The 144,179-nt window shown below is 41.1% G+C and overlaps 2 protein-coding genes and 2 long non-coding RNA genes across 6 annotated transcripts; 2 read left to right on the plus strand and 2 right to left on the minus strand.

The window, feature by feature from the left end:
- Nucleotides 1-10,608: 10,608 nt before the first annotated feature.
- VAPB (VAMP associated protein B and C) lies at nt 10,609-37,545 on the plus strand. Of its 3 annotated transcripts, none has more exons than XM_072111064.1 (6): nt 10,609-10,678; nt 27,399-27,551; nt 30,372-30,475; nt 30,688-30,768; nt 31,283-31,459; nt 33,638-37,545. In XM_072111064.1, the coding sequence occupies exons 1-6, from the start codon at nt 10,624-10,626 to the stop codon at nt 33,794-33,796; spliced, it is 729 nt and encodes a 242-aa protein (XP_071967165.1). In that variant the 5' UTR covers nt 10,609-10,623; the 3' UTR covers nt 33,797-37,545. The 3 variants fall into 3 exon arrangements, with proteins under 3 accessions (XP_071967165.1, XP_071967164.1, XP_071967166.1); XM_072111063.1 differs by lacking the exon at nt 10,609-10,678 and adding an exon at nt 10,845-11,072; XM_072111065.1 differs by lacking the exon at nt 10,609-10,678 and adding an exon at nt 19,177-19,246.
- A 7,094-nt stretch (nt 37,546-44,639) lies between these two features.
- APCDD1L (APC down-regulated 1 like) lies at nt 44,640-89,561 on the minus strand. The gene is made up of 4 exons (XM_072111067.1): nt 89,325-89,561; nt 48,254-48,428; nt 47,537-48,068; nt 44,640-45,839 (listed from the first exon to the last, which is right to left on the minus strand). Exons 1-4 carry the CDS (start codon nt 89,359-89,361, stop codon nt 45,078-45,080), a joined length of 1,506 nt encoding a protein of 501 aa, XP_071967168.1. The 5' UTR covers nt 89,362-89,561; the 3' UTR covers nt 44,640-45,077.
- LOC140064311 (uncharacterized) lies at nt 47,116-103,375 on the plus strand. Its single transcript, XR_011847749.1, has 3 exons — nt 47,116-47,221; nt 74,270-74,326; nt 103,092-103,375. It is a non-coding gene; the product is annotated as an uncharacterized lncRNA (long non-coding RNA).
- On the minus strand, nt 100,959-110,465 carry LOC140064310 (uncharacterized). The gene is made up of 4 exons (XR_011847748.1): nt 110,398-110,465; nt 108,491-108,533; nt 103,823-104,002; nt 100,959-101,086 (listed from the first exon to the last, which is right to left on the minus strand). It is a non-coding gene; the product is annotated as an uncharacterized lncRNA (long non-coding RNA).
- Between the last annotated feature and the right edge of the window lie 33,714 nt (nt 110,466-144,179).

A 144,179-nucleotide genomic window follows, 5' to 3' on the forward strand; every position in this document is an offset into this window, starting at 1 on the left:
CACGTATTCCACTAACTCACCACTATACAAAATCACTTGGCTGCTCCAGGCACAGAGGTCAGGGCTGTGTGCTCTCCAGCCTCCTTTCAGAGAGAGACCACACTCTTAGCTCTGCTGAGCCTCTTTATGGAGACTGATTAGGCTGCTCCCATCACCTGTGTCCAAGGTGCTGGACAACACACCTCAGCACTAAGGCCTTGCGTAATAGCAAAACCTAGGGGAAACATACCGCCCATCCACAGTTAACCCCTTCAGTGTCTCACATACCCTCCCCCTCTGTTTGACCCTGTGGGGGCGAACACTTTTGGCCATCAGACAGTGGGTACGAGACAGGGCATCGGCATTCCCATGCAGCTTTCCTGCTCGATGTTCCACCGTGAATTTGAAATTCTGCAGCATTAGGAACCACCTTGTGACCCTGGCATTCCTCTCTTTGGCCTGACTCATCCAGGTGAGGGGAGAGTGATCGGTCACTAGTGTAAACTGTCGCCCTATCAAGTAGTATCTCAGGGATTCCAGAGCCCATTTTATCGCCAAACACTCCCTCTCAACTATGCTATAGTTCTTTTCAGGAGGTGTGAGCTTGCGGCTCAGGAATGTCACAGGATGTTCCTCACCCTCCACTACTTGGGACAGGACAGCCCCTAGGCCCACGTCAGAAGCGTCAGTCTGCACAATAAAGGTCTTGGTGAAGTTAGGGGTGATCAGTACCGGTCCCTCGCACAAAACCGTCTTAAGTCGCTGAAACGCCCCCTCAGCCTCTTCACTCCACTTTACCATCACCGCCCTGCTACCCTTGGTCAGGTCAGTCAGGGGTGCCGCTATTGTAGCAAAATCGGGGATAAATCGGCGGTAATAGCCCACTATGCCTAGGAAAGCCCTCACTTGCTTCTTGCTCATAGGTCGTGGCCACTGCTGGATCGCCTCCACTTTATTTACTTGGGGTTTGATGACACCTCGCCCAATACGGTACCCCAGGTAACGGGCCTCTTCCAGACCCAGCGCACATTTTTGGGGGTTCGCTGTCAACCCTGCTGCCCTCAGGGAGTCTACCACTGCTTGCACCTTGGCCAGGTGACTCTCCCAATCGTTACTATAGACTATGATGTCATCCAGGTAGGCCGAGGCATATCTCCGGTGAGGTTTTAGCACGAGATCCATTAACCTCTGGAATGTGGCGGGAGCCCCATGTCGCCCAAAGGGGAGTACCACGTACTGAAAAAGCCCATCAGGAGTAACAAAAGCGGTCTTCTCTTTGGCCCGGTCAGTAAGGGGTACCTGCCAATACCCTTTCGTCAGGTCAAGGGTGGAGAAGAATCTAGCCTGTCCAAGTCGTTCTATCAACTCGTCAACCCTGGGCATGGGATAAGAATCAAATTTGGACACCTCGTTCAACTTCCTAAAGTCATTGCAGAACCGTAGGGAACCATCAGGTTTGGGAATCAACACAATAGGACTTGACCAGTCACTTTTAGACTCCTCGATAACCCCCAGGTCTAACATCTGCCTGACTTCTTCGGACATGGCAAGCCAGCGCGCTTCAGGGACCCGGTAGGGTTTTTGGTGTACCCGGATGTGGGGTTCGGTTATGATGTCATGCTTGATGACTGAAGTACGTCCCGGTAACTTAGAGAACACATCCACATTTCGGAGCACAAACTCCTTCGCTTCCTGAACCTGGGCCCTGGAGAGGGACTTCGAGATCCGTACTTCAGGCACCTTGGCATCGGGTACACCTACCTCCGGTGTCCCCTTCTTGGGGACAGACGCTTTTTCTACTCCCACGGCCATCAGGGACTCTCTTTCCCTCCATGGCTTTAGGAGGTTCACGTGGTATATCTGTTCGGGTTTCCTCCTCCCCGGCTGAGATACCTTGTAGGTTACCTCCCCCACTTTCTCCATGACCTCATATGGTCCTTGCCATTTTGCCAAGAACTTGCTCTCAACGGTGGGCACCAGAACTAGCACTCTGTCGCCTGGGTTAAAGGTCCTGAGTCTGGCTGACCTATTGTAGACCCTAGACTGGGCCTCTTGTGCCCTTGTCATGTGCTATGCGGTCCTGCATAAGGGAGACGTGTTCTATCACACTACGGTGGGGGGTCCTCTCCTGTTCCCAGGTCTCCTTGGCTACATCCAAAAGCCCACGTGGGGAACGGCCATATAACAGCTTAAAGGGTGAGAAACCTGTGGAGGACTGGGGAACTTCACGTATGGCAAACATCAAATAGGGCAACAAACAATCCCAGTCCTTCCCATCCTTGCTGACCACCCTCTTTAGCATCCCCTTCAAGGTCTTGTTAAACCTCTCGACCAGGCCATCTGTCTGAGGATGATACACAGAGGTGCGGAGCTGTTTGACCTGCAGTAACTTACACATCTCCTTCATTACCCTAGACATGAATGGGGTACCCTGGTCAGTCAAGATTTCCTTGGGGAGGCCTGTGCGTGAGAATACCTGGAACAGCTCCCTAGCAATATTTTTGGAGGAGGTGTTCCTTAATGGAATCGCCTCGGGATACCGCGTAGCGTAGTCCAGGATAACCAGGATGTATTGGTGCCCCCTTGAGGATTTGACTATGGGGCCAACCAGATCCATTGCAATCCGTTCAAATGGCACCTCTATGATTGGTAGCGGGACCAAAGGACTCCTGAAGTGGGACACCGGGGCAGTAAGTTGACACTCAGGGCAGGAGCTACAATACCGGTTTACCTCCTCCCACACCCCGGGCCAGAAAAATCTCTGCAGGATCCTCTCTCGGGTCTTCTCAGCACCTAAGTGCCCTCCCAGCACATGTTTGTGTGCCAACTCTAGCACCAGCCTACGGTGAGATTGGGGTACTACAAGTTGCTCAACCTCCTCACCCCGTATCTGGTCGACCGTGTACAACAGTTCCCCAACAATCACCATTCGGCGGTATATTTTGTCAGCCCCTGGTATTTGGAGTACCCCATTTATCACCTTAACATTCTCCCGTGCTTTAAACAAGGTAGGGTCCTGTAGCTGTGCAGCCCCAAAATTTTCACAGGAAATCTCAAAGTCCGGCATGTCGGCCACCTCCTCGTGGCCCTCGACCTCACCAGCTAGGACCTCTAGGGGAGAGAATTCATCACATGGGGTCACCCCTACTGCTGGTGTGGGTACATTGGTCTCAAAGGGTTCAGGGGCCAAGGCCGGACACACGTGATGTCCATTATCTGCAACAGCACCTGAGGTGGGTCTTCGTCTCCAGAGGTCCCAAAACACCGGTAGGTCTCTGCCGATAATAGCCTCATGAAACAGGGTCCCCACCACCCCCACTTCATGGGTAATAGTACCACAAGGGGTATGTAGGTTGATGACAGCAGTGGGATATTCGCGAGTGTCCCCATGTATACACAACACTCCCACTTTCCGCCCGCTGTACAGTCCAGGATCAACCAAAGTTCCCTGCACCAGGGTGACCAGACTCCCTGAGTCTAGCAGGGCTTCCACCGTGTGACCACCGATTGTGACCATACACACTTGGGGTTTCAAATCCGTGGCCGACTCGGCTGCCAGAACCGGCCGGGCAAACAGTGACACTCGCCGGGTCTGGTTGCAGTCCATTGGCTCCACTGACAGGGGACAGTTGGCAGCAATATGGCCCATTTCATGGCATTGCCAGCACTGGACACGGCTATGACCTCTGTCACGAGCCTCACTGGGTTTCTGGGTATCCACGCCCCCCAATGAACCCCCGCAGTAGCAGTCTTACCAGATGGTTTGGTGACCCTGACACTGGCACTGCTTCGTGTGGGAGAGGTAAGTAGAAGATCCTCCGTAGCCCGATACCTCTCTACTAGGGACACGAGTTCCTCAGCTTTTGTGGGACCGGCCTGTCCAACCCACCGCTGGAGCCGAGAGGGCAGAGAACGGGTGAACTTGTCGAGAACCACTCTCTCCACCATCTGTGCTGGGGTGCAGTCCTCTGGTTGTAGCCACTTCCGGACAAGATGGACCAGGTCATGCATTTGGGAGCGCGGGGGTAGTTTTTCTGAGTATGCCCACTGGTGGACCCGGCTGGAACGAACTTGAACGGTGACCCCAAGACGAGCCAGAATCTCCGCCTTTAGCTGGGGGTACTCACGGGCCTCCGTTTCACTCAGGTCGTAGTAAGCCTTCTGCGACTCGCCGGTCATGAATGGTGCCAGGACATCTGCCCACTGCTCAGCTGGTAACTCCTCTCGCTCAGCTACTCGCTCGAACACAGTGAGATACGCCTCCACGTCGTCGGTCGCCGTCATTTTTTGTAAAGCCTTTTGTACTGCAGCCCGTGCGGAACGCTGGACAACCGGGTACCCTTGCAAACCAGTATGGGACCCCTCAGTAGTCATCGATTGCGGTGCTGCCATAATGCCAGAAAACTTTTCCATCATCAGCTGGAACATGGCTCGGGACTCTTCCTGCTGCTGGCGGGACCTCTCCTCCTGCAGCTGGAACATGGCTTGCTGCTGGCGGGACCTCTCCTCCTGCTGCTGGAGCATGGCTTGCTGCAGCTGCCGATTAGCCTGGGACTCTTCCTGCTGCTGCTGCCGATTAGCTCTGGCTTCCTCCTCCGATTAGCTCTGGCGGGATCTCTCCTCCTGTTGCTGGAGCATGGCTTTAATAAAGTCCTCCATCTTGGCTTTATCCTGCAATTTGCCTACTGCTTTCAGTAGGATGTAGCAAGCCTTTCAGGTGTATGTCTTTTGAACTGCCCGCAATCCGAAGCACCATATGTGGGAGATTTGGCCCAGTAGAGACCGTGGTAGCGGGGTGCTGTGATGCAGTTCAAGACAGTGATACCAAGATACAGTCCAAAACAGGTCTAGCCTGCGTTTATTGCAGCAGGTACAAAATAAAACAGCCTTCACACTCAGGCATTAAATAAACAAAAATCCTACCCGTCAGGGTGCTAACTATACACGTATTCCACTAACTCACCACTATACAAAATCACTTGGCTGCTCCAGGCACAGAGGTCAGGACTGTGTGCTCTCCAGCCTCCTTTCAGAGAGAGACCACACTCTTAGCTCTGCTGAGCCACTTTATGGAGACTGATTAGGCTGCTCCCATCACCTGTGTCCAAGGTGCTGGACAACACACCTCAGCACTAAGGCCTTGCGTAATAGCAAAACCTAGGGGAAACATACCGCCCATCCACAGTTAACCCCTTCAGTGTCTCACAACACATAGAATAAAATAGATAGCAAACTATACCCGCCATAATGATCCATGTCTCGGATCGCGGGTGCACCCCTGCGCTGCCCGGCTCTGGTCCGGACTCATGGCACGGGTGCCCCCGTGATCCATGTCGTGGGTGCACCCGTGTTCCGCTACCGCTGCTCCCCCAGGTCAGTACTTACCTCTCCCGGCTCCTGATGGCTCCATTGCGGTCCCGTCCAAGCCGCAGGTCTGTCTCTTGACTAGGTCACGCGCTCCCACTGCTAGGGTGCGCACGCGCCTACTCTCCAAGAATTTAAAGGGCCAGCGTCCTCCTTATTGGTGCTGGCATCGCGGCTCTGCTATATAGCCTGGCGACTCCCAGGATCATCTGCCTGGGCAGGTCATGTGATCTTCACTACGTTTGGCTGTAGTCGGTTGGTTGCAGTGCATCCAGTATGGCTAATGTTGTGGTGATGTGCCATTATGGCAGTTACATACATCATTACTATGGTAACTAAGCAGGAAAGTCTGTTACATCATCACTGGGAGCAGCGCATAAGAGTTGAATCAACTATTTCAACTGCATTTTGTGACTAATGACATTGGAGCACATTCACTAAGGGTCCGCACACCGTCTGTGTGAGGAAATAGGATTGAATTCAAGGTAAAACACGGGACCAGACTGAGTCCACCCGACCGAGTATGTCAGAGCATAAAATGCCCTTTGTTATTGTCCTAAGTAAACGAGTCTCCATATGACTTTTAATGCCCTAAAAGAGTCTAAACTAAGGGGTTTCTTGCCTTAAAGAGGACCCGTCACCCGTAAAAAGGGCACTAGGAACTGCTTACTAAAGTCCCCTCGATCCGCGGGTGCATCCGTGACAGTAACCCCCCCCAAATGGCCCCTATTCTTCTTCCACCTCTTCTTCTGTCTTATGCACTTCTTCATGGTGAAGAGACACCTCTGGAGGAGGACAGGGACCGTCAGACGTGGAAATACCGGCCGGAGTGGTACTTGGAAGGCTGGAGACTGGAGTGGCTCTGGGAAAGCCGGAGACTGGAGTGGCTCTTGGAAAGTCAGAGATTGGAGTGGCCCTGGGAAACCCGGAGACTGGAGTGGCTTTTGGAAAGCCGGAACCAAGCGAGCGAAGCCGACCTCGAAGTTGCTGGGGGTCAAGCAGACGTTGAAATGCGGAGACAACTCTGCCTAGTTGTTCTTCCCGAAAAGTGAGCAGGCGGGACTTCTGGGCGACCACTCCGGAAAGATCAGCCAGCAACCAATGAGAATCCTTAGTGGAGTCCCTGGTCTTGGCGGGGTCCATGACTAGATCTTACTGTCACATGTTTCGGGGGACACGGGACTGGAGACACAGAGTTCAGGTGGAAGAGGGAGAAAAAGGAGTCTGAGCCTGGGGTGACAGCAGGAGAACAGCTTGGAAGGATGAGCTGGAACTCACGGCAGGCAAGCAGGAGATGGCACATGGCACAGGCAGACAGGAACAGACAAGCCCACTAGGAAATGCTGGTAACTTGGGAGCATAGGAACGCTGGAGACACAGCAGCGTATGGGAACGCTCGAGACACCAGGAGGATAGGAACGCAGGAGACACCAGGAGGGTAGGAATGCAGGAGACAAAGGAGCGTATGGGAACGCTGGGAACACAGGAGAGTATGGGATTGCTGGAGACACCAGGAGCATAGGAACACTGGCTTTCTCTTCAACAGGAACTGCTTAGGAAAGTGAGGTGTGGAAACCATGGAAGTTCCTTGGAAAATGCTAAACATCTGGCGAGGAAGGAAGGGAGGTGCCGGATTAAAAGGCTGAGCCGGAAAACCGGCGCCAATAATGAGGACGCTGGCCCTTTAAGTCCTGAAGAGTCGGCGCGTGCATCCCCACTCTTAGGGCTAGTCGGAGGGGAAGCAGGCTCATGGAAAGGTAAGACCAAGCCGGGGGTGCCGCGCCACACGGTTGTGCCTGCGATCCGCGTCAAGGATTGCGGGTGAATCTGTGACAGCTGTTATGGAGGCTCTGTGACTTGACTAATGTGGTGCTGTGTGACTTAGCTACTGTGGGGGCAATGTGACTTAGCTCATGTGGGGGCTCTGTTACTATATTGGCCACTGTGGGACCCCTATGGGCTATTGGCCCCATAACATGTTACTATATTTTTTTTACTCTGGAGGGATTGTTACTATATTACTACTGTGGGCTCAATGTTGGCTACAATAGGTAGGCACTTTTACTATATTGGCTACAATATTTGATCACTGTTACTATCTTTTCTATGTGGGGGTCCTGTGACTATATTGGCTACTATGGGGCACTGTTACTATATAGGCTACTGTCCAGGCATTATTATGATATTGTTTACAGGGTTACAGTGTGCTGTATGTGCTGTTTTTACCCATGAGCCCATAATTCTTTTGCATCTCCAATGGACTCTCTGGTTTTCCTTTCCTAAGAGGAGGAGCTACAGGGAGTCTGTCTTAGGCTGGATTCACACGAACATATGGCCACTGGGCCGTAACTGGGCAGGCACACGTCCAGCAGCATGGAGAGGAGGAGGGGTGACCCCTCCCCATAGCGATTCATTGCGCATGGCGCTGTAACACAGGGAAAGTTAGGACATATCTTTTCCCCGTGTACAGAGTGGTACGGTGCCACACGTGTTCAGCAACGTATTGCTCCGCGCAGCCATTGCCAGTCTATGAGGGATGTATGTACGGCCGCAGGCTTGCTGCTGTAGATCTGTTCCCCTATGATCGTGTGAATCTATATCTCCAGCTTAGTCCTGCTGTTTCTATGTAGTAGTCTTGGAAAAATTGGGTATGGCTGCACACCAATAGGCAATCAGGATAGGAAAACGTGGGATTCTTTATTATTCTTGAGATCATAAAAACCACAGCGCCCCGTATGGCCCCTTTTTCAAGTGAAACTTATGGGGAGCACAAAAATTGCTGGTCAAGGGCCACAAAATTCCTCTATGCAGCACTGCAGCCAATCATAAAATGGTGCTGACAATCTACACTCACCGGCCACTTTATTAGGTAGACCTGTCCAACTGCTCGTTAACACTTAATTTCTAATCAGCCAATCACATGGCGGCAACTCAGTGCATTTAGGCATGTAGACATGGTCAAGACAATCTCCTGCAGTTCAAACCGAGCATCAGTATGGGGAAGAAAGGTGATTTGAGTGCCTTTGAACGTGGCATGGTTGTTGGTGCCAGAAGGGCTGGTCTGAGTATTTCAGAAACTGCTGATCTACTGGGATTTTCACGCACAACCATCTCTAGGGTTTACAGAGAATGGTCAGAAAAATAAAAAACATCCAGTGAGTGGCAGTTCTATGGGCGGAAATGCCTTGTTGATGCCAGAGGTCAGAGGAGAATGGGCAGACTGGTTCGAGCTGATAGAAAGGCAACAGTGACTCAAATCGCCACCCGTTACAACCAAGGTAGGCAGAAGAGCATCTCTGAACGCACAGTACGTCGAACTTTGAGGCAGATGGGCTACAGCAGCAGAAGACCACACCGGGTGCCACTCCTTTCAGCTAAGAACAGGAAACTGAGGCTACAATTTACACAAGCTCATCGAAATTGGACAGTAGAAGATTGGAAAAACGTTGCCTGGTCTGATGAGTCTCGATTTCTGCTGCGACATTTGGATGGTAGGGTCAGAATTTGGCGTCAACAACATGAAAGCATGGATCCATCCTGCCTTGTATCAGCGGTTCAGGCTGGTGGTGGTGGTGTCATGGTGTGGGGAATATTTTCTTGTCACTCTTTGGGCCCTTTGGTACCAATTGAGCATCGTTGCAACGCCACAGCCTACCTGAGTATTGTTGCTGACCATGTCCATCCCTTTATGACCACAATGTACCCAACATCTGATGGCTACTTTCAGCAGGATAATGCACCATGTCATAAAGCTGGAATCATCTCACACTGGTTTCTTGAACATGACAATGAGTTCACTGTACTCAAATGGCCTCCACAGTCACCAGATCTCAATCCAATAGAGCATCTTTGGGATGTGGTGGAACGGGAGATTCGCATCATGGATGTGCAGCCGACAAATCTGCGGCAACTGTGTGATGCCATCATGTCAATATGGACCAAAATCTCTGAGGAATGCTTCCAGCACCTTCCAGCACCATCTATGCCACGAAGAATTGAGGCAGTTCTGAAGGCAAAAGGGTCCAACCCGTTACTAGCATGGTGTACCTAATAAAGTGGCCGGTGAGTGTATGTACATAAATAGTTTTTGCAGTTTTTTTTTATAAAATAAAAGTAGTAAATAAATGGCGGTATGTTGAACATCACAGATATAACGAAGTACAAAAAACAAAACAAAATCTGAACGCAGTTTTATTGTTTTTTTTAATTTTTATTAACTGCAAGGTAAAAGCCCCCAAACTATACTAGGAGCAGGGTTATTATTTGAGAGTAGCCGTTAACCTTGAGCAAGTTTGTATCAAACTTAGGCTACATCCATACTGCCGTTGCCTGCCGTATTGTAGCATGGCAGGCACGGGGCAGAGCCGGGGAAAGGAGTGGGTGAGCGCTGCTCACCCCTGCCCCTCTCCATAGAGGAATATGGCACACGCCGCCGTATGCCGAGAAAAGATAGGACATGTCCTATCTATGGGGACGTATATAGGCTGTATATTCGTACCCCATACGGTAGTGTGAATGCAGCCTAATGCTCATTTCGTTCCTTCCATCCGTTACATAAATCCGTTAAAAAAGTAAAGAATGAAGGTTAAAAATACCATTGACATCATTGCAAATTTTATGTCATCCATTATGGTCAGTTTGGCAAGAATCCGTTATCCATGCGGTTTTTGGATGGGAAAAAATTACGGAAGCTGCAGTACTTTTCCTCTGTTGGAAAAAAACACATGGATAACAGATCCCTTCCAAACTGACCATAACGGAGGACATAACATTTACATTAATGTCAATGAGATTTTTAACTGCTACGTTACACCTCGGTTCACTTTTTTAAAGGAAGAAATGAATGGTAGTGTGAATTTAGCCTTATTCTGTGCGTTTTTGGACTGGACCTAAAATCACTGAACCAAACATAGCCGGTCCGTTAAGTTCAGTTATTACAGGTTTGGTCCGGTAAATCCTGCAAGCGCACAAAGCGAATTTGTCAAACCAAACTTCTTTATGGGCAACAGGCTTTATGCTGGGTTCACTAATGCGTTCTTCTCCGTCATTCTTTCCGCTATACGTTATGGATGAGTGACGGAGGTTCAACCTTTTATACACAAAGCCCCATGGTGAATGTCACACTTTCTCTTCAGTATTCCATTTACATAACGGATGAGCATAACCGCCAACGCAGGTGTGAACTGGTCCTTAATAAAACGTCTGACCACTATCTTCCCCTAATAACCCGGCTCAGCTGAGACCAGACATGGAGTCCTTGTTCTTGCCCTCTAACCCAAGATGCTGGCAGATGTGTCTGAACTGAAAACTATCCTGGAGAGTTTGCTGCTACAAGGTGTGTGAGCATGTGGCGTATTTGGGAGCATGCGCGGTTCATACGTCTTTCCAGGGCAGCTTAGGTATTGTCACCGTGTAGTGAGTCACACGGCTTTTGCCCTGCGTGTCCCCTGCAGCCAGCCCTCCCCCTTTCCCTCTCCCTCCCCGCCCCGTCTCCTGCGCATGCGCGGCGGGTGGACCGTTGCCCTGGGCCTTGCAGTGCGTGACGTCAGCAGCCTCCGCCCTCCGCCGCTTTGCTGCATCACCAGCTCCTGCACTGCTCACTGCACAGGCCCCGAGCACCCCCTGACCGCTGCATGCACTGCCCCTTCCCGGAGAGCACCCAGGAGGAGACATGGCCAAAACCGAGCAGGTCCTTATCCTGGAGCCTCAACATGAGCTCAAATTCAAAGGTGAGGAGCCCTGGGGCGGCGTCCGCCGGGGCGCACAGGGGGTGGGGGTACCCCGGGGGTGCAGGGGCTGGTAGAAGGACGGGCGGCATGTGGCGTCCCCGCCCATGGGGGATTGCACAATATTAGGGCGACGTACATGACTGGGTGCCATGGATTGTAATGTCACCCTTTATATGTGCGTGCATTATGCTGATGTTACGGACATGGAGGTGCCGTATATCACATCTGTGCTATAGATGCTGCCATACATAGCTATAGTGTGTAATGTATGTATCTACCCAGGGCTCTCCTTATATACTCCCCGTATACACTACATGGCATGATGTTCAGGTGTTGGCCCTGTGTGAGGCCTCATTGCCTCCCTTATGCCTATTGCACCCTGTAACCCTTATATGATGCTGGTGTGAGTGCTGTGCAGGGATTATATAATCTGCCATTGCTATACTATATACAAGCACATGTTACAGCTCGCCCTGTACGGTGCATTGTGACACTCATCTCCTTGGCCGGCCAGCCTTTCAGCATAGTATTGGGTTTATTCCCAGTCCTTTCTACAGCGAGAGCAGAAAATAGACCCACAGGCTTGGCTGCAGCTAAGAAAAGCAATGATTCATGTGCCTCGTATCAGAGGATCCACCACACTTTATATAGTCCAGGGATTACACGGGACTCTGAATGTTGCTACAGTCTAGGAGGAGATCTATGGGGAGCCCCTGTGTCCCCAGTGTGTAGGAATGCCAGAGATAATAGGACACATTAGGCCCCAGGCTTATTTTCAGTGCTAGGCAGTTTAACAGGCTGTGCAGCTAATGTATGACTACATTCTGAGACTTGTAGTTCCCCTTTGAATGCATTGTAACCATGTTCATATCAACTAGCAATACAGATCAATGCAATCCTAATGCCAGACTTCTTTTTATACCCTGCAGAACTATGCACCGGCCATTGTTGAGGATACCATATTATTTTGTGGCCCCAAATGCAACTCTTATTGTCCTCTTCTGTCAAATGTGGTCATGTATCTGTTTTTGTTCCACCCGTGTATCTCTGTATTTAGAGTCGCTGAGGGGTATACCTACTGCACTGGATGTGGTCTTAGATTTCTGATCATCTTCCTGTGTTTTGTTCACCTGGCAGGTTTACAATTTGACAGTCTGGAAAATTGTAGTGATTAAAAAAAAAATGGAGGCTTTAAATAAATGTATATACTAGAAAGGCCTGAATAGCAGCCATATAGGCAGAACTAATATACTGTCTGCTTATGCGCATGCACGGTGTGTAGACTGTCCTTCGGCCTGATGGGTCGGAGCAGGACACCGGACAATTGTAATCACAGGATATTGGGGTGGAGCATGACACAAGTGTAGAGATACAGTACTATAGTGACCACAGAGCATTAAGGCGGAGCATAACAGGCGTGTACGTAGATATCAAAGGGGTTAATGCTTGTTTCAGGCCATCTTAATGTAGCTGTGCTGAGGTAGTAAACCATGTCTGCTCTCTTCTAGATACTGCTCCTCTGTTAGCTATAGGTGGTACGTAGTGCTGATGTTGGAAGAAAGCAGCCATGTTTTAAAACCTACAGACAGCCCCTTTAAAATCTCAATGGAACCCACTGTGGTCTGTGATCACAATATAAAACTGGGAGACTTTGTGTTACATAATAATAATGCTCTTTATTTGTATAATGCCATCATATCTTGGAGCTTTACAAAATATGGTATTGAAGATATGTTTTGTTATCATGGTCTGCCCACATAGACCGTGCATACGGCATAAGTGTATGCATTTTACTTGACGTGAAGATTTCTATTTCCTGACTTTGAATTTTTTTATTTCCATTTTTATAATTTCTTTGCAGTGATTCACCAGTGACCCCTTGTCATGTGCGTGCCGGAACTGTTTATCATTAGCATACAGTAGTGATTCCAATAGAAAATTCACATTGAGAAACTGCGTTAACACAAACCTTTGTGCTGTCCGGCTTCAGTCGCTTCTTCTTTTCTTCCTTTTATCACTGTCCTCTGCCCCTGATGTTACATCAGATTCCATTACTGAGTGTAAGTCGAAGTGCTTCGTAGATTGAGCCTGCGTCTCATGGGGGCAATGGTTTCTGCTGTTCAGGAAGGTTTGCAGAGCTATAACCCACAATGCGCACAAAAATGCTGGGTGGATGTATATTTATACACTGCATGACTCAGTGTGTGTGTGTGTATATAACAATCTGATTGGGATCTGACTCCTAGGTCCCCTTCTAATCATGACAATGGGGTGCTGCTCTCTGGCGACCATTCAAACCTATAGGACTATATTCTAAAGCTATTTCTGGCATTTCCATTCACTTTCTATATGCCGTCTATAAACAAGAATCCAACTTCATTCAGGTAGTAAGAATTCAGCGGGGCTCCCAGTAGTCGGCGGACCTGCACGAATCACACTGTTACCCCGTATCCTGTAGATCTCCACTGCAGATTCCACCCCCCCCCCCTCCACCTCCGAAAGTGTGTGCATGGCATTGTCATGAATCCCACACACAACTGTATTATGCTTATGGATTTAGATGTGCTGTTCACATTAAGCATTTTTAAACTTCCCCCTTATACATCCTTCACAAATATCGATGGTCTAGAAGGTTGACTATCACAATCTCCTACAAAATATACAATAGGGCAGGTTGTAAAGAGCCAAATATGACTTAACCCAGCTGTCTCATAAAAACCTAGATACATAAGTCCTAATGAGTAAAGTGCACGCCAGTCAGAAATAAAATATGTGGCTACTACCAGTCCCTTAGGAGGTCTTACAGTGCCTCATGGACAATCGGTGGCAGGAGAAGTATATGATCCCTATATTTTACCTCGGAAAGAATAACAGTTCATATCATTGTTTTATGCTGAGCTGCTATCGATTTTCATCATTCCTGAATCTGATGTGGAAAAAGAAAATTGTGGCATTACAATGGTAATAGGTAGGGGACTACCTAAAAACACAGTAGTTTTTAGCCATCATATTCCCATTTCTGCAAAATTGTGGCATTATACGCACTAGCTTTTTTTTTTTTCCTTCTATTTTTTTTCATTTTGTATGTATGTATATGTTTTCTATAATAAGTCTGAATGGGACCTCCTGACATTGTGACTGACCTCTGCCTGCATTATAATGGTTTCATTATTCGGCTTTGTCCAGTGTATCTTTAGGATGTTTCTTCAGGAGATGAGCATTGATGGCCGTCTCACCTGAATGCCCTTTAAACACGCTATAAGTAGAGAAGGGGCAGTGTCACTCTACATGTGACTGACAGGAGGGAAAGCACGAAGAAGCATATAACACTGTACTTTTTTATTGGTATGTAATATTATTGTAATCTATGCAATTACATGCAGAGGGATACAGGATCTTTTACAATAAGAACCTTTGTCAGGTCTAATGCACACGACCCTGGGACACGAGTCCTGGGGCATTGTTTAGTCCACAACATGAGGTTTGTATATTGTCCTTATGTCCCAGACTAAAGCCATATTTACATATTCATACACACGTATGGGGGACTTATATACGGTGTATACACACGTGCGGCACCGTGCTGTTTCTGAGCCCGGAGAAAGATGGGACATGTCCTATCTTTTGCTGGAATACGGCACCCTGTGCCATATATTCCTATGGGGAGCCTGAATTAGATGGTATTAAAGGGGTTGTCAAGCCTTTAAATGGGGGGGGGGCACTGTAGAAACAAAAAAAATAACTACTTAACTTCTCCGTCAATCAGTACTGCGCCCCTGCCTGTCAGTTCCTCTAAATTGGCGTTACATTTACACAGGCTGATTATTGGGCCTATACTTAAACCGTCATATGGGTTACACAGGCCTGCTTCATCACTAATGGAATGAAGTGATTTTGTTAGGTCGTATATAGACAATGACTTTAGTGCAGTATATGGGCGATATAAATAGAATCTACCACCAAATATCGATGGAATGCGATTTTTATAGACGTGGGAATTTTTTTGAACACTTATGAGGAACATCTCCACTTCATGTGCACCTGTTATCTACACAGCTGTTATCTAAAATGTTATCTTGTATCACCAGGATGATTCTGTGTAGCCTTAGCCCTGGTTCACTTAAGAGTTTAGAGATATTTAACTCTTACTATACCTTTCCTTTTTCTCCTTTCTGGGTCCTGGCAGTGTTGCAGAACCAGCAAACATACTTGTCGTTTCACCCGGCAACTTATGTGTGATCTGAAAGCCAAACTCCCTACTCGCTCCTACGAGACACTCAAAATCTGTCATATAATGCAGTGTGAACCTATGCTTATATTTACAGACCATGTGACAGGGACTGCATCAGAGGAAAACTAGAGCTGCATAAAGCAAAATGTAACAACAAGGCATGACCATTTGTGTCTGACAAAGGATGAAGTTGGGGAACCTCAGGATTTCATGAAGAGAGAATTTTTGTGTTTGTAGATGTGTGATGCAGTATTCGCGGGACCTTATTTTTAGCATAAGCATGGCTGTGTAAGAGCTTTTTTTGTGGGATCTGTTGTATTTTGTAATGGCAGGGTAAAAAAAACTTTGTGGTAAGAGGAAAACTTTATTCTATGGCTCAATACAGCATGAAAGCTGTGATAGCAGTTGCATTTTGTCAGCTTTTTCTGCATTAAAGGAAACTGTATTAGAAATGTGTTCTATACTGTAAAAAGTGTTTTTTTTTTTGTTTTAACTTTTTCCTCCTTGCCACCACTTCATCCTGTATAAAGTGAGCCTCACTCCTGTCAATCTGGTTACTATGTAAAGTGCCTGCTCCTGAGACTTCCTCACATGTACTTGATGATAAGTCCATTTGTCATAAGTCAAGGATTATGGCCACACCTGTCACTATAAATAAATTCAGTTTTGCTAAGGAGAGAATTTTTGGCTGTATATCTCCTGACATGTAGTGAGTATTAGTGGTGTGCCCTCTAAACAAGATGTCTTCTGGCAGAGAAGTCTTATAGTGGTTAAATATTTAGCTCCTTATAGCTGCGTTATCGGCTCTGGATGTACAACTTACCGGTAGACCTCACCATTCGGTTCTGCTTGCCTGTTGTCTGTAGCACAGCGATCAGCTGGAATGGCGCTGGATATACATATAAGCAGTATACAACTAGAATGGGCAATGTTAGGAAAACCATGATTTCAAGGATTAAAGGATTCTTAATAAAGTGAACAAACTTGATATGACCTTGAACCATTAGACATGATTCCCTTGGAAACGGGTAACAGTAACAAGAAGACATTATTGCAAGCAGTGTGATTTATCTCCTGAGCAAAGTGTTAGCTTTACAGTTCTCCCCGTGCTTCTTGGGAATTAGCTCCCTCAAAAAACTTAACAGGGGCTGCACAGGGTTTATATAACCTCATCTTTCTTGGCAGTATTGAAATTGGTGCATGAGCGACACAGATACTCACTGGTCTGTGGGACTGTTGCTTGCGGCCCAGTGCCATGCATTCCATGCAAATGTTTTCCTCTGAATAAAACTGTCAGAATTCTATAGATGGTTGTACAAAGCCAGTATATATGCTTATGGTCTTGAGCTCATAAGCATTATTTTTGGAATATCATCCTTATCTAGTAGTAATTTCATCTCTTACTGTAATGTAGTATGGCAGTGGTGGCGAACCTATGGCATGGGTGCCAGAGGCGGCACTCAGAGCCCTTTCTGTGGGCACCCGGGCCATCGCCCCAGCACACCAGACAGGACTCAAAGAATCTTCCTGCAGTTCCAAGCAATTTAAAAGTTGCTGCTTTCAGTCATATATTAAAGTGATACTTACTTTGCAACTTGAAACTGTAGGGAGAATGTGCAGACAGGGCCGAATTATCTTTTGAGGACCTTCTGCTGGTCCCACGATTCTCTGTGTACAGAGGGACACTGGAAAGAAGCTAAAATGATGCAAATTTTCCATCTTGTCTTCAGAAGCCCAATGTGATCGAAAGTTGTTGAAGAACAGGGAGCAATAAGTTACTGTGTTAATTTTTGTTTGGCACCTCACAATAAATAAGGGGAGTTTTGGGTTGCAGTTTGGGCCCTCGGCCAGTAGAAGGTTCGCCATCACTGTAGAATGGGCTGTGGCTGCTGCGGGCAGCGAGGCCTTGTCTTCTCTCAGGAAGTGTTGATATGAGGTTATTGGTGGATATAAGTTTATAAGCGCTGCCATTCTTTGGCTAGTGCTTGCATATGGGAGAGGTGGCATATAATGCCTGGCCTATGAAATGGAGTATTTTTTTTTTTTCCAATGCTCTCCTGCTACTTGTAAAATTATATTTCTGGCTTTTGTTTCCTGCAGAAGGCTCAGGTTTCTGTACTACCTTGCTAAGGTTGGATGAGCCTAGCTGACAGATAAAGGAGCGGTGGAGGAGAGGGCGGGGGTAAGAGCCGTTCTATAATAGTGCTCTTATAAATAAACTTACCACGGTTGCCAACTCGTGTAACTGTAGCCAAGTGTCATCCATGCTTTTATTATCATCATGCAGCATGTGCAAGATCAGAGCGTGGGTATTTATGTATAGTGTGAAAACCACCGCTAGGCACATCACCACCTGCAAGCAAACATGTTTCTATATGAGTATATATAGTTGTATTTATAAATCTACATACACTGACGTTATTTTTCTTTTCACCTGTCTTCCTAAATATTATTTACCCTTACGTATGAATGTTGTACACTTTTCTATGTGCTGCTGCTAAACTGGCGCCTTTTCAGTCGATTTGATTCAAGTTGTTATCCTCTACAGTATAATCAGATGGTCCTAGAAATGTGTCTTAATCAGCAAAGAAGATTAGAACTATCCAAAACTTTATCAACCTGACAAGGTACAATAAAAGACCAAACTCCACTGTTGTGCAACTCTTGCTTTCAATAATAGGCAAGTCTTTAGTGACTGCTTTAATTACTATTAATTGATAAAGTGCCTTCATCTCCCGCAGAGATGCCATGTCAAAGTGACACTTGGGTAATTATCTTAATTATGTGATTAAAATAACCTAAAGATGGCTGCAGCAACTGGGTGGGTGCTTATACTGCGTCATGTTGAATCCTCCGCTTGCATTGATTACTTTTGACTTCCTACGAGTCCCTGTTTTTCTTGCTGCTACTTTAGAACGTTTTTCTATCCAGTGTGAGACCATTCTTTACGTGCTGAGGTCGCCAGAAGTGGGAAGATGTGACCAAGCCTCCTCTGTAAAACCTTTTATAGGTGTACACCATTTGATAGGACAAAGGAAAATAATGTCTCGCTTAGATTTGTTCAGTTATTAGTTATTGTGTTTCTGACCCATAATTCTCTACATTGGCATGTACCCTGTATAGCATTGTTTCTGTAATATACATATATATATACAGGCGGTCCCCTACTTGAGAACACCCGACTTACAGACGACCCCTAGTTACAAACGGACCTCTGTATGTTGGCAATTTACTGTACTTTAGCCCCAGGTTACAAAGATCAGCTATACCAGTTATCACAGGTGTCTGTAATGAAGCTTTATTGTTAATTCTGGTTCTCATGACAACCCAACATTTTTAAAATACATTTTTTTAAGCTACAATTATAAAATATATAGTTCCAACTTGCATTCAAATTCAACGGAACAAAAGTAGAGAACCTATCCTGTACGTAACCTGGGGACTGCACAGTGCAGTGAATGGAAGTCCATGTATGATAGAGAAATACAATCTGTCTGCCAGTCGTGTTCAAGATCCTCATCTCAGATTTTGTATTTCTAATTTTCGATGTTTTGGAAATATCCGTCACCCCCACAGATAATCCGATTCTCCTATCCGCCCCCCCCCCCCCAAGTGTAGTTGGACTGGGTCATATATAGCAACTTTTACGTCAAGTCCATTGTGTAGCTAGATTTAGAACCCGGTGAGAGAACTCTGCTTCATTCCTCCACAGTCTCCTTGCATCACCATGGTTCCACTATCCAGTGAAGTCATGTGTCAGACGCTAATTCATGTATTGATTGTAGCTGAACGCAGATGAGCGGTCAGTAGTACCGTAGCCCAGGCGTGGAACGTGTGCTCTGTGCAGATAACCAGCATAGGTTGGGAATCTAGTCTGACAGGTTTCCATTTGACAAGGTTTTAGGAGCTACATTCCATGTGATGACCTGGCAGTATTGTCTTGGTAATCTATACATACTTTCTTAGCTTTGAGTTTTATTTATCCCTATCTGAATCACAGTTGCTGCAGATCTTTTTACTTTCATTGGAGGGTTTAGCTTACAACCACATGAGGTGGGTCACCAGGTGACTGTCTTGCAGGAGATCAGCAGGTGATTGGTGTAAATAGAGTCATTTTTAGAAAAAATTCAGGGTGTGCATCACATTTGTTTAAATCCTATTCACTTTGCTTTGAGTGTATAGGGCTTTTCCAGAAGGCTGTAACATTTTTGTCAATGTTTAGCATCAGCATTAACTAGGAGAGGCAACTATAGCGGAAAAGAATATTGTATAGGTATCTGATCAAGACTTTCATATGCATGTTAATAACCAAATGATGTACGCATAAGCATGGGCATAACTCCTGTGCCAATGTACTTGTGAATTATAAACATGTTTGCCTGTTTTATTTGTGTGTTCTACTTTTAGTGCTTAATAAGTGCCAGTGCCTCTTTTGGGCCCGACTTTTACATGATTATTTAAAGGGAACCTGTTACAAGAAGCCAGAATTTCACTGGTGACAGGACCCAATAGGCACTGCAGAGTACATTACATAAGTCAGACTGGCATCTGTACTCCCCTTTGTTTGTGTAATATCCCCAGAATAAGATTACCTGGATCTCTGCCAACAAGTCCTGGCCAAGTCCCAGGTTATGGCACTTTTTACATTTTGTAACGCTTCTTTGCTTATTTACATAAGTCTCTGCTCGGCCTCCACTGGTAATTATTCACTTAATTCCCCTCCCTCATCCTCCCAATGTTCTCCTGCCTCTTGCCTGTGCAGTTAGGCGTACACCCTGGCGTCTGATGTGCCTTGGAGCAAACTGCACATGCGCACCTTCTCTATGCTTTTCAATTAGGCGCATCGAGCCAGCGAGCAACAAACTGCGCAGTCGTAAGGGTGTACAGCTTTTCCTGTGCAGTGAGCCGACGTCACAGAGGGATGAGAACATGGAGGATGTGGGAGGGGAAATAGTTGAACAATTATCAGCAGGTTGAAAAGAGGCATCACCCAGGACTTGTTGGCCGGAAACCTGTCACCACACTGTTCTCTCCAAAGAAGTCCCCCCCCCCCCCCCCCCCCAAGCCTACAAACACTACTTTTTTTTTAGTAATACAGTAATATGTCCCTTAGGGCAGTGTCATCCTTTTTGTATCTGGGGACTGGCTGCGCCTGTTTTTTTTTTTCCCCAGCGACCGGAGCTGTGTAACCCTCTTACCGTGGTGATTGGGAAAAAAATTTTCCCAGACAAAAACTTGATATCTAACCCCATCCCATATCATTTCCCCCCTATACCCCCTCTATAATGTCCTTTTTTCTGTAGCCCTGTCTTGATAAGACGGCTATAGAAAAGGGGACATTAGAATACCCTCTTTTTCTGTAGCAACCCCCACACACCTATAATGTCCCCTTGTCTTTGGTCTTTTCACTGAAATGTCCCCGGCAGTGCTCCTCCATTAATGAAATTCCCCCAGCATTGCTTTCCCCTCCCCAATGAAATGTCCACAGCGGTGGCCCAATAAAAATAATAAACACAACACCTGCCTCAGGTGCTCCTCTTGATCCCGCGGCTCTGATTTCATCTCCCCTCAGGTTCTGGGCAGAGGCATGTCTCTGACGGTGTGCACCTCTATGATGTTATCAGCCGGCGATACGACCGGTATCGGGTGGGCAACGGCGGAGTCTTGCCTCTGCCTGGAACCTGAGGGGAGATGATGTCGGAGCCATGGAGGTACAGATTTTTTGTTTAAAGGGAACCTGTCACCAGAAGATCCTTTTTTGGCACTCCCTCTGTGCCCACGGAGCATAGTACATACACTGCCAAAGAATTTTTGTATTAAAAAAAAGGAAAAAAAAGAAATCTATTTAACAGAAAAAAAAGATCTGTTATATAGTGCCTTTCATTGTCATGTGCTCTGTGACTAGACACTTGTCCATTGGGAGTGGCTATAGAGGAGCCATGTGTCCTTTTCAAATATATGAAAACGCCCAAGGAAGATATACGGGAGATATTCATTTATTTGAAAAGGACACATGGGTCTCCTGGTGACATTCACACTGCCGGGGGCGCCGGGGAGAGGAGGCGGGGGTGAGCGCTGCCCATAAAGGAATATGGTGCACGGCGCTGTATGCCGAGAAAAGATAGGACACGTCCTATCTTTTCATGGGGTACGGAGCGGTATGGTGCCGTGCACCCGTTGCAATCTATGGGGGACGTGTATAGGCCGTATATACGTCCCCCCCATATGGCAGTGTGAATGTAGCCTAAGTTTGAGGCCCAGGCCCAGGTGTTCCACAGCCCGGTCTTGGGCCACGGCCTGGTGGTTGGAAACTGCCGCCCTAGAGGTCTTAAAGGGGTTATCTGGGTATAAAAAGCTGCTTATGGCTGGGCTGGGGCAGGCTATTTAAAAATAATAAAGGTGTACTTGCCTCCTCCGGCGCTGCTGATGTCCTGCGCCACGGTCCGTTTGATCCGTGCCCCTGTTTGTTTACACGGCCACAGAAGCCGCGCACAGGGAACTTCCGTTCCGCGATGTGGCCGGCTCCTCCCATCTGTCCCTATCCCTCAGTGTTGTAAGCGTCCCTGTAAACAAACCAGCGCACAGATCAGAAGAACCGTGGCACAGGACATCAGCGGCGCCGAGGGGGTAAGTACACGTTTGTTATTTTTAAATAGCCCGGCCCTGAGTAAATTTTTGGGTGAAGCTGTGCTTAAAGGGGTATTCTCATCCGGGCATTCACATTCAGTTTCATTAATCTGCCATATTATATATAAACATTTCTTCAATTAGATGTTATTAACCCTTTCAGGACCTCGCCCTTTTTTGTTTTTTCATTTTAATTTTTCACTCCCCATGATCAAAAATCTATAACTTTTTTATTTTTACATGTACAGAGTTGTGTGAGGGCTTGTTTTCTGCGTAACAAATTGCACTTCATAGTGATGGTATTTATTATTCCATGCCGTGTACTGGGAAGTAGGAAAAAAATTCCAAATACAGCAAAATTGGTAAAAAAAAACGCATTTGTGCCGTTTTCTTGTGGGCTTGGATCTTATGGCTTTCACTGTAAGCCCCAAATGACATGTCTACTTTATTCTTTGGGTTGGTACGATTACGGGAATACCAAATTTATATAGTTTTTATAATGTTTTCATACATTTAAAAAAAATTAAAACCTCATGTACAAAAATTTTGGGGGGGGATTTTGCCATCTTCGGGCACTAATAACTTTTTTATACTTTGGTGTATTGAGCTGTGGGTGGTGTAGTTTTTTGTGAATTTTCTTGACATTTACAATGTTATCATTTTTGGGACTATACGACCTTTTGAGCACTTTTTATAGAATTTAAAAATTTTTTTAAATGGCAAAAAAGTGCCATTTTCGACTTTGGGCGAGATTTTCCATTGCGGGGTTAAACACAGTGAAAAACCGTTAGTATATTTTGATCGGCCATTTTCGGACGCGGCGATACCTAATATGTTTATGATTTTTACTGTTTATTTATATTTATATCCAGAGGTCGCACTAACATTTTTCTGGAAGGGTAATAATACTCCTCTCACCATTTTTGAGGAGTATTTTTAGCTGAGGAGGAGTATGAAATATTCAGTAATACAAATATATAACTCCTAGTCGTATATATATCTATTAATGTCTATTAACAATCTAATAAACATTTATTAATACAAGAAAATCATTAAAGCCCAAGTTTTTTTTTTTTGCCACAAGTGGTGCACAACTTTTCCATTGTCTTAACCTACAGAGTGGACAAGGGTTGACACCGGCCCCCGAAGACACCCCCCCCCCCCCACTTATAGAGTGGGCTGGGGCCGGCTGGAGCCCCCCCCCCCCAACAGAACAGGCCGGGGCTGACGCTTCTACATTTATTTTTGGGGGTTTGAGGGCGTTACGCTTTTTCTTTTAACACTATTATTTTTTACTTAATGTTTTTTTTCTTTTTTTTTTAATTACTAATTTTTTACACTGTTATCAGTGATATATATACAGAGACCTGCAGAGAGGAACACACACTACACATAGGGCACACTCACTACACATAGCACACCCACACAGCGCAGCACCCGGCACACTCACTAACTATACATAGTACCACACACAGTGCAGCACACGCACGCACACAGCATACCCACTACACATAGGGCACACTCACTACACGCACGCACACAGCATACCCACTACACATAGGGCACACTCACTACACGCACGCACACAGCATACCCACTACACATAGGGCACACTCACTACACGCACGCACACAGCATACCCACTACACATAGGGCACACTCACTACACGCACGCACACAGCATACCCACTACACATAGGGCACACTCACTACACGCACGCACACAGCATACCCACTACACATAGGGCACACTCACTACACGCACGCACACAGCATACCCACTACACATAGGGCACACTCACTACACGCACGCACACAGCATACCCACTACACATAGGGCACACTCACTACACGCAGCACACAGCATACCCACTACACATAGGGCACACTCACTACACGCAGCACACAGCATACCCACTACACATAGGGCACACTCACTACACGCAGCACACAGCATACCCACTACACATAGGGCACACTCACTACACGCAGCACACACACAGCGCACTCACTACCCATAGTACCTGGCACACACACCTAAACAGCGCAGCACACGCACGCACACAGCAAACCCACTACACATAGGGCACACTCACTACACGCAACACACATACAGCGCAGCACCTGGCACACTCACTAACTATACATAGTACCTGGCACACACACCCACAGCGCAGCACATAGCATATCCACTACACATAGGGCACACTCACTACACGCAACACACATACAGCGCAGCACCTGGCACACTCACTAACTATACATAGTACCTGGCACACACACACACAGCGCAGCACATAGCATATCCACTACACATAGGGCACACTCACTACACGCAACACACATACAGCGCAGCACCTGGCACACTCACTAACTATACATAGTACCTGGCACACACACACACAGCGCAGCACATAGCATATCCACTACACATAGGGCACACTCACTACATGCAACACACATACAGCGCAGCACCTGGCACACTCACTACACACAGCATACCCACTACACATAGGGCACACACATACTACACACAGCATACCCACTACACATAGGGCACACACATACTACACATAGGGCACACACATACTACACATAGGGCACACACATACTACACACAGCATACCCACTACACATAGGGCACACACATACTACACATAGGGCACACACATACTACACATAGGGCACACACATACTACACACAGCATACCCACTACACATAGGGCACACACATACTACACATAGGGCACACACATACTACACATAGGGCACACACATACTACACACAGCATACCCACTACACATAGGGCACACACATACTACACAGAGCATGCCCGCTACACACAGTACACAGAGTGCAGTGAGTACAGTGTGGTCGGGGTTTGCACTCACTTGGCCCTGCTCTCCGGTCCCGATAGAATCATTTAACACTGACACACTGGCCTGCAGGGGGAGCTGGAGCAGCAGCCCGCATGTCTCCCCCGAGGACTGCGCTGTCGCTCCGGGTCTCTCCTGCCCGCCCCTGACACTGAGTCACGTGTCAGGCTGAGCGGTCCAGCGCGCGCTGTGATCGCTCTATAGACATTTCCCTCATTTGCAGCGCGCGCTGAACCGCTCAGCCTGCGCGCTACAGGGAATAATTGCCATGCGTACTTTGACGCATGGCAATTATTTTGGGGGGTAATGGCGCCTCAGCATGCGTCTATGACGCTTGGTGAGGCGTTAATGCGACCTCTGTTTATATCAGTTCTAGGGAAAGTGGGGTGATTTGAGTTTTTAGTTTTTTTTATTATAACTTTTTTTTTTTTTTTTTTTACTATTTTTTTAGACTCCCTGGGGTACTTGTCGGTTGTCTGTACGATCCTATCGTATATGGGGATTTTACTCCTCATACATTACAATGTGCTGATAGCACATTTATGGACCTATGCACATAATCGAGTATTCATGGGTCCATGTGGAACCTGTAGAAAAATCTGAGCTGGTCCCATTCCTGTTCCTGGTTGCAGCTTGGGTCTTCCCAAAGAAGCCTATGGGAACGTGAAGAGATGCTATTTGGGTGTCAATCGGGTGCAGTCTGTATTTGTGGAGCAGTTGCTGGGTAACATTTGACTCTTAAGAATTTAAGACAAGCTAGTGACATAATTTGCAAGCCTCTTCTTACAAATTATGCACTGATGACACATGGACCACAGGAAGGACCACAAATTCATTGTTTACTGCCAACAACAGCACTCATTGGTGCGCAGGTAGCATTGGATGTACTAGCAGAGTTGAGGAGCTCGGGAGCAGTTTGTGGATTCCATCTGCAATCTCAACATATAAATGCATTTTTCACAGCTATGCAGCTACTAACAACACACACTAATAAATTGTTACCCAGATTTTCAGGCCCAGTACCTAACATTGTTTGTAGTGCTGCATGGTCAAAGCTTCTAGTAGACTCCTTACAGAGGGCATTAACCCCCTTTGTGTCTAAGCCATTTTAGACCTTTAGGACCAGACCTGATTTTTAAAATTTGCCCTGTATCATTAAAGGAGGTTATAACTTTGTGACGCTTTAACATATCCAGGGGATTTTGAGATTGTTTTACCGTCACACTTTGTACTTCAAAGTAATAGAACATTTTTGATGATATCTTTTGTTTTTAGTTATTAAAAAAATTTCAATTTTGCAAAAACTTCTAAAAATTAATAATTTTCAAAGTTCAAAATTTTCTGCTTTTCAGGCAGTCATAGCACCCAAGTAACTTTATAACTAACATTTCCGGAATGTCTGCTTTATATCAGCATAGGGTTTTATGCATCCTCTCTCTTTTCTAGGTTGTTAGGAGGCTCAGAATTTTGGGTGCAATTTTCTCATTTTTATGAAAATCGCCAAAACCCTTATTTAGAGGCACCTCCTCAGCTTTAACTGACTTTGAGAGGCCTAAACAGCAGTAAAACCCCGTAAATCATGCCATTTTAGAAACTACACCCCTCAATGTGTAAAAAATCAACTTTAAGAAGTGTGTTTATACTTTAGATGCTTCACAGGGGTTAAAACAAAATAGAGGTGTAATTTACAAGCTGTAATTTTTTTTAGACGATGTATTTATTTTGGCTAAAAATTAAACCGTCACAAAGTATTAAATGACGAAAAACTCCACAAAGTCTGATACCCAATTTCTCCCGAGCATGAGGATGCCCCATATGTGTTGGTTAACTGCTGTATGGGCACACGGCCATTCAGATACTTAAAGGAGTTGGCCTCTTACCTCGTGTTTATGTAATGTGTGGGGACAGGATATTTGGTAATTTACCAATATACATCTATTCATAGTTCTGCACTGCTTTCCTGATATGTAAAGTGAAGCCTACTTTGTTATACCTCATCAGCGAGACATTCCTGTCCATAATATGGCTCTAGATGCAGGTTCATGTGATCTCTATCTGTCCTTGAACAACCACCCTGCTAGAACTTAATCTTATATTCATTAATATTATCTTAAGGTCCTGGCAGGGCGATTGCTCATGGAGAGTTGGGGTGATAACACATATGGTTTTTTTAACGCGTTTTTGGTCCCTTTTTAAGCAGTCCGTTAAAAAAAACGGATGCATTTTTGGACGGACTGCTTAAATGGACCAAAAATGCCATGTGTGGCATCACCCTTAGAGATAACATGACCCTACTTTAACTGCATTTTATGGATGGGAATGTCTGGCTGAAGTGGTGAAAGACAGGAGGCTTCACTTTACATATCAGGAAAGCAGTTCTGAGGTAAAGTGGCCAACCCCTTTAACAACATGAGAAAAGGAGAGGCTTTGTCTTGTAGTCACTTGGCAAACCTCTATGGGAGCATCACATTTATATCCATTGATCCTCCCCTCTTCCCTACATCATGATAATGCCTATTGTGGCTTATGCCCTGATATGGAGCTCATAGCTCATCTCGCATTAACCTTTTCTTTTGTCTTTTTAATTTCAGGTCCTTTCACGGATGTTGTTACAACAAACTTGAAACTCTCAAATCCCACAGAAAAAAATGTTTGTTTCAAAGTGAAGACTACAGCACCTCGTCGGTACTGTGTGCGGCCTAACAGCGGGGTCATCGATGCCGGTTCCTCCATCAATGTATCTGGTGAGTTCTTGGTTAATAGGACTTCTACTAAAGTAATGGTCTGGCAAAGAATCTGGTTACGTTGTCTGTATAGTCATTAGTTGTTCCTCCTATATAACTCATAGTTTGAGGTTGTGCTACGATCAAAAGGCTGGTTGGTTACCTAGAAGTTGGTTAAAGGGGTTGTCCGAGAGTTATGAAAATAAACTAAAGGTGGCCGGAGGGGGCTGCTTAAAAAAATAAAGATCTACTTACCTTCCGGCGCTGCTGTCGCTCCGGTCCGGGTGCCATCTAAACAAACATGGCCGCCGGAGAAGCGCTGGACTCAGGCCGGCCGGAAGCTGAGCCCAGCGCTGCTCCGGCGGCCATGTTTGTTTACATGTCGCTCGGACCGGAGCGATAGCAGTGCGGGGCACCGGAAGGTAAGTAGATCTTTATTTTTTTAAGCAGCCCCCTCCGGCCAACTTTAGTTTATTTTCATAACTCTCGGACAACCCCTTTAATAGTGAGTGTAATTGGCAGATAATTATATTTTTCAATATATATTTTTTCAAAATATATTTAACGGAGAATTAAAAATTCCCTGTTGACACAAGCACAGCACACTCATCTGCCGCACACATTCACATTAACACACTCCGCTCTGCCGCACACATTCACGTGACTACACTCATCTCTGCCACACACACACCTACCTCCTCTTCATACCTAGTCCAAGCTGAAACTTGTTCTCTGTCACAACCCCTGGCTCCATCCTGACTTACAACTGACACCAATGAAAGTGTTACAGGACCTCGCACGGATGCAGGAAGCATGTGATCAGTTACATGTTGCTGACATCACTCCAGGACCCGTTGGTGATAATTATGTTGGAATATCCAGGAGAGGATGAGGTCAATGTGGAGGTTCTGCTCTCTCATAGACCAGATGAAACTTTATATCATCTCTTCACCTGATCTCCAGGACAGAAGTCAGCAGAGTCAGCAGGTGCTTGATCCACCAGACAAGATGCAGGCAATTTTTAGTATGAATTATTTTTTCCTGCTTAAAAAAGTCTTGTCCAAGAAATATAGTAAATATAGTATAGTATTTTTTATTTATTTTTTTAGTCCATCCCCCACAGAAAGGGTTAATAAGTTATTCAAGGATTATGATTATGTACCAAAAAACATAACTTGGTCCTGCAAAAAAGGTCCTTTATTCAATGATGGAAACATAAAAATGAAAAAGTTATATGGATAGGAGCCGCACGACTGTAGATGCCGGCCCCTGTATACAAACAGACTGGCAGTGACGGGCAGCACAGTGGCTTCATGGGAGTCTGGTGAGAGCAGAGTATAAGAGGATTATTATTTTTAACCCCCATCAGTGTCCCTTTTTGTTTAGAGGCAGGTACACCCGTGTGTTCGCTGCTCATCTGATACAGCGTCACTTTCACTGTGTATCAGCTGAGTGGAAGTAGTTGGACGGGAGCGCTTGCTTCTGTAAACAATATAAAGTAAAGATCCCGGCACTCGCAATCTTCTGCAGCTCAATCTTTAATGGTTAGGTATACCTTACATCATATACACGCAGGAACACAAGGGAACCCGTTTTCGGCTCGGCTCATGAGCCTTCGTCAAAATTATGGTTGACCCACCTACATATGACTTTCTTGTCATCCTGTTTTTAAACAGATAAAAGCCTTTCCCCAAGTCCAGCATTACATTTTGAGCACTGACCCCGTCACTATCAGTACTTATGTAGTTATGTAGTTGGGCGTGCTCTTTTAATTTTATTTCTATCAGTTCATCAATTATATGCTAACTCCCAAAAATGCTCCACCCAGATATCCCAGTTTATTGCACTAATGGAAAGTTTCAGAGCCTTCATAAACACGTCATCAAGAAGTTACAAAATGTGACTTTTTTGATTAATCCCCTCCATGTGGTGGGTAGGAATAAAAAAATATTTATTTCTTTTTTGTTCCCACTTTCTTGATTGCTGAGAACATAAAATCTTCATGTGTAGGGGAAAAAAAAAGCCTCCTACATGTTTTTTTTCCAAGCTCATGGCTGAGAAATCACTACTATTCGTACTACAGGCGGTTCCCTACTTAAGGACACCTGACTTGTAGACGACCCCTAGTTACAGACAGACCCCTTTGCCCACTGTGATCTCTGGTGAAGCTCTCTAGATGCTTTACTATAGTTCCTGACTGATCAGCTGTAAGGTGTCTTTATTGATAATCCTTAGTCCCATTACAGCAGAAATGTTTGAAAATCCAATTGTCACTGGGACAAAAAACTTTATCTGGAGCAACAATTAGAAAATATACAAATTCAACTTAAGAACAACCTTTAAGGACATTTCTAGTATATAACCCTGCCTGCCTGTATATGGTGAAAAGGTAATTAATGTTTGCTGTTTTGGTGATGATGCATGTGGGGGACAGGTTTTTTAAATTTGGTGCCCGTAATAGTTGATAATGCACATGTGTTTTACTCCTTGTATGCTGCAGTCAAACCGTTAGGATAGAGGTGATTTGTGTGGCGGTCAAAATCTTTACAATGGGTTCCAGGCTGCCAAGCTTAGTACCTTATAGGAAGGGTGTTTTATTTACAGAATGCTGCAATACTGTGAAATTGCAGTGTATTATATGAAATGCTGCTGAAGGGGGGTGAAGCGAGCGCCACACACACTGCCTTCTCGTTCATCATTGTGGACCGTGGTTTGCAACCCCTTTGTCAAGACTGATACCAACATTCATTGTGACCCCTGATCTGTAATATCCCCTTTATAGCAAAGTTATTTCCAGCCTTGTCTAATATGTTAACCTTTTATTTATCCCTCTATTTTCAGTTATGCTACAACCCTTTGACTATGATCCTAATGAGAAAAGCAAACATAAGTTCATGGTCCAGTCCATGTATGCACCGCCAGACACCTCCGACATGGAAGCTGTTGTAAGTATAGATAATATTTCTATTAGCGAATTTTAGTATGTGATCATTATCTTTTCCCCTCATTGGTGATTGTTTCTATTGTCATACAATCGCTGTTAGCTTTTTCTCCTAAAAGCAGTTACATTCCTGTCAAACCATCCAGCTATTCTTTTTCAATGCCCCAACCCCCCAACCCCCATGTGATTCTGTTCAACATGTCTTCTGTTTTACAGTGGAAAGAAGCGAAGCCAGAGGATTTAATGGATTCAAAACTCCGGTGCCTGTTTGAGCTGCCCTCTGAGAATGACAAGCCTGTAAGTATCTTTTTTTTTTTTTCCTCCCCTCCATTCGAATTCTTATGGTTTTTCCATGTGGGGTTTTTTTTTTGCATGTGATATTTGCCCCTTTTTTCACTTCATCTGATGTAAATGCATGCAAAACTCAGCAGATTTGCACTTCCCATTGATATCAATGTTATAAAAACTAATGCAAACAATTGTCAGGTCACACAAGAAAAGAATGCAGTTCGGTTATTTGCACACATTGCAGATTCAGTGTATATTTTACAACGTTGCAGATTCTGTGTGTATTTTACACTCAGATATTGTTGCAAAAAATCCCCACCATATTAAATTAGCTTTAAAGTGAATGAGATAAGGAAAACAAGTATACAATATGTTGTTGTTTTTTTTTTTTTTTTTTTTTTTTTTTGCTGTTCAATGTGTAAAACCAAATAATGCAGATTTTGGCATGACAATCCGCAACGTGTGAAGATAGCCTTACAGTGGATTTTTAGTTTACATCTCATATTTATGTATTGTGTTTCAGCATGAAGGTGACACAAACAAGGTCCTCTCTAGCAGTGTATCAAAGACAGAATCCTCCTCTATGTTCAAATCCATAAGTTCCAGTTTGGATGACCCAGAGCAGAAGAAGTTGCTAGAAGACAACAAGCGGCTTCAAACGGATCTCCAGAGACTACGGGAGGAATACAAACAGCTTAAGGTAAGAGCTTAAAGCATAAACATCTCGTTTGGGCTGCAATTTGTTAGATCTCCAAACAACCGACCCTTCTTTTTTTTTTTTTTTTTAGCTACAGTGTCTTTCCTTAGCACCATTGGGGTCTCTAGCTCTTCATTTGTGTAAACACAACCTTAGTACACAGGGGCAGGCCTTGGCCCGATTACAAATGCATTTTCAGTGAAATGCATATGTGATCAGTAACCAATCTAATGTGTTTCAATGAAAAAACGCAAGCAATTGGGCTGAGGTCTGCCCCCAGGCGCTAGTGTTGCGTTGTGAACGCAGCAATAACATTTACAAAAAAGGCCGTTAGGCCTCACTGAAACTCATTCGTCTTTAAAACTTCGCCTTTATTTGAGTATTTAAAATAAGGTTGTGACTGTCAGCCACTAAAGTGGGATATTTTAACTAGGACATATGTCTGGCTAATATTAAAATTATGCAGACCGTCGTGGAAACTTCGTTGTGTGGTATTTGCTAAGACTAGGGAGACTAACTTCAGAAAATCATAGGATCTTAGTATCGGTGGCCACTAGGTGTCAATATTGTGCTCTTAGTCTTGCCTTGATGGTTAGTTTTATTTGTCAGATAATTTTGCTACAATGTTGCAGCCCTCAATTACAATGATTGATACTGATGGTGTTATATAATGATAGTGTTGCTACAATGTTGCAGTTCTTAGTTTAATACAGTATCGATGGTCTAAGAGCCTCAGTTAATGTACACGCATAACCTTAGTGTGGCCGCTTTAAGTGCCCAATACACTGTTTGGGAGTTAGCCAATATTTGAGTCGTTTGCAGTTAAAAATCACTGCCAAATCAATTGCTACACTCCAACACAATAATGATGAGATCCTATGAAGCTAATACTCGTTCCTATGGTGGAATTTCACCTATATTGTTTGCTACCCTAGTATTCATTCAAGCAATTATTGCCACACACACACTTTGTCTGCTATTTAAAAATTGTTCACACTAACGCCCCCCCGACATGTTTCGCCACATTAGTAGCGTCTTCAGGGGTGCCGGGGCTAGAGTGTGCGTTGTGAACGCAGCAATAACGGCACGTGTGTCAGCAACCTTAAAGTTGTAATAAGAACATAATCCAAATCCTTTCTACCCTCTTTGTCCATGGTTCTTGCTCCATTTTTCAATTTAGATGGCTGAACTTTATTCTCCGAGAGTGTTACTGCCTTTGTTGATGAGGCATAGTCTAATCTATCTATGCAGTTTATGGGCAGCAGTTTAATCAGAGCTGAAGTGGCACTCCGAATCCAACATAAATTTATGCCACCAATATTCTAACGGGGCAGAATTTTCCCCCTCTCAATGAATGGTTTTCAAACTTGACAGTGTGTAGTGTTGCTTTGTAAAACTTTTTGTGGAATAAATTTAGCTTGGTTTTGGATTGCAGCTTGCACCCTACATACTTCTATATTTTCTGCCCAAAAAAACTTCATATTTGTATTGATTTGTATTGATATACAAATTATGGGTTAACTGTACTGAAGAAGTCGAACTATGGGCAGCAAGTGTCGCCAGTAAGACACTGGAGCAAAAGATCTTTCTTGTTGCAACCATAACCTTTAAAAGGGAGTGGGCATTATAACAGTTCACTGTGTATCTCCAATTGGTAAGAGATGCACATCAACTGGTGCCAATTATATTTTCATTTATTTGACATTTTCTAAATGTACGAGTGCTTTTTTTTATATATATCTTTGCCCTTATTATATTCGTTTTTTTTTTTAAATGGCACATTTATAGCATGTAGTGCAGTAAATATATGGATTAAAATATATTAGAAATATGCTAATTAGGTTGGCATGTTTTAGCAGAGCATTTTGGGACTGCGGTTCCCCATTTTACTGGAGCCTAGAGTGTCTTAGATGCAGGGGTAAGAATGAATGAAGGAAGGTAGTGGGGTTGTTATTATTGCTGTAGAGATGGAGCCTTAAGGCCCTGTACCCCCACTGCAATTCAGCCTCCTTTGCATAGAAGCAACAGCTGGAAGTTTCAATGCATATTTTTACTTCCCAAGTAAATGTTTTATCGCTATTTCAGAACTTCAAGTTGCTATCTATTGTCTTGATTTTATTGCTCTGCAATTTCCATAATCGTCCACCAGGCTGTGCACTGACATGTCTTTTATTTTCACAGGAGGAAGATGGGTTGAGGATGCGAAAATTACAAGCCTCCAGTAACCCTGTCTCTTCATCCACTAGCCTTGTAAAAGATGAAGGCTTAAACCCCCGGATACTCGCCCTGGCAGTCTTGCTTTTCATTATCGGTGTAATCATAGGGAAAGTGGCCTTGTAGACGTCGCATGCTTTAAAGGAAATGAGAAACAAAATTTACAAAAATCATACTGTCGATGGTTTAGCCATATCAAAGAAATTAAAATTTATTCATAACGAGAGCGAGAAAAAAAAAGTACATTTCACAGGTCCTGCCTTTAAGTTCCTCCCCACCCGTCCCCCGCTCAGTTCTAACATTTTTGCTTCTAGGATCAGATCAATGTACAGAATGATTCATTAGCAAAGATCATTACTGATTAAATAACTGAAAGTCACCTAATTCTTTAACGTTGTACTGTAAAATGTCATTTTAAAGACGGAAAGAAAAAAAATTCCACATTTTTAAATCTCTGGATAAGTGTTTCTGGTTTACCTCTTTTAAGAAAAAAAATTTGGAGAAAATTAAAGGAAAACATCATCATTTTAGGCCAGTGATGCAGTCTTACACCCTGTTGTCAAGTTGGTTTCATGGAAGGGGGAGTGTTTTTTTTTTTTCTTTTGCCCTCTGATTTATGTATACATATATAAATATATATAAATATAATAGTCATACTTGCTGCTCATGAAGGATTACGTCCATTTTAAGTATATATAACCCTTCCCAATGATCTGTGCTGTTTCCTACTTTTACAGTCTACCTGGATTTGCACAAATCTTGAGGTTTGGGACAGGCTAGCCAGATGGGGGAGGTGGTTTGGATAACCAGCTTGGCAAGACTGTACAGTTCAGAGATTTTTTGTTGTTTTGCAATGGTTATGGGACACAGGCCTATATGTACAGAAGTTACTTATTGTATCAGGTATTGGCTCGTAAAAAAACAGGGATGGGGTTCTCTGGCATAACAATGAATATAGGGGTGCTTGGGAATATTTTTTTTGAATAGGGACCAAACAGGAGACCGTCATATAGTATTTTTGACAGGGTAGGATGAAGAGCCCGCTCTACCTTGCCCCAATATAAAGCCATTTTACAGTGTTTACGCCACATCGCTATCCATTTATCTTCTACCCATTGTTCAGGTGATCTGTCAATGTGGATCCAGACATGTTTATGTCGTGCGTAGAAAAAATCCGCACACGTTTCAGTATATAGTTTGGCGTTCATTGTCTCTATCTATGGGGGTCTTTTGTGTGTTACTTCTGTGTGGTTAAACAAAAAAATTGTTTCCTATGAACAGCTAAATACATTGGGTCTTGTTGAAGATTTTAGTGTCCCTTTTTCCCCCACCTTCTCACTTCCAGTAAGGAATAAAATTTGGGGGGGTGATTAAAAAAAAAAATATTAACCCCAATAGGTGTCCCTGCTGTAAATTAAATCTTTCAAACATATCTGTGTTTGTGCGTTACTTTATTGTTTTTTATTTTTATTTTCATTAATTATTTTGAGAATTTCCATCCAAGCCACCATCTTTGTTTTTGGGGTATGTCTGTTATAGCACCCTGGCTTTATGAAGGCTTTTACTTGTGACTGAGAAGTATTACCTGTCACAGACTGTAGATAAGAGTGGTGTGGTTCGTGGAAAAAGTTCAAACCCAAGTCCCCCCAAACGCCCTCCCAACATTCACAAACAGCCTATGTTTCAACAGATGGTTTCTAAGGATAAACTGAGGCCAGTTTCAGAGAGTGACAAGATCTGAACTCCCTTTAGTCCTATGGGTAGTTTGGCTGGTTAAACTCTTAAAACAGTTATTTTTCCCATTTTAAACTAGATTAAGAAATACTACTTCTAATATGTGGTTGACAGGTCTGAACTGTATTAATCTTGAAAATTGAGGGTTTTTTCCCCCCTTCCCTTTGTTGCCAGCACAGTGACAATCCGTCATCCCTTCCAGCACAGTTTCTTGCATGCCCAACAAAACCGAATTACTCAAGTTTTCACTGTGGAGGATAAGAAGTACTTAACCATTAATTTTTATTGGTTATATTAAAAGGCTAGTCCTGAAGCAGGGATTTTCTTTTAAAGGAAACATACCATTTGATTTGATGCATTATGAAGTAAACTTACCTTCAGAATGATGTAGCTACACGGATGCAGAATCATATCTTGGTTAATCCCTTTGCTGAGTGGTTTTTCTGATAAGACAACTATAAAATTAGGATAATGAAACTGTCTTGCTTGTATGGCTGCTTCAGCGCTTCTCCTAGCACATTAGTTATTCAGTGAAACAAAGGATAATGTAATCCCCGGGTAGTGTCTGAAGGCAGAATAATCAATTGCTGCACCATACCACAGCTGCTGTGTATGAGTGATGCAGCTCAGGTTGATTAGTCATGTCTTGACTAACTTATGACTAAGCTCCATGTGTAATGACAAGCTCCATGTGCAATGTGTTTATGTAGGCAGCCAGCCTGACCCAGCTTTCCCAAGGTCCTGAATGTTATAATTGTTTTTCCAGCAAAACCAGGACTAACCAAGATATGATCCTGCATCAGTGTAGCTATAGCATTCTCAAGGTATGTTTTCTTCATAGTGCATCAATTTAAATGGTAGGTTTCCTTTATATATAGGGCCCAGGGAGTTTATAAATACTTGGCCTTCTCTGACATGGTACGGCATGTCGACTTAATTGGTAATTCATTAAAAAGATCCACACAGGGAGCACAACCCATCACCATAAACGTGTCTTAGCTATTTGCAGCTATTTGTCTTAGCCAAAGGCTGATATCATGATATCAACAAAACAATGTAATACTTCCAATGACCCATATTTAAAAGCGCCGGATCCCAAGCAACCTTTTTAATAAAGCCAATACTAATTAATAGGTACTTCTTATTGTCCTCATGAATAACTGAGAAATTGTGTCATGCATGACACCATCCTAGCTTTGGTAACAGATTGGCACTATGCTGGCAGCAAAGAGAAGGAAAAGTGCATAATCTGTGATACTGTTGACCATCTGGGTTGTTTTAAACAAATTTCTACAGGTTTTGGTGGTAGAGGGCACCTTTTTTAAGTAGTTATGGCTAGCACAAAAAGCAGCATCAAAGATTTAGTCACAAATGGACTTTGGTTTGATACAATTGACACACTACCTAAGGGTAGAGCTGATTGTTAGCAGTTCTGTATTAAAGGGCCAATATTCTATATAGATCTGTTTATTTTAAGGACAGGGCATGTATTGTAAGAAAAACATATTGTTGAAAAATATATGAAAATTAAAGTTATTATAATTTAAGTAACGTAAAAAAAAAACCCTTTCCATTACCTATCTTACATATATTTAGCACTACAAGTATGGTCATTTTTTTCTCCATTTAGTCACAAAGTGGAAATGATAAAAAATAGAAGAACCAAAAAGGTTTTCTGGATTCTGAACAACTTTACCTGTGTCAGTGTTTGTCCTGTCTGAACACAAGAATCCATTACAGTATTGTATTCAGGTTATTGTCTGAACGCATATTAAACATGATGGCATTAAAAGCTAAATTATTAACGAGATGTGCAACAGTACTAGAAATATGTTGTAGATAATTGAAGAAACCTCTAAACATTTGACCCAACTTTCCTATAAGAAAGCTGCTTCAAATCCCTATTACACGTGTGTGAATGTAACAAGAAGAGTCTTTCATATCTTATCAAATCGTATTGCACTTTTAAAGGACCACTCCATCTAGACAGAGACACTTCATAGAGATTAGGTTAGTTCAGTTTCAATAAGTTACCTGCTGGTAATTTGATGGTCCTTTTCAAGTGCACAGTATTGCCTCAAATATGTATTATGTTTTGGGTTGTGGTTACAGAAAGAGTTACAATGGACAAGTAACAGATTTAAGAAAAGGAGAGTCCTTTTTTTTTTCTTAGTTGCTAAGCAGTGACCCTTCTGATCATAGTTTGTGCCCCGCGCTATAGCCCATTCACATACACACATCACAACATATGGGCAGCAGGGGCACTGTTCCAAGGGAGTGAAAAGTTTTTCTTTCTGATGTTGGACGACCCCCCCCCCCCCCTTCTCTACTAAACCACTCTGACCCCTTCAGGTCCTACCTGTATAATTCATTAGCAATTGATCTTCCACCTCCCTTCATCTGTGTAAAGCACATTTCCACTCTAGGCTGAAATGACAATTCTTGTGTAGTCCCTCCATAGGATACAATGATCCCTGTTTGTAGTCTCTGCTGCAAGTGGTCTGTGTGTTTCTACACTTTTATCACAAAGCCAGTTAGAATTGTCCATGTTCTGAGTTGAAATATTAAAATTTGAAGATCTTAAACTGTCTGTTGTTGCAAATGTGTTAAAACATACAGTAGATTTATCAAATGTTGGATGGATAGTGGAAAAAGTCTGTGGGCTTAAATGACCTCTATCTCCAGGATAAAAGACTGTATGCAAATGAGCCTGAGGGGCCCCAGCTCTATTAACACCTATGGAGCATGCAGTCCTTCATCCTGGTGGTAGATGCCCTTTAAGTCCATTATGAATACAGGGGATGACCAAGTCAAGAGTTGGATGTGCAGACACCGTTCCATTCTTTCCCCTTTTTTAATGGTTTTCCCGAACTATCTAAACCTGCTCAGCTACTTTCTGAATCTCATAGGAGTGACTGGAGGGTCTGTATAGAAACCTTGCTGCTCACTATAGTGGTAAATTTTCATTCTTTAGATAGAAATAAGTAGAATTTCTCAGCCTAAACTCTGGATATTCTATACATTTCCAAGATTGAAATATCCCTTTACTTTCCCCTTATTCAAAAATAGCATTTACTTTATAATTGGATACTTTATTTTTACTCGTATATTAAATGATTTCCATAATGGTGACCTCTCCTGCTGTAACACACAAAGTATATGTTTCCCCTGTCTCTGTGTACATGAGTGCTTTATATTCTATGGCCAAGAACTCTACATTTAATTTACGATCAACACCTTGTCTGTATTCTGGTTGCTTTAAACTACCAGAACATGAACATTTGGACATTTTTTTTTCTTCACAAATAAAGTCAACATTCTGAACCAATATCCTCTCCTCTGCTGGTAGATAAGAATTGTGTGCATTTACATGGCGGTAGTTCATATTGTGGGATGTGACACAGCTTCTAGTAGACAGAGACGAAGTTCACAACTCCGTTTCCCTTCTGCAAGCCCCCCCCCCCCTTTCACTATAAAAAGATGTGTAACGGAACGTCGCTGTCCGTACGTTGAAGTCAATGGGAAACAGTGAACTTTCTATTTTTAGTTTGCATTACGCTCTCCAAAAACAGAGCGCGTAACATAAACGCCCAATACTGTGCCTTAGTTGTCAATGCAGTGAAAGGCATGAAAAACTGTTCTAAATTATCCTATTAACATGCCTTGTGTAAATTGGTTAAAGGAAATCTATGATCAAAATCAAGCATGATATAAACCACGTACTCATAGATCCAGGCACAGTGACACTGGTACATCTTCTTATTTGTTATCCATGGCCTCCTTCCTTCTGAAGGAAACTGTTTAAAGGATTTTAATAAGCCGCGGGGCTCTGGTGGGTGTTTCTAGAGCCCCTCAGTGCTGCAGATTCACAGGCTATTACAATAAGCAGAACTTGTCTTGCCCAACCCCCTGCTTTCTTCCTTCTGCATGTGTAATCTAGCAGCAGCGACAGGAAGTGCAGGGGGAGTGAAGACCCTTTCTGCTCATTATAAAAACTAGTGTACTCGCTGATGGCGGTTTATCATCCAAAACGTAAGCGGGATGGGGTTTAGCCAAAATGTGTTTCATTGGAAATGCATATTATGTTTTGGCCAAACCCTCTCCCACTTGCGTTTTAAAACACGAAAAAAAAACTCCACATGGGAAACAGCCCTGAGGGGCTCTGGAAACACCAACCAGAGACTCTCAGGCTATAATTTAAAAATTAGATTTTTGAAGAATGAAGGCCATGAATAACAAATATAAGAAGTCACTATGTCCCTGGTTTATCATGATTTTTATGGTAGATTTCGTTTAAATGAATGTATTTCCTCTGATACAGCTTGCATAAATATCTTTGGGCGTATAATGCAATATTCCCATATGCAATTGTTGGAGGATTCCAATTTGTGTACGTCAATGTTTCTGGAGATCCTCTATACTGGAGAAATGGTGAGATTCGTGTTGGGTATTCCTTCCAGGAATAATGCTGCATACCCATCCTAAGTCAAGCAGCTCAATGTTATCATGGCTCCTCTACACACTAATTTGGATCGCTCATATAGTTGATACCTATGAAAATCATTAATCTAAGGCCCCTATCACACTTGCAGTTTTCACACACAAGTTCTGCACATGCTTTTGACGTTCTAAACTCGCATGTCCCATTATTTTCAAAGGGCTTGTTATTATTTGCATTTTTCTTCTACGCGTGTATATGCTTTTTTTCATACTCTACTTTTGCGTTTCACACATGTTTTTACGCTCCATTAAAGTCTTTGGATACATATTAAAAACAAATTGCACTTGAGACCAATGCTATTTAAATGGATGGGTTTCTAGGTGATGTGAAAAAAAGGCAGGAAGTGGCATGTGGGTACCAATTAAATTATCGTGATTTGAAACGCGTGTTTCAAAAAGGCACCAAAAACGCCAACCACACGCACATTGAATAATGCTAATGACTTAGCAAAAACTGACCAAAAACGTCAGTTTTAAACGCATTGCACTCTGATGTGATATACAATGCAAATGTGAAAGGGGCCTAATCATGCAATGAGCTATGATTGTACTCTCCTCCCCAAATAGAACACTACCCAACAGCAATTCCTCGGTTCTTTTTAAAAATAACATTGGTTGGTTGAGGTTTTTTTTTCTGTAGCATATTGGTTGAAGCCATGTTCTGTTCTTCACTAATTTTAATATTTCTGTCTAGTTTACTCCAGCCATCTTGGGCTGCTCTAGATTAGATAGTCACCTTAGCTATAGAGCCGTATGTTAAACTCAGAAGAATCCCATGCTTCTAGATGTGACGTCCAGAAATGCCAAATCTACACAGAGGAACATTATTCACTGCACAAGGGGGCACATTTACTTACCTGTCCAAACTGGAATGCACTGTGCCGCGATTCACTAAGATATACTGCATGTTTCGCTTCCCCGCTCAGGTCCACCGGAGTTCACCTTTTTCCTGGTGCATTTCAGTGCTTCATCTTGCGACACAATTTTATAGTTAAATCCTGCGCTCAGTTCAAATCTGTCGGGTTGTCCGACGGTACGCGCCCCCCCATTTCTATCGCAGGAAAGCTGGAGCAGTTGCACCAAAATCTGATCATGTGCGACACAATCCCCTGTTAAATACCTGTCCCAGCGGCGAAAATCCCGAAAACCCTTAGTAAATAAGCCCCAAGATGTAAAAACCACAACTGTGGTGCCTGCTGGGAATTACACCACAAATACAAGTTCTTTCAAATTTACCAGTTTTCTATTGTTTATTCAATGTTTGTTTTGTTTATTGCCTTTGTATAAGTTTCCACTGTAACGTAGTGTACACAGTTATTGAAGACAGTACCTTCTTAAGGCCTGAAGGTGGCACTATTGCTTTGGAAACCGACTGATCCCGCAAGTTGTTTGCAACATTACAATAAGATGGTATAGCCATCAGTAGTAATATGATAGCCACCCAGAAGATGGACTTTGTGAAAGACAAATCGTGTAAAAAAAAAAAGATGGCAACATTCTGAAAAAAAAGAGAAATCTGCCATTTTTTGGGGTCAGCTCTTCACTGGAGATCAAACTTAGAGATTAAGAGACAATTTCATGAATGTCATGATCGTTGTGTACTCCTATGTGAATATATCCTAACATGATTTGAAACAATATTATTTAAAAATACACACGGATTGAAAAACTTGCATGTGTCAAATATCTTTCAAAAGTCTATCCAATCCAATGATGCCAAACTTGGCGTCCTATCCCTATAGACCCTAAAATCTTAAATGGGAATTCCCCAATAAAAATTACATTGATTCGATCTACAATTCGTTTTCATTGACAGATGTCAATCAAAATCTTGATCAAATGGGGATATGATGAAAAAAACAAGAAGTGTGATGAATATTTCTTAAAAATCTATCCAATGATACTAAAATTGACCATGTATTTTCACCCCACAACGGTTACGGTTGGGGGAATCTAATTTTTGTTATGTAGAAACTACATTCAGCTTAACCCAGGAACAACGATGTGAACATAGTAGTTTTCTGCTCTCTCTGGGGTGATGGTTTACTGTGAGTCCTCGGCCCCTCACACACAGCTTGATTTACCTAAGTCTTCTTTGAAGATGGGAATTTTCTCATTGCCTACTAAGTTTATGAATATCAAATACTCTAAGTGCTCAAATTTGGTGACATTGGATAATTTTGAGATTTTGGATCTCATGTGCATTTCTTAAAGTAAAGTTTTGCACACATTTCGCTTTTTCAAATTGAAAAAGACCTAGGATAATAATAATCTTTATTTATATAGCGCCATCAAATTCCGTAGCACTTTACATTGCTTTTGTAATGATTTGTAATTTTCCCTTGGGATGATTCCAGATCTGCAGTAAAAAATGTGGGTTTTCATTTAAGATTTTCAAGTTGCCCCCTGCCCCATCCCGTCTTAATATCGCACCTGGTGCTAATTATCTGACAAAGCCTATGTATGTGGCAGCCTAACTTTCCAGTTTGCACTGACTTTGTCAAAATGACAGGCCCTTCCAAAGTGACTGAAACCTTCAGCAGCAGGTTGACCAGATGAGGGCCAAAGGGGTGACCCTGTCGGCCATAGCAAAAAAAGTTGGCCACTCCAAGTCTGTGATTTATAGAATATTTTATGTTTACAACATCACAAACTCATTCAAGTCCCCCAAAAGACAAAAGCGGAGGACAGTATAATGCGGAGAATCTCCATGGATAAACATTATGTTCTTTGATAAACTGGGAAAAATTTTGAACCCACAGTGTGAAAAAAAGTAAGAAGTGGTGGAGGAAGTGTCATTGTTGGGGGAATGTTATCTGCAGGATGAGTATGACCTCTCATACAGCTACATGGCAGAGTAAATGAAAGTGTGTATCAGAACCTTTCTCAACAGCATGTGGTTCCTTCTTTCCATTCTTCACTTAACCCCTTAACTACCAGGCCCTTTTTTTTTGGTTTTGCATTAACATTTTTCACTCCCCACCTTCAAAAACCTATAACTTTTTTTACTTTTCACAGTAAAGAGCTGTGTGAGGGCTTGTTTTCTGTATAACAAATTGCACTTTGTAGTTACTGTATTTAATATTCCATGCCCTCTACTGGGAAGCCGGGAAAAAGCTCTAAATGCTGTGAAATTGGTGACATTTGTGACATTCTGTTGTGGGCTTAGTTTTCATGGGTTTCACCGTGTGCCCCAAATTTCATGCCTCCTTTACTCTTTGGGTCGATATGATCGTGAGGATACTAAATTTATATAGGTATTATAATATTTTCAAACATTTACAAAAATTAAAACGTCCTGTACAAAAAATATATTCTTCATTTTGCCATCTTGTGGCGCTTATAACTTTTTCATACTTCGGTGAACAGAGCTGTGGGTGGTGTCGATGTTTGTGAGATGAGATGACATTTTCAATACTACCAGTTTGAGGACTGTACAGCCTTTTGATCACTTTATTTTACATTTTTGTATGTTGTAAAATGGGGAAAAATTGACATTTCCGACTTTGGGGCGCTGTTTTCCTTTATGGGGTTAAACACCGGGAATAACAGTTATTCTATTTTGATAGGTCGGAGATTTTGGGAGGCGGTGATACATAACATGTTTAGTATTTTTACTATTTACTTATTTTTATATTGGTTATAGAGCATGATTTTTTTTTTTTGTTTAATTTTTTTTTCTTAAACTTTTATTTATTTATACCCTCCCCTCTCCGCCCAGGGTACTTTAACCCAAGGTTGTCTGATTGATCCTACCATATACTGCCAGTATGGCAGTATACAGGGATGTTACTGAGCATTTATTACAATTGATTACGAGGTGTCTGCTGCAATATGCAGCCGACGTGTGACCTACTAATACTTCACATGTTCACATCAGCCACCAATTTTCATGCTGAACAATGCCCCTTGTCACATAGAAAAACAGGTAAAGCAGTTCCTTGAAAAAGAAAACGAAGCAATTAAACGACCAAATCCTTGGTGACAAAGTTATGGCCAAGAAACCCACAACAGCCACAGATTTGTGCAAAAGACTGGAAAAGAGTTGAAAAAAATCATTCCAGAGAAGTATGAGACACCAGTGATGTCCTGCGGCTGCAGATGTGCCCCATATCCTGCAGCACTCCCGGCTAGTGCTAATTTATATGACCCATGGATTTAACACACAGAAGGGAAAAGTTTACCAGGATAAGTACAATATGTGTAACCCTATTAAGTCAATGTACTTATCCTGTAACCCCTTTAATGTGATTATACCTGGTCTTAATTAATGTTTGTAATCTCATTTAATTCATGCACAGCCAGGTATGGTGCAAATTAAGTTCTTATGCACCCTCGCAGTCATTCAGGACTAGACAAACCTGACTGCAGTGTGCCAGAAAACAGCTCCACTCATGTTCTTTGGTTGTGCCTGGTATTGCAGCACAGCTCTATTGATATTAATTGAGGTAAAATGTCAGCCACACAGATCCCATGTCTGAAGTTTTTTTTTTTTATCCTACGTAACGCAGGTAATCTGTCATCCAATGAGGTATGCTTTTGTAAAAAAAAATAATAGGAGGGATAGGGATGTTCAGAAAGGCTTGGGAACTATATTATGGTTCCATACAATATATGGACATGGATGCTAATGAGCAAAAATATAGCAAGAAAGAGCCCTTACTACACTAATTATTTCAGAAAATTATTTCACATGAGGCATTCATTCATTTTTACCAAAAAGTTTTCAGTATCACATATGTCCAGTCATTTATTAATACAAGTGGCGTATCCGTTACAGAGCATCAAAAACCCTGTTTGCTTCATGTATTACACATGCATGTGTAAGTTCCTTCACCGGGAGCGCAGTGTCTTAATGGTTAAATACAAATAAAACAGATGCAAATGTCTGGCCCCTTTCCACAGCACATGGTCTGTCCATTGGATTCAATGCAGTCTATTATCTCCATAAGACGTCAGACATCTGCAGAGGAAAACCTTCTCCAGCACCAAAGATTTTGAAGAAAGAGATGTATATCATCTTTTCAGCAAGTGCATTAGCTAGATAGAATACTATGTACAATATCTGTTAACATAACAAAGCAGAACCTCAAGACATATTTTTTATCTTTTTAGTTGAGTACAAGATTGTCCCAGCTCTGAGAACTGCACCTGAGAAAACAGCCAGCGTGGATCAGTTTGGCCTTAAAATATGTAATACAATAAACATCAAAATCAGCAGAGCCCAAAACTGTGGTTGGGCTAAGGGCGCAATGTTCTGGACAAAATCCATAGATTGATGCTGCTTAGAAGGTATTGTAGACTTAGAAGAGCACTGGATCAGTGGGGGCTGGTAGGAGGTTGGCCGCTTGTTGGGTGTTGATGGGTTGGAGCCATCTGTAGGCCTTTCACCCATATACAAAAGCTTTCTTTGATGGTTGTCCACTGAAATCTTAAAGAGTTCATATTCAATGTGAGGGAGTCTGATACCAAGCACGTCACAGCCCCCCGTCACAGTAATGTCTTTCTCCTCCCCTATAGTCCATGATCCCCCACTGCCACAACTCCCAATGCGTGAGGCATTCAGCATCTGTAAAATGGCGTGGTTGAATGGTGTAACCCATACTTGGTTTACAGTAAACTCTAGCTCCATGGCATCTTTCACTTGTTTCGAGGGCACTCCTTTGGTATAGTGTCCTGTAGCTCGAAGAGTAAATGTGTGCTGTTTGCAAATTGGGTCAGCATAGTGGTAGTAAACTCCTTCCCAGGTACGGTTATCTCCATAAAACGTCAAGAAGCGGGTGAGAAATAGCACAGCTGGACGAACCTCACATTGACTGCTCACCCATTTGCCTTCTAGATGAGCTGGAGGTCCTGTAATATTGGGCAGGATTGGTGGATGATGTTCATCAGAGTTGTAAAGTAAGCCACAAATTTGACATGGATGGACATGGTGCTGCAAAGACAAGAGTTGTAAGAGTTAATAGTCCTGAAATGCAAGAAATAAAGAGTTCTTAAAAAATTTTGTGACACATAGAGCAGGTGGCATTGATGAGGTCTGTAGTTTTGGGGCACCATGCCAATTGGAGATTTCACCACTGTAGGGGTTGTATCATTTACAAAACAAGCAAACAACAAGTGGCTCAGCTAATGTGGTCCTCCCTGAAGCTAAAACAATATTACCTCCTATAATTTTGTTATATTTTAGTCCCAAGTGCTGGATGCCATCCAGAGCCGTATCATTTATTGAGTATTATGGCCTTTTACTGGGCCACTTCAGATAGTTGACTCCAGGATATTGCTGCCTACGGCCGTGAAGGTAGTGTAAAGAATATAATTTAATATTATTATCTGAAACTAGGTCAAGGTGGCAGCCCAAATAATCAATGGCAGCCTACTATCAAAAAATAAAAACATAAAATCTGGTTTCAATTAAAAAAAAAATTTCTGATACTTTTTCCCATAAGACAGCTCTTGCTACAATGACAAATGGCCTTTCGAAACAATGTTGTGAGTGTTGGGGTTACCCTCTACACAGATTAGTCAGACACATAATGCAGCTGACATTGATCATGGAAGGGGTAACTCCTACCTGTGCTAGCAGATGCTGGTCATAGGCCAGCTACAGTCAACACACATTATTTATCTACTGCAGATGTATGTTCTGTGGTCACTGTGGCGTGAGTAGTGATTGTGTCTCGGTCCTAATAAATAATTTGTACACAGGACCCTGGAAAACCATTCATGTGTATGTACGGTAGGTTTTTTTGGGGGAAAGTGAATTTTATTTTTCAAGGCCCTAAGGTCTAACACTGAAATTATGTAACATACTACACACTGTTCACATTCTGCCCGTATGTCATGTACAAACAACACATCTATATAGTGTATATAATGAACCCCATATTGAGCTGACACCTTTTTGATCCAATTACCCATCATGGCTGCCAAAGTGAGTGCCTTTCCCCACTGACACTATTAGATTATATTTGGATGGAGACAGGGCCCTATTTATGCCTAGGCACCAGGGGCAGTGATGCCACAACCGCAGCATTCTCTGTGCAGCCTCTGCCTGCAGCCTGGCTGCCCCCATCACTCCCGATCTGTATGTATACAAAGATACAGCAGTCACATCACCACCATAGCCCAACAGGCGGCAGGACGCGGCCATGTTAACTCACAGCCAGCAGGCGCATAGTATGACGTTGGCAGCGGCTGTGTCATACTATGCGCCTGCCAGCAGATAACATGGCCGCGTCCTGCCGCCTGTTACAGAAGCCAGAAGAGCAGCCGCAATGACATCGGGGGAGCAGCGCTGCGCATCGGGGCCCCTGGAGGGTGAGTATGTAAGCTTTTTTTTTTTAAGTGCTGGGCTGGCTGTATACTTTGGGGGCATGCTGGGCTGGCTGTATACTACTGGGGCAGGCTGGGCTGGCTGTATACTACTGGGGCAGGCTGGGCTGGCTGTATACTACTGGGGGCAGGCTGGGCTGGCTGTATACTACTGGGAGTAGGCTGGGCTGGCTGTATACTACAATAGGTCTGTAGTTCAAGCGGTTTTCCCAGTTTTTGGTGGTAAAATTGTGGGCCATATAGCAGTTGCTATGGTTGCTACTCCTGTAGTTACACTCCTGTTTGGGTTGCTATACTCACCAGGGCACTCTGTAAGGGCTGCTGGTATCCATTAGGTCGGTAATGGTTCCTCTCTGTCATCTCTGTATGGATGTCTCCCAGAAAGAGCATCTCCACCAATCCTCCCCTCTCCTGGGAGTTGTAGTGTTTCTCCAGTCTCACAAGGCTAAGCTCATGCATGGTAAAGTTCAGCGCAGCAGTGCAGTCTCTGTCGGCCTTGGCACTGAGGAGCTCATACAGTCTTCCTGGAGCCCAGATTTTACCAGTAGATGCAAAACCCACACAAGTCCGGTTCATTTGGGCTCTGATACTACTCATAGCCTCCTGAGTGTAAAATACAACTCCAACTTTGTGCAAACTATAATCTGCCTCCGTGGCCCCCCTAGTTATCCATGAGGCCTGGCGCAGACGCAATTTTCCCTTGACCACAAGAGAATACAAAGGATGTCGGCACTGAGGGTCTGAGTAGTAGAACTGAAGGGCCTTGAAAAGTCGATTTGGGTAGAAAGTATAGGATCTGGTAAGGAACTCTGGTCCAGGCCGCACTTCACATCTATGATTGAAGAATTAAAAAAATGTACATTATCAACAGTTTCTTACTCATATACTGGAATAGAGCTGACACTTTAGCAATAATCAAGTAAAAGAAGTATGTGAAATACCTTTTGAATCAGGTACAGAAGAAAAGTTATAAAATGGATTAAGTTTCCAGTTTAGGTGGATGGGTTACTGTCATACCTTGTGGAAATCCATTGACCTTCTATGTTAGGTGGTAAGACAGATGAAATACGAGCCCCGTCCTGTAGATGGCGCAGTTGGTACTGACATTCTGGCTCCCATGTTATTTTTCCAGGACCAGGGAACTGATCAGAGGGGACAGGCACATCCCACAATTTATCCCCATAGACCAAGGCTGAAATCAACACACAAAATAATATAGATTTAATTGCATTAGATCATTTTTTTTATGTGTAAATATGAGTTTATCCATTTTTAGAATATTCATTTATTATAACTCACATGACTACTTTATGCATAATTTATAAAAGCTGAAAGTATTTTCATCAGAATAACATTATGACATATTAAGATTGTATTACCTATCCACAAAATGGGGCTCATTTACTAAGTAACTGGCGCAACTGAGCAGGCTCCCATGCAACACAAATTAGGGGGCGTGCCGTCAGACAGTCCGATTGATTCAGATAGAGCGCCGTATATGTCGCAAGCCCTATGTTTAAAATACACCACAAAAAAGATGGTGAACTCTGTCGGACCAGTGCAGGGAAGCAGCAGATTCATGATTTCAGGCGCACAATCTGAAATTGCTGCATGCAGCATTATAGAGGGAAATAGCACTTTCTGTGAACTCCAGCGGATTTGTAAGTAAATTTGCCCCAATGTTTTGAGACATTTTCAAGTGCATTTCTACCACAAAGGGGCTCATTTACTTACCCGGTCCTGTCGCGATTCAGCGGCGCCTTCTCCGTCGAGGATTCGGGTCTTCAGGCGATTCACTAAGGTCGTGCACCCGATGTCCACCAGGTGTCGCTGCTGCGCCGAGGTCCGCCGGAGTTGACCATCCTATTCCTGGTGCATGTAAGTGTCAAGCCACACATTTTTAAAAAAAAATACCACGGTTTTTCCGCCAGGTTTATCCGCCCCCCTGATTTCCGTCGCTTGCAACACGGAGCCGATGCGACACAATCTGATCGCGTGCGCCATAAACCCAGGGCAATTCGTCACAAACTGGTAATTTTGGGGAAACCCGACAAAAATGAGCGATTCGGGCCCTCAGTAAATGAGCCCCAAAGTGTCTCATTCTCTATGATCATTTAAATATAAAAAGCTTTCTTACAAAATGTAAGCTATGTAACATGTTAGGCCCTTTCCACACTTGCGTTTTTCACACTTGTGTTCTGCGCGTACTTTTGACGCGCAGAACTTGCATTGCACTCTGACCTATTGTAATCAATGGACTTTTTTAGACTTGCATTTCTTTTCACGCACACAAGCACATTATTTTTTTATAGTGCATTTAAATCTCAGCATGCTCTACTTTTTCAAGTCACGCGCGTGAAAAACGCACCATACAAGTCTATGGAACTGCATCAAAAACACATTGCACTCTGAGACACATGCAAGTGCAATGCATTTTTCACGCATCAATTGCCATAGAAAAGATACACTCACCAGCCACTTTATTAGGTACACCATGCTAGTAACGGGTTGGACCCCCTTTTGCCTTCAGAACTGCCTCAATTCTTCGTGGCATAGATTCAACAAGTCGTTGGAAGCATTCCTCAGAGATTTTGGTCCATATTGACATGATGGCATCACACAGTTGCCGCAGATTTGTCGGCTGCACATCCATGATGCAAATCTCCCGTTCCACCACATCCCAAAGATGCTCTATTGGATTGAGATCTGGTGACTGTGGAGGCCATTTGAGTACAGTGAACTTATTGTCATGTTCAAGAAACCAGTCTGAGATGATTCCAGCTTTATGACATGGCGCATTATCCTGCTGAAAGTAGCCATCAGATGTTGGGTACATTGTGGTCATAAAGGGATGGACATGGTCAGCAACAAAACTCAGGTAGTCTGTGGCGTTGCAACGATGCTCAATTGGTACCAAGGGGCCCAAAGAGTGCCAAGAAAATATTCCCCACACCATGACACCACCACCACCAGCCTGAACCGTTGATACAAGGCAGGATGGATCCATGCTTTCATGTTGTTGACGCCAAATTCTGACCCTACCATCCGAATGTCGCAGCAGAAATCGAGACTCATCAGACCAGGCAACGTTTTTCCAATCTTCTACTGTCCAATTTTCATGAGCTTGTGCAAATTGTAGCCTCAGTTTCCTGTTCTTAGCTGAAAGGAGTGGCACCCGGTGTGGTCTTCTGCTGCTGTAGCCCATCTGCCTCAAAGTTCGACGTACTGTGCTTTTAGAGATGCTCTTCTGTCTACCTTGGGTGTAACGGGTGGCGATTTGAGTCACTGTTGCCTTTCTATCAGCTCGAACCAGTCTGCCCATTCTCCTCTGACCTCTGGCATCAACAAGGCATTTCCGCCCACAGAACTGCCGCTCACTGGATGTTTTTTCTTTTTCGGACCATTCTCTGTAAATCCAAGAGATGGTTGTGCGTGAAAATCCCAGTAGATCAGCAGTTTCTGAAATACTCAGACCAGCCCTTCTGGCACCAACAACCATGCCACGTTCAAAGGCACTCAAATCACCTTTCTTCCCCATACTGATGCTCGGTTTGAACTGCAGGAGATTGTCTTGACCATGTCTACATGCCTAAATGCACTGAGTTGCCGCCATGTGATTGATTAGAAATTAAGTGTTAACGAGCAGTTGGACAGGTGTACCTAATAAAGTGGCCGGTGAGTGTAGAGCTCAGTCCTGAGTCCTTTTCAAGCGTGTTATTTGCGCATGAAAAACGCATTGAAATTGCATTGAAAATGTGCGCTTGAAAACCTGAGACACTGAACAAACTGTGACTGAAAACTGATTGAACTCTAATGAAAAATGTCAGTTTTTCACTGACCAAACCCTGATCGCACCCTGATCAGAAGGGGCCTTATAGACTAGGATGCATTGTGCAGATGGATATATAGTTATGTGGGATAAATAATTAATATATATATATAATACATTTTTTATGATGATTTATCAGTTTTTACCACTGTTCTGTCAAAAAAAATAAATTTTCATCATATAAACTAAAGGCAGTGTTAAAGGGAACATGTCACCACATTTTTAACCAATACAGCTAGTGCAGGTTCCCATAGAGGCCTAATAACTAAAGTCCAAAAATATTTTCCCTCACATCCCCATAACTGTGACATCGCTGAGTGTGTACAATCCTTGAACTGTGATATCACTGTGTGTATTATCATGACCCTGTACCATGTGTATTATCATGACCCTCTGTATATTATCCCTGTACCATGACATCCTCATGTAGATAACTGCAGCAACTAATAATTAGAAACAATTATTTGATTTGACAGTAAAAGAGATCTTAACAATGCTAAAGAATAGAAGCACAAGGAATATTGGAAAGTTTTCAACTTAACTTATAGAAGGAATAGACATTATTCGTATGGAACTAGAAAATCCAAAAGGTATTATCCACAAGCTACTGGGTGTAAATATCATAAATGTCCCAAACAGTGGCATAACAATAAGGGTTAATGAGGTTGCAGTTATGACCAGGTCCCTAAATCATGGGGGGCAATTTACCCCATACCACTGGAGCTATGGTCAGTTTTCCATTCCTCGATTAGGACCTTGACAATTGGTCTGCCTAGAATACTTTCGCAAGACACTGTATATTGGAAAAATCTATAACTTTTCATTATACAATAAAAATTTTTTTTGAGCTGAACACCCCTTTAATTGCTAGGCAGACCAATTGTCAAGGTCCTATTTGGGGAATGGGAAACTGACCATAGCTCCAGTGGTATGGGGTAAATTGCCTCTCCTGATTTAGGGACCTGGTTTTATGTGTATGTTTGCAGCTTGAAATGTGCACCAAAATGTTCAATGGGGCCAAATACTTTCGCAAGGCCCTGTAATTTCTGTTTCAATTCCTAAGGGGTTGTTAGATCTCTGCTTGCTGTCATTCAATAGAAATATTCTATGTTTACTCCCAGTGGACAGAAATCTGAGCATGGTCACACAGGTGCATGGCTTGTTATAGCACACAGTTCTGACAGGTGCACAGAATTATGTCCACTAGAAGTAAACATAAAAGATTTCAACAGAATGACAGCAAGCAGAGATCCAGAAAAGGGAACCTGTCATCGGAAATTGGCCTAATAAACCACTACCAGTATGTTGTCAAGCAGTTGAACAGCTTCTACATCATTTTTCTTTCATGACCAAGCTTGGTGGCATCACCCAGAAAACCAACTTTGAAGTTAGATGTATTAAGCCAGGGAAGCGGAGAGTTTAATATTGAAGTCATGCTCTCCCTGCCTATGAACACCTCCTCCCATGTGATTGACATCATGCCCGAACTTCAGTAGATCTGATCAATGATGCCCCTGGACTCAGGATCATCAATTACAGTTGAGAGAGCATTTTAAGGCAGGGAAAGCATGACTTCAGTGTTAAACTCTCCGCCTCCTTGACTTCATAAAACCAATTTACATCCCACTTCATAGTTGATTTTCTGGATGATGGCACCACACCAGGCTATGAAAGAAACATCTTCTAGAAGCTGCTCAGCCAACATACTGGTAGTGGTTTATAAGGCAAATTTCTGATGACAGGGTCCTTTAAGAATTAATGTAGAAAATATATTGGAAAATTGAAAAACTTTTCATCATACAAATAATACCATTAATTTGCTGAAATGGCGTACCCCTTTAATGTAGCCATAACAGGCCACTTAAGTGCTATTGTCGGTAAAAAAAAATACAAAGGGGAAAGAGATGGCGGGCTTTTCCCTGCACATTCTGCACTTTCTGACACATAGGGGCTTATTTATTTAGGATCGTCTGCTTGCACTTTTCAGCAATTAATTAGATAGCTACAAAAACTTAGGTGTAACAATATGTATTTATATCATGGTTCTAAACATTTTACAGACTCCCTATTCAGTTAAATGAAAACAAGACTGAATCTCTCTTCCCTGTTCTTTAAGCTTTTCTTGTCTATATTATTATTTTTTTAGCTTAAAACTTGGCTGTAAATGTTCTCTAGTGTTTTAGCTGATAGAGATCTCCACACAGGAGACAACTGTTTGGCCGTGTTTTATCTCTGTTATGTATTAACTTGGTATCAATGACTTTTTAATAGGTGACCAAAGAAAATCGAATGGATTTTAGTCTTTTAATACTTAGCTATATCTCAACATTCCCAGAGTTAGAATCCATTATTCGCCTATCTCAAGGATACCTTTAAAAACCCTCCATGTTTTCATCTAGTTGAATCAGAAAGATTTACAGTTTCTCTAGTAGTTAGTGGGGTAAATATAGCTCCCATCACTGTTCCCTTATCTTCAAAATAGCAAAAAAAAGGAGTTGTTGGCAACTAATAAAACTTTATATGAATTTGATAATGATAAATGTAAGTGATTCCACTATTAGAGAGAAAGGAAACTTTACGGTGAAAAACTATTAGAAAGTAAGCTCTTTCACTCTGTTGGATGTAAGATGAGTAACCATTGGGCAAAGAGACATAGTGGAAGATTTAACATTGGTTTTTGCTGGGGTTTCTCAAAGTCTCAAAAAAGTCACATAGAGGGTTCTCACGATTTTTCATTGCTTAAAAGCTGGACAGGACTACCGTTGTAAACATAGAACTAATTCTAGTGCAACGCCGTACAAAGCTAGATTCATGGCTTTTTTTTAAAAGTCGCAAAAAAATCGCCAAATCACTGCAGCCCCCTGCTGGTGTACATGCTGCGACTTTTTGGTGCATTTTGCCTCTTTTTGAAAGAAAAATCCCAGACACATATAGAGTATAAGAACATTTATTAAAGGGCCGCCAAAGCCACTTTAATGAATTTGATGAGCAATGAAGCTCCAAAGACAGACACAGGACTGTCACATGAGCCAAAACATGCTGCAGTGCCGACACCGAGTTGCTTTTAAAATTGAATTTGTCAAGTTCTGCAGCTCTCATCCTTCTTACCTTCCTCTGTGCTGTGATGCCAGCAGATGATGACATCATCACTCGGCGCCTGCCGGCATTACAACTGCAGGGAAACAGTGATAATGCAGAGAGCTAATATCTCTAAGCACCATCTGGTTATTCAACTCTATCTTTGCCATCTCTGGACACAGATAGAGTTGAAGACCCAACACAACTGGCGGGGGCAGAGTCAGCGACAACGGGGGGGGGAGGCGGGATATAATGTGAAGTCAGTACACGGCGGGAGTGAAGTTAATAGGTGTCAGGGCCCACCGTTGTTTTCACTTGCACACTAATAGACCCTTAGCCCTCGGCTCACCCTCCCATATGTTCCTATACATATATAACAACCCTCTTCCCCCCACTCCTGAAGACTTTTTGGGACACCTCTCCTTTAGTTTATAAAACATGCAGTCTGTAGCAGTAATTTAGCCAAGTACAAAATAAAACCTTAAAGGAAACCTACCACTTGAAGTGGTAGGTGTAAGAAGGAAATACCGAGCACCAGCTCACGGTGAGCTGGTGCCGGAGCTTATTTTTGTTTTTTAAACTTTATAGACTAAGTTGCTTCGGCGCACGGAGGTACACGCTCGGCACACCATGCGCACGACTGTGCGTGCGGCTCTCCTTCACTTGCTATGTAACCGCGCACACGGTCACGCGCATGGTGCTCCGAGTGCGTACCTCCGTGCGCCGAAGCAGCTTCAGCTATAAAGTTTCCTTTAACTGGACGCCCTATGCACAGGATATTGAGTGCCCAATGGCAAATATAGCCCTGACAGTGGCTTAATCCCTACTTGGCAGGACCATGTGTGCTTGTACATGGAGGAGGCAGTAAAAACAACTGTCGGCTCAACAAGTATTGGGCACATTTTTATATCCAACTCTACAATAGTCAATGGGAAAAGTATGCTAGTTATAAAAAAGGCATTGTCTCTTTAATAATGGAACCACATGAAGTCAGGATACAGATAAGGGTTAGAAGTTTCTGCTTAATCTGGAGTTGCCCTTCACATGTTTGCTATCACTTTATTTCTGGACTTATCATCTGAGTCAATTCATGGCTTTGCTGATAATCCACACATGCTGTTTCCTTGTCTTGGCTGGATAAAAAGCAGATTGGGCATGTGTTTTGTTTCTGCAGCAGACGGAAAGGAGTGGGGTCACTTAGAGGGACACAGGATACTGACCCAGGCTCAGGCACGTACCTCATATGTCTCTGATGTACACATATATCAAATGCTGGCAATAAATAGGAAAGGAACAGATATGTAATGGCCTACAACACAGTAAGGATAACACCTTACACCCTGCACTGATCAATGAGATATTTTATTCTTGGAAAGAATATCTACAATTTTAGGTACATTCATTTTAATCAAAATACAAAATTGGCATAGATTAAATTATATTAGATTAGATTCCATCCCCTACATGACCTGAGCATTGTATACAAAACATTTGTGTTATCCTCTGTACATAAAATATTACACCTCTCAACATGAGCTGACAACCTCAACGTAATCACAACAATTCTATTATGCTCTATGGGAAATGACCATTAAAGGAAATCTACTATCAAAATCAAGCATGGCAAAACAAGGGACAATGGACACTTTGAGAAATGGAGAGAAATTAGACATCTCTGCAGAAGGATGTAAGTTGCCCCAACAACTTTGTTGAGATTATCTAATGTGTAGGAGGAATTTTTAGTTCTTGATTAAAGGGATATTCCCACGTGGGCACTTAAGTTTGCAAAAATTATGCTAATTAGCCCAAAAGGCTACTGGGGTGATACTGTTCTATAATACACCATACATAGAATAACTCGATTCCCCATGAAAGAGAATATCAAGCATTACAGAACTTCCTGAACACTAGAGACATCCAGTGTGAGAAACACAACATCTTTATCCTGGAACTCCTTCACTTTGGCCTCGAACAAAATACATTTATATTTGACGGCAAATTCTACCCCAAGCTCAGAGGTAGTGGCGATGGGGAGCCCGTGTGCCCCCACATATGCCAATCTCTTCCTGGGGTGTTGCATTAAGTCAACATAGCATTATGGCTATGTTTCATAGACGACATAATTATCCTCTGGAGGGGTACAGCTGATGAATACATGACCCAACCACTGGACCTAGCCATGATACAATTCTTATATACACCATACATAAAAAACTACACCTCCCAACATGACCCGACTACTGGTTGCAGCCATGATCCAATTCTATTGTACACAATACATAAAATACTACACCTCCCAACATGACACGACCACTGGTCGCAACCATCATACAATTCTATTATACACAATACATAGAATACAACACTTTCTAAAATCATTTGTCCACAAGGCATTAAAGGGAACCTATCGTCAGGATCACATGAAAATTGTAGGCGATTTCAGCCACACCCATTTGGACAGATGGAGTTATGAGTAAAATTGAGGTATGGGAAATGAGATGGTTGATGGTCTAACGGTGGTTTATTGGATGAATAATATATTATAATGTAATCTTGTATAAATGTGCTGTTGCAAATTTTGCATGTTTTTTGGAAAATTTTATAATAAGAATATTTTTTAAAGAAAGGATCACACATTTTCACTTCACGACAGGTTCCCATAGACTTTTTAATACTAATTCTAATGAGCTTTTATCATTAACATTTCCTCTCTGCTCTGCTAGCTCTCTCCCTACTTTCTTACTCATCCCTTCCAATTGCAGTTGTAAGCTGACCCCAGACTCCAGGCAAATCTCTGTCAATTCTCGTCTGCAGAATGGAGGGGGGAAAAGGTAAGAAATGATAAGGACACCGTCCCGGCAGGGAACCAGGTAAACTTTTACCAACTTTTAAAAATGAGTGCAGCGAGTAATGCTGAATATAAAAGCAGATTGGGAAATAGTATTAAAAAGGCTAAGGGGAAAAAGTGTGATCCTGATGGCAGGTTCAGCTGACGCAATCTTCTAGTCTGCAGAAAGGGGGAGGGGTGAATGAGGTAGATGCCGGAGACAGGCCCTGAGCCACAATGTGACTTTCATGGATAGCACACGCTGTTGCTTTGGGCACAGTCATAGGTAGGCTTACAAAGTTCATTTTCGTAACAGGAAATATGCATTTTTTTTTAGCTAAAAACAGTACAGGCAATAGTTAGCATAGTGTTGTGGGAACCTGTCATTAGGTTTATGAATAAAGATCTGGTGATAGGTTCCCTTTCAGAACTTTTACTTTATCTTACTTTAGGTTGATTATGTATTCACTGCTGCTGTAGATCTTCTCTCCTTTACAAAACTGGGATCACTTAATGATAAAGAGCACATGAAGCTGGTTCAGCTGGATGGTGTAGCATAACAATGGCCGTCATATGAGCATACTGTAGCAGAACAAGATATTTTGTTTCAGTTCTACTGATGGAGAAAGCATATGTCTTAATACTCAACATGTTTGGAGTATTCAGTGTTTGGGCTTGGCTGCCAGGGGAGTCTCCTTGGCCAATCAAGTGGGCATAAAGGGTATCACGGCCAGCGGCGGTGTGGGCTACGCCTGTGCGCTATACCCATGTCTGTGTCTTCACACTAGCTATAGCCTGAGAAGATTCAGGCCTGACAACTTACAGGTTACATTCTATACCAGGCAGGACCTACGCCAGCATATGATAAATGTCCTACAATATTCAAATATTCACTTTTGTTGTCAAAAAGCTGTGTCTAAATACTGTGACAATGACACAAAGATTTTCTGGGTCCTGTCCTTGCATCAAGCACGTGGGACAATGTTTCTGGAAAAATAGAAGCCATGTTTTTCCATCCCTGTTGTCTTAATCTGAGTGCTTGGAAAGCATGGACACAGAGTTATTTGTAGCTATGAGACCTTCTGGGTCATGTTGCTAATAGGAATATAAAATCCCAAATCATGGAGAACAGTTCTAGCTAATGAACACAAATATAAATCTCACTTGCAGTGAACTGGCAGAAAATGAGATCATATCCCAACGTTAAACACTATCATCCATGGAATGGGGTTATAAGATCATCGCCAGACAAAGCTTAATGTCTTCCTTCCCAGGGAATTAATCGAAAACATAACATTGTTGAGCTTACAAAAACAGCTCACCCTGGCCCCACAGGGCCCCATAGGAAATCAGACTGTTTTTATTTTACCCTTCCTTTAAGCAAGTTCTGTGGATTGAACTTTCTGTAAAGTTATTCAAGCAAATTAAGAGTTTTGTGGGGTATCAGCTGTATAAAAAGACTTTCCATTTTTCCTTGTATAACAAAACCAGGTCCAGGGGTGGATTGATGATTGACTTTACACTGAGAAACCCAGTGGGCTGTAGGGATCATTATGTCTTGGCACCAGTTTGGCTCAGCCTTTGTCGTACCTGTAAACCTAGGAGTAATTCAATCCATTGCACATATACCTCAAGCAATGTTTTGGAGAATGGATATCAGCCTCTACCGGAAGACATGCACCAAGCCTGGGGTACAGACAGGTTAGTCCCTTAAACTCTGCAGAGTAAAGTTTTGCAGGGAGGTTGTAGTTATAGTATGGTGAAGGGGAGTGAGGGTATAAAACTGTGCTATGTATATTATTATAGTAGTTTCTATTTAGCTTTTTAAGGACTTCAATTCATCTTCCTTTTTTAACGGTCATTAATTTTCCTGTTTACAAAGCTGTATGAGGGCTTTTTTTTGGGGCAAATTGTATTTTCTAGTGGCACAATGATATAGACTCACCGGCCACTTTATTAGGTACACCTGTCCAACTGCTCGTTAACACTTAATTTCTAATCAGCCAATCACATGGCGGCAACTCAGTGCATTTAGGCATGTAGACATGGTCAAGACAATCTCCTGCAGTTCAAACCGAGCATCAGTATGGGGAAGAAAGGTGATTTGAGTGCTTTTGAACGTAGCATGGTTGTTGGTGCCAGAAGGGCTGGTCTGAGTATTTCAGAAACTGCTGATCTACTGGGATTTTCACGCACAACCATCTCTAGGGTTTACAGAGAATGGTCCGAAAAAGAAAAAACATCCAGTGAGCGGCAGTTCTGTGGGCGGAAATGCCTTGTTGATGCCAGGGGTCGGAGGAGAATGGGCAGACTGGTTCGAGCTGATAGAAAGGCAACAGTGACTCAAATCGCCACCCGTTACAACCAAGGTAGGCAGAAGAGCATCTCTGAACGCACAGTACGTCGAACTTTGAGGCAGATGGGCCACAGCAGCAGAAGACCACACCGGGTGCCACTCCTTTCAGCTAAGAACAGGAAACTGAGGCTACAATTTGCACAAGCTCATCAAAATTGGACAGTAGAAGATTGGAAAAACGTTGCCTGGTCTGATGAGTCTCGATTTCTGCTGCGACATTTGGATGGTAGGGTCAGAATTTGGTGTCAACAACATGAAAGCATGGATCCGTCCTGCCTTGTATCAACGGTTCAGGCTGGTGGTGATGGTGTCATGGTGTGGGGAATATTTTCTTGACACTCTTTGGGCCCCTTGGTACCAATTGAGCATCGTTGCAACGCCACAGCCTACCTGAGTATTGTTGCTGACCATGTCCATCCCTTTATGACCACAATGTACCCAACATCTAATGGCTACTTTCAGCAGGATAATGCGCCATGTCATAAAGCTGGAATCATCTCAGACTGGTTTCTTGAACATGACAATGAGTTCACTGTACTCAAATGGTCTCCACAGTCACCAGATCTCAATCCAATAGAGCATCTTTGGGATGTGGTGGAACGGGAAATTCGCATCATGGATGTGCAGCCGACAAATCTGTGGCAACTGTGTGATGCCATCATGTCAATATGGACCAAAATCTCTGAGGAATGCTTCCAGCACCTTGTTGTATCTATGCCACGAAGAATTGAGGCAGTTCTGAAGGCAAAAGGGGGTCCAACCCGTTACTAGCATGGTGTACCTAATAAAGTGGCCGGTGAGTGTATATTCACCGTGAAATAAATTCCAAATGCAGTGCAATTGAAAAATGCAGTTGTGCCATTTTTTGATGGGTCTTCAATGTGCAATTCAAAAGAGACCTGCCCTTTATTCTTTTAGCTATTATGATGGATATATCAAATTTATAAAGCTTTATAATGTTTTAATACCTTAACAATTCTAATCTTTCAGAAAAAAAACAGGTATAGGGGGGTAATTTTTACAAAATGAGTTAAAATTGTAATTGATTCGATTTTGGGAACTGTACTTACACTTGATCATTTTTCTTTAATATTTATGGGGGCGAATTGGTGATTCAAATATTTGAGTTTTTTTTCCATTGCAGCTTTCACTGTTTGGGAGAATTATTTTTAAATTTTGATAGACTACATATACCAGGTATTTTATGATAGACCAGGTATTTTATGATGTATTTGCTTCTTTACTGTTTTTAGTTACACATAATCCCATGGTACCTTTGGTACACACACCTTTACAGTATTTTTCAGACTAAAAGACGCACCAGAGTATAAGGCGCACCACCAATAAATGCCTGCTAAACCGTCTAGGTTCATATATAAGGTGCACCGGAGTATACGGCGCACCTGATTATAAGGATGAATGACCAGCAGGTGGCAGATCTGAGCACAGTTCAAGGCAGCTGTTGAGAAAATCAAAGGATTTTTAGTGCGCCTTATAGTCCCAAAAATACGGTATATTTCATGTGGTAGTGTGGTGACAGGTCCTAAGCCCTAAAGGCTCCCCAGTGATACATAGGCTTTTCAGCTTTTGGACTTTTTTTTATTCTGTCAGGGATTTTCCTGTGTTCAATAAAGTTTTTATCCATATTTGCTATAGCTTTGTAATGCATGGTATGTTTTTGGCACCCAAATAGCTATATAAGGAATAGGGAAAATAAGCCACATGTGCTTATTTTGTTGTACTCCTGCACTTTAATGGTTTTACTTGTCCTATATAGGGAAGGCTTATTCCCCATGAGCCATCTCCATAGGGTTAAGGCTGGTACCAACATTTATGTTGCCCTGGCTGCCAGAGAAGGCCTCTTAGACTTTTTCCAGTTCCATTATTAGTTTCTAATCTACCCTTGTCAGATGTGCACTTTCCCTTATTCTTGGATACTTTCCAGGTAAGTCCTACTGCAGTATGAGATGCCATTCTTGTCTCTACTTATCCACTGTTAAAACCCTCCCCTCCACATGACAACTCTACGCTCAAAAAAAGGTAACCCACTCTTCACCTTCATGATGTTTCTATACCCTAGCACAGCACATATTTGTCATAGATATGTAGACTGTTTTCTCATATATAAGCCTGTGTAAGGTTCTGGATGAGTGCCATTTAAATTGGCGCCTAGGACTGTGGAATTATTAGGCCTATCCCTAGGATTTATGGGAAGAAGGAGCAACTTTTGATTTTCCAGCATGTTTTGCATGTAGAGTATTTTGCTTGGAGTAAATGTGTGAAGAACAATCCCAGATGACCATATATTTATTTTAAGATGGAAGTTTTGAGCCTTGGTCCCGAGATACAGATCGGCAGCTGTATTCAGTCTCTTGAAAAGAATGAGAAGTATGTTCTGAACACCGCACTGTTTATCAGGGTCCAAAATGCAGAAAATCTTATTGTTTGGATAGTCATTGGGCCACACGTATATATATACACAATATACCCACTATTTATGGGTCCAGGACACAACTACAACTGTATATAGAGAACATGGCACACACCAAAATGAATTTTATGATTTTATTTCAGTAAAATTTTCACATAGCTTAGCCTTCACCGTGGTATGCGATATAGGTTACACAGATCTAAGTAATTTACAATGTTTCGGTCATCTCGACCTTTGTCAAGTACAATCTTGCTGATGTGGTGGGGAAAATACATATGTGGTGAGGCAGCTAAACGTCATAAATTACTTTGATCTGTGATCTGCTAGCACCGATCGCGGGTGTTATCACAGCGATAGCTGGCGGCAAAGCTGCCGGCAGCCTCAAAAAAATAGCGGCGCATGGGCGCCGCCATCTTACCTGGGATCGCCGCTCCCCGTGACGTCATCACGGAGTGGCGATCCATCTCCATGATTGCCTCGGGTCTTCCGAAGACCCGAGGCTATTTCGTTTTAACCCCTTCATTACAATGTGCTGATAGCACATTGTAATGAATGAGGAGGAAAATCCCCATATACTGCCATACTGTAGTATGGCAGTATATGATAGGATCGATCAGAGAACCTAGGGTTAAAGTACCCTAGGGAGTCTGAAAAATAGTAAAATGAAAAATAAAAAAAAGTTAAAAAAAAAAATTATAATAAAAAAACTTATCACCCCCCTTTCCCTAGAACTGACATAAATATAAATAAACAGTAAAAATCATAAACACATTAGGTATCAACGCGTCCGAAAATGCCCGATCTATCAAAATATGATAACGGTTTTTCAATGCGTTTAACCCCGTAACGGAAAATAGCGTCCAAAGTCGAAAATGGCACTTTTTTGCCATTTTGAAAAATATTTAAAAATCTATAAAAAGTGATCAAAAGGTCTTACAGTCCTAAAAATGATATCATTGAAAATATCATCAAATTTCGCAAAAAATGACACCACCCACAGCTCCGTACACCAAAGTATAAAAAAGTTATTAGCGCCAGAAGTTGGCAAAATCAAAATAATAATTTTTGTACAGGAGGTTTTAATTTTTGTAAATGTATGAAAACATTATAAAACCTATACAAATTTGGTATCCCCTTAATCGTACCGACCCAAAGAATAAAGTAAACATATCATTTGGGGCGCTCAATGAAAGGCGTAATATCCATGCCCACAAGAAAATGGCGCAAATGTTTTTTCACCATTTTCACAGCATTTGGAATTTTTTTCCCGCTTCCGAGTACATGGCATGGAATATTTAGTACCATCACTATGAAGTGCAATTTGTTAAGCAGAAAACTAGCCATCACACAGCTCTTTACGTGTAAAAATAAAAAAGTTATAGATTTTTGAAGGTGGGGAGTGAAAAATGGACATGAAAAAACAGGAAAGGGCCCAGTCATTAACCGGTTAAAACCCATCTTATTAGGCAAGCCTATAAGACTTTCTAACTGCTTTACATTTCAACTCTCTCTTTACTAACCCATCCTGTGGGATTCTCTGGAGTCCCATTGACCTTGGACTTTGTATAGAAGATGGCTGGTTCAAGCAGCAGAATTTTTATTTACTAAATTATTTTCCTGTTCCTACAAGCTCTTATACCTCTTGTGACACCCCTTCATCCTCATAGACTGTAAACTCCTGCGAGCAGGGCCCTTACTCCTATTGTTCCATATGACTGTTTGCACTATGTAATGTAATATATTATTTGTATATGTCCCCTGTGATTTGTATAACTCTGTGTAATATGATGGAGTAATATTTATAAAGTTTTTTATTATTTTTATTATTATTAATTCCAAAATGAAACATAAAGTTAACTGATGTCAAAGATGGAGCAAATGTGGTCCAGCAGTGTATACATACTTGCAAGATGGCACTTTTGTAGCCATGAATGCATGTAATATGATTGATAACATCTTAAGATCTATTGTATCTATTTTTTAAAACTCAGTTTATTAGAGATAAACAGAACAGCTATTTAACAGACAGCAACTAATGCAAATGTGTCCAAAGTATAAGACAAAATTGAAATACTAAAAACAATTATTATTATTATTATTATACATGTTAGCGCAGACCATTTATAGTCACCTCATTAGCGCGGACATCTATTTTAAAACTGAGAATATGAAGATGATGACTATCTTGTCTTTAACTTTTGATAACTTTGGTTCTGTAATACCTAGAACCACAATTCTGATCCCACTATGATTTGGGTGCTGTTTATTTTATAAGCGGTATCACCTCCTAGGCCAAGGGTCCAACCGTCAAACACTGAAAAAAGCCTAAAAATGTAATACAGGCAGTCCCCGGGTTACATACAAGATAGGGTCTGTAGGTTTGTTCTTAAGTCGGAACTGTATATTTTATCATTGTAATACCAGCCAGAACTTTTTTGGCCTCTGTGACAATTGGATTTTAAAAATGTTGGGTTGTCATAAGAATCAGGATTAACACTAAAGCCTCATTACAGACGCCTGTGATAACTGTTACAGCTGATCATTGTAGCCTAGGGCTAAAGTACAATAAATTACCAATATCCAGAGGTCTGTTTGTAACTAGGGGTCGTATGTAAGTCGAGTGTTCTTAAGTAGGGGACCGCCTGTATATAAAGCTCAGCGTATGTGTGTGTTTGTATGTGGATGTCTGCTAAAGAATCTGCACTGTTGCATTTACAATCACCAAATTTTGTACTATGTTTTGAGTCTAAGTTTTCACCCCACACTTTCCGAATTATACGGAAGCCATTGTCTGCTGGCTGCTGTGGCAGCGAATCACAGTTCAGGTTCTAGCAACCAATCAAACTCTGAGCTTTGATTGGTTACTATAGGCAATGAGTAAAATACAGCTTATGTGTGAGGTAATATGCAAGGTCATATGTGAGGTGATGTGAGTTTACATTTGAAGTAATATGTGAGGTAATATGAGGTAATATGGGGGCCATACTTAAGATGATATGAGGTAATATGTGAGGTCATATGAGGTAATATATGAGGTTATATGTGAGGAAATATGTGAAGTAATTTGTAAGGTGAAATCAGGTAATATGAAAGGTAATATGGGTAATAAGTATTATGTATGGGTACATGAGGTCATATCTGAGGTAATATTAGATAATATGTTCTCAGATGCCTACTACTCTGGCTATGACTGGAGTACAGGCGGTCCCTCTACTTAAGAACACCTGACTTACAGATGACCCTTAGTTACAAACGGACCTCTGGATTGCCAATTTACTTTAGCCCTGGGCTACAATAAACAGCTATACCACTTATCAAAGGTGTCTGCAATGAAGCTTTATTGTTAGTCTTGGTTCTTATGAGAATCCAACATTTTTAAAATCCAATTGTCACCGAGACCCCAAAAAATTTGGATGGGGTTACAATGATAAAGTATACAGTTCCGACTTACATACAAATTCAACTTAAGAACAAAACTACAGAACCAACCAACTACATCATCTTGTACGTAACCCGGGGACTGCCTGTATCAATCTGCTGTTATCATTTCTAGGGCAAGACTCAGTAAAAACAATGTACCAAATCAATAAAAATCAAATACTTTATTGTTACCAAGTTGATAAAACATGATATACTAAAAATCAAAGACAATGCAGTAGCGGAGACACAGAAATGCTGTCAAACCGGACAGAATTAGAGGAAATATAAATAATACCAATATTAAGATACAAGGGATAAGGAGAGGACGTTTGAAGCCTAGTGCAATTGTAACCGGATGTGTGATCTAGGAGAGTAAATAGCTACCGGTAAGTCCTATAGTAGGCTCCCCATGTGGGGAATGTAAAATCCTTACCAGTGACTGAGTGGAATCCTCGTCTGTCTGCGATGATGGCAGCCCCGATGCGCGTTTCGGCTCTGATTTAGCCTTCGTCTGGGGGTGAACCAGAGCTGAAACGCGCATCGGGGCTGCCATCATTGCGGACAGACGAGGATTCCACTCTGTCACTGGTAAGGATTTTACATTCCCCACATGGGGAGCCTAGTTTTGGTCTACTATAGGACTTAGCTATTTACTCTCCTAGATCACACATCCGGTTACAATTGCACTAGGCTTCAAAAGTCCTCTCCTTATCCCTTGTATCTTAATATTGGTATTATTTATATTTCCTCTAATTCTATCCGGTTTGACGGCATTTCTGTGTCACCCCTACTGCATTGTCTTTGATTTTTAGTATATCATGTTTTATCAACTTGGTAACAATAAAGTATTTGATTTTTATTGATCTGGTACATTGTTTTTACTGAGTCTTGCCCTCCATTGTCCCCTCATGCAAGGGGTACCATAGGTTTTCTCTAGTTCTATATATTCTGGCATTTGACTCGGTGTGTACTACCTACATAAGATGTCACAGCCAAAAAGCAGTCGCTAGGTAATCCACTTTAGATCAATTGCATGACATCTCTTGTTCTTCCTGTTTTCTACAATTGTGTATGTTATCATTCTTAGTATAAGGCAGCTTGTGTGTGAGGTAATATTTTTTCAATTCTGCGGCTTACGCCATATGTGATACTCCAACCACATCCAGAGCTGCCGACTTATCCATGCCATTATAAGGAGTTGCAGATCAAGTACTTCACATTACCTGGGCAATTATTTAGTTAATCTGTGGTGTTTAACCTCTTAACGCTCAGCGTCCGATATATCGGACGCTGAGCTCAGTGACTTAGCGCTCAGCGTCCGATATATCGGACGCTGAGCCGATGCCGGTTCAGCTCAAGATTTGAGCCGAACTGACATCGGGAAACACGGGGTGCCGGCTGTGACTGATAGCCGGCACCCCAGTGTAACACCCGCGATCGGAGTTGTCTCTGATCGCGGGTGATTAACCCGTTAAATGCCGCGGTCATCGCGACCGCGGCATCTAACATGCATCTGGGGTTTCTTTCCCCCACGATCGGCCCCCCCGAATCATTTTCGGGGGGCACCGATCATTGCTAGGGTATCACTGGGGTCCGATCTGGACCCCAGTGTTACCTGCAGGAACTGCCGGTAAGATGGCGTCTGTGACGTCATCTTACTGGCAGAGTGCCAGCCTATGCAAGTGCAGGGTATTGCAGGGTATTATTATGAACAAGCAATCAGATGATTGCTTGTTCATTTCCCATGGTGGAAAAAGTGAAAAAGTAAAAAAAAAAATTAGTCAATAAAAAAATAAAGTAATAAATCACCAAAAATGCCCAAAAGCCCCAAAACATATAAAGAGACATATAACTAAAAAAAAAGTCTAAATCATAACACAAACCCCACATATATAGTATCACTGCGTCCGTAACAACCCGTAGAATAAAAATAAATAATTATTGAACCCGCACGATGAACGCCGTAAAAGAAAACTGTTATAAACCCTCCAAAAATTATGATTTTTACCTATTCAATCCCACAAAAAATGCTATAAAAAGTGATCAAAAAAACATATGTACTCTAGAATGATACTGGTGCAAAGTACAGCATGTCCCGCAAAAAACAAGCCATCAACCAGCTCCGTAGCCAAAAAACGTAACAAAGTTATGCCACTTGGAAGACGGCAATACATAAATGATAGATTTTTCCCCACAATAGGGTTTTATTTTACAAATTTAGTAAAACGCAAGAAAAGATATTCGTGTCTGGTATCCCCGTTATCGTATCGACCCATAGAATGAAGATAATATGATTATTAGTCTATACGGTGAACACCACAAAAAAAAAAGTAAAAAAACCAGTAGAGAATTGATGCTTTTCTACTCCTGATCTCAAAAAGAAGTTCCTAAATTTTCAACAATAGGTGATACCAACCCCAAAATGGTAACATTGGAAAAAGCATCTCATCCCGCAAAATAAATGCCGTCACATGGCCCTAATAGCGCAAAAGCGAAAATTTTACAGCCTTCAAAAAAGGCCAATGAGGAAAGTAAAATCCTGGCAGCTGCAGGGCGCTCCTTCCCTTCTGCGCCTCACTGTGTGCCCATAAAACAAGTCACGGCCACATGTGGGGGGTCTCTGCACTCGGGAGAAATTGTAGAACAAATTGTATGGTGGGTTTTGTATTTTTATCTTTTGGAAATGTGTAAATTTTAGGGCTAAATGAACGTATAACCGGCACAATTTGACTATTCTAAATTTCGCCTCCATTTTGATGTAATTACTATGAAGATCTCAAGGGGTTAACAATCTTCGTAAAATCTGTTTCTGATAGCTTGAGGGGTGCAGATTTGAAATTGGGTTGGTTATATGGGGGGTTTTGATGCTAAATATGTAAATTTTCATTCAAAACTGTATTTATCCCCAAAATAGTCAATTCTGAAAATCCGGAAAAGCGCTATTCGATTTGTAAGCCGCGTGACATCAAAATAAATTATCCAGACATTTCAGAAATGGTGAAAATGTAAAGTAGACATATGGGAAATGTTATTCAGCAATTTATTTAGGTGGTACATCTATCTGCCTGAAAACGCAATGATTTCAAATTTCAAAAATGGCAAATTTTTCAGAAAATTCATCATATTTTCTTTTTTTCGTAAATAAACGCAAAACTTATCAGCCAAAATTTACCACTAAAATGAAGTACAACATGTGGGTAAAAAACAATCTCAGAATCGTTTTGATAAGTAACAGTGTTCAAAAGTTATAACCATATAAAGCGACGCATGTCAGAATCCAAAAAATGGGACTGAGCCTTAAGCTGTAAAATGGCTGCGTCCTTAAGGGGTTAATATAAGATTTGAAATGCTTCTATTTTTCTTTTAATTTTTATAATAGACATTTTTGTTTTTTTGTTAACTCATTCTATTTTGTTATAGCTAAGAGCAGTTATTTACTATCCTGGCCAACTCTGGGGGCTCTAGCTAGTTGTAGTATAAAAATCAAATCACATAAAAAGTGATCAAAAGGGCTACTGAGTCCTGGAACACAGTGGGGGTCATTTACTAAGGGCCCGATTCGCGTTTTCCCGACGTGTTACCCGAATATTTCCGATTTGCGCCGATTGTACCTGAATTGCCCCGGGATGGTGGTGCACGCGATCGGATTGTGGCGCATCGGCGCCGGCATGCGCGCGACGGAAATCGGGGGGCGTGGCCGAACGAAAACCCGACGTATTCGGAAAAACCGCCGCATTTAAAAACCGAAAAAGTGTCGCTTGGGGAGCGCTTACCTTCACCTGGTCCGAGGTGGTGCATTCCGGCGCGATGAGATGACTTTCAGCGCAGCAGCGCCACCTGGTGGACGGCGGAAGAACTACATTCATAAATCCCGGCCGGACCCGAATCCAGAGCAGAGAACGCGCCGCTGGATCGCGACTGGACCGGGTAAGTAAATGTGCCCCAGTATGTTCAACTTTGGAAAATTTGGAGTGTGTGGTAAAAGGGTGCTCTACTAAATACTAAAGATGCTTGTCATTAAAAGGATGAAAGTCGTAGTAATTAAAAGAACTTCCTCATAAGTTCTTGTCACTGCATAGCATTGGAGACTTGACCAAACCACAGATGGGTCCCAAATCTCCAAGGGCCCCATTATAGCTGTATATTGCTTTTCTACATCATCTTTAGTATATATTTTTCTTGGTACATTAATGTACAATATTACCTTCTTTAATTGTCTGGTAATTAATTGCGTAGCAGTCCTGCTTTTTTATGTGAGTCACTATACTTCTTAAGTCTACTCTTATGAAATAAGTCTAGGAAGTGATGAGCTGGTATTAACTCTGTAATTCTGTAAGTAAGGAAGCAGTAACAAAATAAGCATGGTTAACATTTCCAGTGGTTTATTAAACTGCTTTCCCAGGAAAAAAGCCCACAACATGAGCGATCACAGACTAAATTAACAGCCATAATAGCTCAGCATTGGGATTGTCTACTACAGAAAACTCGACTGCAAAACACCACCATGTGGAGAACATTATGTCAAAGATGATGATACAGTCAAATGTATAGATTTTGGCCATTTCATCTTCATTTTAACATAAATATGATTATCCAAAATGTTGATGATGTATTTTCACAAGAAGCTATTTTATTACATGTTCTGGCAGTTTCAAAGGCTTTGTGGTCCAGACCACATTGGCATCAGTTTGGGTACAAAAACAGGTCACATTTATTTTCTGGATGAGATATAGAGGAGAAATTGGATTGTTTAAAGGAGAAAATATTATGAATTCACACTAAGAGGGATTTATACTTAAGTTAAAGCTTAAAGGGGTTTTCAGGGACTAAGAAAAACCATCAATATTTGAAGTGTAATAATGATTTACATCGTCTTGGTCCTGCTATAACATATCAATGAAAAATGTGAGAACAAACTGTAAATACCCTCAGGTGTAGACAATCAATATGATATGCACAATTATCAATGGATAAAACAGTGGGAAATTAAAACATTTTAAATTTTCTTTGTTAAAAAAAATCAGAATATTTACTGTGTAATGATCTGTGTAGAGTGATGTAATTGACTGGTGGCGCAAACACTCTTTTGGGGGATTTTTATTCACATATTTTTGTTTATTATTTATTAATTTGTTGAGTATTATTAAGAGAAGGAAAGGGCAGAGGTCTTCTCCCCACCTGTCCCCCTGCAGCCACCTAAACCCTGTGCTACAAATATGCAATGGCGAGGGCTTTAGTGACCTTAATAAGTGTAAAATGCAAATGTAGATTATGTAAGGTAGAGTGCCACGCAGTTCATCACATACATCACTAAGTGCTGGAGGAGCAGGGGGGGGGTTTGAGACATTGTAACAGCCTGTAAAGCCAGATCACAGAGGACCGAGGGTAGCCCCTCAAGTTCACTAGCATAGTTTTAAAAGTTGATTTTGGGAGGAAAGATGCCATAAATAACAAATATATGAAGATTACAACAGTCATGGTACCTGGATCTATGCTTGATTTTGATGGTAGATTTCCTTTAAAGAAAATCTACCATCAGGAATCTACCAATTTAGGTAGACCTGATGGTAGGTTCCTTGTAACATTCTAGGCCCTAAACTATCTTTCCATAACCCTATATTACTTTCTAACTTTTTCTACAGTTTAACTTATATGCACATTTTTGGCAGTGTCCACAGGGATGTTGAATAGCCTTTCTGGGCTGTGGGAGCAAAGGCTACTCTACACCCCAATAGCCTATGCTGTTCCACCCACTGGCTCCTTCAGAGCTCTGTTGCAGTGTTGCAGTTCCATACACGTGCATATTGTCGCTCTCACCTTTACTGAAGGAGCACAACAGAAACGAGACTAGGAAATGCAGGTGTGGGGGGGAAGAGGGGGGAGCAGCAGAGGATAGTAGCCCGGAGAGGCTATTCCACACCCTAGTAGCCTCTGATACAAATAATTTAAAGTAGATAAGGTTAAAAAAGTATTATAGGATTAGGGAAAGAAGCTTGAGGGCTTAGAATGGCACTAGGAACCTACCATCAGATCTACCTTGGGAATAAGTATATTCCTTATCCTTCTTAGATGTACTCAGGATAACAAAATAACACATTCTCTAATTCACTGTTATTAGCAAAAATGCAGCATTTCACAGATATTAGTCCTACCTGTCGCTATCAGTCCTGCTGTACACAATTTTAATTTCCCCTAGTCACGACCCAATAACTTCTGACTTAGGGTCGGGTGGCTGCCATCTTAGATGAGATCATGGAGCTGAGATTACTGTCTGTCTCTGCTGTGTGGCTGTAGCCACGCCCTCTGCACGGAGCTCATACGGAGACACAGACACTTCCTGCCAGGACATTATGAGCAGAGAGAGAGGCTCCAAACAACAATCTACAAGGAGATAAGTGATGCGGGGGAATGGGGAGACAGGAACAGGAAATGAACCAGATGTAGGTTAGGTTAGTCTGATACATTTATTATTTTCCGAAATAACCATCTCCTAAAAAGGATAACCTTGCGCTAGGTAGCGCTATCGTCTCTTTTTTCTTTTCTCCATTTTTCCCCACATGTCTGGGAGATGTAGCAGAGTTGATAGTATAACAGTGTAATGGTCTATCAGCCTCTGTGTAATCATCTCCGGCATCTCTGATCTGTCTCATCTTTCTTTCTATTTGTCAGTGTGTTAGTACAATGTCAGAAGCCAGATGAAAGTGCATATACACCTTGTACCCTGATAATGTAACCACATTGGGGCTTATTTACTTACCCGGTCTATTCGCGATCCCGCGGCGACTTGTCTGATGTTGATTCAGAGCTTGCCGGGATTTACTAAGGTCGTGCACCCGATATCCACTAGGTGTCGCTGCTGTGCCGAGGTCCGCCGGAGTTCACCATCCTCTTCCTGGTGCATGTAAGTGTGTGTCAAACGATTTTTTTTTTAAATACCGCGTTTTTTCCGAATCCATCGGCCACGCCCCCCCCCCATTTCCGTCGTGTGAAAACCCAGTGCCGCTGCGACACAATCTGATCTCGTGCGCCAAAAACCTGGGGCAAAGTGGCGCAAAGCGGTAATTTTTGGGAAACCCAACGAAAATTAGCAATTTGGGCCGTTGGTAAATGAGCCCCATTGTCTATAACTCTAGAACTATAAGGATAATACAGTAATGTGTCTGCTTAGAGAGGCCCTGCCCACACCCTGGGAATTTACACAGGGAGTGATAGTAGCTGAAACAATAAAACATAGTAAAACTGTAAAGTAAAGTGTTAAAATTATCTTTATTGTGTTAACATCACTAGGGGATAGAGATGTGAGAATTTTCTTTCGTGGGAAAACCCCTTTAAGTTAACCTTTTTATTTTTGCCTTATCAATAGTTGTATATGGTGGGAAAACTTTTAAAATAAAGTGATACTTTGGTTTGAATCCAATAATAGGAGATTCTAAACATTGACCTTTGAGAGATTTAAAAGCATATTTTCTTTTACCACATGCACAGTCACTTCTTGACCAAAAAAAAGAAACAGACCCTAATAATCCAACTCTTATAGAAAATCTAGTTGATCATTCATATGAATCTTTTATGGGAATGACATAACTGGTTGTGCTGTCACCAGTGTCTGAGGAATGAAAAACCAGAAGATTGTATAGAAATAACATTAAACCTTATCTCTTTTTTAAGAAATGGACATCTGGAAATTATACTCAATAGTAATAGGTCTTCTGATACTTCACATATTTTACCAGACTTCTAAAGGCGGTAATGTAGAATGATTGATGGAAAATTCTGGAAATACTTTGAGGTCTCTCCTTATCATTTACAGTTTTGGAAACAAAAAAACTCTATAATATAAAAGTGGTTAACAGAAATTATAAAACACAATTAAAGGAAACCTATCATGAGGAATCTACTATCAGAAGTAGATTCGATGGTTGATGCCTTCTGCCGTCCTCTAACCTAATCTGTAATTAAATAATCCTGGAACTTAACCTAACTTGTTAAAAAAAACTTATTTTAGTAATATGTAAATTAACTGCAGAGGCTTCTGGGGCATGGAGTAGCTTTAACGCCAAGTGCCCAGCCAGGCTAGTACACGCCCCAGTAGCCTTTGCAGTTATTTTGCATATTACTATACTATACTATACTACTATATTACTATAATAGGTAATACTATAGGGCAGAGGAAGGCAGGAGGAATCTACCAGCAGATCTACTTCTGATAGTAGATTCCTCATGGTAGGTTTCCTTTAATGAAGTTTTGAAGATATTGAGGACAGTAGCTCTGGCCTGCACCCTCTCCCCTCTAAAAATCTAATATGGATAAACTGAAGCCCTCCTTCCCTCATGTGTCTTCATTGTGTCTACCTAAATTTTTTATGTTCTGCGATGTCCTACTTGTTATATATCTCCTTTTAATATACGGGGCTCATGATCACTAAGTTCTTGACTGGAATCTGCCCCTCATACAAAAATGTTATACTTTCTAAAGTACTCATTTGTGTGATGGAATTTGTGTATGTCTATAACTCGTCCAATCTGAGTGCCGCTGTTTGCATTTCTTTGATATAATCTGTTCAATAAAGCTTTATTGAGCCATAATATTTTCAAAGGTAAAAGGACTATGCAGTCTTACCAAAGTGAATGTAGTACAGATGTGCATGCACCCCATTTTACAGTGGTTACTTCAGTAATAGATAAAAAACAGGGAGGAAAGAGGATCACAAAGATAAAACCTTATACCGTAAAGGTCGGTGGAGTGTTGATACTTATAAGCTGTAGAGATGGTATCAGGAGGATTGGGGGGTTGGTCTAGTGTTGATAAATATAATGGATAGAGATGATACCTTGCATATGCCTTTAATGGGTATCTTCCTAGAGAGCCCTTCAGAAGTCAGGGCCAAGGAGTGAAGACCTTCTCTTCATCACCACTAAATATGCCATTGTCTTAATAGTTACTCCCTTGCAATCCCTGCTATGGTTTAGATTTTTTTGTATCATACTTTTCATGATATCATCAACTGGTACAATTTAGTGAAGTGCAAAATATACTAAAAATAGAAAATGTAAAAACATTTGTTTGTTTTTAATATTTCTATTGCGGATAGATGGACTGTGGGACCGGTTTGTGACTGAGCAACTCTGTGATTGAAGACTGTCTATGGGTATGTGCAAACACAATTTTTGATATCTGTTTAAAAATAGAAAATTCGAGCAAAACATTGAATTACAGCTGAACTGGTTATGTGCATTAGTCAATATAGCTGAGAACAAGGTTGTCCCTGACAAATCATCTGTTTATCCTCATGGCATCCATGTGATCATAGCCCTGAGATTTATAATCATTAGTAACAACATAGATTATTGGACATATTTTCTCCAAGCTTATCTGCTTTGAGTTAGAATGAGATCAATAAGTGTCCATTAGTGTTTTCAGCGAGGGAGTGACAGTTCCGCTCACCTTTTAGATAAAAACCGTAAGGTAGTAATGGCTTTTTTCCCAGACTGACCTAAGTGAGGAATTCTGAAGATTTCATTCAAAAGTGTGAGGAGTTAGTGAAACAGATCAATCTAAATGTTCTGTCAAGGCTGCTATGTTCTAGATAGAGCTTCAAAGAGCTAGCGAGGGGCTCAGTGTAAGGATCTTAGGGCAGCCATGTAAATGTGGACATTTTTGAAAGGCACGTTCTACAGGACTCACATACTTCCCATGCCTGCACTCCTTATCATGCAGCTGGGCCTAGGAGAATATAGTACTCAAAAAATAGTACTCAAAAAATAGTACTCAAAAAATAGTAATGATGTCCAAATGAATATAGGACATTCCTATATTCTTCTAAATACACAAAAACTTGCAGGAACCAAAGTTCATCTTGAGATTAACAGCTAAGTAGTGACTGACTACATTCACACCTTATTTTCTTCATATATTTAGTGCATAAACCAGAAAAGCTCAGCATATCAAAGTCATATACTGGCAGATGGAGGCAGCCTTTAATTTCTCTATCTGGTCAGTATATTGTGGAAAACACAAGATGGAAAGACATAGCAAGCTTTGTCTTTCCACCCTGCTCTCCTGATGAGCGATGTACATGCTCAGCGGAGGCCATTGGAGCCTATGTGGAGAGGATACAAAGTATTGCATATATGTTGTTCAGCAGGTAGAAAGAACTGTCCATATAAGGACAATGACATCACTGGGGGAACAACCTGAACATTCGCTGCAGACAATCACTGAGTTTAAGGATGGAAGGGAAGAAACAAGACTATGGAGGTCATTTACTAAGGGCCCAAATCGTGTTTCTCCATCGGGTTACCCGAATGTTACCGTTTTGCGACGATTTTTCCTGGGTTTTTGGTGCACGGGATCGGATTGTTGCGCAACGGTGCTGGTATGCACACAACGGAAATCAGGGGGGGGAGGCGTGGCTGTAAGTAAACACGACGGATTCGGAAAAACCGCCGTATTTAAAAAAAAAAAAATGTCGCTTGACACGCACTTACCTGCACCCACATTAGCTCGGTGAACTGCAGTGAACTCCGACAGACTTCAGCGCAGCAGCGACACCTAGTGGACATCGGGCGCACTACCTTAGTGAATCGCCGGAAGACCCGAATCCTCCACAGAGAACGTGCCGCTGGATTGCGAATGGACCGGGTAAGTAAATCTGCCCCCATGTATCCCTCTGTATGTTCATACCATGGGATACGTCTTTGCCCTCCATTGTAATGACATGCTGGGATGATTGTCAACAAAGCTGTGTGAACCCTGCCCAATAATACTCAATTGATTTCGCAGTCTTCTTTGAAAAGCAGAATGGAGTGAATTTATGAAGAATACTGCGTTTAACCTATATTTGATTTTCTAGAAGCCGGTTTCACTTAGTTATTTTTTTTTTTACCAAAATGGCTAATTCATTGAGCAGTTATTAGACAGATTTATCAATAACATATTTTTAAAACTTTCTGCACAAAAAAAATTGACATAAAAATGTATTAATACACATTAATACATTTGATAAATAGCTCCAGTTAAGTACTAGAGCCCCTGTATTAGTGAATGAATAAAACAGAAAAAATTAAAAGTTGCAAATGATATACAGTATGATCTTTTATTTTATTTTATTTTTTTGCACAGATCTTTAATTTTATTTTTCAAAGCAGTTTTTATTCTCTATGGCAAAAATGTTACAACAAGGTTTTTCATGCAGATCAATATAAATATGGAATTATAAAACACCTTACAGACAGCAGATTTGTTTTTGGTTGAGTGTTTAATTTTCCTGCAGTGCCTCCACAGCAGAAATTAATTATTTTTTTTTACACATGATCCAATAAGTTTTTTGGGTCCTTCAAAGTAGAGTTTTTTTTGTGGGGGTTAAGCTGAAGCATCATGTATGTTGGTAATCTGCCCCCAACACTAGCCGCATATATCAGTAGGCTTTGGTGGTCCTGCCTGGTATAGAATTGTTCTATTGTTTAAACCAGTTCCTGGCCCACTCCTGTACCAGCTCCTTTACACACCCCTCAACACCCTCTTGGCATCAAAGTGGCTTAAAGGGGTGTTCCCATTTCGGCAAATTATAGTTTTTGTTTGTATGATGAAAAGTTATGCAATTTTCCAATATACTTTCTGTATCAATTCCTCAAGGTTTTCTAGATCTCTGCTTGCTGTCATTCTATAGGAATCTTCATTGTTTATTTCCAGTGGACAGAAAACTGACCATGGTCACACAGGTGCACAGCTTGTTAGTATCATAGAGAATAATCAGAGCTGTGTGTTAGCACCTGTGTGACCATGGTCAGATTTCTGTCCTCTAGAAATCATAGAATGACAGAAAGCAGAGATCTAGAAAACCATGAGGAATTGATATAGAAAGTATATTGGAAAATTGTACAACTTCATTATTCAAACAATAACAATTTTTTGCTGGAGTACAAGCTCTCATAAATCCTCCCTGTCTTCTTATTGTTCTCCACTGTGGATCATAGTTTGATACTCCTTCTTGTGATTCTCTGGATGATATGTAAATTTGTCTTTCTAGACCAGACAAGCCTTGTGGTGTTTTGGGTTTTGTGGATCCTGATGTTAAACAAGAAGACAGTGATTTCTTTTCAAGATGATACTTTGCAAATAGAACATTTGGATTTGTTTATGCTACATCCAGTTCCTAAAATCATGATTTTAACCCCTTGGATACAATATACAATTAATTAACAAATAATCTGCTAAATCCTATCCATGGATTCATCAGATTATTTCTAGTTAAACCTCAAAGACACAACATTGAGCCAAAAAGAGCAAATGTTCTGTCCAGCTGTTACTTTTTACTTAGAGAACGCTAATCTCCCTTAATGAATCTTTCATGTCGCCCATGTGATTAATTATCTACAATACACAAAAAACAAACCGCTCTGTCAAGCTGTACTGGATGAATGCAGAATAAATTTACAGCCTGACCATATCCTAAGCATGGTGAGAGCAGCCATTTTAGATTCAATTCCTTGGGAATACCCCATAGATTATAAGCTATTGATTGTTTCATATGACGATGTTATTGCTCTTTAACCCCTTAAGGACCAGGCCCTTTTTCGTTTTTGCGTTTTTATTTTTCACTCCCCACCTTCAAAAATCTATAACTTTTTTATTTTTCCATGTACAGAGCTGTGTGATGTCTTATTTTCTGCGTAACAAATTGCACTTCGTAGTGATGGTATTAAATATTCCATGCCATGTACTGGGAAGCGGAAAAAAAATTCTAAATGCAGTGAAAATGATGAAAAAACACATTTGCGCCATTTCTTGTAGGCTTGGTTTGTAGAGCTTTCACTGTGCGTCCCAAATGACATGTCTACTTCATTCATTGGGTCAATACGATCACGGGGATACCAAATTTGTATAGGTTTTATAATGTTTTCATACATTTACAAAAAATTAAAACCTCCTGTACAGAAAAAAAATTCTTCATTTTACAGTGTTCAGCGCTAATAACTTTTTCTTACTTTAGTGTACAGAGCTGTGGGTGATGTCATTTTTTGCGACTTCTGATGACGTTTTCAACGATTTTATTTTTAGGACTGTGCGACCTTTTGATCACTTTTTATAGAATTTTTTCTATTTTTCAAAATGGCAAAAAAATGCAATTTACGACTTTGGGCGCTATTTTCCGCTACGGGGTAAAACGCAGTGAAAAACGGTTATTATATTTTGATAGATCGGGCATTTTCGGACGCGGCGATACCTAATGTGTTTAGGATTTTTACTGTTTATTTATATTTATATCAGTTCTAGGGAAAGGGGGGTGATTTGAATTTTTATGTTTTTTTAATATAATTTTTTTTTTTTACTTTTTTTTTATTTTTATTTTTTACTATTTTTCGGACTCCCTAGGGAACTTTAACCCTAGGTTGTCTGATTGATCCTATCATATACTGCCATACTACAGTATGGCAGTATATGGGGATTTTGCATACCATCTATTACAATGTGCAAATCGCACATTGTAATAGATAGCCGAGATCATGATAGCCTCGGATCTTTATGTGATCCGAGGCTGTCATGAAAACGGATCGCGGCTCCCCGGTGACGTTACGGGGAACGGCGATCGGAGCCAAGATGGCGGCGCCCACGTGCCGCCGGCTCTTTGCTGGCAGCAATCAAAGGGTTAACACCCGCGATCGGTGCAAGCACCGATCGCGGGTGTTAGCGACGGGCATTTGCTTCATCATGAAGCAAATGCCGGTGAGTATGAAGAGGGCTCAGCCCGTGAGCCCTCTTCATACTCCCCCATGCGCAGCAAGACGTAAGGGTACATCTTATTGCGCTATGGGGTTAATGTTGATTTTTTTTTGTATATGTTCCCCATGATCTGTAAAGTGCGATACAAATAAAGATTAATTATTATTAATATGCAGCCTATCAATTCCAAAAGTTTGTAATTTCTGACACCAGAGTATTACAGACACATAAACATTTTAAGGAAAATGTATCATTTTGGGGGATATTTATCTTGTGTGGCGGCATATGATAGGCCCGCTGCAGCCTCTTGATGTATCGGGCAGGCTGCTGCGCAGGGCTTGGTGTAGAAACAAACGCAGACAGTAATTCCCCCTCACCGGCCCACTTCCGGTGCCCTGTGCCCCCCCTTCACACCCCACTGGGGTGAAGGTGGTGGATTTGGGCAAATAATCGCAAGTGCTAGCAATAAGCTAGCATTTGCAATTGTTTCAGGGCCTCCTCACCACTGACGTGGCGCAGAGGCGATAATGAATATGCCCCTTTGTTTTGTCTAATAGCATGCAGGGGACACAGATTTTTGTTAACAACCAGGAGTCGTTATGCCCAATTTTCGACTCCTACTTCGACTAACCTTTTCCTCTGATCTGTAGCAGATGAGCTTCACTATTGAGTATGCACATATTCATCCCAACTAAAAGCCTAGAAGAGGGGTGCACAACATGCAGCTCACAAAGCCTGGGGTTGCACCCTGCTGCGGTAGTTCATTGTTGCAGGTTGTTGGGTAGTGATGAGTGCAGCTGAGAAGTCCTCACCACTCCCAGGGTGTCTCATGCCGTTCTGTATCCTAACTGAGACTTGTTGTATGCATCGGCATCAGTACCAAGGAGAGAGTGGCTCCAGGAGAAGAAGGACCCTGCAGCGGTAAGTACTTATCAGCTGTAAGCATCACTCCTGGGTCCTGTTCTGCTCCTGCCATAGCTTTGATCTTGGTCCTGATGCAGATGCCCCAGTATGGCACAAGGAGAAATGCTGTGCATAGATGAGAGTAGTAGCTACAGTGTGTCTTTTTTGTTTGCTCAAGAGGTGTCCAGTATTTTTAGTTGTCTGCTCTGGGGATCTTCAGGAGAACTAGCATTAGTAGATATCCGCTGTCAATTATTATTATTATTAGTGTCTGCTCTGGGGTCTTTAGTATTATTACTGTCTGCTCCGCGGTGTTCACTCTTGGTTTCTGGGGTGGCATATTGTGCTGTGCTGTGGTTGTTCATGCATCATGGGTGCTGCCACTTAAAGTTAAGCAGTATGGCAATTAAAGGACACCTGTCACATGAAATAACAGCCCACAACAAATCAACCTACCCAAACTATCTCCTCAGCCCATTATAAGCATAGGCATTATGTTTATATGTGTGTCCAACCGACGCTCTATCCTCCTCCGCCTCTCCTCTTCTACTCTCCCTTTTGATCCCAGTTCTTGCGTCTGCGCATAAGACGAAGGCAATGCCAGCATCCAGTTAGCATCTCTCTATTTTGCCATGCATGCGCGCCCACCTTGCGGTTTGTTCCCTGTGAGGTAGCTCACAAACCATTGCGGGAGGCACATGCACCGCCATAGTGAGTGGAGCCAGCTGGATGCCGGCAATGCGATCAAATGGGAGAGTAGGGGAGGAGAGACACAGGAGAAGAGGCTCCCGGGTTGTAGCTAAAGTTATAAAGTTTTAGAACACACATATAAACATAATGCATATGCTTAGAAAAGGTCTTGGGAGATGGTTTAGGAAGGCTGCTTTGTTGTGGGCTGTTATTTCATGTGACAGGTGTCCTTTAAAGCTGCTCTCCCCTGGCTTAAATTCTTAGAACACGAATATAACAGACATTTAAAAGCCATTTCAAAATTTTCCCAAATGAAAAATATTAAGCTGCATTGATCAAATTGTACCAATTAAAGAAAGAGTAAAAAATTAGAGAGGACGGAATACTTTCCGCACCCACTGTATTTGCGGAGTCAGAATTGGTCCAATTTATCATGACTCCAAGTCCACCAAAACAGCCACCAACTCTGCCTCTACAGCCATCATATAAAACAATACTTATTTATGCTTTAATTCTTGTAGTTTTTGCAACACAGAGCATTTTATTGGCCCAGAGCATCACAAGAAAATTATATAGATAGTGGCAAAAATGTGTAAACCATGCAAACTGTATAGGCTGTAATATTTTCTTTTGTGTGCAGCCAGGAGTGTAACTACAGTGGTAGTAGCCATAGCAGCAGCTATGGGGCCCACAGTGTCAGGGGCCCCATTCATTTTTCCTGTTGCACTAAAAAATGTAGGATGTGCACCATTATATATGTATTATTCTGCACATTATACAGCATAGTATGTATATAACATATATCTGATGTATATATACTGTATTTATGTGTCTATCTGTGATGTGCATATGCTGTATCTGTATATGGTGTATGGTGTGTATGTGGATATGGCTGTAAATTTGTTTATAGCACTGTATGCGTGTGTATTTGCTCTATATTTGCATGAGTGAATAAATGTGTGTTTGAGTAAAGAACTGTATGCATATGTATATAAGTATATAAATAGTTTGTGTATACATACAAGTTTATAAATGTGTGTGATTGTAACTTGCATGTGTTAGTATACAAACGTGTATATTTCTTAAGTGGGAAGAGGGGCCCCATTCAGAAACCCGCTATGGAGCATTGCCTTTCCTAGTTAGGCCCCTGTGTGCAGCAGAGCTGTATGTGTTGATACATGTAATAGGTGTAAATGTAAAATGTCTGTGCGTGTGTAGCCTAGATGTCTTTGTATATGTTCTGTAACCCAAGAAGCTTTTAATAATGTGGCATATTTTTCCTATTTTTGTTGTCTAAACCAGGGATGCCTCTTTTAGTAAAATGTGTATTTTATTTGGAATACATATGGTTCCATATATCAATTTCTGTAGTTTTTAGTAAGTACTGTAATAGTATAAAACTCAGCCCCCAACCACTGGGTGGTGCTCTGAACTCAATGTCAATGGCATTGTACTATCACTGGACTTCATTGTTTGTATACACTTCAGGAAGGTGTTTTCACCATTAAAAACTGAAGTGTATAAATAAAATTAAAGTAGAATTCCCTTTTAAGATGTATTTGTACTTTAGTTACGTTGAAATAATGATGAGTAGAAAATGTTGCTTTATCTGCCTTGGATTCGATAATGATGAGAACCATTACTTGAACTGGTGTACTAGGAATAATATCTATATACTGAATTACAAAGTAGAACTATGTTGCCTTATTTCACTTTTTTAGGACGAGGGTTAGACATACTCCTCTCCCCACAGTGCACCTTCCAGGACATTCCTCCTGTACCCTTTCCACCTTCCCTTATTTTGAGGTTCACACCCTCAGGATATGCCTCCCATTCTCCTTGCTCACCCTGCCAGTTCCTCGACCATTTTGGATCTTAGTTGCCTCAATATCCTGTGATATTCCAGCACTCATCATGGGAGATGTTAACATCCGCATTAACACCCACATCTCCCCTTCAGCCTCAACTTTTATCACTTCTCACAACTCTCTGATTCTCCTACTCACCAGGAGGGAATCATCCCACATTTGGTCTTTGCCATAATCTTCTCTCTTTTACAGTGAATAGTTTCTCACGTGCCATTGATACTCACCTTCTTACAGAAACTTCTGGTCATCACTGTCCCCCATCTCTTCCCTCTCTTGTCCTAACCTTGCTACTAACCAATATAATCACAACCTCAAAAGTGCCCTGAATGAGGTGGCACGTCCCTCAATCCGAACTTTTCAACACAAACGTCGGCAACCTTGGCATACACCCCAAAACTGTTTCCTTTGGCCGAGCTCCAGGAGTGCTGAACGTCTGTGAAGAAAATCGTGCACATCTGCAGACTTTCTGCGCTTCAAATTTATGCTTAGAACCTACAACTTCTGCCCTCATCTCACCAAAAAGGTCTACTTCACTAATCTTGTATCCACACTCTCTAGCAATCCTAACAGGCTGTTCAATACTCTTCCTTCCTTACTAAAACCAAAGGAAAAGCCACTTGTTACAGACCTTTGGGGCTGAATATCTGACCTCCTACTTTAAAGATAAAATTGACTGCAATCGCCATGAAAAAATTTCCCAATCCACTAACTCCATTGATCCCCTTCCCTCCGGTACTTCACCCTGTTCGCCTTTGAGCGGAAGAATTGTCAAGGCTCCTTTGCTTTGCTCGTCCCACTACCTGCATCAGCAACCCCAACCCCTCGCATCTTGTACCCCTCTCCCCAGTGGTCACTTCTCACCTCATTAAAATATTCCATCAATTAGTGTCTCTTCTTGTGTCTATCCCTCTTCAATCAGGCATGCTGTTGTTACCACATTACTAAAGAAAGCTTCCTGGGACCAACCAGTGCTGCCAACTACAGACTCTAATATCTCTTTCATCTTCTAACTCCTGCAATGCATAGTCTATTCTCAACTAACAGATTAAAATAATCGCCCTCATCCACAAAGCTCTGCACCTTCCTACCTCTGCTCTCGCATTTCAGTCTATCGCCCAATCCATGCGCTTTGATTTGAGAGTGATCTTAGATTATTCTCCTTACATATTCAAACCTCCCACTTACATCTTCCGGACTTCTCCAGAACTGCACCAATTTTTTACCCTCCTATATGCGCTTAAAACCCATCACTTTAGGCACACCTATCACATTCCATAACTGTATCCAACTTTAACTCTCTTCTTACTACCCTCATTCCTATTATTTCATATGACAATGTTATTAGGCTGTTATGTCTTATTTTATTTGTATGTGTTCCCCTTAATCTGTAAAGTGCTGCAGAATATGATGGCGCTACATAAATAAAGTTTATTATTATTATCAGTCATTTTCATACCAGGTCCCTATTATACAGCTCCTAACCACAAGATTGTTAGTAAGCTGTAAGCTTTTTTTATCTAATTCCCATTGTTGTGCTTGCATTTCTAAGTAAATAGACTCTCCATATAATTCATTAATTGGCATAACACAATGAACATCACATTTATTAATGCATATGGCAGCCATGCATAGTTTGGTGGTTCTTCATCCCAATTATTAGCTAAACTTGCAATAACAATGTGAAAGTTTTTGGAGAATGATACAACATTTCGACATGTTGTCTTTTTTAAGTATGCTTGAAAAAGAGAACATGTGGAAAAGTTGCATCATTCTCTGAATAAAGGACACCTTATTTTTGGATTGAAATTCTAAAAAGTGCTGCAGCTTTTTACGTCTTGAATTTACTGATGGGTCCTAGCAACAGGGACTGGCAATAGCGGGCATCTGGACTTACTTTATAAGACTTTGCTGGGCATTAGATGGAGTGCTGTTTCATCTTTCATGGTTTGACAATGTGAAAGTTATTGTTAGTAGAAACTTTCCCCTTATTGTATCTGTTTTGGTTTTTGATAACCCAGATCAAATATGTGCAGAGTAGAACTGGTAACTGGTAGCAGATGGCACCACATTTCACCTTTCTGTGCCAGCCTCTGACTTCCTGGTCATAGTGCTAGTTTGCTTCTCAGGTTTCATGCATATGTCATGTGTGTTTTTTTACAATCCATCAGTATCCCTGGATTTGTTTGCAATAATCAGCACACACCATGGATTATAAAAAGCACTTTCAACACATTCCTACTGTCCTACAACAATGTCCACCATTAGTTTACCTGTGTTTAACTGTGTTTCACCTGTCCTAACCTTTTTCTGGGTTACTATTATACAATAACTCTGGCTGCCCTGAATTCCTCTTTGTCAGAACTTTCTGACTTGGCTCCCTCTGCCCCTTCCTTGCTCCTGGATTCTTCTGCAGATAAGTTCACTTGGCTTGGGACCACACCCGGGTGTGATGTTCTGCGGAAGGCTGCTGTAAGCAGGGTATTTGTAACTCAGGCCAATGGGACTGCCAGGGGCTGCACCAATCTGTCATATTCCTGTACCTGTAATTGCCTATAGTGATTCTCTGTGATTTTGTGCAACATTCTGCTCTTTTGCCTGTACTTTGACCGCTCTGTTATTTACTTAGCAATTTTGTACCTCACCACCATCTTGATTTAGACCTGGTTTGTTTGACCTTACCTTGTTGTCTGCTTTGTGAGTTTTTGTCTTTCATATGTACTGCTCACTTATCTTGGATAGGGACCACCACCCAGTTGTCGCTGGTCCAACAAGTCCAACTTGCAAGTCCAACAATTAGGCAGGGACAGAGTTTGTAAGGAGTTCAGGCCTCACAATTTTTACCTGTCACACCAAACTTGTCCTTTGACCATGTCTCTGCTTATCTTTTTGGAGCAGCGCTTATGTGTCTGTTAACCCACCTGCATGCTTCCCTATTTTAAAGGAACATGCCAGTGAGGGGACAGGTTGTGTACAGCTTTCTTATTCATTGTTCATATTCAAAACTGAATTCGCTTTCAATGGGTAACCAGTAGAGAGACTGGCAGAGAGGAGAGACAGCGGAGACAGATGGATTAGGTGGGCTGCAAAGTTAAAGATGTATTTGAGAGACATGAGAGAGTTAGCTTCTAGACCACAGAGAAGAATATTTCATTAGCCCAAAACAGAGATGATGAGGGTGTGGAAGAGTTGAGGGAGGATTGGATGTGAGAGAAGTTCTTGAGGTGGAGGTAGCAGGTTATAGCGAGGGTCATATTTAGAGGTTTAAATTAAAGATGAGTCAAAGATGAAAGGAATTGGATATTGGAAAGTTTATGAGTTCTGATTTGTCCAGTTTTAGAAAATGAGAAGAGAAGAAGGAGAATAGATAGACACTCTTGAATTGTGGCAAAAAGAGAGGCAATATTTGGACCAGAGATATATACCGGTTTGTCATTCACATAGGAGTAGTATTAAAATCCATATGACTGAATCTTTGGCCAAAGGTGTTTATGCAGAAGAGTATAGGTTTCTAGGACAGAACTTTGTGGAATGTCAACAAAGAGGTGGCGAGGTGAGGCGGTTGTATGTGAGTTATTGACAGAAAGTTCAGTTGGTGAAGTGTGAGATCCAGCAAGTGGTCTGGACTCCACTAATCCTGCCCCACTTATAATACCCTCTTTTTTTCAAACTCTCAATTTGTGCCCTGGTTTTTTAACCCCTATTTATAATAACCCTAATATATAGTCAATTTGCAAAAACAAAAAGAGATACTCAACTTTTTTTCTAATCTCTGCTGAGGGCTGTATTCTCCATCATTGTAAGCAGCTTGCCAGTGGCAGATTTCACATGCAGGAAATACATCCCACTCCCCAAAAATCTAGGACTGTCCCACTGTATTTTGGAGGGTTGGGAGGTATATGCCTAGGTTAGCTATTACTTAAAATAGAATATTCAAGAGGTAGCAACCTTCTTTTTTCCTGCATCAAAGAAAGTGTCCCTGAGATAGCGGGAAAGAATGAATCTGTGTACATCCAATACATGAGTGCTAGTGAGGGTGCAGAATCTAAACACATACAACTTGCTTATATCATTTTAGTCTGAATTTGGGAGCAGGTTGCAAGCTATGGGACAATGCTTAGAGGCATCTAAAATGTAATAAGTGCAATAAGTCAATTTAAATTGTAACTGTAAAGTTACTGAAGAAAATAAAGTTTTAGCACAGCTGGAGATAGTATTTGATAACAATTCCAATGATACCTGTATAATGCTGCTGGCTTCTTCCTACCCTGAGATATATCTGGTATATTTAACATTAGATTCAGATTCAGCTATTCGTGATGTCGGTGGACACTTCAAGGTTGTGACATCAGCTCAGGGCAATGAAGCCAAAACAGGACAGCATGTTTGTAACTGGACAACCTGAAGCATATATCATAGTATATAAGGCCGGAAAAAGACAAAAGTCCATCAAGTCCAACCTTTAAGAATTAAATAAATGTTTTATCCCCATAACCCATGATATTTTTTCTCTCCAGAAAGTCATCCAGGCCTCTCTTGAACATGTACATAGAGTCCGCCATAACAGCCTCCTGCGGCATAGAGTTCCATAGTCTCACTGCTCTTACAGTAAAGAACCTTTGTCTATGGCGATGGTAGAATCGCCTCTCCTCTAGGCGTAGAGGATGCCCCCTTGTCCTGGTCACAGGCCTAGGTATAAAAAGATCTTTGGAGAGATCCATGTACTGTCCGTTCAGGTATTTGTACATTGCAATGAGGTCTCCCCTGAGTCTTCTTTTTCTAAACTGAATAATCCCAAATTTTGTAATTTGTCATTGTGTCCTAGTCCCCCCATTCCCCTAATAATCTTGGTTGCTCTCCTCTGCACCCGTTCCTGTTTTACTGGTGCCCAAAACTTGTATAAGGGCAAAACTATGTCCTTATCATGAGAATCTATTCCTCTCTTGATACATCCCATAATTTTTTGTGATTAGTCAGATGATTATGACATTACTATAGGTCCTACAGCCACTCTCAACAAGCCTACTGTCCTCTCTAGCTGTTCTATACGGTTTCCCATAGCAACCAGAAAGCATGGCAAATAAAGATTAGCTTAGGGGGCAAGGTAAAACCTCTGGTAGCTGCTAAACATCTGCAGATAGCTAAATAGAATTGATTAGAGAATTGCTTATTTTTATACTTTACAGTTGTACTTTAAGCTTATCATGGTCAGTGATGATCAGCTGCAATAGTGTGATCTCATAACGCAGCCCTATTTCCATCTTAACAATAGTGTATACAAGGACATTTTGATCAATGGGGATCAGTGGCTATCCCACTGATCCAAAAAGAAGTAGTCCTATAGCAGATTTCATGCACAGCATCGCTTCCAGCCATCTGATAACCCATCCCCATTCAAGGGACCTGGCAGTTTTGCCCATTCACTTCAATGATCATCAGGGGTCCCACTTAATGTAACTAGACCCCTATCATTTACAGGGTAAAGTCACATTCTAGCAATATAAGATACAATCACGTACTATGATGGAAAAGCCATAATATGTGTAAGATTCCAACATCTACAAATAAGGGCTACAGTCTGTAGTTCTCATCAAACTATAAGCTGGAAAGCCAATGGCTTACAGCCCCTGTTTTGCAGTAATAATGCACCAGAAGGTCTTATAACAATCATTTTGTTTCACTATTTGGCACAAAATTGGAAAACTGGATAGAAATCCAGATCTCATAGACTGACTAAACTCTGTAGGTGGATCCTCAAGGTGTGTGCCTCAGGACCACAACCGATCAGTGACCTGCAGTACTACATGTGCTCAGTTTTTTTGCATTTTTTTAATGAATTGTATATAAATCTTTGGATTAATTCACCAGTTCTCCTAACAATTTATGGATTGGACATTTATACTACTATGTCTCACCAGCTGCATAGTCTCTTAACTAAAGCAACCTCTAGACTGGAAATTTTAAGACTTTGCAACACAAAGTACAATCCTGGAAACTATCTACGAACTACAAGTAACTAAATGTGAATAACAAATTTTACTTACCGATGCTGTTTTTCTTTTTGGTGCGACCCTAAGCCAAATAAGAAACACTATCTAGTCAACTGCAAATTGCCAAACTGTATCTGTACAGGCAATACGGTCCCAATATCCGAGAAAACTGTGAGATTCCCTCAGATGGAAAATCTGGATTAATGACCATACTTTTATGTTCATCCAGCTGATGACATTATTCCAATAAAAAATCCAGAGTACTCCTCTTAATTGCCAATGAATGGGAAGATGTGGCCTTAATTTGACCAATGTTCACACGTACATCAGGCCATTGCAAGTTAAAAGGACATATACTATAGGATCTTTACAATGATAGAAATTTGAATCTGAAAAAAATCTGAATCATTTGCTGCAAAATGTGACTGAATGTTACTTCTGGACATAAAAAGGCATGAAACCCAAAGTCAGAATCCCTAAAATATATTGATACATTGTCTTTATAAAAAAAACCATCAAAGCGATTTCTGTCATGCAGAATGTTTGCAGCATGTGGGTATTATTGGTAAAATGTCAATTACTTTACTGCTAGATTTACTCCACGTGACACAAACTTGTGTATGGACTAATTCTTGAAGGTATTTTGAAGGGTAGACATATATGTATATATGTCATATTGATATTGAGTATACATAATCGGTTGTGTGGATCACATGAAGCTGCTATTAAATGCGTCACATGTAGATGACAACCATTCAACTACCACTCAAACTTCATAATAAAAAATGAAACATCGACACAAAGTCATAATGACTGCAAATAATATGAAACAACACAGTCAAGCATTAAATAACCTGTTGCTCAGCATTTGCTGCCGAACCCCCCAAAAATTCACAATAAACAATATATGGGTTATATAGTTCTACAACATCTGGTACATGTGGTCCATCATTAAATATCACTACTTGCTGCCTACCTAGAAAACATCCCAGGGTGCAGTAAAGCTGTGCCATCACTCCGGTGGAATATTTCCTTCCAGGAGGTAGGAGTCTTGAAAGTTTTGGATTCAAATAAAGTGCAAACTTTGCAGGGATGATGAGTGTGTCTGTTCCCCTGAGCTGGCCAGTGTCAGCACTTTGTGAGTAACACAGGGGCTTGTGGTGGGGAGGAAGGCTGCGTTCCCTCTGATCACATACTAATGTGCTTATGAAGCCAGGCTGTCCACAGTGTGTTGTTAGACTTAATGGAGCTTGGCAGTTATAGGTTAAACTAAGAAGAGGTGGAGACTTACAGGACCCTGCAGACTATTATTACAATGCATCCCGGCTGTTCATTCATAGACTGAAGCTTCCTACCCATCCCACTCATTATATACTCACACATACAAGCCCACTCACAGATACACATGAAATACTCACCTCCAGGATTGAACCGGTGGCTTAAGGCTGACCACTGAGGACCACCTGATAAATACTTTCCCTATAAAATATGCGAGCATAGAGCTGCTTTCTCTTCTCCTAACATAAAATATGTGCCACTGGCGCAGGATGATCAGACTAAAATTCATTCCCCTGTTAGATTTTGTGAGTACAGGCGGTCCCCTACTTAAGAACACTCGACTTACATACAACCCCTAGTTACAAACGGACCTCTGGATATTGGTAATTTATTGTACTTTAGTCCTAGGCTACAATAAACAGCTATAACAGTTATCAAATGTGTCTGTAATGAAGCTTTATTGTTACTCCTGGTTCTTATGACAACCCAACATTTTTAAAATCCAATTGTCACAGAAACCAAAAAAGTTCTGGCTGGGATTACAATGATAAAATATACAGTTCCGACTTACATACAAATTCAACTTAAGAACAAACCTACAGACCCTATCTTGTATGTAACCCAGGGACTGCCTGTAATGCAAAAGTTTTGTTCAAAGCTGGTCATCTTTCACCATTCTCTTGGGACAACTTCAGCCGAGAGGAAAAGTAAGGAAGGACACTACTACTGTACATACAAAACCAACAAAACCCAAATGGGTCTACCTTGGAGCGTCATTTTGACTCCAACTTAACTCCCACCAATGAAAACGTGCAAATTCGTACTTTCACCATTGGTTATTTTTATTTGGTCAGCACATTCTGCTATGTTCACATTGGAATAAGAAATATGACATATCTTGTTGCAGTGTGGAATATTTACCAGACACAACACTGAATTCACCCACAGAATAATTTCTGCCTTTTTCAATGTCATATTTTACAGTTTAATTTTTACAAAGATGCTGCACAAGTCTATTACATATTGTTTTGCTATTTTGCATCAATGGCATTGTTCTTAGAGCAGTATACATCAATTGTTTAGCCACATTACACATTACATTTTGGACATGTGCTGTTTTTAAGATTTTATATGCAGGCGGTCCCCTACTTAAGGACACCCGACTTACAGACGACCCCTAGCTACAGACGGACCTGAGGTGTCTGTAATGAAGCTTTATTGATAATCCTTGGTCCCATTACAAGCAACAAATTTGGAAAATTCAATTATAAAATATACAGTTCCGACTTACATACAAATTCAACTTAAGTACAAACCCAAGGAACCTACATAACCCGGGGACTTCTTGTAATCTATGTAATCTATTTATATTTATATCTAACATTTTTTACTTGTAGACACGTTTCAGTCTTGTGCACATCTCAGTAGAGTATAATACCGATATTGGCCCACATTGATCAAAAACAGCACAAACTGCACTATGGGACTTATTTACTAAGGGTCACACGGATCGCACTTTTGTCGGCTTTTAGAAATTTCAAGGTTTTGCGCCACTGTGAGAGCTATTTAGAAGGGGATTGTGTCGCACGCAATCGCATTTTGGCGCAATTGCGCCAACTTTCATGCGTCAGAAATTGGGGGTCGGGCCATCGGACGGATTCGGACTGAGTACGGGATTTAACTTTAAAATTGTGTTGCAAGACATGCACTTACATACACCGAGAAGAAGAAGGGGAACTCCGGCAGACCTGAGCAGGGAAGTGACACATACAGGAAATCGGACACACAATCTTAGTGAATTGCGGCAAAGTTCATTCTCGACGGACAACGCACAGCGGGGATAGCGCAGGACCGGATAAATAAAGGTGCTCCCATGTGTAGTGTGCCCGTGAAGTGTGAAGGGTGCGATAGATTTATGAATTGTGGCACACGTTCTTCATGAATCTGCCGCTCCCTGCACTTTTCTGGAAGTGTTCACCATTTTGTTTTGATGTACTTTGTTCATGCTGCAAAATTGTGGCGCACGGTTCAACCAAGCCCTAACACGCCCCATTTGGTGCACATTCTTTCTGTCTTTACGGATACAGTGCACAAAACTGGTGTAAACACTTTAATAAATATGGGCCAGTGTGTCTCTTCAAACGTAGCAAAAAGTTTTAAGAGTCGCAAACAGCTGCAACTTTCATATCTGGATCCAGGTGATAACTCAGGAAACACTGGAGAAAATTAGACCATGGCATTGTAGTCACAAAAAAATGCAGAAAAAAAGAAAAACCCAAGCCAAAAATAAGATACATGTGCCTTTATGTCTTTGGAGCTCCATTAATTTATTAAAGTAGCGTTGACCCCTTAATAAAAATGTCTGCAGTGTTCTCCTGTACTGCTGACTGTTTTTGTGACTTTTTGTCAAAAGTTGCATAATGTTTAAAATGTTTAAAATGTTTTAAACACAATGGCAGGGGGATGGAATGTTGGTTAGTTCTTCTATGTTCCGGTGGTGAGTGTTATCCTATGATATTTTTTTAAATCAAAAAGTTGCAGAAAACAGAGATGCTCCAATAAAGTAATGACAGTACTGGTGCCCTGTTATGTGGCATATTGGGACCTTTCAAGCTTTACCTGAAAATTAGAAAGGTCTTTTAATTTTCTTATCAATGAAGAGAAACATCATCAAACCTGTAAAAACCAAAGATGCCACATGGAATATTGAATTGCATACTGCCCTCTAAGATTAAAGAGGACATGCCCCCCTAAAAAAATGCACTAGCCCATTATTAGCAGTGTTAAACTGCTGGCATTATCGGAACCTTCTGATAAAGCTAGCGAACACTGCACTGCCATACCCTCAGAATTCATGAGGGGGCAGTACAAGGAGGCGGTGACTGTTGCATGAAGCCTGGCAGTCACCGCTGGCCTATGGTGTGACCCGGGTCTGGGGAAGAAGAAGGAGAGGGGAGCGCCTCGGACCCACCCCCCTCATGAATACGCCGGACTGCTGTGAGCTTGGTCCGGTGATCTGAGGCTATGGCATTGCAGTATTCGCTAGCTTTATCAGAAGGTTCCGATAAAGCTAGCAGTGTAACACTGCTAATATTGGGGTGACAGATTTTTAGGGTGAAAGGTCCTCTTTAAGGAGTGAAGTTTCGGATAAGTATGAGGTAAAATAGTGCTGACCTCATGACTGCCAGCGTCTGTGTTCTTTTCACAAGCCTTTAGGACACACACACAAATGCAATCTAACATAACAAAAGTCATTATTATAGGAAAGTTTCTATCTCTACTGTATGTGTCGAATATATTTGTATATGAGGTCCACACTGAATGCTTTATATCATAGATTGTAAGCTCTTGCAAGGAGGGCCCTTATTCTTATTTACTGTTTAACCATAATAATTGCTCTGTAAGGCCTTATTTTGTTTGTATTTGGGAAGAGCCGCAGAATATATTGGTGCTATAGAAATAAAGATTTATCACCAAGTACATTTTGTATTCTATTTTTACATGCAATCTAATGCTCCCTCTAGTGGCTGCTAAGGAGAAGTGCGGGACTGAAAAGATCACAGGGAGAGGCCTGAACAGCCTGAGATGAACTCACCATATTGTCATGATTAATTACTGTGTTGACCAGTCATGTGTCATAACCATGAATAAGTGTAAGTTCATACTAACAAGAATTCCTGAATATTTTTTTTCTATCTGCCGTCCTGTCTTTCCCAGTTAACAACTGTTCCTAATTACAAGAATTAGTCAGTATTGTTTATAATCCATCCATCAGTCCTGGATTTATTTCAGCGTGTCTCCTATATGTGCCATGGTCTAGCAGCAAATACATGGCAAAGATGACTGGGAATGTTGTCTATGTATGAACTAAACCTGGTTTCACACGACCTATCTGTTTTGCAGATGTAAAAAATGGGCCATTGTCTGGTCCATATATTTTTCCATTATTACCATTATGAAAAAACAGATTGCACACAGGCAGAACACAAATGGGAAATAGTAAAAGGAAATTGACCTGTTAAAAAAACCAAAAACAATCAAAGGATACTCACCTGCGCTCCTCTTCGTCTTAATCCCGGTGCTTGTCTTTGTAAAGCTTAACACGCCGGGATCACCTAGTAAAGAAACTTAGAATTAACAGCGTGGAGCGTGGAGACAAGATGGCACTCAGGGGTGGTAATTATGTATGCGAGAGGCGTGGTAGAGGGCGGTGTGGGACGTGCATTATTAGCAGCTCAGAGTGCCGGACATCTCAACCCCATGCTCCGTGCTGTTAATTATAAGTTTCTTTCTTAAGTAATCCAGGCATGTTAAGCCTAGCAGAGACAAGTACCGGGATCAAGATAAAGGGGGTGAGTATCCTTAGATGGTTTTTTGCTTTTTTAAGTGGTTGATTTCCTTTGATGCTTGCAACAATTTTTAAATAATAGCAGTAATAAATCTTTATGTATATAGCGCCATCCTGTTCCAAAGAGTTATAAAAAAGATGCGACCCTGTTCACAAGAGAGAAACAATCTACAAAAAAGAAAGGGTAAATCTTTCCATTATACCTTCTCCTCTGTGGGAGCTTCTACTGGTTATGTCTGTGAAATACTAAAACAAAATACAGACCTGAATACTGCAATGTGAGAGTAGGCTTCACCTATCACATCAGCAAAGATGTCAAGACTTTAAGACTTTCAAGTCTTACAACTTACATTAAACTGCACTGGAAAGAGATTCAACCCTGCTGGTGGCTGCAACTATGGCGCTACTAGCTCAAGCAGGAGAAGATTTCTTCCACCTATGGTGTGTGGTATTAGAAAAGTATTTTTTCTAAAAAACAGAAGCATGCTTATCTATGAACCATGCCTAGTATCGTGTTTTAGTTATGTTATCAAGATTAGGTTGGGCTGTCAATCACAGGCAATGGACAAGAGCTGTGTTTCTTCTGGAACATCTCCCTTTAATAAAGAGGCAGTTTCTCCATTTGTAAATGGAAAATGGGGGTCTGGCTGCTGAAACCTCCAATGATCAGGATTTATTGTAAGGAGAATTCATATCTCTAGTTCGTCTTCATGAACATAGATTTTTGGATGACCTGATATAGGCACGCTAGGACATTTTGTTTTGTATCAAAAGCAGAATGTGTAAAATTGAAGCAAACATTCCTATTCATATTTAAATGGTTAATACATCCAGTCCTTGTGTGATCAATCTTCCAGCCCTCAGTCTTGTTTAATGCCATGCACATACTCCTTGTTTCTTCTTAATAGATGCCGGTGACAATAGGTCAGTAGTGGAATTGCAAATGGACAGTTCCTGATGAGACCTCCTGGGGAGCGCTGAATAGACATGTCATGGTCGTTTTGACATATATCAATCACACAGTTGAAACCATTCAGTGATAAGAGTCTTATTTTGGATTCTGTAGGACCTTTTCTAACCTGCCTGCACTTATCTCACAGGGTGCTATTGTCTAAAATCCACACAGCCAGCCCTAGGATAGATTACATGTCTACTCGGCCTCGCTGTCAACTGTTTAATCTTCATTCCTGACAGGTTTCGGTCAGTCAGATCAAGGCCCAGTATGGAAATGGCACCTGCCAGCTGTCACCAAGTTCATTCATATCTCCTGCAGGTTCAATGAAAGAAGCAAGAGTTTCCTGGTTGTTGTAAATGTACTTGCTCACAATGTCTGAATTCTGCGGGGGTTACCATGAAGACCACCTAGACACATGTGGCTCAGGTTAGACATGTCTGCTCTCATTTCCTTCATAGTAAAACACCATTGAGTTCTAATAGGTCCATTGACGGCACAAAATTACTAAAATCTCACAAGACCAGAAACAGAAGACAGAGAAGAGAAACCTATTATGAAAATACTTTACTTTTTTTTAATTATATAACATAACAAGAATGTAATGTGAAGAAGTACACATACTGGTGGTATAGGCTCATATGTGAAAAAGCCATATTTCCTTGTTTTAATAACTATTTATACAAGACAAATAAATATTTTAGTTCACATGATTTTCTGCAAATCGAAATTTTTATGTGTAGACAGATTTTGGGAGGGGTTAGACTACAAGAACCGTTGTGAATGACAAAACCGACTTGGGTGCTGTTACAGATCCTAACCGAATCACATTTTCCTAATTCCTGAGATATGATTGGTTGTGCAGTCCCTTTGTTGTAGTATAACTCGGCAATCCTGCCTGCTTTTCTGGACAGTGGGATCTAAGCATTTTCAAAAAACAGCTATAGCCAAGAACTATCAGAATAACATACAGATCTGATGAAGCAGGCACTTTACCAGGGATTATTTTACTGTAGAAGATAATTCTCTTTAGATTTCTGGGTATCCAGTACCAGTATATAGCAGTGCCCTTGTATTTCAAGAACACAACCTTGACATTGTATATTACAACAGTGTAGTAAAAGAACTAATATGAGCAAATCCAAACATCATTTTATGAATAACATAGATGACGATTATTTAAACCAAGTTGCCATGCAATTCCTACTTCATTCTGGTTAATTGTACTAGGAAATGGTTTCTCACCGAGGCATATGTTACACGGCGTTATAATTTATCACAATGGAGCAGGCAAACACAGCAACAGAACCATTTATATAATGTTGTAATTGTGTCCACATGTGCAGCTTTGGATCATTGATCTGGTCTATGCATCCTCCCACTCCAAACACAGCAAACCAATGGGTTCACCTGGTACCCACCCTGGATTGATAATCCTGTACAGAGTGAATGGTCCTTTCATGTCCTTGGACTGCACTGTGTGTTCCTATGATAAAGAGCAGCAGAGTATTATTTCCAGGCTGAAGTTTGGGGTCTGTCCTATTTTCCATGAGTCTGGGCCGCTACCTGTTGAACTTGGCTTCTATTGATTTGAATAGGAATTTATAGCTGTCCATGCAATGTCCCAGCAGAAAGTAAATGTCCCAAAATAAACAGCAGAAAAAAACGTGAACGTAAGAGGTTAAACTATTTTGTTCGTGTTCTGGCAGCTGTTTGTGTCAAGGATTATTTAATCCCTTTGCTGGCATGGATAAAGATATGACTGCTGTGCCAGGATCTCACAGAGAGCGCAAGATGCAGAGGTGGGAATGAACCCGCAAGCCCCGTATAGTAAAGTCTTGCACCTTAACCGCACAGCAATACCCAAAGAAACATCAAACTTTGTAAAGTTAATTTTTTAATGTACAGTTATCTTCTGTCTACTCCAGAGTTTTTTTTAAATGCACTTAAAATGGACATCAGTCAATTCTTATATTCTTCATGAAGTAAAAACCCTAGTTCATTGCTTCTTAGAACTTCACTTTATGCTGTTCCTCTTTTAATCCTCATAGAAATAAATAAATAAACTGACAAGTGGGTGTTAAGCTTTGACAACAGTTGTCAATTTATTCATGGATTTTCAGGAGGGTAAGCTACAACTGGTTCTCCATTAGCTAAACGCCCACATGGTGTAAAGCTGCAACAGCTGTCAGGAGTTGCTGCAGGAATGTCCAATGTAGACAATCCACAACAATTCTGTCCATGTATCCTGGCCTTAGGAAGGAATCAGGAAACGGGGATCCGGTTCTGTCCCAATCTCCCAATCACTAAACATGGAACATACACTGGCAAAGCTTTAGATACTACATCCCAGAGGTTTCCAAGAAATGTGCTGTCATGTTTAGAAAGTGCAAAATCCCCCACCGGAGCCTAACCTTTCTTCAGGTGGCTGTAGACAGCCGGGGCCCAGAATATCGGAGTGGCTGGCTTATGCGGCCTTGGGCACGCTATGGTCATGGTGCTTGGTATTGGGACTGCAGGACGGGCCTACAGAAGGTGGTGTGGTGGTAGGTGGCAGGTCTCCAGCAGGCAGTGTGTGCAAGAAAAATGGAGGGAGAGGCTGATTGAATCAGATTCTCCCTGGGGCAACCTGTGAGGTGTATATAGGGATCCCTAGGTGATGAAGGAGGGGGAGCCCGTGATGGTGAACAGCCTTACCAGGGATCACGTGGTGGCACGTTCTGCAAATCATCTCACAGTCCTATATTGGAACTTCAACAACAGGCAACCGTCTAACTTCAGCAGCAGGTTCAGCAGGCTGGAAAGCTGCTCTACAGGAAGGGTTGGTCACAGGCTGGTAGTAACTTGATGCGTTTGCTTTGTGTTTTGAAATGCATTGCAAACACATCAGCAAATGCATCATTTGCTTTGTATGTAGAATCATGAGTGGAGCATCATTACTAATAATCAATATAGTTGAGGTACCAGGTAAATTATTCAGAGCTAATCTAGCATATATTATAATCAAAAAGAAGGAATATAATAGGCTGGCCAAAATCACCAGAAGGTCACAAGGCCTTGTAGGCGATAGACTGAGCCCAATTGACAGCATTTGGCAGGTTAGGAGTTGTAGCTTATCTCCATTTCAGGAAACACATTACACCCATTGTACCAAGTACTACTCCAACAACAGAGTACCAGAAGTGACTGCTACAGGCAGAGCAGCTACCAAACAATGAGGTTTCAAAACTCCTTTTACCTAGAGCCATCGATTTCTACTGTAAATAGAATCAAGGAGCAGCCAAACCGACTTAATAACCCCCACTTGCCCCTCCAACGAAAGTCCCCCCTCAAGCCATATTGCACCACTATTTCATGTGTCATCATCTGTGTTTCTAACTGTCTATAATCTTTCTTTTGTGTACTATAAATGCTGGATCCATGTACACCACAATTTCCTAAGGGATCAATAAAGCTTTATTGTAAAGTATAATACATTTGGAGTTCCACACTGGATTTTTTAATTGTAGGGGATGGTGTGCTCAGATGTGGTGTGAGGGGTGTATATATTATGTGTATATATTCTTTAGGAGCACTGTTTTCCAGGTGACATTATACTGTAAGTTACTGCAGTATTTTTATGGGTGCAGTGTGAGAGATGTACTTCCGGGAGTTGAAGACATCTGGCAATTCTGTTGGCAGATAAATCTTGGCTGGGAGAAGAAGTAATGAAGTCCCTGATGGTGCAGATTGCCACCTGTAAAGTACTAGATGACAATAATGTCTGTGTCACTGACTGATACTAGTGAGCCAGCCATCGCCTTCTAATTGTGAAACAATGGCCCAGTGTGAGGAAGTCATCAACTATTGGTAATGTTGTCACCATTTTTTGAATATTTTTCTGTTAACTCAGAGAGCAGAATATAGCAGGGGATATAGGTAGATAGCGGTGGAGTGGGAGGGAGTTATTTTAATTTTTGCCCCATGCAGGGAATAGGATACAATTGGGCCTGGGTATGTTTGTTCACAGATCACTTGGCTCACTTTCCCCCTGCCCACCAAATGACCTGATAAAGTGAGAAGCAGATTACTGGCGTGGGAGTTGTCAGGCTCAGAGGTAGTGATCCACTCTGAACCACCACAGACGATGACACAAGCCCACACCTGGGACCAGAGTCTAAGTGGTAACCGGTTTTCCCCAGAGCCCGCTGCAGAGCGGGTTGGACATGCTGCGGCATAGGTACCACCAGGTCGCTCCACAGCGGGGGCAGCCAAGGTCGAGGAACCGAAGACAATCTCGTAGTGGGGACAGGAAGGAGGTCAGGATAGGCAGCACAGGATCAGAGCAATAGGTCAGGGTAGGCGGTAGAGGAGCGTAGTTAGGAACGGAACCGGAGTCACAACAGGAAATCTCAATAACAGTACAGGGCATCAGACATAGCTTTCTAAGGCATGAAGATCCGGCAGGGTGTGATGGAAGAGGCAGGTTTAAATAGCCTTGTGGGAAAATGGCCAGTGCCAATTAACGGTGTGCCGGTCCTTGAAGTTTCCTGAAGCTGGCGCACGTGGCCTAGGAGACGGGGACGTGCGCGCACGGACTGAAAACGGAAACGGGGACAAGTGAGTAGTGCCGCGCCAGCGTGCACCCAGTGCTGCGGGGTAAGCACAGGAACCGCGATATGGGTCGCGGGATTACCCATAACAGGAGTCTGGATGTTAGACAATACTACGTGTCACTGCTATGCCAGCTAGTAGAAACAGTAGCCAAGGCTTTCCTTGGGCTAAACAGCTAAACACTGTGTAAATGTAAATGTGTTCACTATAAGTCTCAGGGCAATGCTGTTATCAGGGATCTATAAAGAAGCATTATAATTTCCAACATTTACTTTATTAAAAACAAACAGTGGTAAGGGCCCCGACCAGTTTGCGCCCCTGGTCCTCCTCCACTCTTAATCTGGCCTTGGCAGAGAGTTATATTTACCAGAGATTAATCAAGTTCAGAGGCTAAAGGGGGAGCGTCACTTCAGATGTCCCTGGATTTGGCTTTATAGTACCTAGAAAAAGGCATTTGGTGTCAACTTAAAGATAAGAATCACATCTTTCAGATCACTTTCTGTGGGGTTCTGTGGTTTACAGGACCACAAATAAAAACAGTTAAAGTCATAGTTGAAGATGCATTCTGCAGCTAATGTTGCTGCCAATGTTTGTATCTCCAGTTCTGTAGCTTACACAACCACTGATGTGATGTGAAAAAGAAGATTCAAAATAGAAACTAGTACTCACCTCTCATTATTGCCATACCTACAGTTCCAATGCTTCCCAGGTCTTCATACTTGCGTCTACCAACACACTGGAAATATCTAGAATTCCCCCCACTGCCAAATAACTTGCCTCGTCCATTGACTGACTGCGTGGACATCTCCAAGACTTTACTGTGTGTGTCCGACAGCAGAAAGGATGTGGAAATTGCTGACCTCTAAACTCCTAAGTTTTACGGTATATATTCAAACTCATCTATTTTATAAACATGTGGGAGACACTGAAAAATATATATTGTCTTAACACTTTGTCAGAGCTCTTATTGTCTATAAAGAGTAAAGGTGAAAAAGAATTTCTGCAAAATGATAGTGGAAAGCATCCTGTATCTAATGCATGGCAAAAGGTCAGAGGTGAAATGAGTTAGAAGAAATCCTGTCTAGCATGCAAATTCCCCATGCCCCTGCATCAGCATTAAGGCTAAATAATGTCTAAACTGATCTATGGGACAGAACGCAGCCGCAGCGCCCATTGTGCGTCACTCTCTGCTTTCTGTCCCCAGCAAGGTATTTGTGTTTGAAATGCCCGTATCAGATAGCACTTCAAGAGTGTTACCATCACATATGCAAATATCTCATTTCCCAAGAGGCCTTGCAGCACACTGGAGAGACATTTGTGAGATTTGCCTAATTTAAACAATATGTTTATATCTGTACACAAAAGAGGCCTGTTTCTAAAGTGAATATCAATGGGCTCTGCAATAATATACAACGTGTTCTGTGAGCACTTACCACTGATATAATTAGACACCCAAAAGATGGATACCCACAATGCACTTCATTTTTCAATTTTTGTTGGTTCTATTGTTCATTAGCATAAGTTGGGTCATTACAGCAAGTCAGAGTATACATGGTTAAAATTGATCCTTGAAAAATGAGAAAAAGTGTGTTACTTTGGTTATAAAATTTTAAATGACATATTTAGTAAGCAAAGGGAAGTGTAAATTATGTGGGCTTACTTTCAGAAGTAACCAAAAGTACTATTAAGGGAGGCTCATGGTTGTCTTATTAGGGTACATGGATATCCTAGGGCAGTGGTGGCAAAGCTATGGCACGGGTGCCAGAGGTGGCACTCGGAGCCCTCTCTATGGGCACCTGCACAATCACCCCAGCGTAGAGTTTGCCAGACCGGACGCAAGGCCTCTTGCAGTTCCAGGCAGCCCAAGACCCTGGAAGGAAGCTACCATGATAATCCAAACTTCTTCTCCTTCTTTCTACTGTATTGGTGTCCTCAGGTGCCTATACAATTTAAACAGAGTAGGGAGTAATAAGTTACTGTTTAAATTGTCACATTGACACGTTGCGAAAAATTTGTGGGTTTTTGGATGTAGTTTGGGCACTCGGTGTCTAAAAGGTTTGCCATCATTGTCCTAGGGGGAGTCTCTCCCTTTAATAATGATGCTACTAAAATGTTTGGGAGATGTTTACAGGCAAATTAGCTAAAATGTTTTTCAAAAATGAAAAAAAAAATTACATTTTCTCCATCTTTGTGGATAAGAAATGAACCATAATGTGGTGTTTTTGGCGGTAGCTGATCTCCCTAATGACATGAAGGGGTCAGGTTAATTTTCTGGCAGATTATAGAGGTTGTCCCTTGATCTACAACAGAGTTACAAGAAATAGAGGGAATGGCTCTCGGATCCTCCTCCATGATGTCTATATGCTCAAATAGGGCACAAGAACAGGAGATGCCTAATCCCAGAAACCCTCTAATAACACCGGGATTGACATGAAATGTTGGAAATTTGTGTAGTATTAAGTGAAGTAACTGTTTGCTCTACCGTCTGTACAAAATGCAGGCGCTGTAAAATCCTGTCATTGTATAATTCTAGCTTGAATTAGCAGATTGGATTTCACAGTGGACCTTGTGATTGTCTGGCTGAGTCTTATAGCTTCCAACACAAAGATATTATTGGCAGGCCATGTGACCTCAGCCGCTGCTCCGCAGCTTATTCCATGTTGCAAACAACTCATTTTAAAATATATGATTTAGTAATTTATCTGTAGACATAAAAGTACAATGCCTTTGAGCTCTATAATATATACGACAGAAATAGGATCAAACTATAGCAATCTGTAGGCTATAGGAGATTATGGAATTTATAAACATATATTCTGGGGGTCATAGCACTGAAATTTAACACATTTCCATTCTTTAGGGTTTTTATACAAGAAAGCCATTGTCATAGCAAAATAGGGTCCACCTCTTTGGTGCTGGCTTATATCTAAAAGCGAAGGGTGCTATCCCTCAGCCATGTTCCTACGGAATTGATTTTGATCACTTTTAAAAAAAACATGATCATTATTTTATTTTTCGCACTGGGCAACAATTTCCACAAAGAAAAACAAACTCATTTGTCTACATTACTTTTTCCACATTCACTTTAATGATACTGTGTTACACTGCGGATTTCATGTACTAAAATCCACAACGTGTGCAGATACCCTAACAGTGCCCTTGATCTTGCAAGAGTGGAGGATAACCTCAACATCCGTCAGCCACTATAAATGTATAATTATATTCACAATAAAGTATATTTACAAAAAAAGTGAGAGGTCACATGACAAAAGATTTTTTACTAGACACTGGAATTTCTTTGTAGAAAGGTAGAGAATGGGTGTGGTGTTCAGCTTGAATTTGGACTCATATACAGTAATGTATAGATCATCCAAAATTTATTAGAGGAATAGTTCAAAACAATTATTTGGCCACATAACACAAAGGCAGATAACGAGTTTCAGATGGAGAGTCCTTATTCTCAGTCTGAAACGCGTTTCCTTCCCTTGTGTTATGTGGCCATGTAACTTTTTTTTAATATGCCTTCAAAATTCTGGATGTTTTTAATCTATTAACTTTTTGTCTTGTGCCAGGATTTTTTGGATCTACCCTTGTACCGTGAAGCCGGATCAAGTTTTCACACCAAGCACAGCTGTACACATAGGACAAGCGACTAACGTGATGAGCTGACTGTTTTTTCTGTCTAGTATGTTTTTGCTTACGGTATATTCCATACTTGTAAATGAAACCTCTATACATGCTAGCACCGTGGCCGCAGGATGGTTGCACATAGTGCTGATTTGTGATTGTACCTTAAAGCCCTACTAGATGTTGGTTCTCCTGATCATCAAATCAAAGGCAGGAAAAAAGGGCTCACCATAAGACCTCCATAAGTAAACTTAACTTTCAATGGATCTTCCAGTCTTGTTTTCTTGTTTACTTCAGTATTCCATGGGCGCCTGGAAATGATCTGGGCAGGTACAGGAGCTTCTGGCCTAATCTATGGATCAAATGATCCATCTACTAATCTACTAATCCACGCCGTCCAAAAACATTTTGCTGTTTCTGCCCCTGACTTCAAACACTTCCTAACACTGAGGACAAAATAGTTAAAATAACCATCCTGCATCCCTAACGGTGCGCCCCCTCATAAAACCTGTTAACTAAGATTAATATCTTTAAGTGCATCATACAGGCATGTCTTGCTTACCACAGGGGACACTACCCAAAATCTTTAAATAGTGCAGACGGGGGAAGTGTGTATACGCCCTTTTTTGGCAAAATCCAATGTGTAATCATACCACACCTATATTCATTTACATACCTGCCTGAGACATAACTGCATGCCAAGTTTCTCAGTAATGTGATCTTGGCGCATTCGTTTTTCAGTTGGTGAGTGTGCTTTGCTTCAATCCCAGTGTTGTAGCCTGTGACGTCTGCCTTGTTATTGGCCAAGCTTGGGTAGTGGCACAGAAGCGGAGAATCTCTGCATAGAGACATGATGCTGAAAAAATGAATCCTTTCATTGTTTAATTCAGTTTGTGTTGGAACAACCACCCCTATTTTAGGGCTTCCATGTTTACAGTTTCCTAGAATCCATCCAATAATGGTATTAGAGCCCCAACGTACAGACAAAATGACTATCATTATTATTAAATTATGTGCTGAGCATTTCAAATCAGAAAATAACTTCCATACAAAGTGATGCTTTCACCACATTGACTAATTCACTCTGGGAATGCTTCGGGCTCTGTTGCCTGAGAACAGTGACAAGACTTTATTCTCCTTTGAAACACAGTTCAAGGAGCCACATTTGCCAAGCCATGGATAGACCGTGGTGCTGATGACGCCGTCACCCACTGAGATTGTGTGCTGCAGACTTTTCTGTTAGGGTTGGAGTGGTTTTCATTAAACATCCATATAGAAGGATCAGCCCAACCCACAAAGGGAATTCCTGTGTCTTCAAACTTGTCTTTGAAGAGCACATCCAAGCAATAACAAATTAATACAATAGTATTTGAAGGAATCAACCATTTTTTTGTGTTGATTTTTGTATTTCTTTTGAGGTCTGGTTACAGTGTGCTAACTTTGTATTGGCCTCTATCAGGTCACTACATGACCTGTGTGTGCTCACCTGCCTCATAGGACAAGATTGTTAGCATTGATCATATTCTATCTCAGCTTCTCTTTTATAATCATAGTATCATAGTTTATAAGGCTGGAAAATGACGCAAGTCCATCAAGTTCAACCTTGCCGGTTGAATGGTGCCGGTAGTAGGTGCCTGTTAGATTGTGCTTTCAGTAGGATCTAACACAGTGCCTGTCAGCCTATTCATAATGCATTAGCATTGTAGTATATTATATTGAACAAGTAATCTAATGATCACTTGTTCATGTCCAACACTAGGACTAAGTACAACAGTACAAAGAAAGTAAAAAAAAAAAATACAGTATATACTCGATTATAAGCTGACCCGAGTATAAGCACGAGGTCCCTAATTTTACCACCAAAAGCTGGGAAAACCTATTCACTTGAGTATAAGCTGAGGGTAGTAAATGCATTGGTCACAGCCTCCCAGTATATAGCCAGAAAGCCCCCAGTAGTATAAAGCCAGACCCCTTTAGTATATAGCCAGCCCCCTTTAGTATACAGCCATCCCCCTGTAGTATACAGCCAGCCCCCTTTAGTAGCCAGCCCCCTTTATTAGCCAGCCAGGCCCCTTTAGTATACGAATAGCCCCCAGATTGGCCAGCACTTAGATACACACCTTCGGGTGGTCCCGATGTTAGGCGCAGCTTTCCGATGATGCGACCGTTGATGACATCATAGTATGCGCCGGCCCGGCAGAACACATGGCTGCATCTCCGCTGGCTGTTACAGCATGCAGAAGAAAGAAGAGGAGACGCAGGGACCGGAGCATTGCAGAGATGACAGAAGAGGAGCCGCGCTGAACATCTGGGTCACCGGAAGGTGAGTATATAAGTTTATTTTTTTTATTGGTAAATAAAATAAATGAATCCCCTAAATTCCCTTATGCCCCATCACATATAAAAATGTTTTTTTTTCATGAAAAAAAAGTGAAAATCACACTACATATGGGGTATGGCCAACTTCGTAACAACCCATAAAATAACATAAAATTGTTACTGAACCCATACGGTGAACAACAATACTTTCACAACCAATTTCATTAAAAAAAGCTAAAAAGTAATCAAAAAGTAACATTTACTGTTGCCAATAAAAAGTACAGCTTGTCCCACAAAAAACAAGCCCAAAAACAGATCTGTATAAAATGTGAAAAATTGCACCCACAATTCTTTGCCCCATAACAACCTTGAAAAATTAGAGGATGCATAAAAAGCCATGCAAACATAAAGCAGGCATTTTGGAAATGTTATTTATAAAGTTATTTGGGTGCTATGACTATCTACTTGATAAGCAAAGAATTTAAAACTTTGAAAATTGAGAATTTTTCAAAATTTTTGACAAATTTCGTGTTTTTCATAATTAAACGCAATAGATATCATCCAAACATTTTCACTAATTTAAAGTACAATGTGTGACAAGAAAACAATCACAATAACCTGGATATGTTAAAGCATTTAAAGATTATAACCACTTATAGTGAAACAGGGTACATTTTTAAAAAATCGGCCTTGGTTCGGAAGCCCCAAAGTGTCTTTGTCCTTAAGGGGTTAATCTTGTACTGTTGATAAAAGTAATTTAATGATGAACCTCAAACCTGCTCTTATATCCCATCTATTTAGGAAAGCCAATCACATTCCCTAACTGCATGAAACCCTCCACCCCGACTACCGTCCAGACTGGGAAAAGTTTTCGATAGCCGCTACAATGCAGCCACTACTTGCTGTCATTTTATAGGAAGCTTCTATGTTTACTTCCAGTGGATAGAATTTTGACCATGGTCACACAGGTGCACGGCTCCTTATAACACACACGAGTCGTGCACCTGTATTACCATGGTCAGATTTCTGTCCACTGGTAGTAAACATAGAAGCTTCCTATAGAATAACAGCAAGCAGAGATCTAGAAAACCATTAGGAATTGATACAGAATTGATACAGAAAATGTATTGAAAAATTGCATAGCTGTCCATTATACAAACATTAACATTTGTTTGCTGAAATGGGAACACCCCTTTTAAGTTTACCATCTTCCAATACCCCCAAGTTTAGGGCTTTACTAGGCATATCCATTATCGGTTTTAAGCAATCTCAGTGTTTTGTTGGTTGGACTCAGGCACCGCCATCGTGTTGTGGGACATGCAGTAACTGCATAAGAAAAATCTATTTGTTTCCTTGTGCTATTGCTCCAGCAGTATTGGTCGTATCCACAGACAACATGGCTACATGGCACAGGTAATCTATTCTAATAACATCAAATTGTAGAAATTTATGTATATGGCATATGATTCAAATTAAATGTCAACGTCCACACGAGAATACCCCTTTAAGGTTCTGTTTACCCTGTGCATAGGTGTGCATTACTGCAAATGTTTAAATATCTATGTTTGACCCTGGCTCTGACTATGATCTATCATTCTGTATTCTGTTCTGGTAGAGACTTTAGCTTGACATGAACTGACCTGTTCTGTCCTGTCCTGACCTCTGACCTGTACGTTTGATTCTGTCTGTTCATCTCTCCTAACCTGTGGCTTGTACCTTGAATTCTACTTGACTGATGGCTGCCTTGACCCCCAACTGTCTAAGATTATTCTTAATCTAACCTCTGGTGCTTTGCAGTGGCATCCTCTGACTTTCCTGGGAAAGCTATCATTTACCATGAGACTACTCAGAGAGGCAGCAGCCTTGTGTCTCTGTCACAATGAAGTTCAGACTCCTGTATCGGGGTTAATGGGTTGAAATTGACAAGGACACATGAAAAGGGCCCTTGGATAACATCCAAAGTAAAATCAGTTGGGTGACATGGTAAGCCCCTTGTTATACTAAAGCTGGAATTGTGTCATGCAAAAGATTTCTTTTTATTAGGTTTAAAAAATGAGGGTGTACTTTCTTTTTTTCATGACGGCATATGTTTGTCATTTATATGTGGTTAATCTGAACAGTTTTGTACCATATACTTGTACTTACTGTCTATGGAAGTGCTAGTGTAATAGTGCTTGTATTGGATATTTGTATATACATCTATCTATATATCTATCCATTGATACATATGTTATCTCTCTCTCTCTCTCACACACTCACTCTTCCTGTCTGTCTCTATGTCTCTGATTTACTCTCCCTACCTGTCTCTTTGTCTCTCAATCGCTTTCCCTGCCTATCTGTCTCTCTGTCTCTCACTCACTCTCCCTGCTGGTCTCTCACTCTCTCTGCTGGTCTCTCTGTCTCTCACTCACTCTCCTTACCAGTCTCTCTGTCTCTCACTCACTCTCCCTGCCTGTCTCTCACTCACTCTCCCTGCTGGCCTCTCTGTCTCTCACTCTTCTTGCATGTCTCTCTGTCTCTCACTTTCCCTGCCTATCTGTCTCTCTGTCTCTCACTCACTCTCCCTGCTGGTCTGTCACTCTCTCTGCTGGTCTCTCTGTCTCTCACTCACTCTCCTTGCCAGTCTCTCTGTCTATCACTCACTTTAAGAGGAAGTCTTATATGAGTAATCCAGCTCACCTGGCGATGCATGGTTTGAAGAGCTCACTCTCACTCACTCTCCCTTACTATCTCTCTCTCACTCTTCCTGTTGGTCTCTCTGTCTCCCACTCACTCTCCCTGCTTGTCTCTCTGTCTCTTATTCACTCTTCCTGCTTGTCTCTCACTCTCCCTGCCTTTCTCTCTGTCTCTCACTCACTCTCCCTGCCTGTCTCTCTCTCACTCACTTTCCCTGGATGTCTCTCTGCCACTCACTCTCCCTGCCTGTCTCTCACTCACTCACTCACTCACTCACTCACTCTCCCTGCCTGTCTTTCTGTCTCTCACTCACTTTAACAGGAAGTCATATATGAGTAATCCCGCTCACCTGGCGATGCATGGTTTGAAGAGCTGAGGTGCCAACAGCACGTCTAAATAGGAAAATTCAAATAGAATGAACCAGTAAATCCACTGGAATAAGATGAAAACACAAGTTCTTTATTCCATCTTCATAAAACCAGCAGCAACATTACGTCAGAGAAAATTGGGTCAAAAGATCTTTACGACTCTTAATCATAATGCCCAGAAATGGGAGGAGCTAGACAACATCAATCATACATCATTTAATACATTTTAATAACAAACATTGATAGATTAAAATAAAGGCATTTCTAATGTTCATGTCATGTGGAGCAACACTATTTAGTAATAAAATCCAAGAGCCTTCCCTGTTCAACAGGCACCGCCGCTCTGTGAGATGGACACCCTTTCAATGCCAGAAAAACTCAAACTTGAGGTTTCTCCATGATGAACGGTTCGAAAATGAAACATAGCACTAGAGACATTTTTCTCGTTAATATTAGAGATATAATTTATATGCTTGTCGATACGTTTTTAAAGTTTTCTTGCCGTGCAGCCAACATAAGACAAGTTACATTCTGTACAGTCAAATTTATAAACTACATTACATCTATTGCAGTTTATAAAGGTTTTAATAGGGAGGACACTTATCAATGGCTAATGTAACATTTTAAATTTCATTAGCAAAAGGGCTTTCTCTACACGGTGACATGTCACATTTAAAGAAAACTACCAGATCGAGCCATATATTTTTTCTAGGACATGGTCCGACCACACTAGGTGATAATAAATAACCCAATGTGGGTGCTTTTTTGGTAGAGAAACTACAACCTGAAGTCAAGATATCTTTAAGTTTCTCATCCTCATTTAAGACTTGTATATATTTTTGAATAATATTCCATATTTTGTTATACTCCATGTAAGTGGTCACCATAGTAGGGCGATTGTTCCAAGTTTTATTTGTTTATATTTTGTTCAGAGCATAAAAGATTTAACCTATCTCCATCATCACTAATCCTTTCTGCTCGTTTTCAAGTCCAGTTTGGGAACTTGCGAGCAGTCAACCGAGTAGAAATGTTATCTTTTTATTCCTTGTAACTTTCTACATTGGAACAGTTTCTCTTAGCCCGCAGCATCTGACCCACAGCCACACATTTTATAGTGTGTTCTGAATGTCAAGATGCTGTCCCATGTACCTCTGTCTGACTCCTCTTCTCTCCATCAGACTAGAAGAGAAGACGGCCGTGCATGGCCATTCTGCTCCAATAATCTCTATAGAGCCACTGGAGATCGTCCGAGCCCAATGGGGCTCACAATCTAATCAACCTCCCAGTATGTTTCGGTGTGTGGGTGGAAACCGGGGGACCCGGAGGAAACCCACGCAAACAAGGAGGACTTGAAACCAGGTTTGGAATTAACAGGGTAGAGGAAGGGGTTCCTTACTTGACATTCAGGAAACCACTCTTCTAATCCCAAAGAGGCACTTTCTATCCCTAAATTTTGCAAATCACTAGTAACAATGTAATCATGAAAGGAAAAATCATTACAGGCAGTCCCCGGGTTACATACAAGATAGGGTCTGTAGGTTTGTTCTTAAGTTGAGTTTGTATGTAAGTCGGAACTGTATATTTTATCATTGTAATCCCAGCCAGAACTTTTTTGGTCTCTCTGACAATTGGATTTTAAAAATGTTGGGTTGTCATAATAACCAGGATTAACACTAAAGCTTCATTACAGACACATTTGATAACTGTTACAGCTGATTATTGTAGCTTAGGACTAAAGTACAGTAAAGTACAGTCTCTCACTCACTCACTTCACTCTCCCTACCTGTCTCTAACTTTCCCTGCCTGTCTCTCTGTCTCTCACTCTCTCTGCTGGTCTCTCTTTCTCTCTCTGTCTCTCTCTGTCTATATCTGTCTCTCTCCATCTTACCTCACAGATAAGCTGTCCTATACTCATTGCCTATAATAACCAAAGCTTAGAGCTCGCATTAATGATCTCTGGCAGAATAGCAACCAATCACGGCTCAGCTTCTAACTGCCACAACAGCAGCAGCAGCAGCAGAAAATTGCTCTTGTGTATGGTGGTTAATTTTGATGAAAATTTTGATTTAATATCTAGTCTATGACATTCCCTCAGTCACAGAGAGCGTCTGTGAAAAAGTTGGTTCTAAAGATGACAATAATTCCATGTTTAAATTTACTTTGGTGCGTGTGGTGGTGGTGTATTTACATCACTGAGAAAGAGTTTCTAAGGATTAGGCTTACCAATAAATTTTGGTAGAACGTGGTGGTGGTACTGCAGCAACAATCACCGGAGTAATAGGAGTAATGGAGTAATCGGACACTCTGTGATTCATATTTCACCTTTTCCCTTGAATGTCCAATCTAATTATATCCTTGGTATATTTATTAGTCTTATTGATACACAATTAGGTTAGTGGTAGAGATTGGGAGAACACTTTCCCAGATCCATGTTTATATCCCAGAGCAAAATTCCTTGCCTCTGGGAAAGGATTGTGCTTTTTTTCTTCTTAGCTGCCCTGTGTTTGGAGACATACAAATTATGCTAAATCTTATTTCACTGACATAAGACACAGAGTTGGTTTCTTGTTTTATAATTGATGTACTGCAGGCTATAATGTTAAAATGAAAAAGGTCTATAAAAGCCTTCCACACACTGCCTGACATTGTTTTCTCATTCAGGATCAACTGGCCACACACGAAACTAATGGGCAGAGGTGGAACAGTTAGGGGCAGTAATGGAAACTAACTGCATCAATTTATACAGGTTAAAATGGTATAGTATGTCAAATGATTGTATCATTCTATATGATAATTATAGAATATATTTACTGTGAAGTTTAATGCAATTTATGTATTCTATATTTCTATTTTTTTCACATAAGTGGTTGAATTCCTGGAGGTTGGTAGTTAAGGCTTAAACTTGTGAGAAAGTTTTATATATTTATGGGTTTGTACTCTTTAAAGGAAACCTACCATGAAGAATCCACTATCAGAAGTAGATCTGATGGTAGATTCCTTCTGCCTGCTTCTGCTCTGATCTTTAATTTAATAGTTCTGGAACCCAACTGAACTTTATTTTAGTAATATTTAAATAACTGAAGAGGCTACTGAGGCATGTACTAGCCTGGCCGGGCATTATTGAATTACAGATCTACTTCTGATGGTAGATTCCGCATGGTAGGTTTCCTTTAAACAACATGTAATCTATATGCAATTTTTGTCAAGTGGAGCCTACAAAACCTTTCATGAAAGACTACTCATTCATGAAACATCATGCAGCCTTCCCTCACTAATTAAATCTCAAGCAGCCTCCCCTCATTAATGAAATGTCCACCAGCCTTTCCTTATTCATGAAATGTCCTCCCTTCAGTTATGAAATGCACAGCAGCCTCGCCTCAGTAATCTGCCATCTGACAGACTGTGGGCCGCCTCCATCTCGTGCACAGTCTCGGTCGCAATCCCCACGACTGTGATGGTTACACCCTTGCTACTATGATTACTTCCGTGAGACTTATTATTCTGAATTATTGTTGAGAATTTTCAACCTACTGCTGGTGCTTCTGGCACCAGCAGTAGGTAGAAACGTATTTTTATTGCCAAATGTTGGTCTTCCATCGCTCTGATACTGATGACCTATTCTATTGATAAGTCATCAATATATACTAACCCCCTTTAATTGAATTATGGCCAATTCTGATCTTTTGTGTCCTAGATTAAAACGGAACAATTTTTTCGATCTTAATAGACTGTTTCCCAACACAGAAGACATTAACTCCGATGTTAGGAGAAATATCAGAGAATCCTACAAATAAACTTTATTTTTTTTAATTAACACCCCTTTGCTACAATAGTTTCCAATCTAACTTATGGCCCATGAACTAAATATATTAGCAGAAATCTCTCTGTTATCCTGTGTAGCTCACAGAGGATCAGGGCCGTGACTACAGTGGTAGTAGCCATAGCAGCAGCCATGGGGCCCACAGTGTCAGGGGGCTCTGTCATCCAACCTGACACCAAAGAATGTAGGATGTTCACCAAAATATACATATTTTGCTGCACATTGTACAGCATAATATGTATATAACATATATGTGAAGTATATATGCTCTATATGTGTGTGTCTATCTGTGATGTGTATATGCTCTATGTGTGTAAGAGTGTATAAATGTATGTGTGTATGTATATATGTGAGTGTAATATGCATATTTTAAAGCAGGAAGGGGGCCCCATTCAGAAGTTGGGGCCCTGCCTCTCCTAGTTATGCCCCTGGATTGTATAAAAACCCTAGGCTGGCTGGACAGGTTTTTAGCCTGGAATATGTTGAAAGTTTCTTAAAACGTGTTGTATTGTGCAGAGGTTTTAGGAATTCAATGAATTATGTTTAAGTTACAGGAAATGTTGGGGAATTTGCAAATATCAGGTGTTTTAGAAAGGGATAGATAAAGTGACAGAGACTCACAGGAGAAAATCTTCTAAAAAGATATCAGAGAGTCTGGGAGATTTTATAGTTGGAACAGTTAAGTAAAGTTGACAGAACTTTGTTTATGATAAGAGCTTTTAGAGTTTCTTTCTAATTACAACCAGGAAAATATTTAGGAGACTGTCTGTTTAACAAAAAAAAATCCTTCTTGAATATTGTATTAGGGATTTTTTAAATAGAGAAGGGGAATCTATAACCCATAGCAGCGATCCCTAGAGGACCATTTATCTTTTGCAACTTTTTATTCACATATTTTTCGGATTTCTTCTGTTTAGTTTTTTCAGTCTCCATAGTTAGATTTTTTTTTGTATTAGCCTAAAATGATTATTGTTTTATATATGTGCATAAGGTATACCAAGGATTTGGTCACCTTCCACTTAAAACAATAAGAAAGCCTAACGTGGCTTTCACATGTTTAAAATTGTGGGCAGGGTAATTTAGGCTTCATCAAACTGATGTTTAGGCTGTCCCTAAGAGGCTTATCTACAATTCCATAATGTATGGAGGAAATCCGATATTAGATACTTCACAGAATGCTAATCACCAGGACAAACTCTATTACAAAGACCTCCATATCTGCCATGTATGGTGGCCTATTAAGCCCAGTCCAAGAGTGGGTCTAATGGGCAAACTGTCAGTAAAACACTGATAAATACAATACTTTACAGTACAGAAGTCATTATTATTTTTACTATAATATAATTAGTTTTCCCATAAAAATGTACCCGTTGTACCCAATTGTTCATTGACAGATAGATGTAGGACCCTCCATCTGCAGCCATTTTATGTGCAGTAATCTCTGGCTGATGAGGTAAAAGACAGGATGGTTCACTTTACATATTAAGAAAACATGTAATAGATGTATATTGGTAAATTACCTAATGTCCTGCCCCCCCAAACTTACACACATTACAAAAAAATTAGGTAAAGTAGCCAACCCCTTTAATAAATTGTGGATTTTTTAATACAGGGTCAGATAAAGTACATTAGTGCTGTTTATCTTCTGCTCCAGAAGTTGTCTGTTAAAAATTACATTTTACATGAAGTTCCTTCTCCTTTGCCAGCCATTGTTGACATATGATACTGCCAGTCCTGATAAGAGGTGCTTCAGCAACTGCAGTATGTATTATAAAGATCAGTGCCAGAGCTGCTGCAGAAGTTCTTTATTTTACCTGCACTAATCATTTAGCATAGTCTCCAGGCAGTAGAGAGATTTCTACAGCTGATTTATTTGCAACATCCCCCACCGGGGCCTACCCTTTCTTCGGTCATTGTTGACAGCCAGGGCCCAGAATACCGGAGTGGCTGGCTTATGGCTTTTTGGCTTATGTTCACGGTGCTTGGTATTGGGGCAGGATGACGGGCCTACAGCCTGGCACGTCTCTAGCAGGTGTTGTGTGCAAGAATAATGGAGGGAGAGGCTGATTAAGGAGGTTTCTCCATGGGGCAACCCCTGAGGTGTATATGGAAATCAAATCAAATGTACTTGAACAACAGGCAATGGCCTAACATCAACACCAGTTTCAGCCTGCCAGAAAGTTGGTAGGAGATAGCTGGTTCACAGGAAGGGCTGGGTTAATACAGTGAATAACAAAAAAATCCTGTCCAACTTGTGGGAAACTGTCATCTTTCTTTATTAGCCGATTTTTAAAACACGCAAAGTTACATACAAATGTCCAAAAATGTTAACGCGTTTCAGGCAGGTTGCCCTTAATCATGACTATTCTGTCCGTGTGGAAGTATTACTTATAAGCTTGGGAACAATTTGGGATACACCTACTTCCAAATCACGAAACACTCCACCCAATACAATGTAAGGATATTAAACAGAATAAATTTGTTTAAAACCTGACAACTTAACAATACATATAACAATTCATTAAATCTCGGAGAATAGCTAATTCCAGAATAGTCATTTGTATCAGTCCGCCTCCACAAGGGGAAGGCTGGTGTTGTGCATCCGATGACCAATTGGGAGTCGGCGACTGAACATAGGTAAGTATTTTTTATCTCTCCCCAGCTTCCTGTCAGTGTAGAGAGCATAGACGTGCCTCTAACCAATCTCACCCACTATTACGCGGCCATGTTGTTGCTTGATTACATCACAGCGGGTACAAGCAGGTAGAGACTATAGATGTGCCTCTGTCTGTACTGCCGGCAAGCTGAGGAGAGAAGAATCCAGAGCTGCGGAGTGTAGAGGAGTGCCAGAGGTAAGTACTGATTCTTTTTTTCCAAGTTTACGTCTTGGGCCGCAGCCTTGTGGTTGAAGACTGCTGCCTAAAACTGTAGTTTTTACTTTGTGTCCTGGGACAGGTGCAACATCCACTTTTAAAATAAATAATAAAAACCAATGCAAAAGCTCATGGTGCAGGGAAGGTGTTCTGGACTGATGTTGTGTCTCTCCATTAGGAGGAGAAGTCCATTGTATGTGAGGAGCTACCAGGCCTTAGGCAGAATGTGGGCACACCGGGCATGTCAGAGTGGGAGCCATTGTATCTTACTGAGAGACAGAAGGGGTGGTTTAGAAAACCAAAAGAGGGCTGGAACGGCGCTATTCGGACAAGGGTCTTCAAGAGGGTTAAAATGCTTTATTCCATAGTAGACGCGTTTCGGGCTAATCAGCCCTTGTTCAAGTACAATTGGATAAAATCTAAATATTTACCAAAACCAAATTCAGAATAACATATAATGACATATAGATGGGGATTAGACCAATGTATAAAAAATTATTATATATATATAGCATATATGTATATAAAAGTCGCCATAAGTTAACGGTATATGCAAATATGAGATCCCAACATGACTGCTCTATGGATGAATTTACGATCACTCCTATTGAACATATTGACCCTTCCTGCCACCAAAGATTCAATAAATTGAGACAGAGAGAAATGTTCTGGATTTTTAAACTCAAAACTCTAATACCAAATGGCTTGAATGAGTGTTTGGAAGACCCTCGATAATGTTTTTGCTACTTAGGCCATCCAATTACTTAAAAATACTTATATTAGCAACCCGAGGTCTAATACCCACTCCATTTCAAATCTTACATTATTAACCCCTTAGCGCTCTGCGCCGTAGCTGTACTGCGCTGAGTCCCGCGAATAGCGCTCAGCGCAGTACAGCTACTGCGCAGAGACGATGCCGGTTCAGCGCTGTATAGCAGCCGAACCGGCATCGTTAGCCGCGGGATTTCAATGGTAATCTACCGTTGACATCCCCGGCTAACACCCGCGGTCGGAGTGGGCGACCGCGGCATTTAACATGCCTTCTGGGGGTCTTTACCCCACGATCGGCCCCCCCGCACCGTTTTCGAGGGGGGGGGGGCGATCGCTGTTTTGGCACCTCTGGGGTCCGATCGGGACCCCTGAGAAGCCTGGAGGGTTTACCTTTAAGATGGCGTCTGTGACGTCATCTTAAAGGCAAAGTGTCAGCCTATGCATCTGCATAGGCTGACACTGATAATACCCTGCAATACATTAGTATTGCAAAGTATTATCAAGAACAAGCAATCAGATGATTGCTTGTTCATATCCCATGGTGGATCATGTAAAAAAATGTAAAAAAAAATGTTTTTCAATAAAAAATTACTTTATAAATCACTAAAAATGCCCATAAGCCCCAAAACATATAAAGAGACATATAACACTCAAAAAAGTCTAAATCATAACACAAACCCCACATATATAGTATCACCGCGTCCGTAACAATCCATAGAATAAAACTAAATAACTATTGAACCCATATGATGAACGCCGTAAAAAAAAAACGTTAAAAACCCGCCAAAAATTATGATTTTTACCTATTATATCCCACTAAAAATGCAATAAAAAGTGATCAACAAAACATATGTACTCCAGAATGATATTGTTGCAAAGAACAACATGTCCCGCAAAAAAACAAGCCATCAACCAGCTCTGTAGCCAAAAACGTAACAATGTTATGCCACTTGGAAGACAGCGATGCAAAAATGATAGATTTTTCCCCACATTAGGGTTTTATTTGGCAAATTTAGTAAAACATAAGAAAAAATATTCATGTCTGGTATCCCCGTAATTGTATCGACCCATAGAATAAAGATAACAGGATTATTAGGCTATACGGTGAACACAAAAAAAAAAAAAGTAAAAAATCCAGTACAGAATTGATGCTTTTCTACTCATGACCTCAAAAAAAGTTCCAAAATTTTCAACAATAGGTGATACCAACCCCAAAATGGTAACACTGGAAAAAGCATCTTGTCCCGCAAAAAAAATGCCGTCACATGGCCCAAATAACGGAAAAGCGAAAATGTTATAGCCCTCAAAAGGGGGCAACCAGAAAACTAAAATCCTGGCAGCTGCAGGGTGCTCCTTCCCTTCTGCGCCTTGCTGTGCCCCCATAACACAAGTAACGACCACATGAGGGGGGTCGCTGCACTCAGGAGAAATTGTAGAACAAATTTTATGGTGAGTTTTCTCTTTTTATCTTTTGGAAATGAGTAAATTTTAGGGCTAAATGAACGTATAACCGACAAAATTTGACCATTCTAAATTTCACCGCCATTTTGATTCAATTACTAGGAAGATCTCAAGGGGTTAACAATCTTTGTAAATGCTGTTTCTGATAATTTGAGGGGTGCAGATTTGAAAATGGGTTGGTTATATAGGGGGTTTTGTTGGTAAATATGTAAAATTTGATTTCAAACAGTATTTATCCCCAAAATAGTCAATTCCGAAAATACGGAAAATCGCTATTCGATTTGTAGGCCGCGTGACGTCAAAATAAATTATCCAAACATTTCAAAAATTATGAAAATGTAAAGTAGACAAATGGGAAATGTTATTCTGCAAGTTATTTAGGTGGTAAATTTATCTGCCTGAAAACGCGGTGATTTTGAATTTCGAAAATGGCAAATTTTTCTAAAAATTCATCATTTTTTTCTTTTTTTTGTAAATAAACGCAAAACTTATCAGCCAAAATTTACCACTAAAATGAAGTACAACATGTGGGGAAAAAACAATCTCAGAATCGCTTTGATAAGTAACAGTGTTCAAAAGTTATAACCATATAAAGAGACGCAGGTCAAATTTTAAAAAAAAGTTGCGAGCCTTAACCTGCAAACAGGCTGCGCCCTTAAGGGGTTAAACATAGTCACAGCTGATCATCTCCTTTTTTTTTTTTTTTTATTAAACGTAGTCACTACTGACCATCTCCCTTTTTTTTTTTCTTCTCTTTATTAAACAGTCACTGCTGACCATCTTCTTTTTTTTTTCTCTTTATTAAACAGTCACTGCTGACCATCTTCTTTTTTTTTTCTCTTTATTAAACAGTCACTGCTGACCATCTTCTTCTTTTTTTTTTTTTGCCACTTCCGGTTCACATGACCCGAGGTTTCCGCCCAGATTGTGCTTATATGAGCGCTGAGGGGAATGCTGGCTTTATTGGTTTGGCGGATTAAGCTGCTGCTGAAAATCACCTCCTGTAAGTAAAACTCTTATACCTACATTCTACCCAGCGCGTTAAGTGAGCGTCACAACTATACTTTTGCTAAATGTTATGATGTACTCCATTCACTAGACTACAGGCTACAATTAAGCACTAAAATACTAGGATTACTATCCAGTTTTTTGACGTTACCTATATGATAGAGGTTATGTGTATACCTTAATTTTACCAATTTATTAATCTACTAACTCTTTTTAATGTTTTTCATGTATTTATTTATCTGTATTTTTATATTTATATTTATTTATTTTGTTTTTTGTAATCTCATATTTGCATATACCGTTAACTTATGGCGACTTTTATATACATATATGCTATATATATATATAATAATTTTTTATACATTGGTCTAATCCCCATCTATATGTCATTATCTGTTATTCTGAATTTGGTTTTTGTAAATATTTAGATTTTATCCAATTGTACTTGAAGACGGGCTGATTAACCCGAAACGCTACTACTATGGAATAAAGCATTTTAACCCTCTTGAAGACCCTTGTCCGAATAGCGCCGTTCCAGCCCTCTTTTGGTTTTCTAAACCACCCCTTCTGTCTATTAGATCACTGGTTTAACTTAGGTTAACACCAGCACGCTGAAGGGCAGCTTACAGATACTTTAAAAGCGCATTAACTTTATAATAAGGTGAGCTCTAGGGGAAGGGGGGGGGGCACTTCCTACATACCCCCCCTATTTTCCGCGTGGTTCCATTGGATACCATACGTACCTCTTTCTCCTTCTCCTCACAGTATTACACGAGGCGCCGTCCTCTTGTTTGCCTTTGTTTTGTTTTTTTCCCCCACTTTTAGTAATCTTACTGAGAGGTAATACATTTTTAATAGCTCACATGTCATTCACCAATTTGACACAAGTTCGAGGGCAGAATACTGAGTGGAGGATTTACCCATAACGGAACTCCTGTAAGTCTAAAAACAAATGGGGGAAGGAACAATTATTTCATCAGGATGCAATGCCATGGTAGAGCAGAGAGAAATAAACTCCTTACTCTCTGCATTATGAGGATCACCTGATAGATATTTTTCTTGGGGCCACAAAAATTCCAAACCTGCCCTATACTAGCACCCACAATTTACATGCAGACAATGCACCTTACATATTAGATGCATTGTGCACACGTATTCACAGTGGGGTTGTCAAGTTAGGACAATTATGTGATTAGGCTACATTATGTGATTTAGTGTTGTACCATCACCCCTGAGACAAAGGAAAACCTAGCTTTAGTAATCTCAGAAGTCATGAAAATGACTAGAAAACAGTGATATTAAATATTTTTTGTGGAATTCTAAGTACACAGAGTTTTACAAGTTGCTGCTAGGAGATAATAGTAGCAGTTAGACGGATAGGTTTTATAAGCAATTTGGGAGTGTTTTAGTTGGCAGCTTTAGGAACAGTCTGGGAAAAGGTTATATATCAAAGCAGAAATTATAGTAGCAGTTCAGGGACATGGTAAGTTAGTGGTTTATCGGGCTTAAAAACAAGCATTAAAATAAGGAAACCAAACAAACTGTATTTCATTTTTGATTAGGTAAATTGGCCCAAATTAACATTGCTCTTCCCAACAGTAAAACATTGCTGCAGTACGGAGCCACAAATCATAATACATCCATGTCATTCAATTGTTAGATGACAAACGCTAAGCTCAGGCTTGTATTTATGTAGCATTGTAAATGAGCCCCTTTTGTGTCTGGATGTATATAAACCAAACAGTTCATTAACAACGTGGAGGAACTTATTAAAAACATCTGTTTCTCCCAGGACTGAATGAAAGTATCAAAACAGTACGTTACAGGATACTCCTGAAACTACATATGATAGTAATTTAAATCTGTGCATGAAAATAGCCCAACATTTAAACAAAGTGCTATGTCATTTACATATTGGACAAAAATTGGAAAAATTGGTAATTTACTTCTGAGAGAATAAAGGGAAACCATTTTCAAATCAGCACATTTTTATCTCGCTACAACTAAACTGAAAATTAGGCAACTCTGTTAATGGTTATAAGATTCTTTTAACGCTTAGTGTCTTTAGATCCTCGGCAGATATTTGTGTCTTCATGGTTACAGACTACAAACAAATCCTGTGTAGTCTGATTCTTTACTCATACTATTTAGTCATTATGACTAGTGGCCAAACCTCAACACTGCAAAACAAACAACACTAAAACAAACAACCTGCATTGTAAATATCCCCTAAAAGAAGTGTGTTGACCCCAGGCATATTTTATAACTAGCTGGGCTTTACTTTAAAATGAATAAGACCCTTTGTGGCAATCAGGGCCACAAAGTGGGGTCCTGGGCAAAAGTAAAAATGGGGTCCCAAAATAAAACTAGTTTATGAACAGTCACATTCAGTAAGAGGCTCCTTTATCCCTGCACAATAATAACATGTTGTAGTTTATAAGCAGTACTATGGTAAAGCAATGTGTAAATGGGTCTGTAAGAGAATTTTATAGGAGATAGACAGATTAAAGGTAGATGGAGGATAGAAGTTAAATATAAAATATGTTATAGATTTATAGATAAATGATAGATTGATTTATAGATGCTGAAATATAAAGTAGATTATATATAGATAGCTAGAAATAGATAAATTACAGGAGATAGTTAACTAGACAGATAGATATGATAGATATATAAACAGGAGATAAATTATAAGCATCTTCAACTGGGCATTCAACCAAGGGGTATTAAAGGAGCAATACAGAGATAATTACCCGGACCACCAAGTCTTTAGGGCATTACCGGATGCTCACCTTGATGATTGCTTTTATGACTGCCATGAAGTCTGCCTTCAGCAGATGCCTGTTAGATTGTGCTTTCAGCACATGTAGAATGCATAGGTTGACTAATGTAATATGATGCAAAAAATAATTAAAAAAAGCTTTTCTATCTTTTAATCACTATTTTTTAATTGGTCTTAAAGGCTATCACCACAAAAACACTACATTTTGCATATCAACACGTCTGTAACAACATGTCATAAATGTACATGTAATAAAATAAAATAAAACATTAAACATATAAACAAATAATAATAAAGATAATATATCATTTTTATGGTGTGGTGAACGGGCAAAAACAAAGTTAAAAACCCTAAACCAGATTCAATGATTTTCTTATCCTCCACCAAGAAAGAATAAATAAAATCTCATCAATAAGTTATAGATATCCCAAAATGATGCACCTGAAAAGTGAATATGGAAATAAGCCCCCATATCTCCACATTGCAAAAAGTAAAAAAATAAAAAAAGAACAATTAAACATGACAATAAATGAAATTACATACAAAGCAACTAAGTAAGACCTCCGTACGGCCTCTGGTGTTAGCCCAGGTGAGCATCCAGCCGGGTGCAGGAGAGGGGCACTCCTCACCCCTCCCCTCTCCACAGAAAGACTAGTGGTCGGTGCCATAATACGGCAAAATATAGGATATGATCTATATTTTTCCATACACTATCAGGGACAGGGTGTGCTCACCTCCCAGTGATCCGGTGCCAAAGACATCCATTGGGCCTGTGATCTGACTGCAAATTATGCGGCCAGACCATGGCCACATTATGTTTGTGTGCACAAGACCTTAGTTCTTAACACCTCCTAGCAAATTCTGAATTTAGCAAAGTTTGAAAATACCTGAAAATGCAGTTGTGGTTCCCTATAGCTGTGAATCCTCTTTGTGCACAATGGGTATAATTAGGATTGGTTCATGTAAAAAAGTAAAAAAAATAGATGGGAATTGACACTCATGAATAAAGGAATTTTACTTTATTATACCTATTCTGGTGCCATGCAATCAATGAAGTACAAGTAGAGAGTAGCAATAAATCAATATTCAAGAGAAAGATGGGACATACAAATTCAGAGTTAGTGCAGCAGCAACATAATTGTTAGTAAATTACGACCCGTATTATCTGGTAATAAATTAACATTAATGTGTTGGAGAAGATCCAGTGAATGATGACATGTTGCCTGAAAAAGGATCACACATCCGAACATGTCAGGAAAATAAATTAAAAACTGATTTGTTTTTCGCTCACATTGTTTCCGCTTCAATAGGCAGATTTATCTAATGTGTTTTGTGGTGACATCACACACCCATTGAGGTGTGTTCAGCATACATTCTGTAGTAGCTTTGCCTTTAGGGAAAAATAATTCCAATCCTTCTGCCAGGTAAGAAGAATTAACCAACACGTCAAGTTAAAAACTTGCACCCCTCCCCTCTCCATAGTGAAGTAAGCGATGGTGCCAGAGGATGGTAAATTATTGGATATGTCCTGTATTTTTCCGTGCACGGTCACAGTTCAATGAGACAATGGCCCGCATTTCCTAAAAACTGTGAAAACTGCACCATGTGCACTTTGCCTGTACAGAGTCTCATCCTCACTGTTGTTAATGCAGCAGTTATGTGCAAATCTTAAGCTGGCAAGCACAATGACACAAGGACACATTGGTTTCTGCTGCACACAGCAGCAGCAGAGGCTCCACGGTGATGTGGGGAGCTGATGAGGATAGATTTGAAGCCCGGACTGCTGGACAGCCCTGAAGATCTGCGACTGTCCCCCTCTGTGAAAGTTTGAAGGTATAAATAATCCAAAAGACGCTGGCCCACATTTATTAAAGCCCCAGCACCAGTTTTTGTCTGACTTTGCATGTTCTTTTCAGTGCAAACTGCTTGCACATGTATTTTTAAAGTGTCCGGGAAATGTGGCGTGGCTGCACTATACCCAACGTGACACAAAATTCTGCACTGAAATGGTTTTGGTGCAGAGTTGGAACGTGCGTCACATTTCTCATGCAGTGTCCAACACAATTGTGTTGTGCGCTCTATGTCAAGGGTGCATCAAAAAAGGTGGTGCACACTTCCAGGACAGTGCAGGGGATGGCAGATGTGTGCCAAAAATCATGAATGTAACGCACCCGGCACACTACACAGGCAAACTTTTTTGATAAATGGGGGCCACTGTGTTCAAATGGCAGGAATTATGAAGGTTGGTTCCAGGCCTCACTCTTTTCCAAATATCAAAAGTAGACATGTCTTCAAGAAGGTCTGGAATATGTACACCCAAGAGAGGCAATGGTAAGAAGAACTGTGTGAGAATCCGTCCTGATCATATCCAGTGAGACACCTACACAAGCAATGAGATCAGTGGTGGTTGTCTGTACCAAGAATCACAAACAAAGACATTAATGGACATATTAAATCATAGTCCCTTGAGAGTTCTAAACCTTTTATATGGTTAAATACTGAATATTATTCCGGTAGACATAGTAATAATACGAGCACAGTTATGACACACGTCTACAGGACCTACAAAGGAAAAGTGATGACTAAATGATTGTGCAGGCCAACTAAATTCCTTCTGTAAAAAACGTTGTGATTCTTTCTCACTTCCCGAATTTAATAAATAGATCACCGACCTTGTATAATTCTTTCCCTGACAGAGTTTATCTTCTGCATGCTTCCATCACGTTTGAGTTCATTTAGCACAACACTCACACATGTAATGTGATCACCAGCAGGTTGTACATAGGGGACAATGGGATCCAAATCCTGCTTCATTATCTTCTCATTCTCTCATGAAGTACTGGCCGTCAGCATGAGGGTTCTGGGATTTGCATGAAGGCATCTGGTATATGTTATTAGTAACATCAGGTATAGGACATAAGAAGGATGAGAGGTTACAGGGTTTGGAGATATCATCTTGATGGGGTGCATAGGTGAATGGTTACATTTTTTATCATAAGTGTCTAGAGATCTGGACATTCTGGGCTTAATAGATGCTGTAGAGTCATCTAAGTAAAACTTTTGTTGGAAGTGGAGCACTACTATACCTAACAATGTCGGAATAGAAAGGAGACACATTCATCCTTGAGGTTCCTAAAGATTCTAAGTACATTTCTTTCTTGACATCACTACAATCAGTACTCAGGTTGTAAAGAAAATTTATACATACACCAGGAACATATTAGCTCACCCAAGATGGCAGTGAGAAAGAATGTGACCTATGGAGAACCTTCAGCTTATACTCTCAATGTCGAGCAGCCATTTCTTTATTTGGGTCCCTGAGCTTACTTTATTCTGATTTTAGGAAATGTTGAATCTCAGGTTGAGGTGTTGGTGTAAGGGTCTCATTACTTGGATTCATGCACTGGGACGCCCAGCGATCACAAGAATGCAAGTCAGAATTTTAAAGGATAATTCTGGGCAGAGCTTTATAACATGTTCAGTACTCAGGGATTCAAAAAACATCAAAGACAAAATCTCTGTTCCACCCCTTAGGCACTAGGCATACCACAGTTTGTGAGTTTTAACCCTGGCAGGTAAAGATGGAATTCTTTGGTCGAATCAAATCACCCTGTTTCTCAGTTCCCCTCAAATTAATGTTGAAAAAATATCAAATGACCACATGACCAGGGACAAATTTCTATCCACAGGAAGTAACCAATGAAACTTCCTTATGATCATTAGAAAGCAGACATCTAGAGAACATGCAATGAAAAGAGCAAATGTCTTGAAGACACCTCCAATGTCCTGACTGAGAAATATTGGAGGAAAAGATTCCTGTCTATTGAGTAGAAAGTTCAAACAACCTGCCTAAGTGTCAGTGACAGTCTCTTCTCACTTAAAAAAGGAATCCCTGGAGATTCCAAAATGCGTTGTGTAACCAAGACATCAATAAATAGTTTGTTGTAAAGATCTCTCCAAATTCCTTCGACTAACAGTGTGCGCCGCAACGACAACCACCCTATCACCCAGTGCACTTGATCCGGATCGGTGTGGCTACTGTGTTCTGACGATCCTGTCAACGGGCAACAACAAATTGGTACTCCTTTCAATCTTCCCACTAGTGTTGTGCCTGGTAAAAGCACAACTCTATCCGTTGAGCCTTATTCTAACCCTCCTGGTCTCTCCTTGTCCACCTTTTCTATACATGTAAAAATATCAAACATATACATTTTTGTAATCCTCACTCATATCCTAGGGAGTTAAAGGCATCTGTTTTGTTGGAGTGATTATGATTCAGAAGAGGGTTAGTCAAAATAAAAAAATTGAGACCCATTAATATAGATTTTATGTATAGGAATCTTTACCACGTTGACAGGGCTGTATTACAAGGAGTGTACCTGTGGCGCAAACGGTTATAATATGTAGTGGGCTTACTAGTCTTCACGCATGCTGGTGTAGTCCGCGCAAGAGATCTCTCCTGGATACAAGCAAACAAACTCCAATACACATTTTTTTTTCTTGATCCAGCGACAGGACAAATATTCACCAGGCTTGTAAAGAGCAATGCTTAATGCTTTATTGAGGACAGTTTCTCCAACATTTTCCATATTGTGAGAGCTTAACTGATGAAGGTAGCATGATGAAGGACGCATTGTGTGGCTGATGGTGAAGTGAGACAAGTCAAGGCAGGAGACTAAAGTAAACAAAACACAAACTCGCATTAGGAGATGAGAATAGCAGGTGAAGGCACGCGCAAGTGGTGGCAGGGATAAGAGGTGTGAGCACAGCCATGAAATGTGAGCAGAGGAAAAGGTAAGAGGGGTAAGTAGGGATAAGGGATGTCAGTAGGGGTAAGAGGTGTGAGCAGGGGTTTTTAGTTGTGAGCAAAAGATCAACAGCTGTGTTCAGGAAGTCATTAGGTGATAGGACCACTATCAGTGGGGGTAGTACTTGGACTCCCACCACAGCCTCATACACATGATAAGGGATTGGAGTTGTGTTCTAGCAAATCTTTCAGTAGCTAGAACACAACCCCATTTCTTTTTGTGGTGCCCACGCACACAGAAGTACATCCCGTGGCAATGTGTATGGGCCGACTGCCTGGGCCACAAAGAGGAGCAGGTATCTTTTGCACAGGATTTTTCTATTGTCACCAGTGGTGTGCATGTTTATGTGCATGAGACTTGTGAAATAGAGAGATTTAATCTGCCAGGGCAGAAGATCCCAGCAGTGGAGGAGGTGAGAATTTATTTATTTATTTTTGGCCATTGTGGGGACTCTGACTATGGGCTACTGTTGGGCCCTGTAAAGTTTAGCTACTGTGGGGGCACTCTGATTATGGGTTACTGTTGGCCCAGTGACTAGGGGTTACTTGGAGGGCACTGTGACTATTAGTTTCTGTGGAGGCACTGTGAATATTAGCTACTGTTAGGGTCCTTTGAATATGGAATAAAGTGGGAACACTGTGACTAAGGGCAGCTGAGTGGGCACTGTGACAATGGACTTCTTTGGGGAACTGATTCTATTGGTTACTGTGGAAGCATTGTTGCCATATTGGCTACTTTAGGGGTACTTTAACTTTATTAGATACTGGGGGGGCATCATTGCTATATTGGATGCTATTGGTGGCGACTTTGTTATATTGGATTCTCTGAGAGCAACAATAAAATATATTGGCCACTATGGGGGCAATATTACTGTATGGGATACTGTGGTCAAAGTGAGCAAGAGAACAGTATAAGAAGGTGGAGGGTCAGGTTCCAGTAGGACCACTGATCCGAAGCTAGGCCAGGGTATAATAGATCTATGTCCTAAATCAGGGCTATCCTAGGGATTTCTTACTGCTAACGAGTCAGCAAGACCCAAGCCCATACGGACATCCATCACTCCTCCCTGGATTTTTCATTCTATGTACTCCACACGTATTTCCTATGCACCTTTCCTATATTGACTCCACAGACAGTTACTCACACTGGGGTGAACCATTCTTGATATCTCCCCAAGGAGCGACATAGATGACCCATCTGTGATTCTTGAGACTATAAATAAACCCACGAGGTGAGTCCTTTATATAGATACTCAATACACACAAGAAGACACCCTGGGTAAAATTTCTATACGCTCATCTATCTCTTTTTATTCATAGACCACTCATCAGTGCCGAGGAATTGAATACGTCTTTCCAATACCCCACACATATACTCCTTTATAAATATTTGTAAATAAAACAGCACTCCTTCAACTATAAATCACGAGTTGTATTTTTTTGATACTTATAGGTGATTTTTTTGGGTTACCCCTATTTACACACTTGAAGGAACCCGACCCTTCTATTAGACTTATCATCCAGCATCAGACACTGTGATGAATCTGCTGCAGTATAAGATTGTCTGCCTCACTCTTTTTCATTCTTGCCTTGTATCTACAAGGAATTCACAATAAATTAAAATATCGCCAAAAAGTTATTCAAATCAAAAAGTGAAACTCATATATTATATAGAGTTATTACAAACAGAGTGAACTTTTTTCAAGTGTTTGAAAAACCCAAAAGTCATCGGAAGTATCTCAGAAAATTGTACTTATAAAAGACCAACTGTATAACATTTTTTGAACACAGTAATGTTAACCAAGTGAAAAGTATGTACAGTAAATGCACTCAATACTTGGTTGGGGCGCCTTCTGCATGATTGACTACATCAATGCGGTATGGCATGTGGTACATGGTTTGTGGAAACTTCACACTAGACCACAAGCAACCTGAATTTTGCCTCTTCACTCTTCCATCAGACTCTGAGACCTTAAAGGGGTATTCCAGGAATATACAAATGGGTCCTTAAAATATTAGCCTCTATGTAATTAGTTGTTATTTAAAATTTTGCTTCCCAACTTTAAAGAGGCCATAAAAGTTTGTGAATCATAAAATCAAACTATTTAAGCTCCATTTTGTGACTAATGACATTGAGTTTTGTTACATTCAGTTATCTATAGCATCATAGGTTTTCGTATGAGACATTCCTATTCCCAGAATACCCCTTTAATTTTCAAATTAAATGCTAAATTTACTTGATGATATATGATTACTTTGCTTATATTCTAATTTATTTAGAAGCACTTGTATGTAGGAGTGTCTGGTGCTGTTTGTATGTAGTTGGCTTGGTTCTGTTAACATATGTAGAAGTGTGCAGGAGCAGTGACAAAGTATCAAAAAGTGTGGAACCACTAAGTAGACAGGGGAGCCAGTAAAGAAAACAAGAAGTTGTCAGCCAGCAGGAAGTGTATTTTACACCCAAGTAAATGGTGCCTCTGTTTAATGGGTAGGTGTGTTCTTTGTTGTTGGTATTACCCACTCACCCGTTAAATAGTGCCAACAAGCTTCTATAAAGCTACACTATACTGTGGGCTGACTAATTGTTATATTTACACTGAACTAAGCATTGACTGGTAGAAGGGATTATACTAGACTAAAGACCAAGTGGTGGTAGTGATAACAATAGACTGAGGACAGAGTGGTGGTAGTGATAACAATAGACTGTGGACAGAGTGGTGGTAGTGATAACAATAGACTGCGGACAAAGTGGTGGTAGTGATAACAATAGACTGCGGACAGTGTGGTGGTAGTGATAACAATAGACTGCGGACAGTGTGGTGGTAGTGATAACAATATACTGAGGACTGAGTAGTGATAGTGATAACAATAGACTGAGGGCAGAGTAGTGGTAGTGATAACAATAGACTGAGGACAGAGTGGTGGTAGTCATAACAATAGACTGAGGACTGACTGGTGGTAGTCATAACAATAGACTGAGGACTGTTTGGTGGTAGTGATAACACTAGACTGGAGACTGACTAGTGGTAGTAATAATAATAGACTGAGGACTGACTGGTGGTAGTGATAACAATAGACTGAGGACTGACTGGTGGTAGTGATAACAATAGACTTAGGACTGACTGGTGGTAGTCATAACAATAGACTGAGGACTGTTTGGTGGTAGTGATAACACTAGACTGGAGACTGACTAGTGGTAGTAATAATAATAGACTGAGGACTGACTGGTGGTAGAAATAACAATAGACTGAGGACTGACTGGTGGTAGTGATAACAATAGACTTAGGACTGACTGGTGGTAGTCATAACAATAGACTGAGGACTGACTGGTGGTAGTGATAACAATAGACTGAGGACTGACTTGTGGTAGTCATAACAATAGACTGAGGACTGACTGGTGGTAGTCATAACAATAGACTGAGGACTGACTGGTGGTAGTGATAACAATAGACTGAGGACTGACTGGTGGTAGTGATAACAATAGACTGAGGATTGACTGGTGGTAGTGATAACAATAGACTGAGGACTGGTTGGTGGTAGTGATAACAATAGACTGAGGATTGGTTGGTGGTAGTGATAACAATAGACTGAGGACTGGTTGGTGGTAGTGATTACTATAGACTAAGGACTGACTGGTGGTAGTGATAACAATAGACTGATGACTGACTGATGGTAGTAATAACTATAAACTGATGACTGACTGGTGGTAGTAATAACAATAGACTGAGGACTGACTGGTGGTAGTAATAACAATAGACTGAGGACTGACTGGTGGTAGTGATAACAATAGACTGAGGACTGACTGGTGGTAGTGATAACAATAGACTGAGGACTGACTGGTGGTAGTAATAACAATAGATTGAGGACTGACTTGTTTTCTTGCGTAAAAATAAATAAATCTCAATATCTATCATAGTGAACTACATTGACCAAAAAAGTGGAGCAAATGCCTACAATAAGCACCACTGTCTTGGTAGCAATACACACTAGAAGCACTTCCACTTACTGTGACACATTCAGACCTCTGGCAGGAAGCCATAAGTTGCCATCCCCAGCCTAAGGCTTACATCAGTAGAGGTTGATAAAGAATGAGACAATGAAGGACCTAAAAACTGACACACACTGACTGACAACATACGTTAGTGAATGCATTACTTTAAATGTGCCCTTTGGGAGCAATATTAATAAACATTAAGGAAAACAAATACCATGCAGAAAGCTCTTCTGTGTCCTGTTAACAGCATGATGTGACAGAGGACACAAGGTCACAGTTTATGTAAAGAGGAAATACAATTTCAGCTCAAGCTTCTACTAGAGTAAGTAATAAAGCTGCAGGTCTTGATGGAAACTTTAGCCTCAAAGTAAATTCATTTAGCTTTAAAGTTTAAGTTCAACCAACACTAATGTAAATAGTAAATCCATGATATATACCTGTGAGCAGAAGTGTTGCTAAAGGACCATGACCCTGGTGCAAGAGTTCAGTACTCTAGCTCCTCACATCTCAAGTAAATGTTATAGAGGGCACACACTCCATTTACAAAATGCTTACAATTCATAACACACCAGAACTACTTAGTGAATGCAGTACATATCAGATACAGGCAATTTCAGCTTCATCCTGACATAGCACTGCAGAATCTGTCACCCAAATATCTTTATCTCTTTGCAAAACAAGTCCACACTGCGCCTCTGAAAATATCTATATATATAGTAACGTACAGTATTGTGTCCTCTGGATAACAACTATGTCCAAACACTGTGCTCCTAAAAGTATATACCCCTTACAACACAACTGATTACACTATGAAAATATAATATATACACCAATCTTATGGGCCCTTTCGCACATTCAGCATCTGCAACCCATATAGATATCAATGTATATATATATATATATATGTATATATATATATACATACACTCACCGGCCACTTTATTAGGTACACCTGTCCAACTGCTCGTTAACACTTAATTTCTAATCAGCCAATCACATGGCGGCAACTCAGTGCATTTAGGCATGTTGACATGGTCAAGACAATCTCCTGCAGTTCAAACCGAGCATCAGTATGGGGAAGAAAGGTGATTTGAGTGCCTTTGAACATGGCATGGTTGTTGGTGCCAGAAGGGCTGGTCTGAGTATTTCAGAAACTGCTGATCTACTGGGATTTTCACGCACAACCATCTCTAGGGTTTACAGAGAATGGTCCGAAAAAGAAAAAAACATCCAGTGAGCGGCAGTTCTGTGGGCGGAAATGCCTTGTTGGTGCCAGAGGTCAGAGGAGAATGGGCAGACTGGTTCAAGCTGATAGAAAGGCAACAGTGACTCAAATCGCCACCCGTTACAACCAAGGTAGGCAGAAGAGCATCTCTGAATGCACAGTACGTCGAACTTTGAGGCAGATGGGCTACAGCAGCAGAAGACCACACTGGGTGCCACTCCTTTCAGCTAAGAACAGGAAACTGAGGCTACAATTTGCACAAGCTCATCGAAATTGGACAGTAGAAGATTGGAAAAACCTTGCCTGGTCTGATGAGTCTCGATTTCTGCTGCGACATTCGGATGGTAGGGTCAGAATTTGGCGTCAACAACATGAAAGCATGGATCCATCCTGCTTTGTATCAACGGTTCAGGCTGGTGGTGGTGGTGTCATGGTGTGGGGAATATATTCTTGGCACTCTTTGGGCCCCTTGGTACCAATTGAGCATCGTTGCAATGCCACAGCCTACCTGAGTATTGTTGCTGACCATGTCCATCCCTTTATGACCACAATGTACCCAACATCTGATGGCTACTTTCAGCAGGATAATGCGCCATGTCATAAAGCTGGAATCATCTCAGACTGGTTTCTTGAACATGACAATGAGTTCACTGTACTCAAATGGCCTCCACAGTCACCAGATCTCAATCCAATAGAGCATCTTTGGGATGTGGTGGAACGGGAGATTCGCATCATGGATGTGCAGCCGACAAATCTGTGGCAACTGTGTGATGCCATAATGTCAATATGGACCAAAATCTCTGAGGAATGCTTCCAGCACCTTGTTGAATCTATGCCACGAAGAATTGAGGCAGTTCTGAAGGCAAAAGGGGGTCCAACCCGTTACTAGCATGGTGTACCTAATAAAGTGGCCAGTGAGTGTGTATATATATATATAAAATTCTGAATGAACGAGTCACCAGAAGTTTCTGCTGCCATGTTTGTAAGGATCTATCAAATCAGATTAAGGCATAAGGCATAATATCACTAGACAACCAACATATTTAATACACATGGCAGAGGAAGCTGATGCTAATATCAGCTAATGAGATTTCATGTGATATAATAATATTTGCAAGTGTGCAATGAAGGAATAAAAAAAATTTGTTTTTTTTTTATAGAATAATAGACAGGGTTCTACCTGAGGACCCCAGATGATCACATAATTCAGCGAGTAACCAACTGTTGCTATATAAATGAAGCATAACTGTAATAATAACAGTACTGCACAGATAAAATTTCATGAAAAATTACCTTTCAAGTAAGAAAGTTCAACATGATGGAGAACATTTACTTACCCGGTCCCTGCGCAATCCCCGATCTGGAGTGTCCGACGAGGATGAACTCTGCCGCGATTCATGAAGATCCTGCGCCCGATATCCTGCATGTGTCGCATTCCCGATGAGGTCCGCCGGAGTTCACCTTCTTCTTCCTGGTGTATGTGAGTGCTTGGCTTGCGACACAAATTTAAATGTTAAATCGTGCGCGTAGTCTGAATCCGTCGGATCGTCCCGCCCCCGATTTGTGTTGTGTGAAAGCCAGCGCGATTGCGACACAAATTGATTGTGTGTGACACAAACCTACGAAAATGCGGCCGCAGGACCCTTAGTAAATAAGCACCTATATCTTAGACCTCTTTTTATTCTGCACTGTTGACCACAAGTTGATTGAAGATAACGTCAAGGAGTTGGCTGCAGTCTAGATGGATAGGTCATTATTTTCCTGGGATAGGGCAGGCTAGTTGAAGTAATGCTATGGGCTCCGCACAGTTTATTTTCTGATGTGAGATAATTTAATAGGAGAGGTGTTTGGATTATCTACTTTTGGATGGATTTCAGTTGCTGTCAACTATTTGTCCACAACATTTAGAGATTCTGATTTAAAATGATTGGCATGGTGAGTATAAACTGAGGACCCTGGCACCATTTTACATTTGCCATTGTGAGTTATGGTTAGGGATTTCTCATATTTAGTTTTATTTGACTGCTTTTCCATGCCAAAAAGTTGTAATAACTGAGCACAAAAGCACATCTGACAGCTTACAATCAAAATGCATTTCTATATACGTAGTGCTTGGGTGACTACCTCATAGAAGTATGGTAATCCACATTAGTCACCAGCTCAGAGGAGGCCCCACAGCTTCATCATGTCAAGGTCACTGAAAGTCCTTGAAGTTAGTCTCACAATTATAAAGTGAATGAATACCCTGCAATATCTGAAGCATTTCATTCAGTTGTTCGGTCTTGTTAGTGTAAAGTACACCACATAGTCGTGAGGACCAGCACTAACTATCCATAGTCATCACTATAGCTGGGTGTGATGTATAGTGTCAGCACCTTTGCTGGATATGATGACTTTGCTGTTGCAGCCATTGATTGGTTTCCAGGTCATTTTAGAAGTCACAATATCATAGAAAGATGACAAATAAGAAGTAAGGGCTTTGTCTGTAATCAAATTCAACAAATCTAACAGTCTTATTTTTTAATAGTAGTTCATAATGGGTATTGCTGAAATATAGGATTAGACGGAAAGCCCAGTGTCAGTGCTTATGTGTCAGTGTCAGCAGGGTGTAAATTATGACTGAGCTCTGGAACAAAAACAACCAGCAGTCCCATGTGCAATATCTTATTAATGTGGCACACTGCTGTTGTGTGGAAAAAGTCTTGTGCCCAATGTATGACATTCTGAGCATATCGTCAGGGAAAACCACTTGAAAGAAATATAAAATAATAACTTTCCTTCAATATATAACATGTAGTGGCACCACTGATCATATCTTAGGGTTAGGTTGGAGAAAATGGTTTCCTTCATCAGTTTCTGCCTAAGCATAGTAACTGGCCAGCCTGCTTGGCGGAAAGTAAAAACCCAGATTTCATGACTGTGCCAAACCGTCTGCTGCGCACAAATAATTCCAGTCCCTTGTCGTTATATTGAAGATCTTTCCTTCCTCAAGCCTACAGCTCCACAAACATCTAATGTATGGGCAAAGCCGCTCATAGTTCAGGGTTATGTTATTCTCTGAAGGCCAGCACTTTGTCGGATGCCAAGCTGCTTTCTCGATTTATCCGGCCAGTCTCTGTCTGACCTCATTCTGGGTGTGCCGGCGCTGTTATTTGTAACATATGAGGTGAAAGCCACAGGAAATGAGGATTATTGGTTTGTGTTAGAAATATTTAATAATACTTAAAAAAGAGAGCTGCTGATACATTGCAAGAGCTCTCAACACCCCAGATATGGTCATGGAGAAGCAATGTTAATTTTAATGAAAATCAAGTCATAAAGGAAAATTGTTTGACCATACAGTCCATGATGGTATAATAGATGTGTAAAAGCCAAATACCAATAGCACATTCCTTTATGAAGACAAATACCTGGTCATCAGCATAGGAGAAAAAGTTTTTATTCTAAAGAATTTGCCCAGGATTAGGGAAAATACTTTTCTTGTTTGTGGCTTGTGATTGGTGTTACACATCTGCCCTATTGAGAGTTGTTGTGTTAAAAAAGTCCCATAGGTAGGCAATGGATTAAAATGAAAAGGGTTGTCCACTTTCAGCAAATATTTGATATAATTTGTGTAAGGAAAAGTTATAAAATTTTCCAACATACTTTCTGTATTCATTCCTCACATTTTTCTAGACCTCTGCTTGCTGTCCTGCTATAAAAGCTTCTATTTTTACTTCCAGTGGATAGAAATCTCTCCATGTGTTGTAATGGACACACAGATGCACGAGTTGTTATATCACAGAGCTCCTATTGCTCACTGTAATAATAACGGCTCACGCATCTGCCTGTCCATCACATCAAATGGACAAATTTTTATCCACTGAAGGTAAACAAAGAAGCTTCATATAGAATGACAGCAAGCAGAGATCTAGAAAAAAAAGTATATTGGAAAATTGTATAACTTTTCCTTACACAAACCATATTAAATATTTGCTGAAAGTGGACAACCACTTTAAAACTTAAAATAAAAATCACTGGCCTTACCAGTACACATATGTGTTGTCAATGTGATGCTACTATTGTGTTTCTGTATAATCCAAGGACTCCTGTCCTGCACAATGTGTAGTCTTTGGAATCGGCCCAACATTCAGGCCGTCTTCACTTGCTGCACACATTCATCTGCAGTCGGACTAAGACTGCATTGGCATCAAATTTGTACCCGAATTATTCGAAGATTGAGTAAAGAGAGGATGTTAGGTTTCATCTTGGTGGTGGAATAATCTTTTCTCTTACTGGATGCATGCATGCAAGGTCCGGATGGTTTCTGATGCACAAGTGGAAGTACACAAATATACTTAAAAACTTAGCTATAAAAGCTCTTTTTAAGCTAATAATAATTGTAATAATTATGATAAAAATCATAATAATAAATCTTTATTTGTATATTGCCGTCATATTCTGCAGCGCTTTGCAAATCACAGGGATTTATACAGACAAAATAAGACATTACAGAGTGATAAAATAGTCATATGAAACAACAGGAATGAGGGCACTGCTCGCACGAGCTTACAGTCTTTAGAGGACATTTATCAGTGCTCTGGCACCATGAAATAATCATAATTCACTCCAGGAACTGCGATTATGTTCAGCTTTACACCACCTCCACTGGTCCATTGTGCATCAGGGGGATACATGAGGAAGCCACACAATGCGCTGGCATATGATAAATGTCACTCTTTAAATGGGATGTAGCCGTGCAATTGGCACATGCCACATACAGCTGGACCATCCTGTGTGTATGTAAGGAGGATGTGGTTATTGACCGACACACATTAAGTTCTATTCCTCCACTTTCAGAAAGGGATCATGGCAGAAATGTGGTGGTATGTGTTGGCTTAAAGACAACCTGCCTTCACACTTTAGGTTATTGACCTACACACATTGGGGGTCATTTACTAAGGGCCCGATTCGCGTTTTCCTGACGTGTTACCCGAATATTTCCGATTTGCGCCGATTTGCCCTGGGATTTTGGCACACACGATCGGATTGTGGTGCATCGGCGCCGGCATGCACGCAACGCAAATCGGGGGGCGTGGCCGAACGAAAACCCGATGGATTCGGAAAAACCGCTGCATTTTTTAAAAAAAAAATCAGATCAGATGCATACATGAGGTAGATGTTGCAGATGTAATAGGATGTTGGACGTTAGATAGGACTCACATCAGGTGATATGTATATAAGTTTACAAACTGATTTTTGTAACATAGCAGCCATGGAAAGGAATAAAGGCAATGCTTTTGAATTATAGTTCTTAATGAAGCTTTTATTTTGGCGGGTTAATTTGCATGACAGGTCTTTAATTTTGAATCAAAAATAATTACTGATTTCAGAATATAAAGACCAGAGTCAGATACATTCATCTTGATATACGACCCACTGTTGGGGCCTTTTTCAGTGATATGTTGAGATTGCTCTGCTATTGTCTACTGTGCTCTATACTTTTAATCCCAGCTATGCACCTTGTACAGCACACACAGCCAGCCCTCTCACTTCTAGGTTTTGTGAAATTTGTTTCTGCTGTGGAAAACAGAATGGTTAGAAAGCCCATTAATGTGGAAATGTGGTTTTACTTACTAAGAGTGTTGAAAATATTTTCATCTCTTTATTACATTGTAAATGTTTGGAAATGCTATAAAATAGACAAACAATCCTTTCTAATTGGGTGCCATTGCCAGCTGATGTCAGAGGTCTCACATACTTGGTCATCATCATGCAGCATATACTGTAGCTTTATATTAGTATTCATTGGATTACAGTTTTTCTAAAGAACATTGGATCCAAACATAAAAATCTTGAACCACAGTGTACTCCTCAAATCCAAATGATATTTTTCTTATTACATACTGGTAGATGTTTTTCTGAAAGCCTTGAAAATTTCATCACACATTTCAGCCAAAGTGTGATTCAGCTTGAGGTTGGTAAATGTGATCTTATATTCCCAGCTTTGATGGTATGTCAAACTGATTATAGGAAACTCCAAACCTGATTTACTACCAAATCCTCAAGAGGGAATGCCTCAGTATGTGTCAGTAACTGAATCTATGGCAGTGCCTTCACATTCCATGTAGCTCCATACACATGTACTCAGGAATAAATCCGTTATCACATAGAGTAAGCCAAGAAGTTTCCATGGCTTGTGGCAAGCATCAGTAGCAGAAGACAATCAACGAATGTATATTCATCTGTGAAAGTTGCAATAATGTAAGAATGTATGGTGTATATTCAGTAAATATAAAGCAGCACTTTTCAACATGTGGGTCGTGATCCCTTTGGGGGCCGAACAACTGTTTCACAGGGGTTGCCTAAGATGATCAGTAAAATGTTTTTTGATGGTACCAAGACATAGCCCACCTTCCTGTAACTGAATAATCTACTATATGTGCGTTTTTAAGACACACATACATTTGATTGGGAAAGCGGCGCTGCACAGTTACATCTGCCATCTTCCAGATTTGCACCTACCAAAAACAGGCGAGAGTACAATAAAAAGTGTAAACCATAAAAACCGAAACTTTAATACATCATGATAATACAAGGATATAAATACAAAATTCTAAATACATATCATACGGAGAGACTGTCAAAACGATGGCACCGGAATAGCTGACTAAAAATAGTGGGTAGACACCTAAGCAACCGCTACGTGGATATGTAACTTACAGGTGACTAAGATCTCGATCAGCGGGGACAATACCAGTCATAACATGTCACCAAAGAGATAACTTATTGCAAGGCAGTGCTGAAAGTACGCTAAAAATACCTAGGGATAACTAGGTGAAAAATTACATAGGAGTCATATAATAATAGGAATCATATCAAAAAACCAACACATATAATGTATATATATATATATAATATTATAATATGAAGGAGATAAAAAAATACACATATTATCTGGAAAAAGATCCCTGTACAAGAAAAGCACAAATGATCAGACAAATGGTGAAGTCCTATGTACACCTTGCGTCATCCTGTCAGTAGAAACAGAGCCATGCCGCGGCCAAGAACACCTCGACGCATGTTTCACCCTGCGGCTTCGTCAGGAGGTAAGTAATTAGGACAAAACGGAAGCATATATACTGAATAAATTGATGAATTCACTACACCTGAGCCGAATGTAATGAAGCACTTCTGCTGTGATGTCCTCGCTTTGTCACATGACTGCGCACATGACTGGACAAGTGCCGGCCTCTGAATGATGTCACTCGGTATAACCTAGTAATGCTTATTAGCGGCGCAGCCAGGAGACTTAGCTTCAGACAGTGCACGCACGCAGTGCGCTCGTCCAGGTCACAGGTTAGTTATATTGAAAACTATGTAAATATGGAACATAAATACAACAGAGGACCTACAATAAAGTACAATACAGCAAAGGATATTATTTTTTCTTCCAGATTCGCCAATCTGCCAGCGTCATTACACAGGAGAGCAGATAGTCACAGAGGATCAGAGAGGCAATAGGATCACAACATAACAGCTGGCTACTACATGGGCCGGACCGCATCTGCCATGAGGCGAGATGAGAATTTCGCCTCAGGCGGCAGATGCCCAAGCTCTGAGGAAGGCAGGAAAATATGGGCAATTTGAGTGGCCATTGCCGCCCGACTCACCCAGATGAAAAATCAATCATGCCTCTATCTTTAAGATTTAGACGCGATTGATGTACACAGTCTGTGCTGTGCTGCTGCTCTGGAGGCAGCATGACACCATCCCTGTCGTGACATCAAACTGCATCTATCAAGTCTATATCTTAAAAAAAGAGCAGAAGATCCGGGAAGAGGAAGAGGGCGCGAACTGTGGGAGCGAGGTGAGTAACTGCTTTATTATTTGTAGAAATGGGCATATTATATAATAATTGGGGCTGCTTGTGATAAAAATATAAAGGGGCTGGCTGTGATATTAAGTGGGGCTGGCTGTGATATAATATAATAAGGGACCTGGCCATAATGTAATAAGGCTATAATGTAATTTAAATTTTCTCCTCAGGCAGCAAATAGGCTAGAATCGGCCCTGTATGTAGGCTATCTCTGTGACTGCTAGCTACTCTCTTGGGCATCCCTGTGAATGCTGGCTAGTATTTGGAGCATGCCTGTGACTGCTGGCTACTCTCTTGGGCATTCCTGTAACTACTGGCTACTCTGTGGGGTGTCCGTGTGACTGCTGGCTACTCTATTGGGAACCCCTGTGATTGCTGGCTACTCTGTGGGGTATCCCTGTGACTGCTGGCTATGATGTGGATCATCCCTATGGCTGTTGTCTACTCTACACCTCAACAGATAAATCACAAAGTCCACATTACAGTCCATGCAGTGCCTGATGTGATATACATTGTTACCATGAGTAATGTCTCACCCCTTATCATATATGAGCAATCCATACAAGTCCTATAGGGAAACTACCTATCCTTCTCTTATGTCCCCAAAGTCCACTTTGTGTTCGTGTCCCCATCGTACCAACATCAGATTTCACCAACCTATCCCTCAGATTCCTTGCCCTTCTGTATGATGTAACTTCATTATATACAACAATCGACCATGCATGTGGCCTAGATAGATAGATAGATAGATAGATAGATAGATCAATTACCACAAACCATTACCCAGATAAAATCTTACAAATGTGATTTTTAAAATAGATGAAGTCATTAAACTTACATCTAATGCAGACAACTACACGGTGTAACAGAAAGGTTATGTCTACTTTGCAACCATCTTTTTAATGCTTAATTAAAATGATCAAAGAGCCTATGTTTTCATGGGAGATATTCCCTTCGTCTATTAAAAGAAATCTGCACCTAGGCAGGATGTATGTTTGTGGCGGAGTGACTGTATAGCTAATGTGTGTACTTCAGTGACAAACCCAACATTTTTAGTGTTTCACTGCTTTAAATTGAGCAACGGTTTTGGCTTTAAGTCTAAGTCCAGAATAATCGATGTGTTGAATGTTTTATAGTCATTGCACAGCATACCTCAGTCATGAAGCATTTCATCTAGCCCGTGTAATACAATAACACCTTAGAAAGCTGGCTGCTCTGTGGTGCCCCAGTCTTGGGAAGGAACATTTTTGGAGTGTTAATATGTGGTCAGCACAGGACATGTTTCTGACGTTTGTGCTGCTAACATCTTCAACATCTGCTTACACTGTCATATTTCGTCTTCCTCCCCCACACCAGTGTAAACGGAATAACGCCCCTATGAAGGCTAGCCATCACTTCTGACTGATGGTGTTGTACAGTGTTAAAATACGCTCCACTTAATCGTTTCGTATTCAAACCATCTGCTTGTAATGTCATATTTTGACAGCACAACGTGCTGGATCAAGGTGGTTGCACTCGGCCCAGCAGCTGAGTAGGTGCGATACGACAAGAGGAAATACATGAAGATTAATTTACAGTTAACATTGTTCTATAGTGGTTTCTCCAAACTGCTAAGGTTCCACTGTGAGGGAGATGGAAGAGTGAGGAGTCAGCAGGCTGTCACAGGGGTCGTATTCATAGACAGCCGCCGTTCAATGCTCATTTCATCGGAAGGCTTAAGGTGTGGTGGGTAAGCGGCTTTGGAAGTAATGATAGGGAATGTGTCTCCGGCACACGTCTTTTAGAAACAGGAAATGGTCTTTTAGCCCCTTTCATGCAAAGAGATTTGGTTAGCAGAACAAGCAACCTCTGCCTGTCCACCTGGAGGTCTTTAACTAATGGAATCTGCCAAAGTCAGTCTGAAAACTATGAGCAACTTAGGAGATAAAACAAAATATTTAAGGTGGTTATTGTTTGTTGGGCAGATATAATTATTTTCTTCTAGTTACTACTATCTTAGGTAGTGTATCTTGAAATGTTAAGATCTGAAAGGCCATGGCTGAAGCAAGAGGCCTGTGTTGATTTAAAGGGGTTGGTCACTTCAAGTTACCTCAAGTTTTTTTAATAAGTGTGGCTTAAGTTAGGCATTTTACCAATATACATTTATTTAAAGTTCCGCTCTGCTTTCTTGGTATGTAAAGTGAAAATTCCTGTCTTTTACCTCATCAGTCAGACATTCTTGTCCATAAAATTGTTGCGGTTGGAGGGATCTCCATCAACTTTTAATAGATGTATCTTTGTAAATTACCTAAATATACTTTCGCCACACCTGCATGCACATCACAAAAAACACCAGGTAAACGTATGTGTGAAGTTTTTAGAAATTTTACTCTCACCACTCCACCTACAGGTAGGTTTAGGGTTAACCAATCAGCTACCCAGATTGACAAACTTGAAGTAGACAGCAATGATGTGTTCACCCCCTGATTAAGCCGGTTTAGTTGAAGTATGGGACGTCCTTGCATTGGTGATTCTACAAAGAGTTTTCAATTGGCTTTTAATTGGGATGTTTTGTATACCATGTATAGGAGATGTGTGTAATGTGTATGAAACCTTTCTTTAATAATACTAATACTATTAGTCCTTAATTAGTATAGATAAAGGAGTTGGACACAGCCACATTGCAATCACTGGTGAGTAGTAAGATAGCAGTCTGGTAGCAGGAGATAAGCTAAAGACAAAGCAGTATCAGAGGTACAAAAAATAGTAAAGGTTTATAAAACACTACATCTTTAAAAAAGGTATCCCAAAAAAACAAAGGGAACCATATGGACACAAAGGAAACATTCAGGTATGAGTAAGGACTAGCACCTCGTAAAGTCCAAAACACATCACCAGTGGCGCAACCTGAAACTGATGGGTCCCACTGCAAAGTCTGTGCCAGGCCCCCGAATATAATGTATGGTTTATAGTAATAGTCTTCTCATATGGGAAAGTGACACCATAAGGGCCCCCTAAACCTCTTGTGCCCGGGTGCGATCGCAACCTCTGCATGCCCTCAGGTTATGCCTCTGTATATCACCACTTTTTCTTTATCCCTTCCCCTCTTGTATCTTGTATATTTAGGGTCCTATGTGTCCATATGGTTCCTTTGGATTTATTGGGATTCCATTTTAAGATTTTTCCATTAAAGTTGTAGTTTTTATAAACTTATGATCATGAGTGCTGGATCCTAAAAAGTTTTTCTATTTATTTGGATCGTATTTTCTGGTAGCCGGACCAGTACATTGGACTCTACCACCTGTTTACACCTGTACCACGGGCTTGACTGCGGTGAACTCAAATTTTTTTTTACACATTGCTGTTTTTTTATTGTATGTTGTATCAGGGGTTCATATCAGTGGTCACACCAGAGAACCAAAGAAACGAGTAAGAAAAGATGAAAAAAGACAAACTCAAATTTGGGGAAAGTAGATTGCAATGGTAACTAAACACTTAATTGGACTGGGTGTTACCATTCAATTGCCCCTGCAAGTCTTGCACTGTTAGTACTTATTGGACATTGTCATGCAGTAAAGGGACACTCCTCTCTATAGCTCTTGATAACAACAGTAAGTTGTCAAATTATTCATCCATTTATAGTAAGAATAACAAAAGAATAGCACAATGTAGAATAATACAGTTATTTACTAATGCAGAAACAGTAGAACAACTGGCAGATTGGGGGTCATTTATCTTTGGCATTTTCCTCTTTGTACAACTCTTTTGTGGCATTTACATATTTGTATAAAAATGTGTGACTTTTCCATTGGCCTTGTAAAAGTTAGCCACACCATAATTTTTTAATTTTGTGCCTGATATATTGTTAAAATTCAGATAAGGACATATAAAAAAGTCACAATTTTGCTGCAAATCACAATAAAATGGCGCAGTTTGGCAAAAATAAACTCCAATCCAGTAGATTTAAGCAAAAGTTTAGAAGGTGGTTGCAGAAGAATTTGCAACAGACACACATTCCTGATATATCACCTTCTAAGATAAATGAAACTAGTCCAGAAAAAGCAATAAAAGACATGCACAAATGTCTTGACTAAAGATAAATGACCCCATAAAGTAGTCCCCTGTGCCATTTATTGGACAGTTTGATCCACAGAGTGACAGATTGAACAAGACTACAGACAATGGAGTTTGTAACAAACATGACCAAATTGATTGGGTCACAATGTGCAACAGGTATTTTAAGTCCGGTGCAACTGACCAGAGGATACCCAGAGTCCAAACTATACCTAGGTTAAAATGTGTGAACGTACAATCAAAAGGGTGTACCAGTGGATAAAATGTAAAGCAGTATTCCCAGCTAGACTTACACATGTTATGTAATTTAGACATTTCTTCAATCATATGTTGTAATTAATCCCTTAACACCATTTTGTACCTTCCTGACATGGCCCATTTTTAAAATCTGCCCTATAAGTTTTTATAACTTTGTAACGCTTTAACACATCCAGTAACTTGCCGACACATGACACTACTACGTCCAGCTTCTGCCACAGGCTCCTGAACTTAGCTGCTACCAGTAGCTGTGTGTATCAGCTGCATATTACAGCTGACACCCGCCTCTAACATCCACAATTGGAGATTCCGACGGATTGCAGGTGTTAACCTCTTATATGCCGCGGTCATGGCAGGCCTGTAATGGTCTTCTGGACAGGATCGGATCCCCCCTGCGCCGTTTACCTGGACGTTTATTGGATGTGCTCGGTAAATGCCATAAAAAAATATGAAAAACTTGACAAAAATGTAAATTTTTCATAAAATCCCTTCACAAAAAGTTCCAAAAAGTGATCAAAAAAGTTATGTGCGCCAAAATGGTACCACTGAAAAGAACAACTCAACACTTAAAAAAAAGTTTCCAAAAAGATGGCGATACAAAAACAAATGAGATGTTCTCTGTATTTGTTTGTCTTCAGTAAAATTGTAAAAATATATATAGAAATATTAAATGAGGTTTCACCATAATCATATTGATCTATAGAATAATGATAACATATTATTTTTATGTTATGGTGAACGCCCCCCCCAAAAAAATTAG

This window comes from Engystomops pustulosus, chromosome 6 (assembly GCF_040894005.1).
Source record: "Engystomops pustulosus chromosome 6, aEngPut4.maternal, whole genome shotgun sequence".
Lineage (NCBI taxonomy): Eukaryota > Metazoa > Chordata > Amphibia > Anura > Leptodactylidae > Engystomops > Engystomops pustulosus.

Bases quoted from the DNA above. Each gene is read 5' to 3' on its own strand.
- VAPB (XM_072111063.1), top strand. From the start codon at position 11,015: ATGGCCAAAACCGAGCAGGTCCTTATCCTGGAGCCTCAACATGAGCTC. The intron at 30,476-30,687 runs GTAAGTATAGAT...TCTGTTTTACAG, and splicing joins CCTCCGACATGGAAGCTGTT to TGGAAAGAAGCGAAGCCAGA. The intron at 30,769-31,282 runs GTAAGTATCTTT...ATTGTGTTTCAG, and splicing joins CCTCTGAGAATGACAAGCCT to CATGAAGGTGACACAAACAA.
- APCDD1L (XM_072111067.1), bottom strand. From the start codon at position 89,361: ATGGCACAGCTTTACTGCACCCTGGGATGTTTTCTAG. The intron at 48,429-89,324 runs GTAGGCAGCAAG...TGTTGATTTCAG, and splicing joins CACCCTGGGATGTTTTCTAG to CCTTGGTCTATGGGGATAAA. The intron at 48,069-48,253 runs GTATGACAGTAA...CTTCAATCATAG, and splicing joins GGTCAATGGATTTCCACAAG to ATGTGAAGTGCGGCCTGGAC.